Consider the following 144,179-nt stretch of genomic DNA (forward strand, 5'->3'; position numbering starts at 1 on the left):
GGCCGGCTTTTCAGGTCATTGTAAGGACTTTGCTTTTCCAGAAATGGGAGTAGGGGAATCTGAGAAAGGAGTGAGGTGATCCACATGGTGTTTTAACAAGGGTGCTCCCACCGCTGTGTGAAGAGCACAGCATGCCCCTGTGAGGGTGGGGGTGGGGAGGCCATGTGGGAGTCCACTGTGGTGGTGCAGGGGAGGGGACCAAGCAGGCAGGCCCAGGCTGGTAGGGATGGGATGGTGGGGGGAAGTCTGATTCTGGGTGTGTTTTGAAGGTGAGACCCATGTGATTGGAGGAGGGTGGAGCTGATGGCCTCCATATCAAAGGCACAAGGAAGAGGGGAGTAAAGGGCCATTCCAAATCTTTAGAGTACCCAGTGGGAGGACTGGAGTTAGCAGACGTTGAGCCTGGGGTCCTGGAGGTGAAGCCTTTTTTGGGGGGTAAAATCCTCTTTGGGACTTGTTAAGTTTGAGAATTTTTTTTAAATAAATAAAAAGATTTATTTATTTGAGAGATGGCGTGGGGGCAGAGGTGAAAGATCTTAAGCAGACTTTCCGCTGAGGGGTAACCCACTGGGGGCTCGATCCATGACCCTGAGATCATGACCTGAGCCGGAATCAAGACTATTGCTCAACCGACTGAGCCACACAGGCACCCTGGGATCTTTATTAGATGTTCAAGGAGAGGCTGATTAGGCAGTTGTGAGGCTGAGTTCAGGGAGAGGTCTGTAGGGGCATAAATGTGGCAGACATCAGCCTATAGATGGTATCAATGGGACTGAATGGAATTACCAGGCAAAGTGTGTAAATGGTGAAGAAAGTTGAGGATAGGGTCCTGGGGCTGCTGTTAGAACACGGCCAGTGCTGGTGGGTCAGCCCTGCCTTAATACTGGTGAGTCCGGCAGAGTGCAGGGTGAGGACTTTCCATGTCCTGCGGATTTGCCTGGAGAGGTCACAAGAAAGGGAGGTCCGAGTCTGGTTGGCAGGTGTTTGGGTAAGGTCTATAACCACACAAAGGGTACTGTCTTCTCTACCAAATACACCAGGTCAAACTCCTGGTGACACCCTCCCTATCCAACTCCACAGAAGCAATGACCATAGAGAGAATTCTGTCCCCTCCCTGAAGAGCTATACAGCCTTGCCACCTGTGTACTTTCTATCTGTTATCATCTTAACATTGGGTAATCAAGAGAACAGGGGCTTAAAAAGAGGGAGAGGGAATTGTGGCTTAATACTGAGATTGGCACTTAAATCTTGGTTTTGTTGCATGTGAGCTGTGTGACCTTGGAAAAGTCTCTTAACCTCTCTGAGCCTCTGTTGCCTCATGTCCACATATTTCAAAGGCTTTTTTTGACAACCAAATGGAATTCTGTGTGTAAAGAGGTTACCCCTGTGTCTACCAAATAAGAGGTAATTATAATAGTAAATATTACATGCCTTATTACATGCCTTATTACAGGCATTATTTCATACATCTCTTGTATGTTTACTTAATTATCACAACAAACCCATGAGGAAGACACTGTTTTTATTCCCACTTTACAGACAAGGTTAAGTAACTTGGTGGACTAATAACTCAAGCAGCCTGACTCTAGGAATTTATTCATATGACCGCTATGCTATATTGCTTCTTGAGAATGCTTTAAAATTTTCTTCTCTCTTATTTTCAAGTGTTCTTATTTAAATGGCTCAAGCTTTCAATTTGTAGTTTTGTATTTTTCCTTGTTATTAAATTGCAGTCATTATCTGACCCCAAGATAATTGTCATCCCCTTCATACTAAAAGAAGCAGTTTAATGCAATGGCAAGAAAAGAAAAATTTGAATTTTCTGAAATACAAGAGACAAGGTCTTCTTGCCAACCTTCTCATGGGAAGCCAGCTAGTGTGGCTGGGCGTACAAAGCAAACTGGAGACACAGCTTTCTTCTTGAATAGGCAAGAACTGACCAAAAAGGATAATTTTGTTTTTAGGAAGCTATGAAAATCTGAACGGAGAGTGAGGGACTTGCATTTTAGAACGGTAGGAGAAGTCCATTTGTGCCCTGTATTATGCATTTGCATACATATATGCAGAAGTGTGTTCCCAAGCATATTCGAAGGCGTGTGAATGTATGTGAATGCTGGTGCACGGAGCATGCACGTGTGTGTTTGGAACACATTATACTTGCTGACCACCGAAGGAGGGGGCTTTCTGGGTGTTTGACACAAAAGGATGGGCTGGGCTTAATTTTCTGGTTCATACTTCTTCAAATCATTGAGCTGAAGATACTCCAAGGGGAAAATAAAATCATCTCCCATGAAACTGAGCTGCCATGTTTAGCCAATAAAAATACAGGCTTCCTGGTTAAATGTGAATTTCAGATAAACAATGAATAATATTTTGGTGTCATTACGTTCAGTGCAGTATTTGGGACATCTTTGACAAAAAATTATTTGTTAGCCGAAATTAAAAATCCAACTGGGGATACCGTATTTTTTCTGGCAGCTTACCATAAAGACAATGAATTTAAATACCTGCCGATTTTTTAAAAACGTTTAAAATCCACACGCCACTCTTGGACTGACAAAAGATTTTTGCTTCTGGCTGGAGGCATCAACTCATTTCTCTTTCAGGAAATCCCTTAATGACTTGGCACCGCCATCTGTGAAATGGGGAAATAATCTGATTCTGTCCTTGCCCCCAGGGGAAAACCCTGGAGAATTTCACATCCTTAGCTGCACTCTAATGGCCTGGGGCACTTCACAGAACTTCATTCTCCACTTCAGTAAAAAACCAATTAAGAATTGTTTCAAAAGATTCTTATGACATGGCTTAATAGCCAGCCAGTATCCTGCGGTGTTCAATTTCTTCTCTCTTTTTCCCTCTTTCTAGCTTGCGTGGTGACAGAATTCTTCTGTCAGGAGAGTGGCAAAGTCTGGGTCTCTGGAGGAATGCAGAGAGGAAATTTCCCACAAGTCTGAATCCTGGGAAGCTAGAGGCAGGCCCAGGTGAGGCCCAGGATCCAGAGGGCTGGTGGAGGTATGGCTGGAGGAGAGCCCTTGGTGCCAGATAAGTGTCTGGACCACCGGGGACTTCTTCCAACTGGAACAAAGAAGCATGTGGGGGTAAGCCTCAGGCTCTCAGGTAACAGTCCCTGGGGCCATACCATCTCTGTCACTCTCTGGCTGTCTGGCTGTCATCTGCCTTCTTATCTATAAAATGGCTGATATACTAGTGCCTATGTCACAGAGTTATTATAAGGACTTAATGACATTAATAAAACCGTATCTGGCTCCCAGGAAGCACTTAATATATGTTACTCATTATTGTTGTTGCCTGGGATCATTTTTCCTAACCAGTTCGGTTATAATTTTTATTAATAACCTTTTCTGATGGTAGGTGAAATGCATGTTCATAGAACAATATGTGAAAGTATAGAAAAACCACAGGAAAAGAATTAAGTCAGAAATACTTCATAAGGCTCTCTCTGGATTTTTTTTTTTCTTTTCTCTTTTTTATTAGTAGTCTCATAGCTGACAGTGCATCAGAACTACCTGGGAAGATTTAAAAATACAGATACCTGGGCCCCAAACCACATCTAATAAATGAGAACCTCTAGGGGCAGGGGCAAAGGATCTGTAGTTAAAAAAAAAAAATTCCAGAACATTCAATTGCAAAATCAGGCATAAGAATCTCGCCACTCACTCATACTCATGCTCTCTTTTTCTCTCATACGGTTCTCAAAAATTGGACAATATCAAACATTCAGTTTTGTAACCTGCTTTTGTCGAGTTGCCTTATCTCTCATCGTCCTTCCACAGTATCTTATTTCTTCTTAAGGCTTTGGCTGTGGTTTCTAATAAGTGTTGCTTTCCACCCAGCGGTCTTCTCAGAATGAATCCACTTAAAAATGTCATCACTCCTGCCTTCTCTCGCCCCGCTGGTCGGCGACAGTTGACGGGTAGAGACCCCTTCACCAGTATTCTTCCTCCCCACCGCTGCGCCTTCAGCCCCCTACCCGACGGCCACAGCTGGCTCTGGCCTTCCGGTCATCGCCGTGCGGCCTCGTGGCTGGAGTGGGGATCACGCCGACGGGCCTGCCGGGGCGGGTTTGCACCGTTTCTTCCCTAAAATATTAATTTGACACCTAACGCCGTTTTTCATTTACTGCTCAGCCGACCGTGCTGATGGTTATTTCAGTTCCACACAACCTCCAAGGACTTCGGCGGGAAATTTCCGTGGCTGTCTGCTGACATTTTAGGAACATAAAATGACATCAAATCACCATTAAAAAAAAAAAAAAAGTCCCTCGTAGACGGCTGTCTCCGGTTGCTGCAGAATGAGGCCGGACGTGGGGCGAGCAAGGGCCCGAAGCCACGAAGCAGGGGACACTCGAGCCTTTGTGCCCATCCTGCCACCAGCCGCCGCCGTGGCTGAGACCGATGCCGTCGTCCCACGACCGCCAGCCTCGCCCTGGCTCCCTGTCCTGCCAGGCTGACACTCCGGCCGCAGAATGGAAGCTCAAGTGAAGGCTGGCTGAGAACTCACACCGCTGAGAACCCCGAGGCACTCAAGAGCGTGGCGTCGCAGCCTGCCTCGGGGAGCGTCTGTGCGGAGCGGCCGGCAGAACGGGCGACTGGGCTTCCAGTGAGGAGACGAGAGGCGGCCTCGGCCCCTCGAGCCGGACCGTTCGCTCTGGGCTCTGGCCAGGGCCAGCGAGGGCCGAGGAGAAAGGCTGCAGGCCGCCCTGAGCACCGACAAGTCTGGGTTGTGCGGGGGATGCCCGCGTGACAGTGAGGGCGGCTCCCGGGGACTGAGGAAGGATGCGCCAGGCACTCCGAAGGTCGACTGAGGAGGCGTGGGGGACAGACAGCCTCTCCCGTCCCGGGAGAGGGGAGACTTTTGAAGGGTGCTGCGAGGCCAGCTTTCCGCGGAAGCGTGAGAGAGATGAAGCCCACACAGCGAGTCAGAGGGCGCCGGCCCACAGGAACTCGAGTCTTCCATATGTGGGCATTTCCGGGGTGCCTGGCTGGATCGGTGGGTGGAGCGTGTGGCTCTGGATCTCAGGGTCGTGGACTCAAACCCCATGTTGGGCATGGAACCTACTCAGACAAAGAATAATTTAAAAAATAACAAATAATACATGCATACATAGGTACGTGGGAACTTTCTCTCGCAGGGGAAGAATGTGGGCGTTGTAGTCACACAGACCTGCAGGTTCTTCCACTTTTCAACCTGGTTATTTAATCCCTCTGAGGCTCGGTCTCTTCCGCTCTGTGACAGGGACAGGCACCCACTTCACAGGGTGGGGACGGAATGAGATAAATACTTGTACGATGTCTGGTACGTACATCGCCGGTTTCCCACAGCTGGTGGGGCCGGAAGGGAGAGGAAGTGAAAGTCTCAGCACCAGGCTGAGAGGGGCTGCTCTTCTGTCAGGGGGACCGGAGGCTTTGCCTGAGTGGCAGCGTGACTCAGGTCTCTGTCCGTGGCAGGGAAGGCCCTGAAGAAAGCCTCGGCTGCGGTGGCCCATGAGTGGGATGGTGTGCCAAGCCGTGTGAGCAGGGCCCTCCTCTGGCTGGTTGTTCAGAAAGACAAAACTGATGACAGAAGCTTTTCCTTTGTGTGGCAGTTGGTACCGCAGCTCTTTTTGATCTCAAATAATGCAAACTGCAGGATCCCAGGAGGCCAAGACCATACCTCCCTTATCCCTGGTCCTATCAGATGCACCGTCCAGGTAAGATCCCCTTTGCTCCTGCCTTCGGGCTGAATGTGGGCTTCTGCAGTTTTGCAAGCCACCCTCACTCCAGGGGTCGTGTCTCCCATTTGGCGGGGATGGTGGACAACAGAAGAGTTTCTCAGGACACGGCCGAGCCTGCAAGCCCACGCAAGTGACCGTGCCAGGGAAGGAAGCCTTGCTAACCCTCTCTATGAGTTTTCTCGGAGCGGAAATTGAATGCCAATGGAGACATGTCCTTTCAGCACTCCTTACTGGACACCGAAGAGACGGTTTCTTCCCATGCTTGAATTGAGACAAGAAAGGTAGACAGGAATGATTTCTCAACAGAGGGTGATTTTAAGCAGAGGATTCATGAATGGATGTTCTCCTTCCTTGTTGTAGATTGGCAGCCTTTCTCCGGGAGAGGACTAAGATCTTCCTGCAAAAACAATAGATATTCATCTCAATCTATTCATTGCTTCTGCTTCTCATAAGAAAAAGGAAAAGATTTCTACATGGAAGCCTAGCGGAGGGCCTCAGCACCATGCAGAGAACTTTCCACAACAGGAGCTAATATCCCCAAGCACCTCCCACTGCCAAACAGCATGTGAAGTACTTTATGAATTTATTTCACAGTGACTTCCCATTTTAAAGATAAGAAAACTGAGGGTTTTAGCTGGGAAAACCTGGAGGAGCGAGCGGGGGAAGCAGATGTCTGGGTCATGGGCAGTTTGGGGATAAGAAACCTTGCCCGTCCTGTTGTCCGAAGAGGAAAGGATCAGCAGTGTCCAATTTGGAGGATAAAAACAGCTCCAGGCTTGCGTACTGGCCAAATGTGGTCAAAAAAGGACACAAAGAGATTCTTGAGCCTCTGTGTAAGTCCAGACTCCTGGGTGCATGTGACAGAAATCCAGCTCAAGCCGGCTTAAGCTTAATGAGAAGAAATCTACAGGCTCATCAGCCGCGGGCTGGCATAGGCTGACTTGTGGCTGGGATGAGGCATTGAAATACCACTCACCTGCTCTCTTTGCTCTCCTCTGTGCGTCAGCCTCATTCTCTTGTATTACACAGTCAGGCTTTCTACACCCAGCCGGCTTTTAGGATGCCAGCTCAGCGAGACTAGCAGAAAAAGCAAGTTCTCTCAGTGAATATTAAATATGCATGGTATGCCCTGAGTGGATCTGCAGAAGACGGGCTCTGAGAAGTCTTTCTGTGTGTGATAAGTCCACCAAAGTGCCGGGTGCCATCCCCATTGTCGGGTGCTCGGGAGTGATGATGAGGGAGCCCGGGGTCAGGGCAGCAAACTGTGACTGACAATTCTGCATGAACTATATAGACTGGGGATGAAGGAGTCCCCCGAGGAAGTCAGGGAGGCAGAGCAGACAAAATACTGGAGGCCCATGAGGCCCTGGAACGGACGGGGTGAATCGGAGGGATGCCATCTTTACATGGATCCTTTGGTGCCCCCATTACTCCAAACATGACAAAGGACCACATTTACTCATCTGCTAGGGCTGCTGTAACTAAATACTACAGACTAGGGAGCTCAGAAACAACTGAAGTTTCTCTCGAAGTCTGGAGGCTGGAGGTCCGAGCTCAGGGTGCAGCATGGTTGAGTTTCTGCAGCCTTCTTCCTGGCTTGCACAAGGCTGACTGCCTTCTTGCTGGCTTCCCCCACCCCACCACCGGGCCTTTCCTCAAGGCACACGCAGAGCTCAGGTGTCTCTGCTTCTTGTAAAGACAAGTTCTGTGGGGTCAGGACTCCACCCTTCCGCCCTCATTCAGTCCCTCTTAAAGGCCTCATACAGTCCTGTGGGGGGGTTCGGGCTGATGCAGTTCTAGAACCTAGGTGAGGTTCGGTGGGGTGAGGTCCGGTGGGGTGAGGTCCGGAGCCGATGACCAAGAAAGAATTCTTGAGACATCTTTGGTGCAAAATGGTGGTTTATTAAAGCATGGGGACAGGACCCTTGGGCAGAAAGAGCTGCTGCCCCGGGGATGTGAGGAGTGGCTGGTTATATACACAGGAGTTGGGTAGGTGAGGACAAAGGGGGTGTTTAGAAGGGCTATGGGGTAAAGAAGACTGTCAGGATATTGAAGGCCTGGTTACTATCAAGCCAAGGCCGTTTTCCCTCTAATGAGGCACTAACATAAAGACAATTGGGAGTCTCCTGGTGGAATGTCATATTCCTGCTATCAAGCTTCCTTGTTAGTGAGATTTGGGTTTAGAAGAAATTTAACTTTATTTACATTTCCTTTTGCCTCAGCCTCCTTCAGTTTTTGTGGAGGGGAGGATGACATTAGGGCTTGAGGAACTGAGTTATGTGCCTCTGGAAACTGGGCTATTGATAAGGTAACTTCTTTGTTGTAAATCTCAAGGACATTTGTAAACCAAGGGAGACTCCTGCCTTGCAGGATTGTGATCTCTGCAAGTTAACTATTTGTTTTTCTTTTAGGGCAGTCAGGGGTGCCTGAGGAATGTGACACATATTACTGAGGGGAGGAGGTGGAGAGGGGGTCCAATGTGCCAGCTTTTGCTTTGTCCTCAGTCAGCCTCCTGCTCCCTCATCAGGGCTGCAGCAGATGCATTTTGAGAAGACACAAATCAGTCCACAGTGTCCTGGGATCTAGATACTTCTAGAAGATACAGTTTAACTCTGTTCTACACAAATCCCAGTGTTCTGAAAAGCATTTCTGGCTTGGAAATGATAGTCAGAAATATTTGAAATTCTAGGTAAGTGGGATTCAAAAGGAGAGAAGTTACATCGCCTCTAGTGCTTCAGTATTTCCCTGTGGCGCTGGGAAACACTCTAACTGTCTGTCTATCTGTTCGATGGAGCCTGACATGGGGCTCGATCCCAGGATGACCTGAGGGGAAGGCAGACATCTAACCAACTGAGCCACCCAGGGACCAGGGCCAAGTGCCCTTCGTAAAGACATAACAAGACCAGCGGTTTGAAGGGCCATCAAAGCTCTGAGCTTCCTTTGGTCTGTTTTGGGAGGGTGGCATAGTCCCTGTTGCCACGGAGGGTTAACGAATCCAATTCTCAAGTGGCAGTCAGTTTTGTGCTGCTCCTTCCCCGCCTGGTCCTGGTTCTGAAGAGGCTGTCGCTGATCACCAGCTCCGCTCTTCTGTCTGTGCTGCACTCTGAGAAAGTTTGGCACTTGGGATATGGTGTAATGAAAGTATTTTTCTCTCAAAACAAAATATAGCTTGTATACACATGCACGCAGGATCAGTTATTTTATTTTAAAGATTTTATTTATTTATTTGACAGAGAGAGAGAGAGAACGAGGGAGCACAAGTGGGGAGAGGCAGAGGGAGAGGAAGAACCAGGCTCCCTGCAAAGCAGGAGAAGCCCAATATGGGACTCGATCCCAGGACCCCGGGATCGCGACCTGAGCCGAAGGCAGTGGCCCAACCAACTGAGCCACCCAGGCGCCCCAGGATCAGTTATTTTAAAAATAGCCTCAGAAACACTCTCATTTTCATATGTCTTAGGGTTTTCTTCCTGAAATCTAGGGCAGCTTTTACAGTCCTGTTCAGGGGCGCATCCATTTATCCTTTTATTCTGGGTTTTGGATTTCAGAGCAGGCACAGTTTTGTAGGTGCAGAAATTTTTTTCCTTCTTCTCTTCTAGGTTCTTTGGCCTGGCCAAATAATTAAATTGACGTAAGATGGATTAACAGGAGAAAAATTTAATTTTATACATTAAAAGAGCTCCACAAAATTACGAGACCGAGAAAAGTGACCCAAGCAGGCCATGTTTATACCTTTTAGGCAGAGCAACTGTACATTTGTAAAGAATCAGCAAGACAAAGGGGTTTTTAGTAGTAAATTGGTGAGGAAAGAACACGTTTTGCTTCTATAGCCTTCTCAGCCCTAGATTCCCTGTTGGTGATCAGGATGCCTCCTACCCCCTGGTAGTCCTTTCACAGGGGAGGTTTCTCTCCTGCTTCCAGGGGAACTAAGGAGGATCAGAATGTTCTTCTCGCATTATCACTTGGACACCAATTCCAGACCCCCACGGGAAGAATCGCCCATACAGAGCCCAACAGGAGATGACTCACCTTGCCAGCTGATAGATAACTGCTCTCCTCCTCTAAGGCAAGGAGTTCCACGCCCAGCAACTCAGTCAATGAGAAGCCGTCTCCACCCTGAGCCCTTGCCTCCCTCCAGTGGACTTCCACTCAAAATACCCCCTCCCCCACCTTCTTCCTTTTTCTCCATAAACTGACGTTCCTCTCCCTTTCTTGGTGTGTTTGCCTATGGCTTTTGCCTTAGCTTCCCTCTCCTGAATTGCGATTCCTCGGCTATCCCTGAATAAATCCATCCTGTGGGTAAAATAAATTGCCCTTTTACTTTTAAGGTCTACACATGAACATGCCAAAGTGGGACTTCCATTTGCTGCTGGGTTAAAGCTTCTGTAAATTTCCTGAAAATTTTAAGAATGAACAGGACCAGCTGTGACTGCCGGTCAGATATAGCATCCATCCTCATGGAGTGCCGTGGTGGCTTGCTTTGGAGAGGGCTGCCTGGGGACCGCGTTATTTATCTGCCCTGTGGCTCTGGGCTGGTTAATATTTCTTAGCCCCATAAAGTGGTAGGATATATGGAAAGTGCATAAAGCATGGTGCCTGTCCAGAGTAAATGCTCTAAAATAATAGTGCTTATAATTATCCTTCCCTTTTGTAAATTGCTCAGTGTCCCAAATGCGGGGGTCTAATCCTCCAATGTCTCCAGGAGCTAGGAAGGTAATTTAGATGTATAAAGCTAACCGGTGTAGGGCAACGGGAATGGAGGAAACCAGGATGAACTGGAGGGAATGCATGATCTGCTAAAAGAAAGTCAAATTTTATAACAGAAAAAGGAAAGGAAATGGAGGGAGGAAGGGAGAGAGGAAAAAAGATAACATTGTACATGTCTGCCAGCTGGATTTGGCCCTGGAGCCACCAGTTTGTAACCCTTGCTCTGATTGAAAGGAGCCCCCGTGAACTACATTAGGGAAACAAAGCCCAGGTTTTAGGATTTTTCTTGGGATTTTCTCAGTTTTCAACTGTTAGCGACGGAGGAAACAGGGTCCCCATCAAATTCCTAACCAAAGAGAAATCAGGTCACACTAAGTATCTCAGGGTAAAGGATTGCTTTACCCTATAACCAGTGTGAATGAGATAGTCAATAATTTTCAATAATTTATTTTCAATGACAACATCATAGCAGCTCTATTTTTATTGTTTATTTTCAGGATGAGACTAGATTTCGAGACAGGCATTTTTCTGGTAATTGAACAGAATGATAATGGTTTCAAAAGTGAGGATGTGAGTTGCTTTGTCAGAGATCCTCAGGAGCCAAGCCTGAAAGAACTCTGTGGGTCACAGCTGCTACTTATTAATATTATTTGTAATCTACAAATATTAATGTGTATTCTTCAAAGAACCTGTGTTCAGGCTTTTCTTATGCAAAGACATCATAAGGTATGATTTGGGGAGAATGACAGATACTCACATTCTTTTTCCACAATCTCTTTTCCTTTGTGCCTGAAATTGCCATATTACTTAGACCTTTGCAATAAGGACAAAGACCCCCTTCTTAAAATACCACCTCCCAGGAAGTCCTGGAAGAAATGGTACATTGAGCTATATTTCTCACTTATACCTTTTATCTCCATTTATTTATCAAATTCTAATAACCTAGCTGGTTTTCAAAAGAAGACAATAAGAGGAAAGTGACTTTTGATGAAAGGAAGAAACTAAGGAGGATACACTCATACACCGATCCATCCATCCATCTATCCATCCTGCCAACATTCACTGAGCACTGGGCACTGACTCCATGCCATGCCCTGGGACAGAACATGGAATCTAGTTGGGGAAACATGATTATGGAGCAGTGAGTGTGCTGTGGTAGAGGTATGTGTATGTAGGGTGTTCACAGGCCAAATTCAAAGGGCACCATGACGGTTACTAGTATGTGTCAATTTGACTGGGGCACAGGGTGCCAGATGTTTGCCAGTGAGGGTCTATCTGGATAAATTTATCACGTGGATCTGTAGACTAAGTACAGCAGATGGCCTTCCCAGTATGAGTGGTCCTCATCCAATCTGTTGAAGCCTGAATAGAAGAAAAGGCTGAGAAGAATTCTCTCTTTGCCTGATTGTCTTTGAGCTGGGACATCAATCTCTTCCTGCCTTTGGACTTAGACTTGGACTGGAACTTTCCTCATTGGCTGTCCTGGTTGTCAGGACTTTGGACTCAGACTGGAACAACACCATTGACTTTCCCACATCTCAAGCTTGTTGACTGCAGATTTGGACTTCTTAGCCTCCATAACCACGTGAGCCGATTCCCTCACGGTAAAAGTCCTTAGACAGGTAGGTAGGTAGGTAGATGGATAGATAGGTAGTTATCCTATTGGTTCTGTTTCTCTGGAGAACCCAAATTTAATATAGGCATCCTCCTCTGTCTGGACAGGAGGGCTTGGGAAGAGAGGGGAGTTGTCAGGATTGCTTCCTGAGAGTGGATACTGGGCTGAATTCTGAAGAATACAGCAGAATTAACAAGGAGGGAGATTGCTTACTGCATGCTTCAAGGCCCTGTCCTCAGATCTTTCCAGTCAAAACTTTAATCAATTCTTTGGATGAATATATAAAAGGCTCATTTATTATTGGCAGATGGCACAAAATTAAGAGATAGTGGGATTACTTTTGGACACTGGCAAGAATCAGTGCTCAGACAGATCTTGGCAGGGTAGAGGATGAGCCAAGTCCAACAAAATAAAGCTGAGCAGAGGTAAATGGGAAGTCTTGCACTCTGTTAAAAAACAAAATGAAACAACAAAAACAATCTGGGCAGGGGGTGAGAGGTGGAGAAAATTTCTAAAAAATTTTTTATCGAGATACTGACATGTAACATTGTACTGATTTGGGTGTAAATTACTGTAAGGAATTGGCTCACGTAATGATATAGGTATCAAAATAACCACCACAGTAAGTTTGACCACACAGTTACAATTTTTTCTTATGAGGAGAACTTTTAAGATCTACAATACAATTTTCAAATATATAATACAGTGTCGTTAACTATAGTCCTCAAACTGTATATTACCTCCCTGGGACTTATTTACATTTTAACTGGAAATTTGTACCTTTTGACTTCCTTTACCCATTTTGCCAACTCCCTTCCCCCACCTCTGGCAACCACTAGTGTGTTCTCTATACCTGTGAACTTTTGTTTTGTTTTGTTTTTGATTCCATATAAATGAGATCACATAGTATTTGTCTTTTTCTGACTTATTTTACTTAGTGTAATGCTCTCAAACAGCAAGATGTCTTTCTTTTTTATGGTAGAAATTTTTCCATTTTATATATACAAATAAACCACATTCTTTTTATCCATCCATCAGTGGACACTTAGGTTATTTCTACATTTTGAGTATTATAAATAATGCTGCAATGAACATGAGCATGCAGATAACTGTTCAAGATAAAGATTTTATTTTCTTTAAATGAATAATGGAATTGCTAGATCATATGGTGAAAAAGACTTATTTATATTATATGTTTTAGTTCAGAAGTTGACAAACTATGGTTTATTAACCCAATTCAGCTAGTTGCCTGTTTCGGTAAATAAAGTTTTACGTATTGTCTATGACTGCCTTCATGCCAAAACAGCAGAACTGAGTAGTCACAACAGAGATTGCATAGACTACAAAGTCAACAATATTTGCCACTTGGCTCTTTACCCAAAAGTTCGCTGACCCCTGGTCTAGTCCACTGTGAGTTCAGCATAAGTCAAGAGTGTGATGTGTGTACTAAAAATGCCAATTCTCCCTTGGGAGCTATTTATAAAAATACAGATGCTTAAAATCACGTGTGAATGAATCAGTGGATGAACAATCAGTAAATCACAAGAGAGGATGGTTTCTCCTGGTTTGTGTGGACCAGAACCCACCAGAGTCCTGGACTCCATCCTGGGGATGTAGTTAAAGAGGAATATAGGCTATTGGAGCTCGGGGAGAGGGCTAAGGGGTACTGGGAATTGTATCAGGAACAAACTGAGGAAATAGGAATGTTTAGCCTGAAGAACAAATTCCCAAGAGGGATATCAACAGCATCATTTCTTGATGACATTCATTGAGTCTTATGTACTGGGCTTGTTAAACACATGATCTCATTCAATCCAACCCTATGAGACTGGTGGTATTAGCATGCCCATCTTGCAAATGAGGACTCCAGGCCATGGAAGGATTAAGTTGCCCAAGATCACACAACCAGTAAACAGGGAAGCTGAGGGTCAAGCCATGCAATCTGCCTCTAGAGCCCGTGAGCTTAATTGTATGCCATTAGCCGTCCTTCGTTATTTAATGGGGTATTAATAATCTTGTTATCTCTGATTCCATGAGACAGAGCAACAGACAGAGGAAACAGGGAAACAGACTCCTGTTTGAAGCAAGGGAGACCTTTCAAATGCCCAGAGATGGACCATGTTTTTCTGTAGGATGGAAACCCTGTCATTAGGGTATGTTCAGGTAGGGGCCAGATGACTTGGCCAAGATTTCAGAGGGAGGATTCCAAAATGGATAAGGGCAGAGAGCTCCCAAGATTCCTTTCCCCTCATGATTCTACCATTATCTGAAGCTTAGGGCACTTCCTAAGATGGTTGACTTAGGTCAACAAGAGGCAGCAATAGAATGGGACCTGGGAGAGAGGCACTTTTCTAAGTGCTTTGTATATGTTAACACATTTAATCTTCAGAAGAAATGAATGACAGATACCACAAATGCCATCATCCCCATTTTACAGACGCACAAAGTGAATCATATAGTGGCTACATAATTTATGCAGAGTCCCACAACTAATAAGTATAGAGCCAGAATTTGACTTAGGCAGTCTGACTCCAAGACCCACTGTGCTTTAAACGACTTCCATATAAAAATCTCTTATGAAGTAGGGATGTGTAATTTGAAAAGGCTCCTTTTATTTCCCCCTGCCTCCCCACCAAGATTTTTGATGTGTCCCCTTCCCATGTTGCAAAACACTATACTACTAGAAGTTAATGGTAGCAGTGGCCAATGTAACATTCTCATTTTGTCCTGTGATAATTTATAGGGACCGATTCTTCTGCTTCAGAAACAGGCTGCGGGGTAGGAGATTCCCAAATGCACCATGAAGTCCTACAATCAAGCTGCTATGACTGTGTTCATTCTCTCAGAAGTCCCATCTGAAGGTATAAACAATAATGTTCCACTCACAATATAAATTTGGTTGCTGTTTAAGTACTACGTCTGCTGTGGGAACTACTGGATTTCTTTAACTTTTCTACAGAGGCAAAGCTGAGCTCGACACAAAGATTTCTGCATATTGATTTCCTTGATGGGTAAGGTGGTAGTAACAGCAGATGGGGAAGAGATGGGTGGTAATTGATGGGTAACGGTAGGGACTACACTTGACACCTAACAGGTGCTGATACCTATTTGCTTAATACATGTGACCAATTGGGATTTATTGACTTTGGGGGAATGAAGGTGTCAGGGATTTCTTTTCCTTTTCTGGTGCTTTCTGGGCTCTGACAATGAGTGCTAGTCCTATTTGATTTTTTTTTTTTTTTCCTCCAAGAGATTTGTGCTTCCCAGTAACGGGGCAAACAAAAATTCGAGCATCTCCTCAATTGCATTGCATTCCTGAGTGTAAAAAAAAAAAATCTTTAAGAAACACTGTTGTTATTATTTAGACCAACACTGTTTCCAGCCAGCTTTTCTTCCAGATCTCTTTCTCTTCCATATTCAAATAAAGTACTGCCAGTCCAATTAGGACACAGAACATGAATTGATTCACTCTATAGATAAGGATACAGCCTTTTGTGTCTAAGGAGACTGCTTGATTCATTGTGTACAAGGACAGTGTGTTCCTTGACTGGCTTATTTACCACATGTTTTAATTAGCTGCCGGGCCTTTTACGGCAGTCCCTGTTCTAAAGGTGGAGATATTTGAGCTTGGTAAGGTGATGGCTTAAGTAAGAGCTTTGTCATTAGGTCGGCATCTTTCTATCTTCTCTCATTTCTGCTCAGGGACTGAGCTCTCTAATCTAATATTGGCATCTTCCCAGTGGCTAAGTGGCCCCGGAGACAGAGCACTACGTTGTAGGCTCCTCAGTGGCCAGAAGTTAGTCTTACTGTCCTTGGACCCCTTACGCTTATCATAGTACCCAGTGCACAGGAAGTCCTGAAGAAACATCTGTTGAACTAATCGGCAGAGGCCCACTTGGAAGGCACACGCTATTGTCATCTTCTCTCTCACTTGCCATGTACCGTCAGCCTCCAGATCAGTGGAGTCTGGTCAGAGGCAATATTCAGTAAACGTAACCCAGCATGGGTTCGGCATGGGCACTGACCAATCAGCCTTTGGTCTAGAACAGGATCCCAAAGGACCCCTCCTGTGATAGACATTAACTCTCTAGTTCTTGTGTCACTCAGGGCGCCAGAGAGAAGGGGCACTCAAGGGAGTGCTCCGGGCATTAGAACAATGGCTACTTGGAAGTTGAAATGGAAGTATTTAAATATTTTATCTTTATTTTATTTTATTTTATTTTTATTTTAAAGTACACTCCACACCCAACATGGGGCTTAAACTCATGATCCTGAAATCAGAAGTCACATGTTCTGGGACGCCTGGTGTGGCTCAGTTGGTTAAGTGTCCAACTCTTGATTTCCGCTCAGGTCATGAGCTCAGGGTCATGAGATGGAGTCCCACCTCGGGCTCCCCACTCAGCAGGGAGTTTGTTTCTCCCCCTCTCCCTCTTCTGCCCCTTCCCTTGTGTACACTTTCTCTTTCTCTCTAAAATAAATAAATAAATCTTAAAAAAAAAAAAAAGTCCCAGTTTCACTACATGTGAAGCTACGTGTTCTATGGGCTGGGCCAGCCAGGTGCCCCCTATATTTAAATATTTTAACAATGGTATAGCTGTACTAGTGCCTACTAGCAATCACACCTGTTTAATTCTCCCACAAACATCCAATTTGATGCAGCCAGACATCTTTCCCCCCCAAATAGAAATATCACTGGTTTTCTCCCCAGATCAACAGATTATTAAATTACCAATAAATATATCTGTAAAAATATATTTATTTGTATTTGGGATCCTGTTCTTTGGAATCCTGTTCTAGCCCAAAGGCTGATTGGTCAGTGAGCTGGGAAGCTGGTAGCTGCAGCACAGTTTTTGAAGTTTCTTTGAGTGCCTAGATATACACAGAGCAACTAGATGGCTAAAATGAAATCCTCTAAACACATTTACAACAAAAGCAGGTGACTAGAGATCTCCCAAACCCTCAAATACACACCTACCTGGTATTGACATCTATACAGGAGAAAGCAGAGGGACGCAGTGGAACATCCGATGGATCTGAAATCTTCTTTGAGAAGAATCTCAAAACAGCCCTCAGTGGCATTCCCTGGAAAGCGTGGCTGGCTAGTCTGAGGACAGCAGCTGTAACTGCCCCTTCCCCCACTTGTGCTTGTGCATGCTCTCTCTCAACTAAACAAATAAAAACTTTAAAAAAAAGAAAGAAAGAAATTAAGAGGTGTACCTGGCTGGCTCAGCAGGTAGAGCATGTGACTCAATCTCAGAGTTGTGAGTTTGAGCCCCATGGTGGGTGTAGATATTACTTTAAAAAATAAAATCTTTAAAAAAAAGAAATTAAGAAAGAAATAAAAAGATTTTAAGAGAAAGTGACAAATATTGAAGATAGGAAAAGAAGATCCAACATACAAACAATAGGAATTCCTGGAGACAAAAACTGGAGGAAGAGAATAGAGCACCTACTAAAATTATAATTCAAGAGCTTACCCAAAGTTAATAAAAAAAAAAAAAAAAGATTTGAAACTACATGTGAAAAGAACATATTGCACACTTGAGAATATAATAGCAAAACTATCAACACTTAAATATATTCTGGTAAAATTATTGCCCTTTGAAGAAAAAAAATCCTTTGAGCATTTAGGTAAAATAGCAAGGGAAAGAAAATTATATTAGTGTTAGACTTTTTGAGAGCAATGATTTACCCTAGAAGAAAACAGAATAACATATTAAACTAATTTAAGGACAGAAAATGTGAACTAAGAATTTTACATACAGTAAAACTGACTTTCAAGTATTTAAGTATTTTACTTGACAGCTGTTATTAATAGACCAACTATTCTCAATATTAAGGGAATATAATTCCTTTTCAAAGGATTCAACTTGAGAACAACTTTCAGATAAGAGAGACTGGTTAGAGTTAAAAATGTAGTTGTTTTTGATTAAGATGAAATAGGTGTTAAAAGGAAGAGAGTACAGGTGTGCCTGGCTGGCTCAGTTAGTTGAGCTATGACTCTTGATATCGGGATCGTGAGTTCGAGCCCCGTGTTGGGTGTAGAGCTTGCATCAAGAAAAAGGGTGGGGGGGGGGGGAGAAGAGACTATAGTCTCTAGTTCCTATATGATCAAATAATGTAAATAAAGCACAACTATTTAACAATGAGGGGCAGAACAGAGAGAGTAAATGCAAAAATGTCCCCAAATGTTTTCAGTAATAATATTGAATAGTATTAGTACTGCTATTTTGAGATAGTTGTGAAATAAAGTAAATGAACAAGGATATTATATCATCACCTGTATTCTTAAAAACCAGATTCTCATTTGGAAGAAAGAAGATATGAATATAATACAAAAGAATTTAAGTAAATACACAATTTAAACTGGAAGTATTTGTATGGTATCTGTATCTGTATTTGTATCCATATTTGTGTCTATATCCATCTATATCGTGTAAGACACAATCTCTCTCTATGCAGATAGTGTAGTCTATAGTATGTATATATTGTATATATATATATATAGTATATGTATGTGTATGTATACATATGCAGATATATATACACACACATATATGCACACACACATATGTATATATACATATACACATACGTGTATGTGTGTGTGTGTGTTTGTATAGTCTTAGCTCTGTTCCCTGAAGAAGCCCAAAATTTGTGACCAAGACAGCAGCACGAAGCATCCCTAGTATCAATATTGTGGTCTTGAAATACCATTTAACACTAAATGAAATTAAGGCTTCTTGGAAAAATGGATCATTCCCAGAGAAGTAGCTGATTCTATCTAGGAGAGAAAATATCCAAGATTAGCCTAGAACATTTTGTCATACCTGAGAGCAAGGAAACTATCGAAGACTTCTAGGGACATAGCAACCCCCGCCCCCCAAAAAAAAACTCTCAGAAGCCAAATTGAAGAAGCTCTCACTGGTCAAAGATGGAAAAACTTGAGATTTCAGAAAGAATAATAATTACTATTGATTGAAACCATCAAATATCCTTAAATCCTTGAATTCATACAAATACTTTAAAAAATACCAGATTACCTTCGGAGGAATCAATGGGATTCCAATTCATTGGAATAAGGATAGAGAACCAATTTATTATCTTGGAAACTGGCAAAGAAAGAAATATAATCAAGCATAGAATCTTGCCTTTTCTATATAAACTGTAACCAACAGAGGGGAAATTGATCTCTTTGTAAAAACCTTTCAAGTAATGAACGAAAAAGAAACGTAAAATTAGAAATCTTTATTTTGCAATCCTTAAAATGGACCAAGGCATTCATCAACAGTGGCTATCATCACCAAAAGAGAGACCACCAGACATGATATGGCTCTTGATAAAGAAGCTATACCACCTGTAGTCTTGCCAAGGAGAATCTGGATCCTGCTGCCATTTTGTAGGAAATACAAAGGACCAGGAAACAAATTGAAATGCACCATAACTACGCAAGCAGCAAAATCCAGACTCTGGGAAACTGGACAGACAAACACCCTGGGTTTCTTTAACAGATACAGGAAAAGAAAGGAATGGAGGAGGAACGTATAGATTAAAAGAGAATTAAACAGGGACACCTGGCTAGCTTAGTTGGTGGAGTGTGCGGGTTGTGAGTTTGAGCCCCACATTGGGTACAGAGATTACTTTAAAAAGTTAAAAAATCTTTTTTTTAACAAATAGACTTAAACAACGTATCAAAATGTAAAAAATGGATACGATATCCAGAAATACACATGTACTTGAGTGATAAAACTATAAAGAAATACGAAGAAATTAGTACTTAAAAAGTCAGGATACTGTTTACTTTTGTGAGAAGGGATGCAGATAGGGAACAAGAAGAGTTTTTTTTTTTTTAATTTTATTTATTTATTTGACAGACAGAGATCACAAGTAGGCAGAGAGGCAGGCAGAGAGAGAGGAAGGGAAGCAGGCTCCCCGCTGAGCAGAGAGCCCGATGCGGGGCTCGATCCCAGGACCCTGGGATCATGACCCGAGCCGAAAGCAGAGGCTTTAACCCACTGAGCCACCCAGGCGCCCCACAAGAAGAGTTTTTGTGGGGACGCCTGGGTGGCTCAGTTGGTTAAGTGGCTGTCTTCAGCTCAGGTCATGATCCCAGCGTCCTGGCAGAGGGAGAAGCAGGCTCCCCACCGAGCAAGGAGCCCGATGTGGGACTTGATCCCAGGATCAGGATCAAGTCCCACATCGGGCTCCTTGCTCGGTGGGGAGCCTGCTTCTCCCTCTGCCTCTGCCTACTACTCTGTCCGCCTGTGCGCTCTCTCTCTCTCTCTCTCTCTAACAAATAAATAAATTAAAAAAAAAAAAAAGAAGAGTTTTTGTGTTACTTGACAGGCTTGTATTTATGAACTTGGTGTGGATGCAAGCATGTTCACCTTAGAACTTAGTAAATCACATATTTGTTTTTTGTTTGTGTTTTTTATTTTGTTTTATTTGTGTGTTTTATTTTCAAATAAAAAGCTTTAAAAGATGATATCAAGAAGTGAAGAACCACCCCCTTAACTCTATACCCCAACTTCAGGGATAAATACTGTTAACATTTTTGGTATTTGAGTTTTTAATGCAAGCAGAAGCATGTATGATATTGTAGGTTTTACCTAAATGAGATTATACCCCAGATGCAATTTTGAAACCATACTTTTGACTCAGCCATATAGCATGGAATCGTTCCATGTCAAATCATATAGAGCAGCATATTCATTTATATAAAAAGTAATTATTTTTAAATAAAAATATCTGTTCCTTGACAAAAATTGTAGCAATATAGGAAATATAGAGAAAAACAGCACATTCCTCAAAATCTCACCACCCCAAAAGAAGGAAATCCTGCCATTGTAATCATGAGAGGTGATGGACGTTAACTAATTGTGATAATCATTTGGTGGTATATTACATATATCAAATCAGTATGTTGTACACCTTAAACCAATATAATTTTATGTCATATTTCAGTAAAACTGGAAGACTCTCACCACCCACACATCATGAATGTTAACATAATTCAAGAAGTTTTCCGGGACACCTGGATGGCTTGGTCAGCAGAGCACATGATTCTTGATCTCAGGGTCCTGAGTGCTACTTATATGTAAAAGTTAAATTAGAGAGAGAGAGAGAGAAAGAATTTTATGATTATATATGTGGTTCAGTTTCAGGTAATTTTTTTCCCCTCATGGGACAAGTGTTTCACAAGACATTCCTGAGGCTAAGGGAAAAAAAAATAGGGAATCATTAAGATGTTGAAGTTGTATTTTTCTCAATTTATGTTTCAATTTCAATTAAAATATTTTTATTTATTATTTTTTGTCCATAGTTGACTATGTTTCAGTTTTAGATGATTGCAACTGGTTCCTTGCAGGTAAAAGACGAGGTCATTAACATCTTCCTTCTTCCCTTTCTCTTTCTCCCACCTCCCGAAATCTATTATTTTTACTTTGTCAGGATTCATAACATTTACATTTTGTTTCACAGCTAGAATTCCACCAGTTGTTGGATCTTTGCTCTCTATTTAAATAGCTTACCTGCCTATCTACAGTGGTTTTACCTCTTATTTTGGTTTCTTTTGTTCCTGAAAAAAAAAATTTTTTTTTTTTTTAATCTGTCTCCTGGTCCTGACTGGTTAGGTTTTTTTTCAAGAAGGACTCATGGATGTTTTACTCTCTTGAGTTCTTTCATGCTTAAAACATCTACCTTTGACCAGGCATCATATTCCTAGGTCATACTTCTTTTCTCTCCAAACTCTGTAGGCATTGCTTCCTTGTCTTCTGGCATTGAGGTTATTTGGAAATTTTATATGTGTCTTCATAGATGATTTGCTTTTTCTGCCCTGATGTTTAAATATTTATTTTTCTTTGAAAACTAGGAACTTAACTAGGGTATGTCTTTTTGTTTGTTCAAAGTTGTTTTTTTCCAGGCTTATAGTAGAAATTTTCCTCTGCAGGTTTAGTTTGTCCTTCATTTTAGAAAAACATTCCTGTATTGTGTTTCTGAATACATATTTTGTTGCATTTATTGGATTCTCTACACCACTTAGGGATACCAATTATCTTTATGTTTGATTATCTCTTGGTTCTCTTATTATCTTCCCTCTAATTGCTTTATTCCCTCTGTGTTTTGCCTTTGTATTTGCCATAATTATCTCAAGCCTTTTATCCATGCCATTAATTCAATTTTCAATCATGTCTTTCCTGCTATTTGGCATATTTAATTTATGTATTAGATATATAATGGTTTTATTTCAGTACTTGATTCATTTCCTTAGTTCTGAAATCTCCTTTTTACCCTCCCGCTGTCATTTTATCAGCTCAATTTTGAGGACTTATTTTCTCAGGTTCATATTCTTATTAAGGTCTTGAAAGTGCAAGACACTCCCTGGAGATCTCCTGTATCTTGAGGTTATGGTTTCTTTCAGTATGGTTTCTTCATAGTTCACTCATTATCTTCCTTCCTGCCCATCCCTCCCTTTTTTGACTGAACCACATTTACATGATCACAGTGTAACTTCTTTCCTCTCACTTTTGTTTAAGAGGGGAGCTCCACTGTTCTGTAGTGTGGACGCAGTCTCCTTGGCCCCCTTTCCACCTTACCTAGGACAAGTTTGTTGCCCTCTCTCCAAGCCCATTTTTGGTCATTACATTAGGTGTTAGGAAAAGGGGAGTCTGTGATCATGCTTCACTCTGCGATCTTTACTCTCAAATCTTTGGATGATTTTTCTAAAATGCAGATTTTATCCCTGTCACATCGTGCTTAAGTTTCTCCAGTGGTTTTTCATAGCTTTGAGGGGAAATGTCTATCTTCTTAATTTGCATACAAGATCCTTCCTTGTTTGGCCCACCTACCTTCTGAGTTTTGGGTCTCCCATCAGCCTCCACCTCATTTGCTAATTGATCCACAGGAGGCTTTTTGCTGAGGCAGCATCTGGCCTCACAACCCTTCTCAACACAGGATTCCAGGTGGCCTATTGGTCCTCTGTTCTAGCTGAATCCCATTCACCCTTCAAAACTTAGTTCTAGTGTTCTCTTTTCTGAGAAACTTTCCCAAAATACTCTTCCTTTCCTTGTCCTCCTACTGCTTCAGATATCATTTTTTGTGTGTGTGCGTTTCTCTCATAATGTGTATCATACGTGATTGTAATTGCCTTTTACAATATAGTGTAATGGGTTCTGAAGCCCAGCTATCTGGGTTCAGAATTACCTCTGCCAATAGCTATCTGTATGACTTTGGGGGGCATTGTATAACCTTTCTGTGCCTGTTTCTTTATGAGAATTCAATAAGTTAATGCATGTGAAGTTTTCATTGAGCACATGCTCAGTAAGTTTCTTTAAACTTATTTATATTTATTTATTTGTTTATTTTATTTCTATTGCTCTGACTGCAGTAAATGTCCCATGCCACCCAGGGCCCTGCCCTGACTATCCAGGACCTGTCCATGGTGCTAAAATAATGCTCTTCATCACAGGACAGTCTCCACCATCTGTTATACATTTATCCCCATTGAGGGTAAATCCGTGGTTACATCTTTCCAGCTTTAGCTGTGGATGTAGAAACTTTCTCACCTTTCTCATTTCTACAACCACCATCCTAGTCCTGGCTCTGGTCGCATCATCTTCATTTTGTGTGACTGAGGTCATCCTCCCAACTGGTCTCCTTAACTCTGGACTTTGATCCACCATGTTCACATTATCCTCTTCCAAATCTTTCCTTACATCAAGTCATGCCCTACCAACTAACTCACAAGGAATTTTGAAAAAGCAGAAACAATTCAAATGGTAACATGGTTACATGACAATATATCAGTGATGTGTGTATTAAGCAGCCAAGTAGGCATTAAGGTCATGTAAACATAAGATAATTATTAAGAAAGTATAATATAGAAAACTACTTGTAAAAATATAGAAAATATAAAAACTATTTGTTAAGGGGAAATAGACTACAATGTGGTTTTAACATCATTTATCAAACATGAATTGAGCACCTATTTTGGGATGGGCCCTATATATATAAGAATTATTAAGACAGTCCCTTCTTTTTTTTTTTTTTAAAGATTTTTATTTATTTATTTATTTGACAGACAGAGATCACAAGTAGGCAGAGAGGCAGGCAGAGAGAGAAGGAAGCAGGCTCCCTGCTGAGCAGAGAGCCCGATGCGGGGCTCGATCCCAGGACCCTGGGATCATGACCTGAGCCAAAGGCAGACGCTTAATGCACTGAACCACCCAGGCACCTCCAAGACAGTCCCTTCTTTAAAGAAACTCAGAGTCTAGCAGGAGAGATAGCCATACAAACAGACATGGATTTGGACAAAGAGCAGAAAAGAATATGGAAATATGGAAATAGTATTAGAAGTGGGAGTATGGGTGAATTTTGTCTTTCTGGTAGGGAGTGAACCCTGGCGCAAAACCTCAGAGGGATGAGCAGAATCAATTTCCTCTGACAAAGATGACACACAGCTCCAGGTAAGCTCTTCCACTCCACCCCTGCATCTTCAGGCCACACATGGATCAGTGGAGTGCTTGGGGAGGTCTGTCAGACCTTGACGAGGGCAAGAGGAGAACAGAACCACACAGAGAGAAGAAGCAACCACACAGACTTTCTACAGCAAAATAAATATTTTGAGTGACAGTAAAAACGTGATAAAGAATTGGAAGGGAGGGGTGCCTGGGTGCCACAGTCGGACGAGTATCCAGCTCTTGGTTTTGGCTCAGGTTATGGTCTCAGGGTTGTGAGATTGAGCCAACAACGGGCTCAACGCTCAGCAGGGTTTCTGCTTGAGAATCTCTCTCCCTTTTTCTTTGCCCCTCTGGCTCCCGTTCTCTTTGTAAAATAAATACATAAATCTTTAAGAAAAATTTGGAAGGGAATATGTATACTGATACCCTGTTGAGTATCCCCAGCCCCTCATTAACCAGCCACCAGGCTTGCCTCCCTAGTCATGTGCCTCAGGATTCCCTAGGAGATCTGGTCTTTTTACTGTCATGACCTCCTTGTTGTTGGTCACTGCTTTGAAGACGTTCCAGAGGGAGAAGAGTCGGAGATCCATTAGCATGCCCCTGTCACTGGTTAATTTCACAGGCTCTGGAGTCCGATGGATTTGGGTTATAGCTGTAGCACTTGTTAACCATGTAACCTCTGAGAAGTATTTAATCTCAATATATCTTGGTTTCCTTATCTATCCTATGGAGATAATAACTATCTGGCAGGGTTCTGTGAAGATGAAACAGACTGATTGATACATGTGCAATGGCTTGTCACAGTGCTTGGGACATAGAATGTGCTCAATACATATAGCTGTGATTGTTACATTCCCTTGAAATCACCCGCAATTTGTGTCAGGGAAATAGGAATTGATTCAACCATTAATTATGTCCCCTGCAGTAAGAATTTAATAGAGGACTTCTGAAGGGTTCTAATTTAAGAACATGGCAAAGAAAAACAGTATTTCATTACTAATGCATTTCCAAATAGAGGATGACAGACTGATAAGTTATGGTAATCGGTAACATTTCTAATCTACAAAAAGTTGACCAAATTTTTCATTGCTTTTTCATTTTTTATGTGAAAATGTAAACTGGTTCATTTTTGCTCAATTGTTATATCCAATACCCATTTATGTTACTAGCTAATGAAATATGTTAGGTTGACCTAGTGTACTTTCTGCTGCATTTAGGACAGAGACTTATGAATTCAGCTTAGAGATCAAAAGGGCCAAGTATCACTGTGACTGTTAGAGATGTTACACAATTGAGAAAAAAAAGAAAAAAAGGGGAAAAATAGGTGGTTTTCAAGGAAACAATAATGTCAGAGTTTAGAAGGCTAATCATGCCGTGACAATAACTAGAGACAGAACTCTGATCATTAAAAACACTTTGAATAGTCTTTAAACATATGAAAAAAAGAAAGACCCTCCTTCCCACCCTTGCAAAAGAAAAATCTGACTCAGTCTAGTTTCGATTTGAAATTGATTCTCAAGTTAGTTAATGATAGCATTGGAAACGCTGGGATTTCCGTAGATGAGCAGTAGAACTCTGTTCCATTAGCATCTGATGTGTTATTTATTTTGTACAGTTGAGTGATTGTCTTGGTTTCTGAAGGGAGTTTAAAAATTATTCAGGCTAACTAATGCTTGAAGATCGGCCTAACAATTCCTTAACAGACACTGTCTCCCTCACACCAGGGGTCTTAGTCGAGTTAAATAAGAAATTAACATTAATTGGATTAGTGCATTCACAGAGGGAAGAACATTAATTAGAAGGAGGAAGAGGTAGTGTTGCAGAAAGCAGCATCATCAGTGTAAGACAAGGGGCTGTGGTGAGATATTATACAAACCAATGAAGTGACTAACATTGTACCTGCAGGTTAGGATTTCAAATCCACAATACCAAGAACAAAATATTCACCGGTAATACTCTAAAACTAGAGCTTTACTTCTGGATAGGTCCTTCTATCTATTTAATCTAAGTTCTCATTCTACAGATGAGAAAGCTAAGGCCCAGAGATAGGAAATGACTGATTTATTCAGAATTCATGTGTTTATTTTAACATCTTCCACTGCTCTACCTTTTCTGTGAGGTGGAGTAAAGTATGGGGATGAAGTGGGTGGATCTGAGTTCAAATCCTAGCTGTGCCATTAACAAGCTGTGTGACCTTTGGCAAATTACCTACCCTCTCTGAGCCTTAGTATCTCTGAAAAACCACACCATTGTAGCAATTACTTCACAGGGTTGTGTAGACTGAAAGTGATACCATAGGTAAAGCCTATGGTGCATAAGTAAGTACAGTTACTAAAATTGCAAAACATCAAAGGCCAGTCTGAAGAGAGTCGTATCAAGAGAAGAAAAAACCCACTGTATGCAGATCATAAGTGAAAGTAAAAAGGGGATTAGCCGGCTTCATTGATTTCCTTCCTTAATTTTTTCCCCCTAATAGACATCAGCTACCCTTCCTCTTATCTGTGCTAGTAGGCACCAAAGAGAAATCCAGAGAAGATGTTTTTATTCATTAGATCATAAAGGTACTTAGTCTAACATTTGGTCCCTATAGCACTGCTGACACTCTAGCAATGTTAGGAAATTATAACCATATTCCTTTGACAGCGCTCATAAGTGGTGATCTGCCACAATAATCGGCAGCCAAGCAAAGTAAGTGTTTACCCAGCACAAGCCTCTGCATTCCCACTGCTGTCTGCCTGCTTACCTGTGACAGCCTGCTTTGAAAACGCAGGCGTCAAAGATCCTTTGGTAAACAAGGGATTTTTTTCCCTCCACATTGAAATTCAGGCTGCCTTGAGTTTTGTGCTATTTGATTTACTTTGTTCAGCAGAAGCCAAATCGGGAAAAGTCCAGGTTTCTTCCCCGAAGACTGTCACATCATTCCTTCCTACTCTTGTTCTTGAGGATTTGGATCCTGCATTCCTCTGGTTCGGGAGTGTGCTGTGTTTTCATGATTAGGAGGAATATAACCCGCCTCCCTCATCTTTTTCTCAGAGGCATTAGCATTCGGGGACGGGATTTCCCTATTGTTTGGAGAAGCTGGGGTCAGGGTGGGGAGGCCGTTTGTGAAAAGGAGGTTTTGTATGCAGAGCTTTGCCAGGAAGACCTGTGGGTTCTGCAGTAATGGGGATGTTGACCCCTTCCCCTGCTGAGCTCCTCTATTTGGATAAACCTAGACCAACTCTGTTCCATGAAGACGTCTCCCCCCCCCCCCCCGCCCGGGTTGATCTCTTTCCCATCCTTAACCCTCACCCCATCCCTTCTCCGAAAACGTTTATAAACCCTCAGGACTTCTAAGAGACAATCACAGAATCTAAAGAGCAGGATGGGACACTACCGGGCTTTCCTCCATCCAGGTGGGGGAAGAGGTGTACTTTTAATTAAGGCGGTGAGAACTCTCACCTCAGTCTGCCAATCCCCTCTGGCTCCTGGAACTTGGTTCCCCGCAGGGTCGGCACCAACGTTCCACAGCAACCTAGTCGGGCGGGAACTCCCGGAGGAGAGCAGCGAAGAGGCCGGGGAGCGGGGGAAACCGCGACGCGGGAAGAGGAGCCGGCGGGCTGGGAGGACCCGGAGCTCAGCACGCGGGGGCGGGCCCCGGGACCCCGCGGCCGGCGCGCCCCCGCCCCGCCCCCGCGGAGGCCGTCGCCAGCTCGCCGGCCGCGGCGCACGCGTGTGCGGGAGGGGGCAGCGCGGCGCTCCCCCGCCGCCTGTGCGCCGCCGCCGGCCGTGTCCGACTGGCGTCCGAGCCCGCGCCGCCGACCCCGACCCCGCCCGGCCCGTCCCGGCACCATGCGGAGGGTGAGTGCGCGTCGCCCGGAGGCGCGAGGGGGCAGGCGGCCGGTGTTCCAGCGGCCGCGAGAGCGCGTCTCTCCCGCCCGGCTCCGGGCCGTGGGCGGCGGTGGGGAGCCTGGCCCGCGGAGCCGGCGGAAGGGTTGAGGGCGGGGGGCGAGGCGTGGCCTCGCGGGGACGCCACGACTGGGCGGGTTGGGGGGCGCCCCTCGGACGACTGTGGGGGTGGGGCCAGGGGAGCCGTGAGGCGGCTCGTAGCCTGGGGGGCGCCCGCCCGGCCCCGAGCTGCCAGCGGTGGCGCGGACACGTCGGGGCTCTTTGCCAGCGCCTGCGCCTCCCCGGGGCGGGCTATTTCCACCGGCACCCCGCCTCCGGCTTTGAGGGGAGCCCCCTTCTCAGCGTCCCCGCCGCCCGCTTCTGGTCTGGGCGCTGCGTTGTGCTGCTCAGCGCCGCGCTCCCTCGCTGGGAGCCTAGTAAACTTTGCCATCGGCCGTCGGTGGGCTCCCCAGGCGCACCACCCGGGGAGGGGCCGGCCCCAACCCGAGGCGGGTGGGCTTGTGTGTGTGTGTTTCGGGGAGGTGGGTCTCACCCCTCGTCTCCGCGGGTTTGGAAGGCTCGAGGGAGCGTGGACTCCTCAGCGAAAGCCGCCTAGGTGCTGCCCGCCCCGGCGCGAACCCGTGGGGTCCCGAGGCGGACTCCTGGCACGTGCGCCTGGGCGTCCCGGGGCAGCAGCTGCCCCCCCCCCCACCCCGAATTGCAGGGGTGAGGGGCCCCTGCGCTCGTGGCTCTTAGCTGAACCCCGCCCAGTACCGGCTGAAGGTCAGGGTTTATTCCCCTTCAAGGAACAGCTTGGGGGGTTGGTACTGCTTGCCCTGGAGAGCACGCACGCAGGCCCCGCGCAGCTTGATGTCACCTGTCTAGAGAAGCGAATTTATGCGAAAGTGCTGGTGATTTCTAAATTACCAGCCCCAATATCCCTTTTGGATTTTAACCTGGGGAATGGGAAACGCTTTTATCAGATGCGGGATCTCGGCACTTACAGGGTGGGTCGGAGAGAAGTAGAGGAAACTTAAGTTTCTTCTAAATAGGTACCCTTGACAATTTCCCAGACCTCCTAAGGCCAAGCCTAATGACAGGTTGGGCGCCAAGGAAAGGATGTTGGATGTTTTCTGAAGAGGCAGAGCTGAGAAGAAATGGGAAAATCAGTAAGACTTTCTCGCCAGAGCTTGTGAGTTTCTCTGGGTTGGAGTTAGGGGTTGCCTTGTATGAAGGCATGTGTGTGCCTATTTGGTCACCAGAGTGAGTGGCTTTTTCAAAGATATCTTCTATTCTGCTGCTAGGTTGCTTTAAAGGGAGCTCTGACCTGTCATTTTGCCCGTGGTTCCAGAATTAAGTCTTCTGTATATGTTGATGGACGGGGAAGGGTAGTGGTCTTTGGAGGGCATGGAGGGCATGTAGAGCGCGTATGAGTTGGCCCCCGCTGCTTCTGGAAAGTCTATTAGTGAACTGACATGGAAATTTACCTGGCTTACATTTTGGAGTCAGTCCAAACCTGCTCAGGTGTTTCTGGGGGAGGAGAGGATTCCAGCCGGGCTGGCCAGCTAGTTTAGCATTCCTGGCATTGATGGACCAGCAGAAATGGAAACAGGTGGGGTTACTTTTTTGAACTCCAAATTCAGGGGTCAGGAACATTCTTGTACCTTGGCGTCACTGGGTTCATTAAGGAAAGCAGCTGGGATCGGATCTGTAGGCCTAAGCAAGGTGTTTTAGAGGGAGAAGCACAATTCCGTGATGGAGGTCATTGACCAGAGTATTTTAAAATGTGATTTTCTGGGGCGCCTGGGTGACTCACTGGGTTAAACATCTGTCTTTGATTCAGGTCATGATCGCAGGGTCCTGGGATTGAGTCCCTGTTGGGCTCCCTGCTCAACAGCCAGTCCACTTCTCCCTCTCCTTCCCTCCCCCGACCCCCGCTTACACACACACACACACACACACTCTCTCTCTCTCTCTCATTCTCTCTCTCAAATAAATAAATAATAATTTAAAAAATCTGATTTGTGTCCTCATTTTAGGATGAAAGAGATGGATGGTTGCTAGAAATACAGATTCCTGACCTGCACTTCAGACATTTTAAATCAGAATCACTGGAGCTGGAGCTTGCAGTTTGCATTTTAAGCCCTTCTGCCACCACCATAAGGCAGATGTATTAAGCACCTACTGTGTGTAGGCACCATTCCAAGTTCTAGGAGGCAGTGGGGAGGTGATGGCCAGAGAGCCTTATACTCCTGGAGGCTACATTCTCGTTGAGAAAAATGACAATAAAGAAGTAAACAAATACACAGTTAATTTTAGATCGTGATAAGTGCTCTGAAGAAAATAGAGCAGGATAATGAAATGGGGAGTAAATCAGGGAGTGAAGCTATTTTAGTTTCCGTGGTCAGGGAAGACATTTCTAGGGAATTACTATTTGAACTATGAATTATATGATGAAAAGAAGTCAGCTGTGTGAAGGTTTGGGGAAAGTGTGTTCCAGACCGAGGAACATGAGGTGCACAGGCTCTGAGGCAGGAGCAGAGTTGGCCTGTGTGAGAAACAGAAGATACTGAGGCTGAAGCGCAGTGGAGTGTGCCCCGGGGTGGAGCCAGTGGAAGGAAGTGAGGCGGGAGAGAGAGAAGGAGGGACCAAGTTCTAAAGGGAGTTGTTGGCTGTGGTGAGGACTCTCGATTTCAGCCTAAATGCAGAGAGCTGTTATTTAGAGAATTTTAAGCAGAGGAATAGAATGATATGATCTAGTTTACGTTTTTGAAGATCTGCTTGGCTATTGTGTGTAGAATGAATTATGGAATGGGGATGGTCAGGATAGAGAGAGCCCACCTTTGTGTGCAGGGGTGATGGAGAGGTGGGGAGACTGGATGGATTTTGGAGGTAGAGTCCATTGAAGTTGCTGATGTGGAAGGGAGAGGTGGGAATCCTTTAAGGTACACTGAAGGTTGCTATTTGTTGGGATGTGGGCGGGGGGAGGTGAAGAAAAGGCTGTTGGACCACAGTTGGAAGGCCCCCAAGGATAACGAAAATAGCTAACATTTGGTGAACATTTACTGTGTCCTCAGTACTGTGGTACATGTGTTCACAAGGGACCTGTGGAACAGTAACTGTCCGTCACCATTTTACAGATGCGTAATAAGCTCTGAAAGATTGAGTCCTTTGCTCCAGCCACTCCGCCAAGTGTCGGTGTTGGGATTTGGAGCTAGGTGTGCCAGACTCCAGAGCCCTGGCTCTGGCCAGTACTGTCGGCTGCCTGCCAACTGCCTGCTCTCGCCCCAGATCACTTCCGGTTCTAGAGGAGCAGGTAATTCAGCAGCATGGCTCACGTGTGTGGCAGCATTTCAGCTGTCGGACATGGGTAACTGCAGAGGGAGGGCAGACACACTGTTAGAATAGACAGTAATTACTTTCATGTGATGCTGCCAGATGAAAGAAAAGGCGCATAGAGAATGTACAAATTCGGAGCACAGAGGATGCCTGATAATTGGGTTTCTCCAAGGAGAGGTGGAAAGGGGGCTTTACCTTGTGCCCAGTGCTTTGGACCTCAGGTCATGAGCACCGGGGGACCATGTGTTGGGTTCTTCTTTCAGCTGTCCTCACAGCTAGCTAATGTGTCCTTCTTTACTCTTGCATCCAAAAGAGCTCTTTCCTGTGCAAAGCCAGGAATTTCAGAGGATTGGTTACTCTAAAACATTATTTGTATTAGAGTTCAAAATCATTTGTGGGAAAAGAATTATAATGGTAGCTACTGTTGATTGACTGCTTTCTCCGTGCCAGGCATTTATCGTCACCCTTCATGTTCATAACAGCCTTTTAAGTTAAAATTAATAGGTGATACATTCACAGAGTATAAAATTTCAAAATATATGAAAATATTTGTAGTGAAAATTGTTCCTCATATTGCCCGGCCAGCTGGTTCCATTTCGCCAGAAGCAATTGATGTTAAACCCATTTCTTGTGTTCTTCCAGAAATAATTTGTGCATATACAGGCAGTTACATATTCATATTTTCTCCCCTTTTTAATACATGAACATGAATGTAAATATAGCATGTAAGTGCAGCACTTTGCTTTTGTTCCTTGCGCGTAAGATCAGTATTTGTTGATGCGTCTGTTCGGTACTTTGTATGGCTGCATAAGGGATGCCTTTACATGGATGTACTAGGACTGTTTGTACTAGTCTTTTGCTGTTATCCACAGCGTTGCAGGGAGCAATGTTATACATATGTGATTTTACACGTGTGTGAATATATCTCTATGATAAATTTCTGAGTCAGCCAATGTGAAAAAAAAATCTTTACTTTTGTTAGGTGAAGCAGCACAGTATAGAGAATATACAGAGGAGAAATGTGTGTATATATTTAGAATATATATTTAGATATATATAAAAGTTCCAAGTAATAGCATGGACTTGGAGCCAGTTTACCTGTGGTTGAGTCTTAACACTACTATTTACAAACTGTGCAAGTCAACTTCTTTTTGCCTCAGTTGCCTGAGTTGTAAAATAGGAATCATAATAATACCTACCTAATAGGATTGCTATGAGGGTTGTCTTAGTTTGTATTGCACGACAAATCTCCCTAAAACCTACTGGCTTGAAACTATCTGTTTTACTTAGCTCTTGAGTCTGTAGGCTGCCTGGGTGGCTCTTCTTGTCTGGGCCCATCCGACTGAGCTCTGCTGGGTTCTTCATGCTTCTGTGCTCATGTGGTGGGTCAGCTGGTAGCTGGAGGGTCTAGGCCAGCCTCACCCACATGTCTGGTAGTTGACAGATGAGTTGGCCTGCGGGGACCTCATGGGATGGCATGTGATCTCTCATGCGGCTGTCAGTTAGCTCAGGTTTCTTTATGTGGGTCTCAGGGTTTCAGAGAGCAGCGAGAGAGGGCAAACCCCAGAGCACAGGTGTTTTTCACATATCTGCTTGAGCCACATTTGCTCTTGTCCCACCGACCAGAGTCTCATGGCCAAGCTCAGAGTCTGTGTGGGAAAGGACTCTCCAAAGACAAGGATACAGTGAAGGGAATCATTGCTGCCACTTTTGCAAACAGTCTACCACAGACGTTGAATAAGTTAGTATATTTTTTTTAAAAGATTGTATTTATTTGGGAAAGAGAGCATGCACACAAAGGAGGGTAGATAGAGAGGGAGGGAGGAGCCCGAGTAGGGAGCCTAAGAGCAGGGAGCCCTGAGGCAGGGGCTGGATCCCAGGACCCTGAGATGATGACCTGAGCCAAAGACAGACGCTTAACCCACTGAGCCACCCAGGTGCCCTGAATAACTTAATATTTTTAAAGTGACTAGTATTGTGCCTGGCACATTGTAAGTTTGTTAAATTGAAAAGAGAGAGAGAGAGATTGCCTAATTATGCTCAGTTTACACCTCCATGTGTGACAGTGCCTGTCTCTCTGTTTCTTCTTAACACTGCATCGAAGTTCTTTATCTGTGGAGAGGAGGGTGTTATTCATGGAGAGGCTAACATCCTTGTTCCCGTTTTGCAAATAAAAAAAGTGATGTTCCGGGGTGTTAAGTTGTTTTCCTGCTGTGACAGGTCACACAAGAATTTGAATCCTGTGTTTGCATCTAGAGCACCTCTCCTGTCTGGCCATTCTAGACAGGAGCCTGATTTCTGTGCCCCTAAAGCTGCCATCCACTGCTCTCCTGCCCACTCTTGGATGCCACGTCCCATATTTCCGTTTCACATTTGGATTTAGGCTGAGAAGGATCTGTCAGTCTAAGTGTCTAACAGTGGTTTTGACTTCAACCCAGGGCACTGAATTGAAAGTAAAGTGTCCCCGAAGGTAATGGGCTCTGTTATGTCTGTGAAGGGATGATGAAGGGAAACTTGTCACGCTCCCTTTTTTAAATGGGGAAAATAGATGTGTCTGGTCTTATTTTATTCTTTCTTCCTTTCAACTCCTTACATCTTTTTGCTTCCCTTTCTCGTTTACAACCCGGGAATTCCACTCTCCAAGGGCCAGATGTGAAGATGGGAAACAGTATTTCTTAGTGGTTCAGGACCTGGTCTCTGGAGACAGGCTTCTGGGATCCAAATCCAGCTCAGCTGTTTACTAGCTCTGCAACTTGGAGTGGTTAACCTGCATTAAAGGTTTTTCTGAGGTTTGGAAGATAATCTATTCAAATTGCTCAATTATTACTACATGGCACATTTCTTTTGCTTCTATTCTCTATTCTGTCTCACATCCTTTTTCCTCCAAACCTATTTCCTATACCTGTAGATATGTTGAACATTTACTGAGCCCTAACTCTAAGTGCCTTATGTGTATTTAACAAATTTAATCCTCACAACAAACCTATGAAATAAGTGCTATTTTATTCCCATTTTCAAACGAGGAAGTTAGACATTGAATGGCTAAGTAGTTTGCTCAGCATACCATAACTAGGAGATCACGTAGCAGGGATTTTAAACCAGACATTCTGGCATCAGAATTTGTGTTTTTTAATATTTATGTCCCCCCCAAAGTGGGAGGGAAGGTTGGGGATTTAAAATTGAGAGCTTTTGCTCTAGGTGAAGTGCCGTTGGATTCACATGCGGCCTCCAGCCTTGGCAGCAGTTGAGGGTACCCAGCTGTGCCTTAGACGGAACATCCCAGCACAAAAAACATAAACTCTCATTCCTTTTGCCCAAAGCCTTTCCACTTCAATCATTGTAATCCTAACAGGATTTCAAGCATTGTGCCTCGCTTGTAGCTGAGGTGTGACCTTGTCGAAAAATAATGGGGACTTTTTATATAAGGCTTGAAAATCAAGCTGGCTAGTTCTGGGTCTGGCCGCTTCATGGTCCCCCCCCCCTTTTTAAACTTTATTATTTTAATTCCAGTAAGTTAACGTACAGTGTTATATTAGTTTCAGGTGCACAATATAGTGATTCGACAATTCTGGGCATTACTCGGTGCTCATCCATCATAAGTGCACTCTTTACTCCCCCTCACCTGTTTAACAACCCCCCCCCCCCCTCACAGCCCTCTGGTAACCAGCAGATTGTTCTCTATTCTTAGGAGCCTGTTTCTTGGTTTATGTCTCTCTCATTTTCCCCCCCTTAATTTGTTTTGTTTCTTAAATTCCACATATGAGTGAAATCATACAGCATTTGTCTTTCGCTGACTGACGTCACTTAGCATTATACCCTCTAGGTTCATCCATGTCGTTGTAAATGGCAAGATCTCATTCTTTCTTAAGCTGAATAATAGTCCATTATATGTGTGTCTATTTATACACACCCCACATCTTCTTTATTCATTCATCAGTCCATGGACACTTGAGCTGCTTCCATAATTTGGCTATTGTCAATAATGCTGCTGTGAACACCGGGGTGCATGTGTCCCTTTGAATTAGTGTTTTTGTATTCTTTGGGTAAATACTTGGTAGTCTGATTACTGGATTATAGGGTAGTTTTACTTTGAACTTTCTGAGGAACCGCCATACCGTTTTTCATGATGGCTGTACCAGTTTGCACTCCCACCAGCAGGGCAGAAGAGTTCCTTTTCCTCCATATCCTCGCCAACACTTGTTTCTTGTATGTTTCTTGTGTTCTTGATGTCAGCCATTCTGACAGGTGTGAGGTGATAGCTCATTGTGGTTTTGATTTGTGTTTCCTTGATGATGTTGAGCATCTTTTCATGTGTCTGCAGGCCATCGGGATGTCTTGTTTGGAGCAATATCTGTTGTTCATGTCTTCTGACCATTTTTAAATTGGATTTTTTGGTTTTTTTGGTGTTGTGTTGTATAAGTGCTTTGTATGTTTTAGATGCTAACCCTCTATTGGACATGTCATTTGCAAATATGTTCTCCCATTCAGTAGGTTGCTTTTTAGTTTTGTTGATTGTTTCCTTTGCTGTGCAGAAGCTTTTTATTTTGGTGCAGTCCCAATAGTTTATTTTTGCTTTTGTTTCCCTTGCCTCAGGAGACATATCTAGAAAAATGTGGCTATAGCTGATGTCAGAGATTACTGCCTGTTTTTTTTTTTTCAAGGATTTTTATGATTTCAGGTCTCACATTTAGGTCTTTACTGGATTTTGAGTTTATTATTGTAAATGGTGAAAGCAAATGGTCCAGTTTCATTCTTTTGCATCCAGTTCTTACTCCTTTTGATGGACTTTTTCTCTGGTGGCAGATGAGGATTGCCATAGCAGTGGGAGACTAAAACATAAATGTTGCATATAATAGATAATCTTCTGAAGTTAAAATTATTCATAACTTCAGTAGAAGGAAACAACTGAGGCTATTAGGATAAGCTTTGTTTGCATGTAGACTAAATGGTAATGTGGTGATAGTCATGAAAGAAATACTTAAAATGGGCCTCGTACTACGTGCTAGGAATCCATCATGGGGGAGCAAGCTCGGCATGGCCCTGACCTCACAGAGTTTGTAGTCTGTCTGAGCAGTTGAACAGTTCTGTGAAGGATGGTATGATCTGTTGCAAAGGAAAAAGGAGTTGCTAGGGTATTGTAGTGAGCATTCCTTACCTAGTCTGGGGGCTCATAAAAACCTCCTGGAGGAGGTGACTGTTCAGCTGAGACTTGAAGGACGAGGAAGGGCAGCCAGGGAAAGAGAAGGATTGCATTCCAGGTGGAATAAAAGGCGAGCGAGGAATGGCGCAATTACGGATATGAGATGCGTTCAGAGTAGCTAAATGGGTAGAGAGCAAGGGAGTTATGGCGAGAGCTGTGGTTGGAAAGGTAGCAAGAGGCGAGATCATGAAAGGCTGCGTAAGTCATGTTGAGTGTCCCAAAGGCAATAAAAAGCCATTAAAATCTTCTAAGCACATTTTTGAAAATGAGATGTTTGTTTTAGAAGGTTCCTTTGGCCACAAGGTAGGGAATGAACTGGATGGGCAAGACCAGAGGCAGAGAGACTGGTTGGGAGGCCATTGCAGTGATCCAGGTGACCTGGACTGGGGAGATGGTAAGGGAATGGAGAGACCTGTTCTTTTCAGGAGGTATCTTAGCAGTAGAATTACCAACACTTAGTAACTGATAGGATGTGGAGGATAAGGGAGGGGAAGATTTCAGAACGACAGACTTGCAGGTTTCCAGTTTGGTAAAACCAGGTGTATGGTGGTGCCATGAACTGAGACCTAAAACTCTGGAGGGGAAACTGGGGGGTAGGACTTGGGAAGACTGCCTCTGTTTCGTACACGTTGGGTTTGGGGGACCAGTGGGCCATTCATGTAGAGAGAGTTATAGCAGATGATTATGAGGTCTATAGTTTAGGAGAAACTAAAATTTAAAGATATAAACTTATGAATTATTGGCATATAGCAGTAATAATTGAAGTCATTGGAGTTACAGAACACAGAATACGTAGAGAAGGTATTTGTAAACAGTGGTTCATAAAACATGTGCAAAAAAACGTGTACATAAGAATTACTTGGGGAGCTTGTTAAAAATGCAGACTTCTGAGCAACATCTTCAGTTGCTGATTCACTAAGTCTATGGTCATAAACTGGAATCTGCAGTGTCCAGGAGAGCTGACAGTATACATAATCTCCAGCCCAGCTCCTTTACCCTTAGGTTCGTGTCCTAGAGAATCTCTAGCACTCTGTGACCTACACTTTTTTAAAAGGGAAATATTTAATACTGTAAATTAATATAAAAAGGCATGAAGAATAATACATGGATATTCATGTATCTACCACAACTTAAAAATAAAAAATTACTAAGATACTGGGTATTTACCCCAAAGATACAGATGTAGTGAAAAGAAGGCCCATATGTTCCCCAGTGTTCATAGCAGCAATGGCTACAATCGTCAAACTGTGGAAAGAGCCGAGATGCCCTTCAACAGACGAATAGATAAAGAAGATATGGTCCATATATACAATGGAGTATTATGCCTCCATCAGAAAGGATGAATACCCAACTTTTGTATCAACATGGACGGGACTGGAGGAGATTATGCTGAGTGAAATAAGTCAAGCAGAGAGAGTCAATTATCATATGGTTTCACTTACTTGTGGAGCGTAAGGAATAACACAGAGGACATTAGGAGAAGGAAAGGAAGAGTGAACTAGGGGAAATTGGAGGGGAAGATGAAACATGAGAGACTGTGGACTCTGAGAAATAAACTGAGGGTTTTGGAGGGGCAGGCAGTGGGGGGTGAGCCTGGTGGGGGTTATTAAGGAGGGCACATACTGCATGGAGCACTGGGTGTGGTGCATAAACAATGAATCTTGAAACACTGAAAAAAAATTAAAATAAAATTAAGATGTTAAAAAATTACTGAGATAAACCATAGTGTATTTACAAAATGGAATACATAATACTCAACCATAAAAAGGAACAGACTAGGGGCACCTAGGTGGCTCAGTCAAGTAAGCATTCAACTCTTGGTTTTGGCTCAGGTTATGATCTCAGTGTTGTGAGTTGAGCCCTGCCTTGCCGTGGGTTCATGGTCAGCAGGGAGTCTGCTTGGGATTCTCTCCCTCCCTCTCCCTGTGTCCCTACCCCACTTGCATATTTTCTCTCTCTGTCTGAAATAACATCTTAAAAAAAGGAACACACTACTGTTTATGCAGGAGCATGAATGAATCTCAGACGAGACACAGAAGAGTACATACTGTATGGTTCCGCTTTTATGAAAGAAAAATCAAATTATGGTGATAGGAATCAAAATAGTGGTTGCTGGTGATCACTGATTAGAAAGGGGCATGAAGGAATTTTTTGGGGTGATGGAACAGTTCTCTTTCTTGATAGGCTTGTGGTTTACATGCACATATATGTCAGACTCATTGACCTGTACAGTGCAGATCCGTATCACTATATGTAAATTATACCTCAACAAAAGACCCTAAGACAAAGGAAAAAAAAATCAGTAGAGATGGCACTCTCCCAGTACTTTCTTGCCAAGCAGAGGAAGCGTCTGTCCTGAATTTAACATATCTATGCACTTTAATACTTTTATTACATATGCATATATCCTTGAGGAAGGTATGCTGTTATGTTGCATGTCTCTAAACTTTATATATGTATATATCACAACATATATACAGACACATAGGATTTTTGCTCAGCGTTGCATATGAGGTTTATCCATCTGATATCAGTAGCTCATTGTGCTTTTTAGAGCAAACTATATTCATGTAATGGAATACTACACACACAAATTGTCCTTTCTGTTTTTGCCCTATATTTAGGTTGTTTCAAAGCAGTGCTGCTAAGATTTTGTAAATGTGCTTGTTTGTGAGTGCTGGCATGTAGGGGTGGAGTAGGGGGGCTGGAAGGTGAGCATGCTGTCAGTTCAACTCAGTATTGCTATACTTCCCTCCACAGAGGTTTATGAGCAATTTATGAATGGCCTATATTTTTACCAAACACGTGGTAATATTGGACTTTAAGTTTATTTGCAGATCAGATCTGATAGAAGTGAAATATTTCATCATGGTTTTATTTTTTTAATTTTTTAAAAAGATTTTATTTATTTATTGGACAGACAGAGATCACAAGTAGGCAGAGAGGCAGGCAGAGAGAGAGAGAATGGAAGCAGGCTCCCTGCTGAGCAGAGAGCCCCATGCGGGGCTCGATCCCAGGACCCTGAGATCATGACCTGAGCTGAGGGCAGCGGCTTTAACCCACTGAGCCACCCAGGCGCCCCCATATATATTTCTTAAGTAGACTCCACACCCAGTGCAAGAGCCCAGTGTGGGGCTCAAACTCATGACGCCTGAAATCAAGACCTTAGGTGAGGTCAAGAGTTGGACGCTTAACTGACTGAGCTACCCATGTGCCCTGACCTTGGAAGATTCTGATCACAAATGGTAAATAGTTCAGTGAGGTCTTTTGAAATCTGGCCAATAACTAGGGCCTTAAGCCTTGGACATAGGACAAGGGGTTCACCTCAAGTTAGGTCCTCTGTGCATTTGAAAATCTTTATTTTGTAGACCAGTGTTTCTTCAAAATAGACTTCTTTCTCTAGCATAGTTGTTGGCATGTTTTGTTAATAATATAAAAAATACCATTGACTTAATACTTGTTACATACAAGGCGCTGTGCTTCACATATACGTATATATTTCACTGGTTCTTCAAAACCATCTTTTTTTTTTTTTTTCTAAATTAAGTGTTGTTTGAAATGTGAGCAAGATACTTTAAGTGTTGGACCACCATACACAAGAAAAACAAAAACCTAATGTCAAATCCTTAAAAAAAAAAAGGTTGAATCAACAATCACTGTGTGTGATAAAGCTACAAATTAAAATATGTACTTGCAAAGTTAATAATAAGCCTCTGCGGTTACGTTTATTCTAAGTCATTATGCTTATTATTTGGCCTTCCAGGGTATTTATAAACATTAATTTCCTAATGGAGAATTTTTCTTATTCCTACTGCCAAGCAAGCTGTGACATAACAGGCAGTTCAAAGGAGTGAGACTCCCACTTTCTCCAGTCTCAATTACGAGGTCTGAAATATTCTGACAATTGAATTAGCTGACTGGTGCAACAACAGCAAATGCTTCATAATTCGTGTTGCCTTCAAAAAATGGCAGAAATTAGGCTGCTGGTAATGGACCAGAACTGTCTGGACTCCGATAGGCCACCCTCCTGCCTTCAGTGGGAGGGGGACAACAGCAGCTCCTGCCCTTCTCCTTTGCATTATGCTTTCTAAGTGGCATTTCCGACTTTTGAATATTAATGCTGGGAAAATGGCCCCAGTATTTATTGACAGGGGAGAGGTGTCCATTCCTCAATGAAAGGAAGGCTCACATATGGTGCACGCAGAGGGTCCTGCTGGATTAGTATGCCTGGCTGCCTGTCTATATACATTTGTCATTCTAATAATGGAACTAAATGCGCTGAAGCCCTTCCCTGCCCCCACTTCTGGATTACAAAACCACAGGGATGCTGTCGGTCAGTCATGGGACCAGGCAGAGGTATCTAGACTGGAGTGTCAAAGAAAATATATCTGAGAAAATTCTAAGTTCAGTATTTTATTTCACAGTTAGCAAACAAAAACTAGATTAAGATCATTTTCAGGAAGCGACCAAACATCTCCCCTAAAGCAGGGATTAGCAAACTTTTTCTCTGAAGGGCAGTTAGTAAATATTTTAGGCTTTAGAGGTCATACAGACCCTTGTCACAACTACTTAACTCTGCCACTGTAGTGTGAAGACAGCCGTAGGCGAATAAGTGTGGCTGTGTCCCAATAAAACCTTATTTATGGACACTGAAATCTGAATTTCATATAGTGTTCACAGGTCATAAAATACTATTCTTCTGATTTCTTTCAATTATTTAAAAATGTTAAAACCATTCTTAACTTGTAGGCTGGTAAAAACACAAGTCACTGGATTTGGCCCGTGGGCCCTAATTTATAAGTGGAGATTCCCCTGTGTTGCAGGTATGTCTGCAGTTTGTTTTCTAGGATGTGAACCAGCCTTTTCTGCCGTAGCCCATATTCGGTAAGTTACACAGAGCTACGTGGACAGAAAACACGAAACCTATCCCAGACCCAAGGTATTTCAGCCCCCTGCCTGTCTCATTTGCTGCCTCATAGATGTTTCACACCCCTACCAGTTTTTAAAATTTTATGTTCATGGCTCCCTTTCCCAATCGCAGAGTTTTGTTCCTGCCCTTTGAGGTTCCTGGTAAGTTACACTAACTAGAAACTTAGAATTATGCATTGAAATAAAAATAAAGCAACTGACATTCAGCAGAATGTTATAGAAATTAGTGAGACTATGGACATTTTTTCTTTGCACAAGTGGATATGCTTATTTTCTTTATCTTCAGATAATTTATCATTATAAGTTATACAATGAAATTAGAATGTTACAAGCTGTGCATTCTGCAACTTTACTAAAGTTCCCCTTTTTTAAAAAAAATTATTTATTTATTTATTTGACAGAGAGAGAGAGAGAGAGAGAGACATAGCAAGAGAGGAAACACAAGCAGGGGGAGTGAGAGAGGGAGAAGCAGGCTTCCTGATGAGCAGGGAGCCCGCTGCGGGGCTTGATCCCAGGACCCTGGGATCATGACCTGAGCACACTTAACAACTGAGCCATCCAGGTGCCCTAAAGTTCCCTTTGAGTAGATTTTTTTTAGTGCCCATATACTGAAAAGTGGTTAATGAGGATGCAGATGGTCTTCCTGGACTATGGACAGGTGCAGGAATTGTCCAGGTGCACCAGTTACTGGCTGGTTGGTTGGTTGATTACATGGCTCCTCTGGGAAATCACTTCCAGTTGAGGTGAGAGTTCACCAGTGCTCAGAAATTTGGTGCTTGAATATGGTGTAGTAGGGACAGCATTACGCTGCGGCATCTGAAATGAGGTCTGACACACAGAGGCGTATGACCTTGGACCTCTCTGAGCCTCATTTTCCTCATCTGTCAAGTGGGGATGAAATAGTTTATGTGAAGAAACTTTCTGTAGACTCTAAAGTTCTGTCCTTACGAAAACCATGACTGTTATTTGCTAAGTCTGAGTGCAGTCTCTTGCTCGTGGGTCTCAAACCTGGCTGGTTATTAGGATAGTTAGTGGGAGTAGGCGGGCTTGGGAGAACTTTGGAAAAGCGGAGATTTCCAGTCTCACTCCAGACTTGCTGAATCAGAAATTCTGTGAGAGGGCCTAGAACTCTATACTTTTAATAGGTCCCTAGGTAATTACGTGTTTTGGAGGCTTTGTTTTGTTGATAAGCTTCAGCTGATATATTTAAGGAAACCATATGCTTCCCTCCTTTTTTTTTTTTTTAAAGATTTATTTATTTTAGAAAGAGTGGGTGGGGCGCCTGGGTGGCTCAGTGGGTTAAGCCTCTGCCTTCGGCTCAGGTCAAGATCTCAGGGTCCTGGGATCGAGCCCCGCATCAGGCTCTCTGCTCAATGGGATCCTGCTTTCCCCTCTCTCTCTCTGTCTGCCCCTCTGCCTACTTGTGATCCCTCTCTCTCTCTGTCAAATTAAAAAAGAAAAAAAAAGAGAGAGAGAGAGAGAGTGGTGGAGGTTGAGGGGCAAAAGGAGAGGCAGAGAGAGAACCCCCAGCAGGACTCCCTGCTGACTGAGGAGCTCGACACGGGGCTCGATCTCATGACCCTGAGATCATGACCTGAGCCGAAACCAAGAGTCAGACACAACTCACTGAGCGATCCAGGCGCCCCTGTATACTTCCCTCTTAACCCTCGGTTTAGATTCTCCCCCCAAAACCCATGCCATTTGTCTTTATAGACAGTAAGGAAATCGGAAGAGAGAAGGTGGGGAAGAACAAGAATTATCTTCACTCTATCTTCTTGTGAATTTCGGCTTCAGCAGGGGTTTTGATGTCAACCTAGTGTACGAACCCAAGTTGTGTTTCTCCTCTTTTTGCTCTCCCTTTGCAGCCCTGTTACTTACAATGTGGTTTTCACTTTTTTCTGTGTATTGAAGCATATTTGCGAAAGAACATGAAATTCAGCACTCTGTGAATGTACAACAGATTGACAATATCCTTTCCAGTTTTGCTGCTCAAAACTCATCATTGAAAATGTTTTTTGAATTATTTATGGAAATAACTCAATTGTAATGTTGGCACATACAGATCACAAACACAAAAAGAATCTCAGTAGTGCTAAGGAGATAAATTGATTCTGAATTTCTCACATTTTCTGCATTGCCACTGATTTACATACGAGTAATTGTAGATTTCAAATGAGTGAAAGCATCCGCCTCCCCACTGGCAGCCCTGATTGTTTTCAACAGAACTCCTTCGTGTGTACTTACACACAACTTTGCAATTTCCTAATGCTTAAGTATTCCCCTACTTGGAAAATTCCTTCATGAACATTAGGTATTTGCTATTTTTCCAGATATCTTGTTAGACATTTACATTATCTTAAGTTCACGGACTTGGTGGCAAGATGGTCATGAATACATCACTGGAGAACAAGTTAGCTTTTATGTTGCTTATATTAACCCAATTGGATTTCCAAATTACATTTTAAAAGTAGAGAGTATTTTCCATGGAAAAATATGAGGCTGATGGATCTACTCTGTGTATAGCTGACCCTTTAATTCTGTAATTTATTAATTATCGTTCTCTTTTATGTTTCCATTATTTTATTAATTTGGTGGAGATACTACTTGGAAAGTAAGTAAATGCTTAACAGATATTTGAGGGACTAAAAGGGATGTATCTTCTACATTTAGAAAAGTTAAATACGTTCATACCTGTTGTTCAACATCCAGTTCTAGCTTCCGCTGTTTGCAGAAAATGACTTTGGATGCTGGGTCTCTGTGGCTCCACATCTCCAGAGATAAATTTCCAGCAAATTCTTGAATAATTCTACCTTTCTTCTCTCCAAAGTTCCTCAAACTCAGTCTCGAAAATGGAACTTATGTCTTACTCAAACTGGATCTTCCTCTCAGGTTTCTTATTTCTGGGAGACCCACTGCCATTCTTCCAGAAGCTGAGCCTTCAGTCTTTGACATCATCTCTGACTTTCTCTTCTTCAGTCCTCACCAGGGCCTGTATATCGTTGGGCGAATCTTTGTCTTTCCCTCCCACTGCCACCATCTTACATTTAGATTTTGTTTCTCAAACCAAAGTCCAAGGATTCTTCAGGGGCTCCCTGCAGACATTCTTAGGGATTTGAGTGTTCTTCATCCTAAGTTTTACATTTTCTTTTCATGCTTACGATAATCCGACAGAATTAACAAATGCATGTTTGGGGTAATCCAGATCTGTAACTGAGTTCTGCCATGATTTTAATGTCCGTGTTTGTGCTGTGTAAGTTGGGCAAGTCCACTTCTGTGCTCTCACGATGCCCAGCTTCATCGAGAACTCCTCACATTGTTGTAATAATGTAAGTCTGGCTTTCCCACTGGATTCTGAGATCTTGGAGGCAGGGACCATGTTAGGCTTATTTTTTTATTCCCAGAACATAACCTTGGGCCCAGCACATAGTGGGCACTTATGGTTGTAGTCACTGTGTATATGGCTGAACCTTGAACAATGTAGGGGATCCTGACACTCCCTCCCCCATGCAGTTGAAAATCTGTGTGTAACTTCTGAATCGCAAAAACTTAACCAATAACATAAACAGTTAATACATATTTTGTATACTATGTGTGTTACATAATGTATTCTTACAATAAAGTAAGCTAGAGAAAAGAAAATGTTATCAAGAAAATCATAAGGGGTGCCTGGGTGGCTCAGTCTATTAAGTGTCTGCCTTTGGCTCAGGTCATGGTTCCAGGGTCCTGGGATCGAGCCCCACATTGGGCTCCCTGCTAGATGGGGAGCCTGTTTCTCCCTCTCCCTTTGCCTGCCACTCCCCCTGCTTGCTCTCTCTCTCTCTCCCTCTGTCAAATAAGTAAATAAAATCTTTAAAAAAATGTTAAAAAAATCATAAGAGAAAATACATTTACAGTATCAAATCAAATAGAAAAATGTCTGTATGTAAGTGGCCTGCACAGTTCAAATGTGTGTTGTGTTGTTGAGCAGGGGTCAGATTTTGGAGTCTGGTTTGTTCTTCCATACACATCCCCATGTATGGCTATAGTTATTTTAATATTTATGTAATATTTAGTCATGTTGACAGATGACATTTGATTTAAACCATCTCTTATTTTTAGATGTTTGGATTATTTTCATTTGTTGGCTATTTGAGTGGTATATTTAAAAACATCTTTGAAGAAAGTTATTTTTCTCTCATCTAGGTTGTTTTCTTGGGAATCCCTTTGTGGAATTACCAGGTCAGAAGGCACAAGCAGTTTTATTCTTCTTGTAATATGCTTCTAGTTTTTCGATCTTTCGTTCTTTCTTTCTTTTTTTAATTTAAGTGGAAAGACTAGACTGAGTTGTTATGTATGGCCTCTTTTTAGGTAAATTTCTTTCATTTTCATTTAAACTCTCTTAGATTTGGAATCAAACTAGAAAGAACAAATGATTTTTGTCCTTCCACCACCATACTGTCATTGCTCCCCTGGACCACTCTCCTTTCCTCCAGTCTTCCTAACTACAGCCACACCTTCAGAAATGGGTGACGTGCGGTCACCTCCGCCTGAGTAATGGTGCAGCCGGCAAATGGAATCGTTTCATCCAGTCATGCTGCAAGTATAGCGGGGGCTTTCCACCACATGCCAGCTAATGCCCAGCTCCCCTCTCAGGGCATTTGGAGCCCTTTAAGATGTGGCTTCTGTTTTCTTTTCTAGGTTTGTCTTTGGCTGCTGCCCAGATGCACTTTCTGTTCACCCCGAAGGCACTATTTTCGGTTGAGAATGTACGTGTTGTTCCCTCCATCTGAAGTGAACTCCCCAGCCCCGAGGCTGCCTGGCATTGCCTTCCTCCCTCAACAGGGCTCAGCCTGAGTCTCCAGGGCTGCTCTCCTTCCAGCCCCTTATTACCTGCCCCACCCCCACGCTGCCCCCCTTCCTTCAGAACTCCTTCCCATCATTTAAGCCTTTGTCAGTTGTCTAGAAGTGCTTTGTTCGTCTTCTCCTCTTCTCACTTGATGGTGAGCTCAGTAAGGATGGGAGTGTTGTCAGTTTCGTGACCCAGCTTTCTATACAGCGACTAGCACATGAGTTGGTCCCCCATGCTTTCTGGATGAGCAGGATTGTTATTTTGGTTGCCCTTTCATGAGTGGACTACTTAAAGGTAAGTGTGCTTATTTGTGAATTGAGAATCCATTTATGGTTGACCCTTGAACAACGTGGGGGTTAGGAGCGCTGACATCTCACGCAGTCAGAAATCCGTGTGACTGCCCCACAGAAATCCGTGGGCCTGTCAACTGCTGGCCCACTGTTGACCAGAAGCCTTACTGGTAACGTAGTCAATTAACACGTATTTTGTATGTGTATTATGTACTGTATTATATACTGTATTCCTGGAATAGAGTAAGCTTGAGAAAAGAAATTGTTATTCAGAAAATTACAAGGAAAACACATTGACAGTACAGTATTTGTTGAAAAGAATCTGTAAGCGGCCAGTGCAGTTCAGACCCGCGTTGTATTCAGCGGTCAGCCATGTACGGTAGTTCTCAGTTGTCCAGAACACCAGTGGTCAGTCCCCCTCCATCTTTCCCCACCTCTGTGGTATTTTTTTTAACGGGCAGCTGTTAAATTTTTGTTTGTTAACTAAGCTGTAAACGCTAGACTCGGAGCTACATGAAGGGATCGCTAGTTCACCGTCACAGCCCCAGTGCTTAGTACTCCTGCCCGACTCCAGGAAGCACTCAGTGACTGTTGGTGGAATGAGTGAAGGCACGAGTGATTGAGTATTTGAGAACAGGCGCCAACCGTGTGGGGTGTCACAAGCCCAGCCAGGTGGGAACCACACGTACGCGTTTGCTGCCTTTACGTAGACGTGTCTGCCCTTTTGTAGTCACTGTTCTGTTAATGTGTCCATTTAGCTCACTGCTTTTCCTATAACCTCGATGGTTTCTCCTACCTCTACCGTTGCATGACTCTCAGGGCTTGTTTGAACCATGCCATCTGTCTCATCCGTTTAATGGGAGATGCCTGGGAAATGTAAACTCCAAGCCAGGAAGCTAACACCTTGGTGTCGTAGGCAAGACAGTTTCGTGCACCCAGCAAGGACGCAGGCAATCTGTAGGACTGACTTCCTCATTTATCTCCAAATGTCAAATCCAAATCAGTCCGCATCCTGTGGTTCTGGGGGATAAATAACTGAATCATATGGGCATGACCGAGGTGGTTTGCAGGACGTGATATTCTCCAGAGTCTGCTGCCACAACAGGAAGCGGTCATTTTGAGGAAAGCATGAAGCACCGGCAGAGATCGCATCCCCTTCCCCTGTGTCCCATCTCCATGGGATGCCTGTTTCATTTCGTGGTGAGAATTTGTGTGTTTTGACTACAGCCCATTCTACAAAGACCCAAAATTCCATCTGCTACTTAGTTTCTCTCTTGGATTACCAGCCCTTATGAAAATGCTTCAGAAGGGAATAAAAACTGTGGTAGTAGTTAAGGGAGGGGAAGGAGTAGTTCGGTGTTGGGAGGGAAGGGAATTGTTTTCAGCTTGCATTGGAACCATGAGTGACAGGAAGACGAGGGAAAAACACCTGAATGGCAGCAAAAGTCCTGCTGTTTGGTTCACTCGAATAGCTGTTGTACGTTCCCAGTGACCTGCTCTCAGTCCCGAGACTTCTTTTAAAGCCCTGCTGTGTGGAGGCTCAAATCTTTTTTTAAAGATTTTATTCATTTATTTGAGAGAGAGGGAGAAGGAGTAGAGGGAGAGGGAGCAGCGGGAGAGGGAGCAGGGAGAAGGAGCATGAGTCGGGGTACAGAGCAAGGGGCAGAGGAAGAAGCTGACTCCCAGCTGAGCAGGGAGCCTGATGTGAGACTCCCAGCCCCCTGAGATCATGACCGGAGCCAAAGGCAGATGCTTAACTGACTGAGCCACCCAGGCACCCTGAAAGCTAAAATGTTAACTGAAAATGGGCTGAGCTAGTATCGTATTTACTAAAGTTAATGTGTGGCGCCTGGGTGGCTCAGTGGGTTAAGCCTCTGCCTTTGGCTTGGGTCGTGGTCTCGGGGTCCTGGGATCGAGCCCCGCGTCAGGCTCTCTGCTGAGAGAGCCTGCTCCCCCCACCCCCGCCCCGCCTGCCTCTCTGCCTACTTGTGATCTCTCTCTGTCAAATAAATAAATTTTAAAAAATCTTTAAATTTAATGTTAATGCTGATGGGCTCAAATGCATTCTTTTCTTGATGATGGAAAGACTACAGGAAGCTTTGCAGCCCTGAGCATCTTTGAGCTTTAGCAGCAGGGGCAGCTGGAGGCGACTGGGCAAGGATCAGGGTCTGGCTCGTCCAGGGGGCAGAGGCTGACGTAGCTGAACCAGAAGGAGTGTGGGGCCCACGCAGCAGGTGGTGCAGCAGGAGGCTGACGTTACGTCAGGATGTGGGCACACAGGGGAAAACCAGCAGCGCCTGGCACACAGAAGAAAGTAGAATATTGAATTGAAGGGGCCCAGGTAGGGCAGAGGAAGACAAGGACTTGGACCTGATATAGATGCTGTGTTTCTCTCTCTCCAGGATCAAAGCCATTGAAGTTACCTTGGCTCTGAAATTCAGGGGAAGCTGACATATTAGGGTTCTCCAGAGAAACAAACCAATAGGCTATGTGTAAATATACATATGAGGAGGTTTATTAAAGGTGTTGGCTCGTGCACTTATGGAGCTGAGCTGTCCAACGACCTCCTGTCTGCAGGCTGGAGAACCAGGAAGGCCTGGGGTATAACTCAGTCTGAGTCCAAAAGCCTGGTAGTTGGCCGATGGTATGTCTTGATCTGAGTCTGAAATCCAGGGAATCGGGATTATCGATATGGTGTCCAAGAGAGGGAGAAGCTGGATGTCCCGGCTCCAGCAGAGAGCACGAATTAGCCCTTCCTCTGCCTTTTTGTTCTGTTGTGGCCCTTGATGGATTGGGTGATCCCTGCTCATCTTCTCCAGATGCACCAGCTCTCTGAGCATCCTTTAGCCCTGTCAAGTTAACATGTAAGTTGAACCATCACAACCGATTAATTCTGAAGTGCCGGTAAAAACTCATGCATGTACTTCCAGAGTCCCCTCTCCCTGTCCGCCACCAGTGCTGCGGCAAAGGCCGGGCTCTGGCAGCTTCAAGGAAGAGAGTGCGGTAGAGGCTGTCTATAAGGATCAACAGGAGAGAGGCACACGGACAGCGGTAGATGGTTGTTGTTTGGGCCTACATGAATGTCGAATTCTCCAGCTACTCAGAATAGGGGAAGGGGGCACCTGGGTGGCTCAGTGGGTTAAGCCTCTGCCTTTGGCTCAGGTCATGATCTCAGGGTCCTGGGATCAAGTCCCGCATCAGGCTCTGTGCTCCGCAGGGAGCCTGCTTCCCCCCTACCCCCGCCGCCCCCCCCCCCCCGCCTCGCCTGCCTCTCTGCCTACTTGTGATCTCTCTCTGTCAAATAAATAAATAAAATCTTTAAAAAAAAGAATAGAGGGAGTTTTCCACTGCTTTTGTTTGTTGCATATCTACCCCCGTGAAGAGGACTAAAAACACATTTTGGATGAGGACATGAGCAGATCAGACCTAAGACCCAAGGACAGTGAGATGTGGGAGGCTCTGAGTGGGCTAGAGTGTTGGTTGGACCAGTTGTACTATGTGTTTTGTGATTCTGGACATGTGAGGAATGGTGGATTAGGGAGAAGATGGGAAGATAGGAGATTGGGGGTAGAAGTCCTGAATTCTTGTTCTGAATCGGCCATGAATTTATTGTCACCAGAATTGAATCTGGAGCAGGTCATTTGGATTTTGAAGCTTTAGGTTGTGTAGAAAATGGTTGGTTCCTGAACATAGGTTTAACATGGAATTTTCCTCAGTCTGAGGCAAAATTGGCAGAAAGAAAATGACTGTGGTTGGCTTGTCATGAAGCTAAGTGGACTCAGTTTAATGGATTCTCCTTGTTTTCTATGATTGAGCATGTCCTACTTTTTGGTGTTGAATTCCTCTCTTTCATGAAGTGATGGTGACAGTGGATGGTGTTTGGATTGTTTTTAATCTTTTAATGACTTGGCAAGATAAAAAGCTGGTAATGTTGTTTTAATCCTTTAAATTGGTTTTGGAATTTTAATGGCACACAAAATCCATAATATTCAGACCAGATAACCTTTAAAGTTGCTTTCAATTCTGACAGTTGGGAATTCTAACCTTTTCTTGCCACTTGTGACCATTGAGGTGACGCACTCAAGTGTCAGTTGATGTTTGCATCACGGAACAGGCTGTGTTTTGGCCTGGAAAAACCACGGTACCAGTACATACACGTTATAGATGCTTCAGCTTTTTCTTCAACTGAAACAAAACCTGAAGCATTACTTCAAATCTCAATTTGACCAGAGATTACAGCTGAAATAACAGAGAAACCCTGCCAGACATTGCTAATGGGGGAGCGTAAACTGGCCCAGTGGAGGGATCAGCCGACTTTCTTTGAGGGTCCACACAGTAAATATTTTAAGCCTCACAGGTCATATGAGGTCTGTCACATATTCTCCTCTTCTGTCCCCCCCCCCTTTTTAAAACAATGCTTATAAAAAAGCAAAACCGTTTTAGCTCGTGGGCTGGATTTGGTTTCTGGATCATAGTTTGCCAACTCTTGATCATGTGTGTCTGAAAGAGGGTTTGATGTTATCTGTCCGAGTTACAAATGCACAGTTATCCACTGTCTGAGTCACAAATCCTGAGCAATCCACTTGTTGGAATTTATTCTACAGATATGCGTCTATGCAAAATGGCCTGTGCACAGAGTTACTTGTAATAGCACTTGAAATACCAAAATACTGGGAGCAACCTAAATATTCATTGATAGGAACTGGTTAAATAATAGCATGGCCATACAGCAGAATATGATATAGTTTTTTTATTTTATTTATTATTATTATTATTTTTAAAGATTTTATTTATTTATTTGTCAGAGAGAGAGAGAGAGAGAGCCAGAGCGAGCACAGGCAGACAGAGTGGCAGGCAGAGACAGAGAGAGAAGCAGGCTCCCCGCCGAGCAAGGAGCCCGATGTGGGACTCGATCCCAGGACGCTGGGATCATGACCTGAGCTGAAGGCAAAGGCTTAACCCACTGAGCCACCCAGGCGTCCCATTTTTTATTATTTTTTAAGATTTTATTTATTCATTTGACAGATAGAGATCACAAGTAGGCAGGAAGGGAAGCAGGTTCCCCGCTGAGCAGAGAGCCCGATATGGGGCTCAATCCCAGGACCTTGGGATCATGACCTGAGCCAAAGGCAGAGGCTTTAACCCACTGAACTACCCAGGTGCCCCGATGATATAGTTTTTTTAAAACAACAAGGCAGCTCCCTATGGAATAATGTCTGAGATGTAGCATGAAGAGGGAGAAAAGCAAGTTACCTAACAGTGTTTTTAGGACAGTGCCAGTTACTAGTTTAAAAAAAGAGTAGTGTTTGTGTATGTGTGTGCATGTCTGTGGGTACCCGTGCCCAAGTGCTGGCACTTCCTCTGCCTGTCCAATACTGATGACTATGGTTGTCATTGGGGAGGGTCATCTATAATCTATTTTAGGAATAGGGATGATAGGGAAACAGTTTATATTATTTGTAGCTTATGAGTTTTGTGCCATGTGCATGTATCATTTATTCAAAAATGAATGGAATCTTTAGAAAAGAATCACAATGGAGAAAATAAGGATAATTCAAAGACATTGTTGCTTGAAATTGATTTGAGTCTTTAATCACAAGCGAACCTTTACTGTCCTGAAAAATTTGCACATGGTTGCCTTCACATGAAGGCACTCTGACAGAATAGTCACCCTTTTCCAGGTTTTGGTCATCTGAGGTGCTAGAATACCTATCTCGAGTGGTTGGTTTTAAGGTTCTGCTGTTGGTATTGTTCCTCCTGATTTTTGAAATTGTGAGCAGTTATACTACAAGGTGACCTGAAGAGTGAATGCACGTGAAGAGAGTTGAGCTTGGTAACAAAACGAAGTCGATAGCCATGGAGTGTTGGTGCTTAGAAGGTTCATTGAGACTTGTCCAACCCCTTGTTTTTTTTGTTTTGTTTTGTTTTTTAAATTAGTATCCTAAGAGGTACAGAGCCTGCCCAAGGTCAGGCAGCTGGTGATAGCAAAACCTTTAACTCAGACTTGCCCCAACTTACTACTGACATGGTGAAGGCTACACTTCTAACGGGTGTTACTCTGTGTAGTCTCAACCTCTATTTTTCTATATTGCTGTGGAATACAGTTTCTGAACTATCACTCGCCCCTGAGTCATACCCAGCCATGTCTCTGTGGTCGGCCACAGAGTCTCTCCTCTCTGTCTTCCCTTCCCTCCTACCTGGGACATGTTTAAATGGCTCACTTGGCAATTCTTGCTCCTTACCCTGATCAGAAGGCCCAGCTGCTTCCATGAGTCTATGAGAGAGCTAAATCACATAAATCAGCAAACAACCAGCTTACCAGAGGGCGATAATTAAGCCAGGGTAAGTAATCCTAGCCAGGATCAGCAGAGTCATGTAACTGACCACCACAGCTAACAGTAAGAACTATAAGCACCTGATGTTGTATGCCAGTGATGTTTTCAGATTGCTTTCTCTGCAGCATTATTGTGAAAATATATACACATAGGGATGGACGGGTGGTTAGAAAAACCAAGGTTTTCTTTCCCTTCCTGTATAACACTGTTCGATGGAGAAGTGTTTGTAGTGCAATAGAACAAAACAAAAATAACAACAACAACAACAAAAAAAAAACAAAGTTAGGGGGTAGTTCCCGGCATCAGCAAAGTATTGTAGAGTTGAAGTAGTTCAAAGGGAAAGTGATCCCTTAGGTAAGGGCTTTATCTAGCAGGAGCCATAGAAATGTTAGTGCACTGACTGCCCTTCCTTCCTTCTCTATAAACTGTTTAACTTAATCTGTTGAAATTTTCCCCCTCTTACCATGAGATAATGGGTTGGTATTAAAATTTTACTCGTGACCTTATTTAAATTTACAAATATCAGATAATGTCCATGCTATGTAATTGCTATCACACTCACGTAGAAGGGCTACCTTAGTCATATGATTTTAAAAATCTGATAAAACACATGAAAAAGTTAGAAAAGAAACTCTAATGGATTCATTCAGGGTGTTGGCATAATATCTTTATTCCAGGAATATAATCATGCTTTTCAGGAAGTCTGTAAACAGACCCTGTAGTCAGTTGTGGTAAGATAAACCACACACATACCCATTCTTAATTTACAAAGTAAAATTCTTAGAAAAATAAGATACTTCTTTAGCATGATTTAAGTGTATCTTAAGCCAAAAGGAAAATGTGTGTGTGTATATCCACAGCATGTACATATATCTTAAACCAGCTTCTAACATCATACACAATGTAAGAAACACTAGAAATTTCCATTAAAATAAAAAACAAAATATTCATTATTGTTCTGGCATTGCTTGCCAGTGCAATAAAGCATGAAACATATATTTTAAAGTGTAGCTGGTAATAAGAAAAGGGCTTTTCAAAAGAAACAATGTAATTACATACCAATAAAAAACAAGTATGTTTACTAGAGTATTTGCCAAAAGATACAAAAATACTGATTCAGAGGGTTACATGCACTCATGTTTATAGCAGCATTATTGACAACAGCCAAATCATGGAAAGAGCCCAAATGTCCATCAACTGATGAATGAACAGGTAAAGAAGTTGTGGAGTGTGTGCATATGTATATGAACAGTGGAATATTACTCAACCACAAAAAGTAATGAAATTCTTGCTACTTGCAATGATGTGGCTGGAACTGGAGTATATTATGCTAAGTAAAATAAGTCAGTCAAAGACAAATACCATATGATTTCACTCATATGTGGAATTTAAGAAACAAAACAAAGGAGCATAGGAGAAAAAGGGGCAAACCCTAAAGCAGACTAACTATAGAGAACAATCAGTGTTGCTGGAGGGGAAGTGGACCGAGGGGGCATATTGGGTTAATGTGTGCTGGATATTAAGGAGGGCACTTGTTGTAATGAGCCCTGGGTTGTGTTTGTAAGTGTTAAATCACTAAATTCTACACTTGGAAACTAGTACTACACTACATGTTAACTAACCAGGAATTTAAATAAATTAAAATGAAAACTTGGAAGAAAAAAAAAAGTGTGACACCATTCCTAGAATTTATGAGCTCGTAAATTTGTGGTTATATACATAAGGAGCAACAGTGATATTATATGCCAGCAATAATCTGTTAGCTATGATGGTAAAAATACTTCTAATCTCAACAGCAACAAGAGGTATAAAACCCATAGAAAAACTCTCACAACATGTTGCTGGACTTACATAAACAATAGAACTTACTAGGAGTTTTTTTTTTTTTTTTTTTAATTGGAACAAATGAAAAGTACATCATCTTTCTGAGTGATAGTATAGTGGATATTATACATTTGTCCTTTTTTCTCCAATTATTTTATAGATTTTATCTAAACCCTTAGAAAGAGTGTTTGGGAGGGGAGACCTAGAGACAGGGAGCAGGGGGAACACCGAGCAAATCTGGAAGGTGATGCCTGAAAGGATTGGGTCAGGGAGGGGCCGAGCTCTGCAAAACAGGAATGACGTTCAAAAAGAAAAGGAGAATGAGGACTTCAGCAGTCCCTATTTTAAATGAGAGAGATTATGAAGGCCTAGATAAAGGAAAAAAGAATCCTGGAGAAAGCTAATCAGCAGCCCTCTGTCTTTCCCTGGCTGGAAAAAAGGAACTGTTGGCTCCTAACTGGGCACAAGGCTGGGATAAGCCATCTGCATTTGGTGCTCTAAGCTGCTCTCCAAGTCTGAGACCATCTCCTGATCCCAGGGAGGACCAAATATCTCATGTATCTGAGTCAGCTGGGGGCTAGCTCATCTTTTGGTCCCTAGTTTTCTCATTCTAGAGCAGAACAGCCCTGGTTCGTTTTCATGGCTGTAGAGCAGGGTTCCAATAGAGTGAGCAGAAGTAAACAAACCCTCTTGGGCCTAATCGGAACTGCTGCACTGGCAAGTCTGCGGCATTCTGTTGGCCAGAGCAGTTTACAAGGGCAGCCCGGCTCCATGGAGGGGGGAAATAACGCCCTCCTGCCCCCATACCCTTGATGGAGGCCACATAATCATGTTGAAGGATGTGGATACAAGAAGGTGGACCATTTGGAGCCATGTGCGCAAAGCAGTCTGTTGCTGCATCTTAAAAACAAAGAAAAAACAAAACAAAAAAGACTTACCCCCAAATCACAGAAATAAACCGTGAAATAAAAGGCATACATTGGGGTACCTGGGTGGCTCAGTGGGTTGAGCCTCTGCCTTTGGCTCGGGTCATGATCTCAGGGTCCTGGGATTGAGCCCCACATCGGGCTCTCTGCTCAGCAGGGAGCCTGCTTCCTCCTCTCTCTCTGCCTGCCTCTCTGCCTACTTGTGATCTCTCTCTGTCAAATAAATAAATAGAATCTTTAAAAAAAAAAAAAGGCATACATTTCGGTGATGAGAACTTTTAAATGCTTTCCTTCAAGGTTGTCGGGAAGATTTTAGCTTGTCACTCATGGGTAGGTGAGAGTCTGGTGACAGCTTATCTTTTGAAGTAGAAGTAGGCATTTATCAAGCTGTTTCATAGAGGAGAAAGTGAAATCCTCTCTATAAATGAATTGATATTGATGCGTACTCAGAATTTGTTGTTTGGATGTGTCAGTAACTCATACTGTGTGGGTCTTGGGCCAAGTGCTGAGTGATGGGACCACAGCCAGAGAAACAGACTGGAACCTCACCAAGCCCAGAGACCTCTCTCTGTTTCCATCTTGCTTGTCTTAGAAATGAATTTAGGAAAGGTACTTCCTTGCTAACGACAACTGAATAGTTAGGATCATACATGCCATTCTTTCTTGTTGTGAAGTCATCACGGCTGTGGCATTAGCAAATGGTTGATAACTGAGAGATCCTGTGATGCTTCTCAAACTGGGGACCATGGGGCACATTTAGGAGTTTTGTGGGGGCCCAAGGAAGCCGTAGCATAAGCATGATGCGTCTTCCTGGAGCATCACGTTTGTTTCATTTTTAAACACTCTCATTTTTGTTTATTTATTTTTTGTAAAGTAGGCTCCACACCTACTTCGGTAGGGTGTAGAGCCCCCAAGTATGGGATTAAACTCATGACCCTGAGGTCAAGATCCAAGCTGAGATTGAGAGTGGGACACTTGACTAACTGAGCCACCCAGGCATCCCTAAACTTTTTTATTTTGAAGTAATAGAATCTTACATAAAAGTTGCAAATACAGTTTAGGGAATTCTTATATATCCTTCACTTGCCTTCCTCTAATACTAACATTTTATATAACCATGGCGCATTTATCAAAACTAAGAAATTACATTGGTACATACTGTTAAATTCAGTTACTACCTATAGACTTCAGCCCCATTTCCCCGCTTTTCTACTAGTGTTCTTTCCTGTTCCAGGATCTGGTTCATGGTGCATTTTGTTGTCATCTGTCCTTATTCTTCTCCAACTTAGGACAGTTTTATCTTGCTTCATATGACCTTGACAATTTTGAAGAGTAGTGGTTAGGTGATTTGTAGAATGTTGAAATGGGTTTCTCTAGTCTATGACTAAACAGGTTATGGATTTGGGGGAAGAGTACGGTGGGGGTGATATTCCCTTTTCACTGTGTCATATCAGAGAGTGTATGTTGTGAACATGACTTAGCACTGATGATGTTAACCTTGATCACTTAGTTATAGGGGCATGTCTTCCCAATTTCATCACTGTAAAGTTACCATTTTTCCCCTTCTATGATCTTTTCATTAGAAGAGAATCACTGAATTCAGCCCGAGGAGGGAGGGGATTTAAGTTCCACCCCTGGAGGGAGGAGTATAAAAGGATGTGTGGGCATATTTGAAAATCACCACAGTAATCAATAATATTTTTATTCACATTAATATTTTGGGAAGGTACTTTAAGATCATGCAAATATCCATAAAGTGTCACCCCATAGGTCATCACAGGTTCTAAGAGTCCTCTATTGCAGGGTCACTTTTTGGATTGCGATGTTGCCTGTTATGATTACCCCTTATGAGAAGGGAAAAGTCACCCCTGCCCATTACACCTGAATTTTTTTTTTAAAGATTTTATTTATTTATTTGACAGACAGAGATCACAAGTAGGCAGAGAGACAGGCAGAGAGAGAGGGAAGCAGGCTCCCCACTGAGCAGAGAACCCGATGCGGGGCTCGATCCCAGGACCTTCGACCAGGCTTTAACCCACTGAGCCACCCTGGCACCCCTATTACACCTGAATTTGAGTTAACCTTTTGGCTTATTTTCTATATTGCCATCTGTTTGGAAGAAGTCTGGGGACTGGACGGGGGCTTTCCCCACGAGGGTGGGGCGTGCGGTCCAGTTCGCAGTCCGTGGTGAGTGCTGGGGGGACACCAGTCTGGAGATCTGGCTGCTCGCATGGTTCTGTCACTACAAAGACTTGTGACCTCAGGCAAGGCCCTGAATCAGATCAGTCTTAGGCTAGTGTGTGCTTTCTCATCTGACTGCTTAGGCTCGGACTCCCTGTCTTCTCTTTTTTGCCTTGTTTTTCTCACCTGTAAAATAGGGAGACTGGGTGGATGACCTGGATGAACCTTAGCAGGCTATGATCCTAGGTTGCTGCTAAAAAGGGGGAGCTGGTGGGAAGGATGCAGAGGTGCCGGGCTCAGGGGAAAGGGTGCCTGTGCAGCACGCCACAGGACGGCGGTGGGGGTGGGGGGAAGGGTGCTTGCGCAGCACGCCACAGAGTAGGGGGCACCTCAGAGGAGAGATGGGCCTTGAATCCGAGCTGGGAGGGTCCCACTGCTGCTCTCTGCTCTCTCTTCTGTATCTTCTCTTCTGTCTCTCCCTTTGTATGAGCTACAAGGACTCTCTGCCGAAGAGGTAAGCCGAGCACTCAGGCTGGAAGTGGACACTGAAGACAAGCCAGGGAGATTTCCAGAGAAAGATGCTGCAGTTAACTCAGCCTTCTCAGGCCCTATGGCAGGTTCTTTCCAGGTCCTGGCTTATGTCTGTCAGTGGCCCAGGGTCAGCAGATCCCTTTCTTTCATCTGGATGCTGAAAAGAAGGAAATTCTTGGTCCTCATGGGGATCCGATGATGGTCTCAGACTTGAAGAGCAGCTTAGAGCACCAAATGCAGATGGCTTATCTCAGCCTTGCGCCCAGTTAGGAGCCAACAGTTCCTTTTTTCCAGCCAGGGAAAGACAGAGGGCTGCTGATTAGCTTTCTCCAGGATTCTCTTTTTTCCTTTATCTAGGCCTTCATAATCTCTCTCATTTAAACCAGGGACTGCTGAAGTCCTTACTCTCCTTTTCTTTTTGAACGTCATTCCTGTTTTGCAGAGCTCGGCCCCTCCCTGACCCAAACCTTTCAGGCATCACCTTCCAGATTTGCTTGGTGGCTTGGTACTCCCCCTGCTCCCTGTCTCTAGTTCTCCCCTCCCAAACACTGCTTCGCAGGGTTCCACCTACACCGTTGTAGCTGCTTGTAATAGCCCTTCAGCCATCTGAGACCTGGTCCAGTGTCAAGTTTATTCTTTAAAATGCTGTTTCAGGCCACTTGGCTAGCTCGGAACATATGACTCTTGATCTCGGGGTCATGAGTTTGAGTCCCATGTGGGCTGTAGAGATTACTAAAAAAAATAAACTTTTAAAAATATTAAAGAAAAAGAATCTCTAAAAACCTACATTTATTTTGATTTCCAAAGTAATACATGTCTGCTGCATAAGATTTAGGAAGAAGAGAGGACAGTAAAAGCCAGTGGTAATCCCACTGCCCAGAGAATGGCTGCCAATGTTTAATTTATTTTCTTCTGCTTTCTTTTTGGAGTTTGCGTCTATATGCAGGGATGATTCTTTAACATCATGGGAGTCCTGTTGTCCCTATCATTTTATCACATTCTTGTTTTGCTTTCATTTTCCCACTAGCCACTGTTAACATGACTCTTGGTGTGTCTGTACTTTTTTTTTTTTTTAAAGATTTTATTTATTTAATTGACCAACAGAGATCACAAGTAGGCAGAGAGGCAGGCAGAGAGAGAGGAGGAAGCAGCCTCCCCGCCAAGCAGAGAGCCTGATGCGGGGCTCAGTGCCAGGACCCTGGGATCACGACTCAAGCCGGAGGCAGAGGCTTAACCCACTGAGCCACCCAGGCGCCCCTGTATGTTTTTTTTTTAAATTAAATGGTATTCTACTTATTTAATGACCACACACCCACTTTTTTTTTCCATGTAATCCCCAACATTTTAACTCATGTTTTCACTTTCATTTCCCCTCTGCTTTAGGATGATGATGATGCTTTATATAGTACTTACATCAGACACTATTTTTTTTTTTTAAAGATCTATTTATTTGAGAAAGAGCGCACAAGCAGTGGGGAGACGCAGAGGGAGAGGGCTTGGGAGAAATCTCAAGCAGACTCCCTTGAGTGTGGAGCCCCACACGGGGCTGGATCTCATGACCCCACAATCACCATCTGAGCTGAAATCGACTTAGATGCTTAACCGACTGCACCACTCAGGCGCCCCTTCAGACGTTATTTTACTTTTTTTATCTTTAAAAAGTTTTGTTTATGAGAGGGAGAGAGAGAGAGAAAAAACAGGAATGGAGGGAGGGGCAGAGGCAGAGGGAGAAGCTGGCTCCCCGCTGAGCAGGGAGCCCGACACGGGGCTGGATCCCTGGGAGGCACCCAGGTGCCCTGCAGACCCTATTTTAGAAACTGTGTTGTCCATTCATCCTTGGAATGGTTGACAGGGTTGGTGCCTTAATCAGCTTCTTATGATGGATGAGGAAACTGAGGTTTAGGAACTTCTCTGATGTCACACATTTTGGTAAGGGACAGAACTGGATTTGAATCTTGTTATTGGCTCAGAGTCCATGTTCCTAATTCCCTTGATGTTCCCCTTGTGAGCTCTTCCTTTCCAGGTCAGGAACATACTCTCTAAGGGAGAGAGTGGGTTGTAATCCAGAACAACAGTACTGTCCCGTTTTTATGACTAAAGATGTGTGTCGAGTCTTTGCTTGGCCACTTTGGTGCTCTGTGACCTTTGGTAAATTATATCTTCTCTCCGGCTGTGGGCCTTCTCAGCTCTCAAGTTCTGTGCATTTATTGTGGAAGAAGCAGAACAGAGGCAGTATTCAAGGACAGACCTGGAATGACGGGGGCATTACTATCCCCTCAGATTTCGGGGACACATCATTTGGCCCCAGTACACATTCCTGTGGGGAAGTTGTTTTTCTCTGGTATTTTACTGAGCAGGAGGTAGGTAGTGCCCAGGAAAAGTCCCCACAAGGGCTGTGACGTTTCCTTGGAGGCTAAAAGAGGTCCTTGTGATGGGTAAATCCCATGACATACTTCCTTTGAATATTTTGAGGTTTGGGGCTTTTGTGGCTGATGAGCCCCTTCCCAGGGGTTCTCTGAGATGTGGAAGGACGTGTTAGAAGATCTGGGTTCTTTAGGGGGGCAACATGGGCCAGGTAAGCCAGAGGTCACCACTGTACTTGACTGGCCATTGGTGATGAGGTGCAGTCCACCTGGGACCCCAGATATTTTTCCAGGGTCTTGTTCCACCACCTCTGCCTGGTGGAAGGAAAAGGAGAACCCGGTATTTGTCTCACAGAATAGAGTTCAGTCCTATGTATTTTCTTTTCCTTTTTTCATATAGACTTAAAAAAAGAGGGCTTTTTCTGAACTTGGTTGCTTCCAGCTGTTTACCTAGGAGGCAGCCAGCGCTGTCCCCTAGCCCCTTGCTCTGCTGTGTGGACATTGGCGATTCTCTGGCTCAGGGCCTAGTCATCATGCTGCTGGGCCAGCTCCTCCGGCAGGCAGCTTCGTTTCTCCAGTGTTATTTCCCTTTATTTACCAGGCGTCTCTGAGGAGATGCTGACATTTTCTGGCTCATTCAGGTCTTCTAGAAACAAACCACAGAAATGTACCTATTTAAAAAATGCTTTTTCTATTGTTGACTCGCTTTTGCCAGGGGATAGTGTAGCCTTTGTTCTAGCCAGTGAAAAATTGGGGGATCTTATTTCAAAGTCTAAGTCCCTAAGATAATGAGTAGGGATGATAAGGAGCCCTGGTTATGTTCAGGCAATGGGAGTCTGAATTAAATTGAGAACAGTTATGAAGCACGGAATGTGCATGGAAAACATACATGTATCATCAACGTTTTCAAGCTTCCGGGAGCTGGGGTTGCAGTGATAGTGATAGTGATGTTGGTGATAAAAACAATAATGTGGGGGCGCCTGGGTGGCTCAGTGGGTTAAAGCCTCTGCTTTCGGCTCAGGTCGTGATCCCAGGGTCCTGGGATCGAGCCCCACATCGGGCTCTCTGCTCAGCGGGGAGCCTGCTTCCCTTCCTCTCTCTCCGCCTGCCTCTCTGCCTACTTGTAATCTCTGCCTGTCAAATAAAAACAAATAAAAACAAATAAAATCTTAAAAAAAAACCACAATAATGTGAGTGTTTGTTGAGTATTTGCCATGTGCTAGGTGGTGTGCTCATGTAACAGCTCTGTGGTGTGTGTGAATTGGATTGGGTTTTGCAGGAACGAGAAACTGAGGCTCGGATTAAGTCACTTGCTCCAGATCACCTAGAAGTAGGAGAGCTGGGCTTTAGACACAGGTGAGCCCACAGTCCCCACCTTCAGCCTCCAGGCACGTTACAAGACAGTTTGAGTGTATAGAGCTTCAGATTTGAAGTTACCCGAAGAAACTGTGTTGAAAATAAAACAGAAGAAAAAGAAAACTTAGTTTTTCCTCTGCATTATGTTTCTTTGAACTGAACATAACTTACATAATGAATATGTCTAAACTAAAAGGACACTAAAAGGCATTTCTCCAAAGAAGATTTATGAATGGTCAGTGAACATACGAAATGATGTTCAGCATCACTGATTGTTAGGAAAATGTGTATTAAATCCTAATGAGATATCATTTCATACCAACAAGAAATGGCTAAAATAAAAGCCGGACAATGGCAAGTACTGGTCGGGTTGTGGGGAGATTGGAGCCCTCGTACCCTGCTGCTGGGATTGCTGCACGGCCCGGCCACTTTGCTAACAGTTTGGCACCTCCTCAAAGTCCTAAACATAGAATTACCCTACAGTCCAGTAGTTCACTCCTAGACCAGAAAGAAATGGACGCATATGTCCACACAAAAATGTGTGCAGGTGATTTGTCTTTTTATTATTGCCTTGTAAGAGTTTTTTTTTTTTTTTTTAAATACAATTTGGGTACAAGTCTCTTGTCAAATATACGATCTGCCATTACTTCCTTCCATTCTGTGGATTATCTTTTTATTGATGATGTCTTTTGGTGCATGAGAGTTTTAATTATGATAAAGTCTAATTTATCAATTCTTTTCACTTGGCACGTGTGCTTTGGTTCTGTGTGTTTTTGAAGTGCTAAAAATATTAGCTTGTTTTTTTATTCCAGGCCAGTTGATTGCTATAATATACAAGAGGTGCTAGCTGTGAGTAATTGAATAATTCATGTTCTTTGTCAGAGAAGAATAGCAAGCCCGCACAACTCCGAGGTTCAGTGATATTGATGGTTTTCCTTCCTCATCTTTGCATTCCCTCCTCCTGTGCACTTAGCATGGTGAGGCTCAAAAAATACTGGTTGACTTGGACGCCTGGTGGCTCATTCGGTGGAGCTTCTGATTTTTGGTTTTGGCTGAGGTCATGATCTATTGGGTTGTGAGATCTGCCTGGAGTGGGCTCTGCTCTAGCTCAGTGCTCAGCGGGGAGTCTGCTTGAGATTCTCTCTCTCTGCTCTTCCCCCTACTCCTGGGCACATGTGTGTGCATGTGCTCTCTCTCTCTCACCCTCAAATAAATAAATCTTTAAGAAAAAAAGAAAACCTTTGATTAAATTGAGAAAGAAAAATTGATCTTTGCTGAAGACCTAAGTTGTATTTTGTCTGGGCTTTAGAAATAGGTCTGAGTTCAAATCTTGGCTTCACTTGTTATGTGGCTTTTCCGAAGCAATCCACCTTCTTGAACCTCAGTTTCTGTACCAGAAAAAGAGGGACAGTAATGTTTACCTTGGAGGATTTCTGTAAAGATTGCATATAAAACCTATGTACATGGAGAGATTCCATAAGTAGTAATTATTGTTTATATCAATTAAGTGAATTTATATCTCGGTTTCTCCATTTAGTAAGATGGGAGTGATGTTTGTCTTTTAGCCATCTCGTGATTCATGAGATATTACAGATATTAGACTTGATTCTTCCTTGCTTCCTTAGATAAGTCAGATAGTCCATTTCCCAGAACCTCCAGAAAACCTTCCTTGGTCCCCGACCATCTCCATTTTTGTGGAATTCATGTCCATGGGACATTAAGTGTATAAGCTAGTTGTACCACCTAATACAATAGCCGTAGGCCACATGTGATTATGTGAGTTAAAATAAATTAAAATAAAAAATTAAGTTCCTCAGTTGTGCTAGTTATGTTTCAGGTACTGAATAGCCACATGTGCCTAGTGGCTACCATACTGAACACTCATTGTTCAGAACATTTTTTTTTTAAAGATTTTATTTATTTATTTGACAGACAGAGATCACAAGTAGGCACAGAGGCAGGCAGAGAGAGAGAGGAGGAAGCAGGCTCCCCGCTGAGCAAAGAGCCCGATGCGGGGCTCGATCCCAGGACCCTGGGATCATGACCTGAGCCGAAGGCAGAGGCTTTAACCCACTGAGCCACCCAGGCGCCCTGTTCAGAACATTTTGATTGTCATTGAAAGTTCAGTTGAACAGCACTGGAGCAAGATGTTTGGACAATTTTATGTGACTTTCTGTTCAACTGCAGAGCCTGCAAAATAAGGCTTTTCTCTCACCTCAGCTAAGCAGTCCCTTCCCAGCCCCTCTTCTCCTCTACTTAGAGGATGTCAAACTCAAGATCCTGAGTGCTTTAGAATCCTGAGAAACAGGGAATTACATAACCCAGGATGGTTTTATTCTGTGTTCTTGCTGTTCTTTCAGAAATTTCAGCTTCTTCTCTGCTGATGCTGTGCCTTGTAGTACGTGTGGTTATTAGGAAGGCCTGCAGGGGGGCCCTTTGGGGCAGTGATGGTGCGTGAATATCATTGTGACCTGAGGGAAGGAAAGATGCTTCCCCATATCGCTAATTTTCTGTGATGTATCAGGAGCTAGGAAAAAAATGGAATCTTTATTACAAACAGATATTTAGGATTATGGAATTTTTTTCCCCAGTTACAGAATTAAGATAATGTTTAGAGATTGGAGTCTTTCCAGATAGTTTGACAAGGAACCTCTGAACATTCCTTTGTGTTTGTGACCCCATTAAACTGCCATCACTAGATTTCTTCCTGATGACTTTGGACATATTCTGATTAAATTGCAGTGTACCTGCATTCTTCTCCTTGACTTAAAAAAAAAAAAAAGACACAAAACAAAACAGTAGGAGAGGGGTGCCTGTGTGGCTCATTCAGTTAAGCATCTTGACTCTTGATTTTGGCTCAGGTCATGATCTCAGAGTCATGAGACTGAGTCCCACGTCAGGCTCCAAGCTCAGTGGGGAGTCTGCTTGAGATTCTCTCTCTCCCTCCCCCTCTGCCTCTCCCTACTGCTCATGCTCACACACAGTCTTCCTCTCTCTCAAGTAAATAAATAAAAACTTTTAAAAAACTATAGGAGGATTAAATTCCTTTTGTTGACAGATTTGCTGTTACATCTTCCTTTCCTCTGAGCCTGCAAATCTGGAAATCATGCTTCTCATAAGCCATTCCTAGGATTTACAGGCGTCTTCCCTGCTGGATCTTGAGGATAGTTTCTTTTTGACTTGATCCAGGACATGAGCTCATGCATTGAATGAGGGGCTGTGGGTGTACATAACATTCACCTTCTTTCCCACCTGCTCTTAGGTAAGTGTTGATTTCAGTAAGTGTTCATTCACTGACTCCTCCAGATCAGGTGAGTGAACCTAGTCATCATTCCTCAGTAGAAAGAAGTGATTGATTTTAGACTGTCAGCATTTCCAAAACCTGGATTCTAGTAAAGTGCCTTGGGGAAGGGAGTCTATGGTTAAGTTTTCAAACAGTAAGTGAAACGTGGCTCAATGGGTTTCTTCTGGAAGAAGCTCAGGACCTTGGGTATGTTGGTGGGCCCGGTGGCTTTCCAGGAGGGGAAACTGACCTGCCCCCGGAACCCTTGTATGGGGACCAGTGGTCAGCAGACACCCTTTGGGATTGCTAGACTGAAGGGTGGTGTCTGAGAAACAGGACAGCGGCCACCGTGGGAGAGCGTAAGCAGAGCCAGCTGGGGCCTACTTCTGCTTTCTGTTTCTCAGTTTTTGTTTCTCGTGATTATTTTTAACCCAGATGTTGGTCATTCGAAGCCTTCATAAACTCACAGGCCCTTATCAGATAAAGGCGCCCCAAAGCTTACAGAATCAGGAACATCATCTGGCCTGAAGAGAAGGTAGGGGATGCTGTCTGCATTTTTTTTTTTTTTTAAAGGAACCTTTTAGTGAAGCTGCTAATTCAGTTCTTTCTGGCTTACATTTAGGGTCTACTAAATATATAGTCCTGCTTCAAGGTACAATCACATTCTAAGACGTAAGCAATTTATGGGCAATTCTTGTATGATGAGAATCTGCTAATGGCTTTTAGAAGACATCTGAAGCCCTGAGGAGATTTTGTTGTCTGGACCATGGATTTTATGTGTGTCTCACTTCTGTTAATACTTTCCTGGGCAGATTAACTAAATGAGCTTCTATTTAACTTAATAGTGTTGGACAGGGCAGCGCTTGATAACAACAGTGATGGTAATAGCTAGCATTTTATAAGTGGTCACCCTCTGCCAGGCCCTGTTCTAAGTATTACAAATGTGTTAGCTCATTTAATCTTCACAAAAGTGCAGTGAGGTAGCTGTTGCGTTTCCCAGTCTAAAATGGGAAGATACTGAGGCACTCAATAATAGTGAGGGCTAGAATTAATTATTGGGTCTGTGTTCATACCACTGAGTAACAAAGCTTATTTTATAGTACATTGTCTTTAATTTTGAGACAGTGCTAATTTTCATAAAATCCCAGGTAGTATGTAGCACATAATTGATTTTGCAATTAATTTATTCTTAAGATATCTAGCATACATTTTATAACTTCTAATTTGGAATTTTTAGACATCAGTAGATGCTATGAAAATGGAATTTACCTAACATTTTTTCAACAGTCTGTTCTTGGGCCAGTTTCTGTGTTTGATGCTAGGAATGCAGAGATGACTGAGCCCCCATCCCTGTCCTTACAGAGATGTCATCAAGTGGGGAAGGGGTGTAATCCTCCAAACAGTTATCATTTCTTAGGCTGTGACATGAAAGTGGCTTGTTGCATTTTATTTTAAAAAGTGAAAGAGAAGAGGTTTGTAGGCTGCCATGGCAGAAGAAGCTAGGGAGAAGCCATGGGTCTTAGATGTTTTTCCCCCAGCTTTATTGAGATATTATTGACATGTAACATGTAAATTTAAGGTGTACAGTGCGATGAATTGATAAGTGTATGTGTTGCAAAATGATTACCAAAATAAGGTTAGTCAACACCTCCATAACCTCACATAATTACTTGTGTGTGTGTGTGTGTGTGCTGTTAACATTTAAGATCTACTCTCAACAACTTTCAAGTATATAATACGGCACTGTAGATATAGTCACTGTGTTGTACCATAGATCCCCAGAATTTATTCATCTTACAGCTGGAAGTTTGTACCTTGACCAACCTCTTCCCAGCCTCTGACAACTTCCATTTTGCTCTCTTTTCCTATAGCTTTGGCTTTTCAAAATTCCACATGTACCTGAGAACATACTTGGTCTTTCTCTGACTTCTGTCTTGTACCATAATGGGTCCATCAGATGACTTTTGAGTTGTTCTGCAGCCCTTGCTTGATTTCACCCAAAGTAGTCAGCTTTAGGGGGTAGCATCATGCTGCTCTTGAACTCAGGCTTCTAAGATGCCGGGGAGAGGGATTATCAAGGAGAAAGAATCACATGCTGTTCCTAGTGCAACTGAAGAGAAGAAAACCATGTAGGGAGAATGCTTCTTTGATGAAAAATGAGACCCTGGCCACAAAGCCCTTGCTTCCCTTGGCTGAATCAGCATTAAAGGAAAAAGGGAGTGGAGAGGGAGGGAAAAAAGGGGGAGGAGGCAGCGTCTCCCTGGTAAGTTCTATACAAAGATCCATTTCAAGTTGGTAGGCAGGGCTCTGGGCTCCTAGGGAAGCCAGATCTAGCAGCCAACCCAGTCCCTTAGTATAACCTGGAACTTGCTTCCCCTGATCTCCAAATCTGCTTTGCTGCTTGGTGTGCTGTGATAATAAAATACTTATCTGTTGGGTTGTATGATTTCACAGGTATTTATGCTATTTCAATAAAATGATTGGCTGAAAGGAGTGTTGGGAAGTTTTGTTTTTCTTTTCTTTTCTTTTTTTTTTTTTTAAAGATTTATTTATTTCAGAGAGAGATCACAAGCAGGAAGGGCAGAGGGAGAGAGAATCACAAGCAGACTCTGAGCTGAGCACGGAGCCTGATGCAGGGGCTCAGTCCCACGACCATGAGATCACAACCAGAATCGAAACCAAGAGTCGGACCCTTAACCGACTGAGCTACCCAGGCGCCCCTTTTGTTTCTCAGTATGTGTACTGAGTGCTTTATACATACCAAGTGTCTCTCTAAGCATTTGTTGTCATGTCCTTCACTCATCCAAGTCTCTCTACAGCCTCTGAGGTGTGCATTACTGTCCCCACTTACCAGACCAGGAAATACACTCAGATAGTTTGAATGACTTGTCCAACTAAGACGCACATCAGGAAGTCAGCTTTTGGAGGACAGTGGTTTTGGCTTCTCCTGCAGGCAGGGATCTAGTTAAATCATCCCAGGAAGATGGAGATCTTTTTTTTTTTTTTAAATAAAAAACAAACAACCTAGGTACACTAAAGATACAAATGTAGTGATCCAAAGGGGCACATGCACCCGAATGTTTATAGCATCAACGTCCACAATAGCCAAACTATGTAAAGAGCCTAAATGTCCATCAACAGATGAAGATGGATAAAGAAGATGTGATACACACACACACACACACACACACAATGGTATACTATGCAGCCATCAGAAGAAATGAAATCTTGCCATCAACAACGATGTGGATGGAACTAGAGGGTATTATGCTGAGTGAAATAAGTCAATCAGAGAAAGACAATTTTCATATGATCTCTCTGATATGAGGAATTTGAGAGGCAGGGCAGGGGGTTGTGGGGGGGGTAGGGAAGGAAAAAATGAAACAAGATGGGATCAGGAGGGAGATAGAGCATAAGAGACTCTTAATCTCACAAAACAAACTGAGGGTTGCTGTCGGGTAGGGCAGTATGGATAGGGTGGCTGCGTTATGGACATTGGGGAGGGTATGTGCTATGGTGAGTGCTGTGAATTGTGTAAGCCTGATGATTCACAGACCTGTACATCTGGGGCAAATAATACATTATATGTTAATAAAAATAATAACCCCCCCCCCCAAAAAAACCTAGGTACATAGCTCTAATTAAATGAAGAGACAAAAATACCATCTTTGCTGTTATAGATATTACGTGATTGTCTCTGAACATGACCAAGAGTCTTTGAATCACGTTTGGCTCCTGGGTCTCTGGCCTGGGTGTTAGGGTGAAAAGAAGCCACCAGAGACCTAAGGAATTAACTTGCATGGTTTTTACCATTCAGTCAGGAGACTCGGCATGAATAAAATGTGATATAATAGGGACGCCTGGGTGGCTCAGTTGGTTAAGTGGCTGCCTTCGGCTCGGGTCATGATCCCGGCATCCTGGGATCGAGTCCCACATCGGGCTCCTTGCTCAGCGGGGAGCCTGCTTCTCCCTCTGCCTCTGCCTGCCTCTCTGTCTGCCTGTGCTCACTCTCTCTGACAAATAAATAAAATCTTTAAAAAAATAAATAAATAAAATGTGATATAATAATGTAGTGCCAAATCAAAGGGGCCTGGAGGGACTCAAGACAAGAGCACTACACCCCTTCCTGCTTCCGCCCTCCCCGCGCTTTAGTGAACTGTCACTTTCCCTATCAGAATGTGAACTGGGGTTTTGTCTGTTTTGTTTATTCCTGTGTCTTCAGTGCCTGGCACATAAAAGCTACTCAGGCTTTGTTGGGGAAATGATTAAATGTAGAAATCTCACGTGGCTAAACATTTTGGCTTTCTGGGTAGCAACACGGGAGTTTATATCCTGTGGGAACAACGGTGACAGACACAGGCTTTCCAACCAAAATGCACAACCCCAAGCTGCTTGAAGACAAGGTCCTCACTGCCCACCCTGGCACCAGACACCATCCTGGGAATGTGAGCTGTTCCTCCCCCACCGCTGTGTGGGGCGGCTGGAGAATGGAGGCAGTCGAGGTTCACCCACACGGCCCGTTTAGGAAAGGTCAGCAACTTCTGTTTCAGCAAGCGTGCCCTCCTTGTCCTAAGTGTCCGTTAGGTTCCAGTCACTCCTGCCACCTCGGTGGAGGGACAACTCCTAGAGCTTCCTGCTGTGCCGTTTTGTGTGAGGTCATGCCCAAAAGCCTTGTTTGGTTTTTGTTTGTTTGTTTGTTTGTGTGTTTTTAAAGATTTTACTTATTTATTTGACAGAGATCACAAGAAGGCAGAGCAGCAGGCGGGGGGTGGGGGAAGCAGGCTCCCCGCTGAGCAGAGAGCCCGATGCGGGGCTTGATCCCAGGACCCCGAGATCATGACCTGAGCTGAAGACAGAGGCTCAACCCACTGAGACACCCAGGCGCCCCAAGCCTTGTTTTTAAATGGGAAACACTTGGTCTGTGTGGCAGAAGGGGCACCCACCGGGAGGAGGGGCACCAGCCAGGAGTTCCTTTCCTTCAACATCTACTTAGTAACTTTTGGGGTCCCTGCCTCAAGGAGCTCACTGGAGGGGGCAAGAGGCATGTGAAATGGAAAACTTGCAGTTCCACAGAAATGCTGGAAATGCTATAGTAGAAGTAACAACAAAATGCCCAGGGGACAGAGAGGGAGGGGTTCAGGACTCTTGTGGAAACTTCATGAATAAGGCAAAAACTTTATTTGGCCTGGAATATCATAGTGCTTTGTAAGCTGAAGATCCAGACAGAGAGTAGTAAATGCAGATGCCTTCACTTTCAGCTTCCTTTCTGGGACGCCTCCTCGCCGCTGGTCCTCCACTTCCTCACGTCTTGGTCATGCCTGGAACTCGCGCCAGTCACACTGTCGACCACACTGTCGACTTCACTGCCTTTGAAACCACTCCGGTTTGCTTCATGGTTGCATCTCAGAAGCCTTCCCCACCACCCTATTCAAAGTCTATCCTCTTACCTTGCTCGGTGTTCATTCCTAGCTGTGGCTATCTCTGGCATTGTATTTGTGAATAGACAAGTGATGTTTATTTAAAGCATGTTTTCATTCATTCAGCTGATACTGCTTGAACCATCACCACGTGTCAGGCATGGCTGTAGGCTCTGGAGATAAATAGACAAGACAGAGTCCCTGATTTCATAGGGTTTACAATCTAGTGTGGAGAGACAGACCAAAACCAAATGAACAGGTAGGATAATTTCTGAGAGCAGTAAATATATGAAGAAAATAAAGTAGGGCAAGGGCATAGAGTGTCTAGTGCCTGGGGGAGAGCCACTTTCAATTGGGTGGTGAAGACAGGCCTCTCTGTGGAGGTAGTACTTGGACTGATACTTGAATGATGAGAAAAGCCAGCTGTTCTGGGTTGAATTGTGTCACCTAAAAAAATCATACTGAAGTTCTAGTGCCCGGTACCTCAGAATGTGACTTTATTTGGGTATGGTGTCATGGCAGATGAAGCTAGTTAAGATGAGGTCATACTGGAGTATAGTAAGCCTTTCATCCAATGTGGGTGGTACGTTTGTTAAAAAGAAATTTAGGGGCACCTGGCTGGCTCAGTGGAAGGATCATATGATTCTTGATCTTGGGGTTGTAAGTTCAAGCTTCACATTTGGTGTTGAGATTACTAAAAACAAGTGAAATTTATAGACAGTAGACAGAAAGATTGCCACAAGATAGAAATCCTCAAAGGGAACCTCCTTGCCAACACTGTGACCTTGGACTTCTAGCCTTCAGAAATTTGAGATGGGGTGCGTGAGTGGCTCAGTTGGTTAAGCGTCCAACTCTTGGTTTCTGTTCAGGTCTTGATCTCGGGGTTGTGGGATTGAGCCCTAGGTCAGGCTCCATGCTGGTTCATTCTGTCTCTCCCTTAGCCCCTCCTCCTACCTCCCTTCCGGCTTACACTCTGTCTCTCTCTCTCTCAAAAAAAAAGAAGTACATTGGTAAGTATGGAATATATAGCATCCTCCTGATTTATCTTTACAATTGCCCTATTTAAAAAGGAAATAAGGTTGTCACTGGTCTTAATGCCGAAGTAATCCTTTCAGATTCACACCTTTTCTAGGTAGTATCTTTTTTTTTTTTTTCAATTTAAGCATAATTAACATATAGTGTTGAATTAGGTTCAGGTGTACAATATAATGATTTGACAATTCTGTACATTATTCAGTGCTCATCAAGGTAAGTGTTCTCTTAATCCCCTTTGGAAACCACCAGTTTGTTCTCTGAATTTGAGTTCAGTTTTGTTATTATTGTTGTTGGTCTCTTTTTTTCTTTGTTTTTTTCTCAAATTCCACATATAAGTGAAATCATCTGGCATTTGTCTTTCTCTGACTTATTTCACTTAGCATTAAATTCTCTAGATCCATCCATGTTGTTGCAAATAACAAGATCTCATTCTTTTTTTGTGGCTGAGTAATATTCCATTGTATATACACACCACCTCTTCATTCATCTCTGGATGGACACTTGACATCTGTAAATAATGCTGCATTAAACATAGGGGTGCATATATCTTTTTGAATTAGTGTTTTCATCATCTTTGGGTAAATACCCAGTAAGTGTAATTATTGGATCATATTAGTAATTCTGTTTTTAACATTTTGAGGAGTCTCCATACCAAGTTTCCACAGTAGGTTGCAGAAATTTGCATTCCCACCAGCAGTACACTGAGGGCTCCTTTTTCTCTACATCCTTGCCAAAACTTGTTTTTTCTTGTGTGTTTTTTATCTGAGCCATTCTGACAGGTGTGAGGTGATAGGTCTTTGTGTTTTGTTTTGGTGTTTTTGTTTTTGTTTTTTTTTCATTTCCTGGGTGATGAGTGATGTGGAATTTCTTTTCATGTGACTGTTGGCCATCTGTATGTCTTCTTTGGAAAATGTCTATTCAAGTTATTATGCCCATTTTTTAACTGGGTTATTCATTTTTTGAGTGTTGAGTTGTATAAGTTATTTATATTTTTGGATATTAATCCCTTATTGGATATATCATTTTCAAATATCTTTTTCTTATCATTTCTTTTTTCTTCTTGTTCTCTACCTTCCTTTCAGTGTATGAAAATAACACACTGATCCTAATTCAGATTTTAAAATGTTACTTTAAAGATACCATATTTCCTCTTTGTTATTTGGGAAGAACTGCTTCATTTACCTATCGGCCAGTTCTTAGCCCCTCAAGAATTTTGTCTTTAAAACCCACATTCATATATCTTATTAGGACATTTAAGGTGATTTGATGGATGCATTTTCTTTTACTGCAGCTGGTAAGACTTCAGTTTGTGATCTCTAAGGTCTTAGAGAGCTATAGTCTTCAGATGATATCTGAAGATTAAGAATAATTGTAATAGTTGTTACATGTTGAGTACTTCCTGTTTGCCAAGCCTTGTGCTGAGTACGTGATGTGGAACTTTTCATTCATCATCACAGATGTCTTGCTAGATGTCTAACTCATTCATATTATAGGTAAGGAAACCGAAGACCAGGGAAACCAAGTACATCAGCAAAGTTCTAGGTAGTAAGTTGGTGGACCTGTGATCTAGACCCGGTCTCTTTCCTGTTAATGTTTGCTCTTTGACACTTGCTTGGAGACCATCATTTGCCATTACAGAGTCCTGATGTGTGAAAGGCAGATATCAAGTTTGAAAAACCACCCCCCCCAAAAAAAAACAAAGGAAAAAAAAAAAGAAAAGAAAAATAGTGTAACCTGTTATGGATAAATAGCAGTATAGTCTGTTGATATATAAAGACGGTTTCAAGATTACTATAGGTGCATGGGTGGCTCTGTGGGTTAAGTGTCTGACTCTTGATCTCAGCTCAGGTCTTAGTTTCACGGTCGTGAGTTGAAGCCCTGCCTTGGGTGGAACCTACCTAAGAGTGTATGACGTCATGTGTATGTTGAAAGTCAGTCTATATAGGACAACACACTGATCCTACTTCAGATACTTGTAAAATGTTACTTAAACAAAATATTATTTTAAAGATGGTATATTTCTTTTTTATTATTTGGGACCCTGAACTGTGATTAGGACCCCACGATATACTGTTCTCCTTGAATCCCAGAGTGACTACTATTTTTAGGTAAGAGGAAAAAAAGCTAGCGTCTGTCTGCAAGAGGCATTTCTTCATTTCCTCTCCGTCACTGTGCACTCTTTGGTGTTTGCAGACTGCAGTGGGTGTGGGAAGCTTTCCTGCTCTCCTCATAGGATCACTTTCTGGGGCCCTATAAGTCAGACAGACAACAGACAGATTAACAAGAAGAAAACAAAAGTTTGTTAACCGGTGCATTGTGCATACATATGGGAGACTCCAGAAAAGTGACTGGAAGAGGTGCTGAGAACTTGGGGTACCATCTTAACCAAAGAACAGTACACTTTTAGGGAAGCAGAGAGGCAAAACGTCCTTGAGCTTCTAGGGGTGGCAAACTGTGGGAAGGCAGATAGGGGAAGTAATGGTAGATAAGTGTTAGTTTTAGCAAGGATTTTTTAAAAAGATTTTATTTATGTATTTGATGGAGACAGTGCCAGAGAGAGCACAACCAGGGGGAGCTGCAGGCAGAGGGAGAGAGAGGGGTAGGCTCCCCACTGAGCAAAGAGGCTGATGCACAGGATGCAGGATGCGGGCTTGATCCCAGGACCTCCTCGGGATCATGACCTGAGCTGAAGGCAGACGCTTAACTGACTGAGCAGCGTAGGCGCCCTAGTTTTAGCAGGGATTGTTACATAGATTCCCTTGGTGCCTTCCCTGGGCCGATAAAGGTCTAGTGTCTCCAGTGATTAACTTCTGTTCTTCTTGGTAGAGAGAGGATTGGGGGACACTTTTACAAATTTAGGTCCTGCTTTTAGGCAAATAGAAAAGCAGGGAGGGTCCCCCCCCCCACCATATCTGCTTCTCAGTTATCTTCAGCTCAAAAGTAATCCTTATTGTGAATTAGAGTATTTTGGGATGGCATATTCTGCTACCCTTCAGAAGCTGTACATGGATGGTTGTAGGACGAGACATTTTCCCCACAAAGTATGCTGTCTATGTTGTAAGTACTGTTCTAGGTATTGGAGATACACCAGTGAACAAGCCAGACAAACCCTTCCCCCTCCCTGCGGCTTACATTCTAGTTGGGAAACATAGGGATGGAAATGCAGGAATATAGTATTTATCACATGGCAGACTTTAATGAAGAAAAACAAAACAGGGAGAGGGAAAGAGAGTGCCCTGAGGGGCAGGTTGCAATTTAAAATAGAATGATCTGACCAGAGAAAGGCCTCCCTGGAAAGAAGATATTTTAACAAATTCCTGAAGGAAGGAGCCCATGGGACCCTGGCAGCAGGGACAGTGGAGGGGATGGGGGATGTGGGGATATGGGGGCGATGATGTTCTAAGTAGCAAGAATGGTGAGAGCACAAGCTAGACTGGCTAGAGTGGCTGGGGGTACATGGGGGTGGAGAAGAGTAACTGGAGAAGAGATCAGAGAGGTAAGTGGGGAGTGAGCATGGATAAGTCCAGGAAGGACTAGTAAACTATCTTTTTAAAAAAGATTTATTTATTTGAGAAAGTACACGCACAAACAGGGGTATGGGGAGGGGGAAGAGGAGGTGGACAGGAAGGGGGAAGGACAGAACAGACTCCCTGCTGAACAGGGAGCCCCATGCAGGGCTCCATCCCAGGACCCTGGACTTATGACCTGAGCTGAAGGCAGTTGCTTAACCAACTGAGCCAACCAGGTGCCCAACTGGTAAACTATTGTGAAGACCTTGGCTCTAACCTTTGATGAGGTGGGAGTCAAAGATCCCCTAGTCTGAGCGGAGTCTGAGGGGAGTGCAAGAGCTCCTGTGGGGCCGTGAGACACCTGGTAACCATCCCGGAGGCGATGCTCAGCAGGCAGCCTAATGGAAAAGCCTGGCGCTCTGGGATGGGGACACACACGTGGGAGTCCTCAGCACATGAACTGCATTTGAATCTGTGAGATCAGATGAGAGCATGAAGAGTGTTCAGGGGATGAAGAGGTCTGGGGCTAACTGGGGGGCGCAGCACCCGCTGGGGCTGTGAGGGTCATGCAGCGGAGGAGACTTGGAAGGAGCAGCCAGTGATATGGGGGGAAACTGGGGAGAGAGTAGTTTCTTGGAAGCCCGTGAAGAAAAAGTTTCAGACAGTAGAGTGCTCTCTCAGATGCTGCTCAGTCAGTCAAGATGAGCGACGATGACCGTTGGACGTAGCCGTGGCCGCTGGAGGTCATTGTTGCAGTTACGTTGGGAGCTGCTGCTGCTGATGCCATCTGCCGGCGCTTTTCTCGGCAAAGCTGACACGATGTGCTGCTCGGTTGTGCACTCTGCACGGCTGAACTCTTCTGCTCTGCCATCCCAGCCAGATCATTTCTGTGTACTTGTCTGTATCCTGGACGTGCAGTCGTAGGGCTGAGCTGTGTTCTAGTCCAGTGGCCTCGTCTTACAGCAGAGAACACGGCTGGGACAAGCCAAGCCGTGTAGGTGGGTTTGCTCGTGGGGGAACCAGGACACCCCCAGGCTTCCTGTTCTGTCTCCGCCACCTGGCCTGCCGTGCTTTCGGTGCCCAAGTCCTAGGGATGTGGGATCGGGGAGCCCAACAGTCAAGAAGGAATTCTTGAGACATTTTACAGTGTGAAAACTGTTTTTATGACATCGCAGGGGCGAGACCTGTGGGCAGAAGGACCTGCATTGTGATCATGAGCAGTGACTGTGATTATGTAAGGTTTTCTAGACTATGGAGGCAAAGGTGACATTAGGGCTCCAGGAAATTGAGTCTATGGGTTCCTGGAGGTCTGACTAATTTTAAGATTACGTTTCTTATAAATCATTAAGACAGAAACTAGAGTAGAGTCATGTCCTACGTGACTGCGATCTTTATCAGCTGACCCTTTGTTTTCCCCCTACCTTTGTTCTTAGGCAGCTACTGGTGCCTGAAGAACATTATATAAATATTCCACTGTAAGTGGCCGGTGGTTTGTGAGGCCTCCGCTTGTGTTTTGCCCTCAGCTTCCCTTTTGCTCTCTCAACAATAGGAGATCAGTTCCAGCACAGGGAGAGAGCGCCTTCTTTGTCCTGATTCTGACTGTTATCTCAGGTGCAGCGGTAGCCTCCAGAATGCCCTGGAGTTCTCCAAAACTGGGTTTGAATTTCCACTTCTTGTGCTCACTACTGTGTAAATCTGGGTAGACTGGCTCATGTCAGGGAGCCTCAGTTTCTCCATGTGCAAAATGGGGATAATCACGACACCACATAGAGTCGAGAGAATTAGACTGTCACTCGCCTGCCAGGTGCTTTGCCCAGTGCCCTTACATAGCGAGTTCCACACAGGGTGGTTCGTACCATTATTAGGATATTGGAACTTTAGTCTTTAGGATGCCGCTCTTGTTAAAACCATTTTTTAAAAGATTTTTAATTGATGCTATTGCCTGGGGTTTATTTACAAAACAGATTGAGTAGAGTTACACCCACAAATCTGTTAAGATTTTCCCTAAAGAAGTTACCAGATGTCTTGTTTGTTGTTGTTGTTTTTCCCCCTAGTTGCTGCTACTGGGGGAGGGAGTCCAACAAAACAACTGAAAACATTGCACTGCACACTCACAGCAAGATGGGGTTTGGTCCCCCTTTATCAGCCCCGTCAGGTTGCAGCCCCGCGGCTGGCCGTCACTCAGGGCGATAGCAGCCGGAGCTTCTGGACGTGGGTGGTGTCCCCCAGAACTTCTGCACCCGCCTGCAGGGTGCTTCCGGGTTACTCCCCACCCTCAGAACAGCTTTGTGCCGCTGGGAATAATGCAGATATTTTCAAATAAATCTGTTCCAACTCTTTTCAAGATATATATCAAAAATTAATTGGTAGGGCTGATTAAGTAGTAATGTGTGCTTATAGATTTGCTTTCTCATCTGGTTAAAAAAATGACTGACCAACCCGAGCCTTTAGTAACAGCAGCAAGGCATTTCTTAATTCAAGTTCTTTTTTCTTTTCTTTTTTTTTTTGGTCAGTGAGTGAACTGTTTTCCTGACTCTGTATGTGTGTGTATAGAGCAGTGCTTGAGAGAAAAGAGGGCTGGGAGTGTAAAAAGTGTGAGTTACAGAATACCTTTCAGATTTACTGCAGTTATATTTCTTGAAACACATACAGGATCTTGAACTCACTCCAGACTGTTTTCACTTTTATTGTTAGAGTGGGACCTGATGCAGTGAACAGAAACGATAAATGTGTTAAATGGTAATTGGTAGCATCATTCATTTACATTCATGTAGTAAATACTGGAATTCCAATTACGCGTCAGATGCTGTGCTCAGCATGGGCCGATAAATAACAACTCACACTAACCTCTTTTAGTAAGCTTTAATATTACGAAAAATCACGTGAAACTGGTAAAGAATCCACATTACAGTAGTACAATGCAAAATGAATTTTCTTTTTATCTCAGACCATCAGATTTTCTTGACTGTCCTTCCTAAGAATTTCGGTACACAGCCACTTACGTAAGTATCTTCTTCATCATCATTTTGTTATTTTTCTCAGGACAGATGGGATCCTTAAGGACTGCTCTACCTCTTGCTTTTCTCATTCAACGGTTGTTCCTGTTTGCATGTTAGCACCAGCTGGTCCCCCCCCCGCCACTGTTTTTTTACAGTCGCATAGTAGCCTGTTGTATGGACATACCACACTTTAATTTGCTGGACTTACAACTTATTTTAAAATGGAGCTTCCTGCACTACAGTTCTTTCTTTTTTTTTTTTTTTTAAAGATTTTATTTATGTATTTGACAGAGAGAGATCACAAGTAGGCAGAGAGGTAGGCAGTAGGGGAAAGGGGGGGAGCAGGCTCCCCACTGAGCAGAGAGCCCGATGTGGGGCTCCATCCCAGGACCCTGAGATCATGACCTGAGCCGAAGGCAGAGGCTTAACCCACTGAGCCACCCAGGCGCCCCTACAGTTCTCTTTTAATGAGAATTCTACAACATAAACTCTATGACTGCTACCCCAGTGCTGGCACATGATAGAGTCCCATAAACATTAGTAGAATGGATCAATTGATTTTATTTATTCAGTTATTCATGTTATTTTTTCTCATAGATCATTTATTTATTAAAAGATTTTATTTGCAGGGCAGGGGGACCCGCACGGGGTGGGAGGGGCAGAGGATGAAGGAGAAACAGAGCCCCCCCACCCTGAGCAGGGAGCCCAACCCAGGACTTGAACCCAGGACCCCGAGATCATGACCTGAGCTGAAGGCAGACACTTAACCGACTGAGTCACATCTTTATAAAGATGCCCCTCTTTATAAATACTTTAAAAATAAAATTTAGAATGATGAATGATCACGTTCCAAATTAATGGACTCTTGTGTTAATGAGGTTTGTGTCTTATCAGCTGCATTTGCTCACACTTCATTTACACAGTGACATTCTCCAAAGTGTGCCTGATGACGACGACACGGAGAGTTCTATTTCCCTTCTCTGTTGAGGGGCGAATGGTCACCCTTCTATAGATCTGCACACACTGTGGCACGTTTCCTTCTGTCTGGTAGGTATTTTAATTGGGATGAATGATAGAGGCCTTAAGCTTGGATAGTTCAGACTCTGGAAGCATATAAACATTGGTCAGAATTGTTTTCAGAGTTCTTCAAGGCTTTAGGGATGTCATTCTTAGTCCAAGAGCTATACTCTGGGTGGAGGGAGCTGCCATTCCTGTGGCAGAGACCCCTTGTGTCTCTAGGCACATCTTGGTTCAGTAGACAAAAGGTCTACAGCAAGGTCATCTGACAATATAGGTATTCTGGAAAATGATTCTCTTGTGACTTGTCTGCTTATGCAGTAGCTAGAAGGACTCATGGTGGGTAAGAGTCCCTGCTAGCTGGCGTGGAGGACACAGGAGGCATAGAGTTCTGGCCATGCCCTGAGGAACTTCTGACGTTGCTTGGGGGAGATGTGACCCCACCTCCAGATGACCAGCAATAAGGTGCGTTCTGGCATAAAGAACAGGGGCTCTGCAGTCAGACTGACTGGGCTTGTGTCTCCGGCTGTGGGACCTTGGCAAGGTAGTTGACATCTCATGCCTCAGTGTCCCCGTCTGAAGAATGGGGATTGTTTAGTACTAACCTGGCTGTGGAATTAAATGACTTAATAAGCAAAAGGCGCTCGCATGGCGCCAACACACGCGTGCTTAGGAATTACTAGCTGTGGTTGCCGTAACTGACAGTACTAGGGAATGGAAGAGGAGATGATGATAGCTACTGCTCGTAGTCACCTCCTGGGCCTACAGATGTCAGCCTCTGTGTTACGTGCTCACGTCTCATCTGATCCTTGCTGTGCCCTATAAAGTCAGGTACTTTAAAGATGAGAAAACTGTGCTCAAAGAGGATGGGTGCCTGCCCAAGACCACACAGCCTTGAAGTGATTTAAATCTGTATCTGACTCAAAAGCCTGTGCTCTTTCCTATGAACAATATTTCTAGGGAAAGAGAGTGAGAAGGAAGGAGTCTTCGTTTTGTGGGTGAAGAACGAGGCTTAGAGCACTTAGACCACTAGCCCAAGGTGACATGGAAACCCAGAGCCCACAGTGTCTCCAGACCCCTGGCGTGTTGAGAGAGACAAACCGGATGTCTTGCCCCAGGACCCAGTGCACTGAAATAGGCTGACTTGGGACAAATGTAAAGGAAAATCTGTCCTACAAAGCTGTCCAGTATGAGTTGAGATAGCAGGTGTTTTTCTTGAATACAAGGAGTTTGGAGGCACACAGTCCAGAGTTAGTTATGGTGGTTCTGTAAGGTGTTCAGGGACAGGGAGGCAGGACAGGGCTTTGGCCCCATTTGTTGTCACTTTGACCCTGAATCCACACCAAGACCCACCCATGCCAAGCTTCTGGCTTTGGGATTCTGAAGGTCTTTCCTAGGCACAATTTTATCAAATTAGCAGGAGCTGTTTATGTCTTTGGGGAAGCCGACTATGGAAGAGTTATTTTTTGCTTATTACTCTTACGTCCAGCAGTGTTTTCTTGATTTACTTTCCTTGTATATCCTGCCATTTTGTGAATTCAATGTCATACATCTTTTTGGTCAATTTAGTATACCTATCGATTCGTTTGTGTGCATACCAAAGGTTGTCCCAGGGCATTCAGATGCTGGTAAAGAATAATTACTGTGCCAAGTAGTGAGAATAAACGTGACAACCCATGAACCTTCGCTTAGGACAAGGTAACTGAGGGAAGTTTAGATTTGATTCATTATTCTAGGAAGAAAATACCACTTACGGTAATAGTTCCTCTTGAGATCTGTAATTTTCCCGTTTTTTGTTTTTTTTTAACTTAACATGCTCATTCATGGAGGAAAAGCCATATTTCTAAAATGAAGTAATTTACTTAACAGTTCTGAGCAATACAGATGCAATCTCTGTCTCCATAGGGTTTAGCGAATAGCAGGAAATACAGTTACAATGGCATAAAGTAAATGCTCCGACGGGATATTACAGGTGCCGTAGGCACACATGGGGGAGGCACTTAAGCCAGTACTCGGAGGTAAGGGAAGGCTTCCTGAGGAAGTAACCTTCAGGCTGAACCCTGACGATGACAGGAATTAGCCACAAGAGGATTTTTCCAGCCAGAGGAAGCGATACACATAAAAACCAAGTGACAAGAATGCGGGTGCGTTTGAAGGACTCAGAGGTATTCTGCTTAGCTGAGGCACTGGAGGCAGTAGGTGTACACTGGTTAGTTGTGGCTAGCTCACAGATGTCCCATAAGCCACGTGAAGGAGGCCTAGGGCATTGAGATGCCTTTCTGGGATTTCAGCTAGGGAATGACATCTGAGATTTGAGTTGCAGAAGGCTCAACTAGTTGGGGGAAGGAGGGGTTCAGCATGTGGAAAGAATTGAGTGCAAATGAGGAACCAAAAGGTGTCCAGCTTGGTTGGGGTGCAGGGAGCGGTGGGGAGGGGCCTCTTAGGGCTGGAGTCTGCAGCTTGAGTCTTGTGGTTGTGTTAATGATTTTTTACGTTGGTCTAAAAAACCCATTCCTTGAGCTTCTATGTTGCAAATGGACTGGAGGCAGAGGTGGCAAGAGAAGAAGAGAAACGAGTGAGGAAGCCACTGTAGCGATCCAGGGAAGACGGAGGTGAAGACAGCTTGGACTAAAACGGTCAAGTGGAAAAAATGGAGAGAAGTGGCCCAATTTGTATGAAATTTGAAGAACTCGCTACAGGGTAAGAGAGCAGGATTAGAAGGAGAACCAGATACTTAACACTCAGGCTGGTGTTTGGTTCATGAATTTCAGGGATCCTAACTCCTGCCGTTTGTTGTCCGCGGAGTTCACTGCTCTGGGAGACTAGTAGAGAATGGACTCAGGATGGTGTCGCGTCGTTGCCCAAATTCTAACAAGAGAACCCAGTGGCCACCTCCAGCAGAGCTCCTTGCTGCTGGGCAGGAAGGGAGCCTGAGGTTTATAGTGTGATCACACAGTGTGCATGCTGCTTGAGATAAATCTTCATCCTCCCCTTCTCAGACCTCTGGTCCATTAGTCTTGGTTCTGAGCTCTGGAGCCCTACTGGGGGGGATCACAAGTGTGATCCCTCTTCCCCATGGCAGATGTCTCAAGACAGCTGTCCTGTTAACCAGTCTTCCTCAGGGTGCACGTCCCCACTCCTTCAGTCATTCCTCTGCAGCCTGTTGCCAAAGACCTTCGCCAGCCTGTCGGTCACCTGCCTTCAGACGTCTTCCATTGTGTAGTGTCCTTCCTCAGATGCGATCGGTTGCAGCTGGCTGTAACCTGGAAGGCTTTAGGAGAAGAGGACGCAAGTTCTTTGTTTAACTTTAGATTTCTGGTTATAAATGGTAATATATGCTTACAGAAGAATGTTAAAAAATACAGAAAAGTGTAGATTCCTGTGCTATCATCTAGTCATATTAGCTCAGATTTTGGTTTCATTTCTTCTATTCTTTTCCATGCATATTTGTTGCTATTTTTTTTAATGGGTATGGATAAACCGCTTCTATTTTTTTTAAGATTTATTTATTTATTTTAGAGCACGGCGGGGGGTGGGGGATGGACAGAGGGAAGGGAAAGAGGGAACCTCAAGCATACTTCCCACTGAGTGTGGAGCCTGATGTGGGCTCTGTCTCATGACCTTGAGCCGAAACCAGGAGTCAGACACTCAACTTACTGACCCACCCAGGTGCCTCGGTCCTCTTGGTTTTGTTTCTGTTTTTGTTCTTCTTTTAAGATTTTATTTATTTGTTTGAGAGGGAGAGAGATCACAAGCAAAGGGAGCACAGAGGGAGAAGGAAAGCAGACCCCCCCCCCCGCCCCGCCCCGAGCAGGGAGCCCAATGCGGGACTCCATCCCAGGACCCCATCCCAGGACCCTGGGATCATGACCTGAGCCGAAGGCAGATGATTAACAACTGAGCCACCCAGGCACCCCAGACCCCTTGCTTTTAAAGTTTATTTATTTTTAGTAATTTCTACACCCAACACAGGGCTCAAACTCACAACCCACAAAATCAGGAGTTGCATGCTCTTCCAGCTGAGCCAGCCTGGTGCCCCGTCCTCTTGCTCTTATATTGAACTTTTCCATGTCATTTAAAGTTTTTAAACTATTCCTTGGTATAATAAGTTGTTTCCGGTTTTTCAGTTTTATAAATTACAGGCAACTGCACGTAAGTCACAGCTGGGAAGCACATGAATCTTGTTTGCATGTCTCCTCCTCAGGATAGAGTCCTAGAAGAGGATTATTGGGTGTACCCATTTGTGGGGTCTTGGTGTATATGGCCACATTGTCCTCCAGGAGGAGTTTGCCCATTCCTGTCCCTTGCCCCCCACCAGGGAGAGAACTCATCCATTTCAGTGTGCCCTTGTCCTGCCCAGAGAATAGGATAGAGATAGCAGTCCCACACGTGCGGAGGGCGGACACAGAGCATGCCACCGAATCAGCTCATGTGTTTCTCCGGCTTCCTTGGGTGCCACGCACCTGCTAGCATGTTTCATATATTTGTGTCCAGTACTACTTACACCAACTCTGCAATGTCAGGGGCTGTTGCAGGTAAAGAAATAAATACCCAGAAGTTAAGTGACTTGCCTATGTTCACGCAGCTTAGTTAACAGTGAAAATAGTTTTGGTACAGGTGACAGAGTACTTGACTAAAAGAGGCTGTAGTTTTAGATTTTTAAAAAGTAAAACCTTTTTCCTACATACATACGGGGGGGCACCTGGCTGTCTCAGTTGGTGGAGTTACGGGGAGAGATCACTTAAAAATAAAATCTTAAAAAAATATGTACAGGAAAGTGCACACAGCTTCAGTTGTATTACTTGAAGAATGATAAAACATTTCTTTAAAAAAATATTACATGTGTATATGTGTGTGAGAGAGAGAGCACGAGCACACACGTGTAGACAGGAGCAAGGCTGGGGGTCTCCAGGGCCTGCTGACAGCAGGGGCTGCAGATTCTCCGGTCAGAGAAGGTGGTCTGGCCACTCAGGGTGATGACTGCTCCAGGGAATGGGACGTTAACTCTGTGGCAGGCGGCTCTGGACCAGAGATGCTCTGGGAAGAGGAATGTTGCTCTGATTAAATTATAAATCTCAGGGAAGCAAAGAATGATCCTCTCCAGTCTGCTGGGCTGGATGCCAGGAGGCTGCTGGGGTGTCGCCCAGGTCTTTCAGGTGTGCTGAAGAGGAAGGGGCAAGGGACTATAAATATCCTTCCGGGGCAGGCATGCATCTCCACCCAGAAGGAATGTGAATGGCAGAGATTTGCATTCCAATTCCGGCCAGCCCCCAGATCACATGTAGCTATAAGCCTGGAAGGTTCCAAAGTGTCTGGGAAAGCTAGAACAGGAGTGCTCCCGTGTCCTGGTGTGCCTCAGACAGCCCCACTTCACACCTGCTTTCCGGTGCTGCTGCTGACGACACCCCGTTTTCCCTCCCCTAAATGTCCTGATTTGTGTAATAAGTTGCCTGGGTACTTACTTAGAGATGGTGTTTGAGTTCTATGCCTTTCGTGCCGTGTGACCCCAGACCAGTTCCTTGACCTCGCTGAGCTTCATTTTCCACACCTGCCACACAGGGTTGTAATAAAGAGGGCCCTTACCCTGTCCTGACTCAGAACAAGGACTTGAATTTTAAAGCCTTTTAAATTTCGTCTTTGCTGTTATCCTTGTAGCTGAGATTGTCAAACAAGGGCGATTAACTGTGACTGTATACGATTGCAGACACTGGAAGGCTGTGTGTTTTGCTCATCTATCTCCTAAGGAATTTGCTTGTGTTCTTTCCAGGGTAGAAAGAATAATTGTTAGGGCTTTCCTTCGGGGTTCTATTCCAAATATAGAAGCTAACAGCCTTTGAAATGTGAACAAACCATCAGTAAAGCAGGCTTGGACTTCAGTGCCTCATTCTTCACTTCGGGAGAGTGATTAAGAAATCCTGAAATAGGGGTGCCCGGGAGGCTCAGTCAGTTGAGCACCTGCCTTCCGCTCGGTCATGATTCCAGAGTCCTGGGACCAGGCTCCACATTACGCTCCTACACTCAGCCACCAGAACCTGCTTCAGATTCTCTCTCCCCCTCCGCTCCTCCCCCCGACTTGGGCACTCTCCCTCCCTCCCTTTCTTAGATAAATGCATAAATAAGAGAAATCCTGAGATAATAATATTCAGTATTTATGGTGTGACATGCAATCTGGTTTGTGCCTGTTGTCTTGGTAGAATTATTAATAGCATTCCCCTTCACTCTCAAACATGGCTCAGTTTAGACAATCAGTCATCTGGTTACACTAAATATTTAGGATCTCTGTGAGCCTACCTTAAGGTGATGAGTCTTAGACTTGAAACAGGACAGTATCCATAAACAGGAGAATGGGTGAATAAATCATAACATATTTTGACAACAGACTACTGTCATACAGCAGTGAAAGTGACTGAAGTATAATTATGTGTGGACATGGGTAAAACTAAGAAAACATGAATATTCAGTGAACAAGCAAGTTGCAGAAAAACACCTACTATGTAATTTCACTCACATGAAGTTTAGTAAAGCAGAATTAAATGATTTATTGCTTAGGAATTCATATATGTGGTGAAACTATAAAGAAAAACAGAAGGATGATTAACTCAAAATTGAGATTGGTGTTTACCTGTGCATGGGGTGGGTGGCAGGGGAGTGGAGGGAGAGGACCCGAGAATCACAGGGGGACACAAAGGGCTTCCAAGATAAGGATTTTTTTTCCATTTCTTAAACTGTGGGTATTTCATTATTGTCTTTTTATTTTTTTTTTATTTTTAAGATTTTATTTATTTATTTATTTGTCAGAGAGAGAGAGAGAGAGTGGGAGAGTACAAGCAGGCAGAGAGGCAGGCAGAGGCAGAGAAAGAAGCAGGCTCCCTGCTGAGCAAGGAGCCCGATGCAGGACTCAATCCCAGGACCCTGGGATCATGACCTGAGCCGAAGCCAGTGGCTTAACCCACTGAGCCACCCAGGGGTCCCTTGTCTTTTTATTTAAAATGCGTGTACATTCTCTTGATTCCTTGGGATATTTTATATATACACACAAATAAACAGAATAAAATAAAAATAAAATAAGATGTGAGTTATCAAATTTTATACTTTATCTGTGGGCTCTTCTGGGGTGATTATTCCTAGTTGAGTGAGCTTAGGGAGAGGGTAGCCAGACTTTGAAGCTCTGAGCTGAGAGCCTAGAGAGGCAATTTGACAGTGCCTTTAAATCTTTACAACCCTGGAGACGCCTGGGTTAAGTCTGCCTTCCGCTCGGCTCATGGTCCCAGGGTCCTGGGACTGAGTCCTGCACCAGGCTCCTTGCTTGGCTGGAAGCCTACTTCTCCCTCTGCCTGCTGTTCCCTCTGCTTGTACTCAGGTCTCTCTCTCTCTCTCGCAAATAAATAAAATCTTAAAAAAAAAAAATCTTTACAGTGTTGGTGGTTGCAGGGCAAGCAGTCAGGTCTTGGTTTGTCTCCCCTGTGGGTACCACCTGTCTCTCACTCACTGATGAGTGAGCGTTTTGTGAATCCCTTCACACTCTTCTATCTTCTAATTCTCAGAATGGTGCCGCGGGCTGGATTCTGTTGTGATCTCCGTTGTACAGTCAAGGGCAGCAGAGCACAGAGGGGTGAAGAAAGCTGCCCAGGCAGCAGGTGTCTGCACCGGGACTCTGCTTGTCTGCTGCCCGCACTGCCACTGGGCCTGACTCCTGCCGCACGCTAACACCCAGGCTCCCGGGGCCAGAGCGGGAGACAAATGCTGGACAGGGGCAGTTTTACAAGCTTTTGCTGCTTACTCTTGAGGATGTTGCCTTTGTCAGGCTTTGCTGGCCCCATGTCTCAGTTGCCAGGAGTGCCTGTGGCTCCATTCACAGGATGGCTGCTTCCCTGGTGACCCCAGGTTAAGGAGCTCCAACCCCCGATGCAGGATGGGAAGGGTGGGGCTTTTGTGTGGAGCGGTAACATCTGTATCTCAGGGCCTCCCTCCCCAACTGCGTTGGACTTAGTCCTTCTGTTGAATCCACAGAGTTAGTGTGATTATCTGAAGAAGGAGAAATATGGCATTATGAAAGAAAAAAGGAGGCGGGGTATCATAGGTGGAGATGATGGGTCCCAGCAAGACGGAGCACTGCAGTCAGAGAGGCTGCTCAGTGGAGTAATGCACAGCCTGATCTCCAGTTTTGGATCCCTGCTCTGCCACTTACTAGCTGTGACCTTTGGCAAGTTACATCACCTTGCAGAGATCTGGCTTCTCATCTGTAGGGTAGAGGTGATCATACATCAGACTGTTTCTTGTTTGCTCCAAAGCCATTATTCCTTCCTTCCTTGTTAACAAAACAGACAGAAGTCACTCAAACTCAGGAAAGATGGGCCTTGCCACTGGACTTAAGGGCAGGTATGTGAGTATCTTCGGGTCCATGAGATGTAAGAGAAGTCTGCAGGGGGGCTGCTGGAGAAGATTTTCTTCCTGGGTAAAGAGGAGTGGAGGAGGAGAACCTCTACCTTTGCTACCCTTTGCTTCCTACTTTGAATGCAGCTGTGTTTGGATGTGATGCATGGAACCCCTGCAGCCGTTTCCTGACTATGAGGCAGAAGACCGGGAGAATCGCAGAAATACCAACCCCAGGTCCCAAGCATGCTCCCTAAGCATCCCTGGAATTGTTCATATCCAGATTTCCTGTTACACCAGGAAAATAGCCCCCCATTTATGTAAGCTACTTTTAGCCATGTTTTCTATTACTTGCAATCAAAAAGTGATTTTAAAAGTATTTATTCCTTATTGGGTTTTTTTGAGAGTTAGAGTATATGTTTAACACATCTTATTATTGTTATTATTAACAATAATAATTGTAGTTGCTGTTTTCATTACCACCACCATTCTCCACTGCGTACTTCCATGGGCTGGCCAGACTGTAGGGGCAGCAGAAGAGAAGCAATGATTTGTCTCGTCCCTTCCTTAGTATACTCTGCCACTTTTATTTAAAGTTATTTAAATTCCAGTTAGGTTTTTTTGGCACAGAATTAATGTTAATTCCACCTTTGTGTCCTATTCCTGGATCCTAAATCCCAGTATAGTTAACATATGGTGTAACACTAGCTTCAAGTATTCAATCTCATGATTCAGCACTTCCCCTCATCACCTGGTGCTCATCGTAAGTGCACTCCTTAATTTCCATCACCTGTTTCACTCACTCCCCCCACCCCCTCTTCCCCTCTGGTAACCATCAATTTGTTCTCTAGAGCTAGAAGTCTGTTTCTTTTTTTTCCCCCTTTGCTTGTTTATTTTGTTTCTTAAATTCCACATATGAGTGAAATTATATGGCATTTGTCTTTCTCTGACTGATTTTGCTGAGCATTACACTCCATCCATGTTGTTGCAAATGGCACAATTTCCTTCTTGTTTATGGTTGAGTAATATTTAATTGAATATATACACCACGTCTTATTTATCCATTCATCGATTGATGGGTATTTGGGCTGTTTCTGTAATTTGGCTATTGTAGATAATGCTGCTATAAACATTAGGGTGCATGTATCCCTTTGAATTAGTATTTTTGTAAATTCTTTGGGTAAATACCTAGTAGTGTGATTGCTGGATTGTAGGGTAGCTCTATTTTTAACTTTTTGAGGAACCTTCATACTGATTTCCACAGTGGCTACACCAGTTTGCATTCCCGCCAATAGTATAAGAGGGTTTCCCCTTTCTCCACATCCTCGCCAAGGCCTGTTGTTTCTTGTGTTGTTGATTTTAGCTAATCTGGCGTGTGTGAGGTGATATCTCACTGTGGTTTTGATTTGCATTTCTGTGGGGCGCCTGGGTGACTCAGTCGGTGAAGCGTCTGCTTTTGGTTCAGGTCATGATCTCAGGGTCCTGGGATCGAGTCCTGCATGGGGCTCCTTGCTCAGCGGGGAGTCTGCTTCTCCCTTTGCCTGCTGCTCCCCCTGCTTGTACTCTCTCTCTCTCTGTCAAACAAATAAATGAAATCTTAAAAAAATAATAATGACTCACATTTCCCTGATGAGGAGCAATGTTGAGCATCTTTTCATGTGTCTCTTGACCATCTCTATGTTGTCTTTGGAGAAATGTCTATTCAGATCCTTTGCCAATTTCTAATCAGATTATTTGTTTTTTGGGGGGTGTTGAGTTGTGTAAGTTGTGTGTATATATATATATGAATATAAGATTTTATTTATTCACTTGACAGAGAGAGACAGTGAGAGAGGGAACACAAGCAGGGGGAGTGGGAGAGGGAGAAACAGGTTCCCCGCTAAACAGGGAGCCTGATGCAGGGCTGGATCCCCTGGGATCATGACCTGAGCCGAAAGCAGATGCTTAATGACTGAGCCACCTAAGCGCCCAAGTTGTTTATAAATTTTAGATGCTAACCTTTTATTGGTTATGTCATTTGCAAATCTATTCTCCTATTCCATAGGTTGCCTTTAAATTTTGTTGATTGGTTCTTTTGCTGTACAGAATATTTTTATTTTGATATAGTCCCAATAGTTTATTTTTGCTTCCCCCCCTTGCCTCAGGAGTCATCGTATCCCTAAGTATGTTGCTACCGCCAATGTCAAAGAAGTTGCTCCCTGTGTTCTCCTCTAGGATTTTGATGGTTTCCTGTCTCACATTTAGGTCTTTAATCCATTTGAGTTTATTTTTGTGTATGGTGTAAGAAGGTGGGCCAGTTTTTTCTTTTTCCCATTGGATATCCTTTTCTGCTTTGTTGAAGATTGATTGACCACATAATTGTGGGTTTGTTTCTGGTTTTTACTCTGTTTTTGAGTAAGCACCATACTGTTTTGATCATTATAGCTTTGTAATGTAGATTGAAGTCTGGGATTGTGATGCCTCCAGCTTTTCTTTTCTTTTTCAAGATTGCTTTGGCTCTTTGCCAAAGGTCTTTTGTGATTCCATACAAATTTTAGGATTGTTTGTTCTAGCTCTGTGAACAGTGCTGGTGGTGTTCTGATACAGGGATCACATTAAATGTGTAGGTTGCTTTGGGTAGTATTGCTATTTTAACAATATTTTTTCTTGCAATCCATGAGCATTCAATGTCTTTCCATTTCTTTGTGTTGTCTTCAGTTTCTTTAATTAGTGTTTATAGTTTTCAGAGTTACAGGTCTTTCACCTCTTTGGTTAGGTTAACTCCTAGATATCTTACTGTTTTTGGTGAAATTGTAAATGGGATTGATTCCTTGATTTCTCTTTCTGCTGCTTCATTATTAGTATAAAGAAATGCAACAGATTTCTGTGTGTTGATTTTATATCCTGCAACTTTACTGAATTCATTTATCAGTTCTAGTAGTTTTTTTGGTGGAGTCTTTTGGGTTTTCTGTATATAGTGTCAGATTATCTGCAAATAGTGAAAGTTCTACTTCTTCCTTGCCAATTTAGATGCCTTTTATTTCTCTTTGTTGTCTGGTTGCTGAGGCTAGGACTTCTAGTACTGTGTTGAATAAAAGCGGGAGAGTGGACATCCTTGTCTTGTTCCTGACCATAGAGGAAAAGCCCTCAGTAACACCCATTTAGGATGTTATTGGCTGTGGACATCCTGCCTCTTATAAGAAGTTTTATGAGGCATGGTGGGGTGCCTGATTTTGGGGAAAGAGTGGGAAGGAAAAGAGGAGTAGGAAAAAATGGCATTAGAAGGAAATCAGATGAACAGAATAGGTTTATGATTTGAATGTATTGGTCTCACATTTTACTTGTCTGAAATAGGATTCAGTCATGCAGGATTCCTGATCAAAATAAAAAATTTTAAATACATGCAAATATACTTATTATTTTATAGGCTTATTAGCATTCGTGGCTTAAACACTGTTAATGGTTATACCCTTAAAATCTTGAGTGGCTATTCCTTTAAACAGGTACCCAGGGAACAGGGCTTTTTTACACAACAAACATTTCTGGTAGAGGATTATTATAAGGCAAAGTCTCTGTCTTAGCTCCCAGTTACCTTTCAATTAGTTGCCATCATTAAATTACACTTGCCTTTAGTGTGCAAGAAGTTGGAGAAATGAGTGCATTACTGCGAAAGCATGGATGGCCAGGGCTTTGCGGAAGGATCGCTGGAGTGGCTCCTCGGAGTTCACATCTGTCACTCTCACCCCCTCATGCCCTCGTTTGGGATTCTGCCTCAGTGAAGTTCTACTTACTGGTTTTAATCATTTTCGGACCGCGGTATGGATTGTCTAGTTACCCACAGTTGTATTTTCTTGTGGTGTATTTTTGCTTTAAGCAGAGTCCTTGGGATGATTCCAAGTTGATAAGAGAAAAGGATGCTCTTAACTCAAGTTGATAAGAGAAAAGGATGCTCTCTTAACTTGCTTGATGCTACTGGCAAAGTGGACATTTTGAACATCACCTTGTGGGGAGGGGTGACCATCCCAGCTGATCTTTGTCAGTTGTAGTAGCACGGAGAAACAGATCTGATCCTCTGGAGAGAGACGAAGAGGCAGGCTTTGGTCTCCTGCACAGCTTGCTGTGTGCTTGCGAGGGGAGAAGGTGACACGAGAAGATGGGAAGAGGTGGGTGAATGGGCACCCACAGTGCTGGGTCTGTGGGCCAGACCTGAAATGAGGCAGAGCAAACTGGGATGCTATTAAAATATTTAAGCAACTGGCATAAAACAAGTACTACCCCATAACGGCTGTGGGCCGACGGTACTGAGGCGGTGCCCTGAGAGTTGCTGCTGGGCCAGTCACGAGTTCAGGGAGGAGGTCTGGGAGCAGACACCAGTTGCGTGAGAACATTGAAGCAGCATGAGGTACAGGAACACTCAAAAACTTGAACTGGGGGCATCTGGGTCACTCAGTGAAGCCTCTGACTCTTGGTTTTGGCTCAGACCATGATCTCAGGGTTGGGGGATCGAGCCCTGCATCAGGGTCCACACTCAATAAGGAGTCTGCTTGAGATTCTCTCCCTCTCCTTCTGCCCCTCCCCCAATTTGTGCGTGAGCTTGCTCTCAAATAAATCTTAAAAAAACTAAAACAAAAACAATGAACTTGTGCAACCATACTGTAGTGTGCAAGCAGAAAATCAACTCAGCAAACATTTTTGTGTTTCCCAGAATGACATTTTGCGGGCAAAGGGCAGGTAGAGTCTGTCTTGCCTACTGCCTGACACATAGTCAGTGATATTGATAAATATAGTGATATTGATAAATATTGCTGAATTAATAAATGCACATGCCACCAAACAGTGCATCAGAAATCCCGCATTTGTGCTACAAGAAGAGTTAATATTCATGAGAACCTTCTGTTTTGCTGGGTTTCAGATTATTTGTATCTTGCATGATTTTCAAAATGTGAGACAATGGTATGGATAGGAAAGGAGAAAAAGATGTCCTTGTAGAGAGAAGAGAACAATTTTCCCTTTAAATGAAACCAGAGAGAGCTATTGAATCACCAGGTATTTTTCCCTTTGTTCTCTATCTTGTAAAATTTATGCAGTATAAAAATCAACAGTCTTTATCAAGGCAGCTAATGCAGACTTTTAAAGGGGCATCTGTTAGATCTGAAATATCTGTGATGGAGAATTGCAATCAAATGTACTTTTTCTGTTGAGAAAATTACAGCAATCACTTTCTAACCACAGGCGCTGTGTCAGGATGAAACATGCTGTTTGTGTTTTAAGGCAGAATGTCTCTTCGAGGAGATCATGAAGGTGGCAGCTGGCATGGCCAAGTCAAGCAGTGTCTGCTCTATGATGAATAAAACTTTAACTGTAGCCTCTGAATACCAAATTAGGCCGGTAAGAGAAGTGCACTTCATAGGAGCTTCGAGCAATGGATAGTTCTAAGGAGCTCACTTCAGAGGTGCTAAACCTCTATTTTTGATGGACTATGAAAGAGTCCAGAGAGTTTTATTTCACTTATGCTTCTCCTTTAAAAAAGAAAATTGAAGTGACTTTCAACAGATGTATAACAATGTCACTAAGGAAGTAGATCTAGAAATTAAAAACCAGAACCAAGGAAAAGAAGAGAATGCAAAATACTATCTGTCCAGGGTGCTAAGGTAGGCCTTGGGTTGATTTTTATGGGGAGCTTCCTGGCAGCCATGGCAAAAAGGGAATCATGATAAGGTACATAACGCATACTTTTGGAAAGAAGAGAGCATATAAATTTTTCAGAGGAGTTAAACCTTTTCTGAAAGATTGTAGTTATAATTATTATTGTTATTATTCTGAACCTAGATTTGATTTTGATCATCCAGTTTGCTTCCTTCCCTATTATTTCTTTAACTGTTACACTTACTCCTTTGCTTCATCGTCTCCATGTCGTCAGTAATCTACTCATTATTAGTTCTATCAGGGGATACAGAGAGAGAAAGGAAGTAAATTCAGAATGGTCAGCTTTGTAGCAGATTACAACTGTGGTTAAAGTCATACATGATAAATCATTTTAACTAAGTTTGTGCTATCTGTTGATGAAAATTTTTTTATTCTTTGAGAACACAGAATAGAAAATTATTTATATATATATATATATTTTAAAGATTTTTATTTATTTGACAGATAGAGAGCACAAGTAGGCAGAGAGGCAGGCAGAGAGAGACGAGGAAGCAGGATCCCTGCTGAGCAGAGAGCCCAATGCGGGGCTCGATCCCAGGACCCTGGGATCATGACCTGAGCCAAAGGCAGAGGCTTTAATCCACTGAGCCACTCAGGTGCCCCGAAAATTATTTATATTTTTAAAATCTCCATGACTTTTTATAAAGCCCATCTAGCATTGCACTGGTCTGGGGATTAGAGCCCTTAATCAGTCCGCCAGTCTTAAAAAGCGAAGTTCATGTCTACATCTGTATACGATTGATGTATATCTAATTATAATAAAAAATTTGTTTTATAAGACAGTTTTAGTTTGAACATAGATTTTCTTTTTGATGGCTATGTAATACACTGAAGTGTTTTGTGTAGTAATTCAGTCCTATTGTATAGTTAAGTACATGTTTTCTCAGTGACTGTTTTTCAGCTAACGTGTGCATATAGTTTGTTTCATTGTTGGAGAAAATATAAGAAATGGGTTTACTGGATCAAAGAATATGCCTACCTTTCCCATTGTATTACTTTCTGAAAGCATCAGTTAACTCGTTTTCACATTCTTACCTAGTGAAGGAAAGGGGAAGAGCTACTGAGGAACTGGTTATCTCCAAGCAATGTGTGAGCAGCTCTTTCCATCCCCTTTAGTGTACCCAGTTCTCTGTGTACCTAGTTCTCCTGATACTGTTTTCCATCCTCGCAGCCGGAGCTCTACAGATTTCCCTTCCTTAGCACTTAGTGACATCAGTGATGTCCGCCTTTTAAAATATCCATTTATTGTATTTTGAGTTTCTAGTATATTGAATGTTGTGGCAGGAACTGCTAGTTATGCCCGCCATCATTCTCTTCAGAACACTCAGATCTTAGGGGCGCCTGGGTGGTACAGTTGGTTGAGCATGCAACTCTTGGTTTCGGCTGAGGTTTTGATCTCAGGGTCATGGAATCGAGTTCTGCATCAGGCTCCGCACTCAGGGTAGATTCTGCTTGAAATTCTTTCTCCCTCCCCCTCTACCCCTTCTGATTTTGCTTTCTCTCTCTCAAATAAATAAATAAATAAAATCTTTAAAAAAACAAACGAAAGAAAAAAGAACCCACAAGTTTTTTGCTGGGCATAGCTATCCAGAATGAAAACTATGTCTCCCAGCCTTCCTTGCTGCAGAGGATGCTAGGTAACTAGTTCTGGCTGATAGAATGTGAGTGGACGGTCTGTTTGGGAGCTTCTAGGATCCTTTTGAAAAATGTACATGCCTTTTGCCTTCTCTTCCTTATTTCCTTTCTCCATCCTTCTTCCTGGAACACCGAGTAATTAGAGTCCAGCCGTTATATAGGATCATGAGAACAAGAGCCATAGTGGAAATCTGTAGAACAGTGTACTAGAGAGCTTTTGCTTTTGTGAGGACTTGATGAACCTGAGCTGGTGCGCTCGGCACATGCTATCTGCCTCTGGACTTTCACATACAAAAGAGATGCATTTTAATTTTGTTTAAATCATTATTTTGGGTCTATGTTACTCATAAGTGAATCTCACCCTAACTGTAACACATGTGTTTATATACAAGAGGTTATAACAAATTACATGTCCCGGACATTATCATTTATTGGATGTGAAAACTTCATGGTAAGGCTGCAAGTTGAAGATCAAATTCAAAGCAGCTTGCAAGGATCAAATGCTTTTTTCCATTCCGATTCTACCCCTTTCTATTAAAATTGTCTTGATAATAATAGTTACATTTACTAAGCTTTTCTTTTGTGCTTACCTAATTTATTTTGATTTTTTTAAAGATTTTATGTATTTATTTGACAGAGAGAGACAGCGAGAGAGGGAACACAAGCAGGGGAAAACTGGAGAGGGAGAAGCAGGCTCCCCTCTGAGCAGGGAGCCTGACCTGGGGCTTAACCCCAGGACGCTGGGATTGTGACCTGAACCGAAGGCAGACGCTTAATGACCGAGCCACCCAGGCACCCCTGCTTACCTTATTTAATCCCCTCTAAGGAGGTACAATTTGCTATCTCCATTTTATAGATAAAAAAAGAGGCTGGAAAAGATTCTTTAACTAACAGGGTCTCTTATTTAACAACTGTCGGAGCAGCTCAGCCTCCTGAATCTCCCTGACTCCAGAGCCGAGGGTCTTACTTGTGTAGGTGAGCCATCTCCTTGCTGGTGTGCTTCTCTCTCCCAGCAGCACCAGCCCTCTCTCTACCCTCTTGGCCTAGGTACTTCTGTGCACCCTAAGATCCCCCTCCTCCAGCAAGCCTTCCTTGATTTCTCCATGCCATTCCATGATCCTGCTGTGATCATAGCACCTTATACATCTGCCATAGAGTTTATCACATCTTGTTGAACACGTGGCTTATTTGTCTCCCATGGTCAGACACTGAGGTCCTGTGGTGGGATTGAGTCTTATTCTCTAGCCTATCTCAAGAACATAGCATGGTGCGTAGCACATAGTGGATGCTTAATAAATATTTGTCGAGTTATTAAATGAAATCCTGTTGCTGTCCAAAAGATGTTTTTGCTACTTTTTTAATGCTCTTTTTGGCATAGATTATTCTAATCTCTTTGCTAGAACTTTTTCTTATTTTGATATAGTCTTACGCCTTCTAAATGTGTCTGTAATTTTCAAAGACTTGATTTGGTGTAATTTAGCCTTTGGTCATGTGTGACATTTTCTCTTCTCAGCAGGACAGCTCTGCTGTTAATGATTTCACAGTATGACTACATTTGCGTACTGTTAGATTGCGGTGATCATTTACATAGAGTCAGGAGAAAAACGAGATAGTTGTAAATAAGCATATGCATAAATTCATTCAGAAAAATGACTGTCTAGATCCCAAATTACATAATCATCATTTTTTCATCTTTAATGGATAAATAAGTGGCTCAGGATTTTCATAGAGTTGAGAGATGTGCTATTGTGTCAGAGGGAGGGGAGAAACCAGAGCTTCCTAGTAGTCAGACTGATTGCACTGTTGTTCGATCCAACCTTTACCAAAGTCTCATTCAGAAAGGTTGAATTAGATCGAATCCCATGCATGGGACTGAAAAGGATTATTCCTAATATGTAAATTCCTTTCCGGCACAGGGTCCTTTTTTTAGGCGTCTTTGAATCCCCAGCACTCAAGTCGTATAAAACTTCCTCAAATACGGGAATTGACAGGAGGGATTGGTTTCACATTTGCTGTCTCACTGAACTCAGAGGCTGCTAGTTCTTAGACTGTTGGCGCCTCTCACTTCCCGTGCTGTCTGCCTATCTTACCTATTGACACAGAGGTGGCCAGGATAGAGCCAGGTGATGAAACCAAAACCCAAGGGTGGGGAACTAACTAACTAACTAACTTTGTTTGTTTGTTACCTCTAATGATTTTTAAAGCGTACAGTTCATTGGCATTACATACAGTGACATTGTTGTATGACTGTCACCACCATCCGTCTACTTCCTCTTCCCAAATTGCTGAAACTCTGTCCCCATTAAACTGTAACTCCTCAGCCCCCTCCCCCTAACCCCTATCTGCATTCCCACCATTCACCTTTCTGTCTCTTAGAATTTATGAATTTGGCTCTTTTAGGTTCCTCATATAAGTGAATCATGCACTATTTGTCCTTTTTTGACTGGCTTATTTCCCGTTAGCATAATGTATTTAAGCTTCATTCATGTTGTAGCATGCGTCAGAATTTCCTTCTTACTTCAGGCTGAGTTATATGTCTGTTGTATGTACACGCCTTCTTCTGTTTATCCATTCATCAGTCAAAGGACCCTTCAGTTGCTTCTACCTTTTGGCTATTGTGAAAATGCTGTTAATGAATATGGGGGTACAAATAGGTCCTCATCTTAATTTTACTTCCTTATAGGATATGCATCCAAGAACAACTTAAAAATACTTTAGCATCATCATAATTAAAATTTTGTGCTTCAGGGGCACCTGGGTGGCTCAGTCAGTGAAGTGTCTACCTTCAACTCAGGTCATGATCCCATTATCCTGGGACCGAGCCCCATGTAGGGCTCCCTGCTCAGAGAAAAGTCTGCTTCTCCCTCTCCCCTTACCTTTCCCCACCGCTTGTGCTTGCTCTCTCACACATACACTCTCTCTCAAATAAATAAATTCCTAAAAAAAATAAAAAAATAAATGTGCTTTAGAGAACACGATCAAGAAAATGAAAAAACAACATATAGAGTGGGAGGAAATACTTGTGAATCGTATAACTCAATGACTTTTTTCCAGAGTTTATAAAGAACTCTTACAACTCAACAATATTAACGACAACAAAAAACCCCCAAATAACCCAATTAAAAATGGGCAAATGACTTAAGTGGACGTTGCTTTGAAGATATAGAAATGGTGGCCAGTAAGTCATGAAGAGATGCTCAGCACCATGACTTACTTCATAGAGAGCGAAACCACAGGAGAGATACCACTTTACAGGAACTGGGATGACTATAATCAAAAAAGGTGGACTAGAACAAGTGTTGGCAAGGATATGGAGACATTGGAGCTCTCACGTACTCCTGGTGGGAGTGCAAAATGCTACGGCCCCTTTGGAGTACAATTTGACACATCATCAAAATGCTAACCATGAAGTCACCATAGAACCCAGCAGTGCCACTCCTAGGTGATATATATGCAAGAGAAGTGAAAGATGTCCATATAGATACTTGCTCCAAAATGTTCATAACAACACTCTTCATAATAGCTAAAAACTGGAAATAACCCTGATATCCTGCGACTGATAAACGAATACACAAAATGAGGTATATTCATGTAATGGAATATTATTTGGTAATCAAAAGAATGCAATGCTGATACATTCTCTAACCTGGAGGAACCTCAGAAACGTGCTAAGTGAAGGAGGCCAGGCACAAAAGACCACAGAGTGTGTGATCCCATTTACACGAAATGTCCACAAGAGGCAAATCTATAGAGACAGGAAGAAGATAATTACCTAGGGTGGGGGAGGGGGTAGGTGTCGGGGAGAATGGAGAGTGACTGCTAATATGTATGAGATTTCATGTGGGAATGCTGAAAATATTCTAAAATTAGTTTGTGGTGATGGTAATAATATGCTAATATACTAAAATTATCGAGTTATATACTTTAAATGGGTAAACTTGATGGTATGTAACATTTCAAGAAAAAAAAAAGCTATTGAACAACTTCAGCAGCAGTATCCTAGCATTCCGCAGGATGAAAATGTCCTCATATCATTAAAGCAGTCCTGGGTGCCTGGGGGGCGCAGTCGATTAAGCATCCATCCGACTCTTGGTTTCAGCTCAAGTTGTGATCTCAGGGTTATGAGATCAAACCCGGCCTTGGGCTGTGTGTTGGGCATGGAACCTGCTTGCCATTCTCTCTTTCCACACCCATTGCTCACTTGCGCTCTTTCTACCTCTAAAAAAAAAAAGAAAGAAAGAAAGAAAATTAAAAAATAGTCCTTTTCTTACCCTCTATAAAATAGAATGCTCTACCTTTTTTTGAAGATAAAGTAGTTTGTCATTGAGAATATGAGGAAAAAAGAAAATTAAAATATTTTGCTTCCCAAGGTTGCATGAAATAAAACAAATCTTTGGCAGCATTTATCCATTTCCTGAAAATGCAGCAATTGTTTTCTTTTACAAATAGAGACAATTAATGCAATTGAGCTCTGCAGCAGGGAACTTTAACAAACCTTGAAGATACTTTCGTTCTGTCTTTCCTTTGGTGTGTAAGTGTTTCTGTCTCCGGCTTTGTAGGCCAGGCGGTACGCACCAACGCTGCTGTGCGTCTATACCTCCCACCTAGAGTCGTCTCCTTTTGCACATGATGCTTCTCTTCAGTTGCTTTTTGGCCCCTAATGCGTGACTTCTTATAAACCAAGAGTCTAAGATCACCAGTAGGTATGGTTAAGGCTAAGTGAGAGAGATTTATCTGCTAATCTTTTGAAAAGTTTTCGTCTGATAATTTAAATTGGGGATTGTATGGAGATTTTATTTGTCTACTTTGTGCCTGGTTTCGGTTAACACAGGGCCAGACCTTGACGCTGCTTCAACTCTGAGCTCCCATTGCCCTTAAAATCCCTTGTGCAGGGGAGCCTGGGTGGCTCGGTGGGTTGGGCCTCTGCCTTCGGCTCTGGTCATGATCTCAGGGTCCTGGGATCGAGTCCCGCATCGGGCTCTCTGCTCGGCGGGAGCCTGCTTCCCCCCCCCTCTCTCTGCCTGTCTCTCTTCCTACTTGTGATCTCTGTCTGTCAAATAAATGAAATCTTTAAAAAAAAAAAAAATCCCTCGTGCAGGGCCTTGCACCTGCGTACCTGGCTCAGTGTCTTCCCCTGATGGAGGAGTCCTGGGGAGACCTCCAGGGCCTGCTTTATACCTGTCATGGGCCTTGTGCTGGGTAGGTGCTGAGTCATCCTGTGAAAGAGTAATTCTGGGAAGACAGAACTTAAGGATGTGAGCCACAGAAAAGCCATTTCTGTGTGGTAGCTTCGTTTTGTTTTTTAATGTCTGTGCAAAGAACGTACGCACGTGCGAGAGAAACGCATGCTGCTTACTGTCTGATTGATCATGACATGGGTTTATAAGCATGCCAACGTGGTAGAAGCACAAGAATTAAATACTGAGAATGAAAATAATGTTTGGCTCTTCTTCCCAGCAATCTGTGCATGACATTTGTCAGTCCAGAATCTCTCAAAGGCGCCTCTGGAGTGTGAGCTCTGGATGACTTGCTGGCTTTTGTTGGCAGGTAGATCAAAGACTTCCGTTCTGCCAGGTGGTTTAACCAAGAGGAAGATAGCCCTCATCGCTGGCCCAGAGCCACGCACACACTTTTAAAACAAACATCTTGTTTCCTAACGTCTTGTTTCATACTCTGGCGTTGGTTTGAGTTGGCCCTGAAGAATGTAAGCGATTCTTCTCAAGGTGCTGTGTTTTTTGGCTGTTGCTGACAGGAGTAGGATGTGGAATATTTACCATAACAGAATAGAAAACAAAGGTTTAATTTCTGTGTCAGCAAGGTGAGTTTTAGGGATTAAACAGCTGAGGAGGCGAGTGGCTGTGCTAGCTGTCACTGTCACCGTCATCTCAATACTGGCAGCCGGCGTGAGAGGGGCAAGAAGCTGGAGGCCTGACCGTGTGCATGTCCAGCCTTCCCACTCGTGGCTCTGCTCTCGCCATGTCCCACCTTTTCAAGGAGGAAGGGTCTTACTCCGCAAGTCCAGAGTCCTGCCCTGCCTTTCACTTTGCGTGGGTCTTAACGCCAGGAATCCTATCCCCGAGGCAATACTTTGACGTTTGCAGGAGCAGTTGTAGTTGTTACAGTTATGGATATTACATTGTTTGAGTTTCATTTCATTTCAGATTAATAAAAGTGGCGTTATAAATACTGATGATAGGGGCGCCTGGGTGGCTCAGTGGGTTAAGGCCACTGCCTTCCGGCTCAGGTCGTGATCTCGGGGTCCTGGGATCGAGCCCCGCATCGGGGTCTCTGCTCAGCGGGGAGCCTGCTTCCTCCCTTCTCTCTCTGCCCGCCTCTCTGCCTACTTGTGATCTGTCTGTCAAATAAATAAATAAAATCTTAAAAAAGAAAAAGAAAAAGAAAAAGTTTAAAAAAAAAAAAAGGAAAAAAAAATACTAATGATAAAAAGAAGGTGGTGACTCGTTAGTTGAGAACCACCTGGGTTAGACCAGGGGGCTCTCTGAGCCTAATTTACCTTTTTCTGAATGGAGATAAAGGACTGCCCTGGCTCTCTCTCTCTCAGAACTATTTTTGAGGATCAAATGTGCAAATAATGTGAATCTTTGTCTCTCTGAGTGTATTTTCTCAACTGCAAAATACAGATAATGCTGGCTTAGCACAGCTCCTCTAAAGATTAGATAGGGTCACACATGTAAAGCACTTGGTAAATGGCTTAGCAAAATGCAATGATAATGTGTCCACTATGAATTAGTTCTTTAACCCTGAGTTCCCGCCATAAACTCTGCTGCCCAGCCACCTGTCTTACTGTAGATTGGATCTATTTGGTGATGTTCTATTTTTATATTTTAGACCTTGCTGCCCTCTCTCTCTCTCTCTCGCAGTCCCTCCTGGAATTTTTCTTCCCATCTTCTCTGCCTGTTCCTGTCTGTTCTTTCCTAAAAGTTTCTCTCCTCTCACCTCAGGCAGGGCTCAGTGGGAAGTGTCTTCTGTTAGCTTCCTATTCAGTTGTTTACATCTTGGAACACCTGGTTATCTTTCCATGTGCATGTAACTTACTGCTCCCTGGAATGCCGTTCCTTGGCCTTGGAGCAGGGCTGCCTAAATGGTAGATAATCAGAAGTTGTTTGTTGATTTTACACACCCAAGGCACATACTTTAGAATGAAAAAAGCTGGCAATCCTGAGCCCTTTCTTGGAGATATATAACTACCCAAGCAATAACGCTAAATAGTTACAGAATTTCAGAGCAGAAGAGAACCTTAGGGAGTCACTCTTTATTGCTTATAACAGGTGTTTTATATACTTTCTATCCTTTGTTTCTCAAGATAATATTAAAGGTAAATGTGGTTACTCTCATTTTATAGGCAAGGAATCTAGGACTCCAGGATGTTAAATAACTTGCCCAAGGTCACTCATCCAGAACTAGTAGAAGGGCAGGTAAAATCTCTCTTTGTCTTCCAAATCCATGTTCCACTAATTTATTTTGCTTCTTAGGGGAAATGAAGTTTTGATCACCACTAGAAAATAGCACGTGAGGAGAGAAATCTAAGAGAGTCTGTGTTAAGTTAAAAAAAAAAAAAAAAGCATGAACCCTCAGTCCTCTCTGGTGTGGAAATCAGTGGGGTGTGGACAGTGAGTATCTGATGAGCACCATCTAATGCTAGACTGGGGTTTTTCTGGGGAACCGGCCAGGGGGAGAGGAGCTTCATTCTCCAGAGTCATGGGACAGCCCAGAAAGACACACAGAATGCAGCAAGCCGGTGTGACTAGCGTAGTGACAGGCACGCAGCCTCTGAGACCAGCCCGTGGGCTTGGATGCCAGCTTTGTCAGGAGTAGGACTGTGGGCCACGGCCTTATTTATCTTGTCCGTGTCTCAGTGTCTGCATTTGTAAAATACAGGGTTTATATTAGAACTTACAGTTCAAGAGAGTTGTGAAAATTCTGAAAAGATACAATATTCATAAATACGGAGAACAGTGTGCGGCACGTAGGAGGGGCTCAGCAAGTGTTGCGGCTTTTTGCGGTTCTTGTTCCTGAGGCTGTAGAAAGTGGTGCACAGAGAACTTCAAATATTCCTGCTGCTTGGTGAGGGACAGACGCCCATGGCCCAGAATCAGCCTCAGAAGCCTCATGGATACGTGATCCCATGAAGCTGGCGGTGTGTCCAGTGAAGGCAGGAGACGGTCTTAAGATGCTGAGCAGCTTTATTATTAAAAGTAAATAGCAACACTTGTTTTCTTCCAAGAATGCAGAATAGATTGATTTTCTTGCAGGGTTTGTAATTAAGTGCCGAGTCCCTCACACTGCTCTCTGGAAGTCCTGTTTAAGCTCCAGAGAGGCATGAATAGTTTATGAAGGTTTTATATTTGCAGATCAGCCCTTAATAAAGTTGGGCTTGCCTGCTTTTAGGAAAGCGCTTTGGTTATTAACTGGGTTAGGCTGCGTGGGCCTGGAGTTACCGAGGAGTATTTCCCTGGTGAGATGTGGCAAACATTAAAGGGCGAGATGTGGACGGGAAGTTTCAGCCTGTTTCTGAGCTCAGTGTGCTGGCCGGTGTGCGGCATCTGCTCCTCTCCAGCGCCACGGGAGAGACCCAGTGAGAGACCAGCGTGGCCATCTGACCTGTTCACATTTGGTCGTGTCATTTGGGCAGCGGCAGTTGCTCGTTCACCTGCTTTCTGTGTACCTTATAACACCTGGATTGTTGTGCTCTTCTTTGTAATGGCCTTGGTGCTGTGCCGCTGGACACAAGCACACAGCCTAGTCATGAGCTGACACTGCTCCATGCTTGTGACCTGAAGTCTCGTGGGCATTAAGCTTTTAGATTTCTCTTGAAACCCTACAGCCCTGTGGGGAAATGAATAGTACTCGCCTCTTCAGGAAGAGGAGACCAAATTTGAGAAAGGTGGATTTTCCCACAGTGTCGCAGCTAGGAAGAGCTGGTGCTGGGGTTTGAACCCAGGCCCAGCTGCCACATCATCCATGCAGCCATGAGGCTGGACTGTCTCCTGGCTCTGTGTCCTCTAATCTTCCCTTAACTCTGCAGCGCAAACGCTGCCTGCAAAATGTGAAGACCATTTTGTGCTCTATATTTTGCATTGGTGAAGTCCCATGAATGGCTTTCTGTGCTAGGAGATTTGTGTCCATTCAGTTCCTTTATGGTCGGAAAAGGAGCAGCCTCCTTCTTTTGAAAAGAGTACAGAATGTTCCAGAAGTCTGAGGCGTGCCAAGGAGAGCCCCAAAGGAGAGTCTGGTGGGAGCGGCTTACTGAGGGGCCCTGTTTCTTCTTCCTCTCTCTTCTTGGTCACCTTCCCTTTGAACCCTGCTGCCACTTCCTTCCTCTGGCCCATTGGAGATCCTAATTCCCACCTTTCTCTCCAGCCCAAAGCCTTTTCTCAAGACCCATCTAAGCAGCAAATTGTCATTTATTTATTTATTTATTTATTTATTTTCTTTCTTTCTTTCTTTCTTTCTTTCTTTCTTTCTTTCTCTTAGGTTTTATTCATTTATTTGAGAGACAGAGTGTGAGCAGTGGGGAGGGTTGCCCAGGACCCCTGAGGTCATGACCTGACCTAAGCCGAAATCAGACACTTAACTGACTGAGCTACCCAGGTGCCCCACAAATGGGCATTTTCAAAAGAACTTTGCTCAGTAGGAGGGAAAATCAAAAGAAATTACTAACAGAAGAGAAGTGTTTTTCACTTCATATTTTTGTTTCTAAAACTATGAATTTCACCGAGCCCCTCTGAGATAGCTACGCTTCAGCACCTCACAGATGTAAGCAAATCCCTAGCCCTCCGCCAGGCCTGGTGGTGCCATCTTCCCCCAGCACATGGGATCTGGCTTATTTGCCATCTGGGAAGTCCGTCTTCCAGCCCCAGTCGAGCCTTGAGATGAACACAACCCTAGGTAGCATCTTGACTACAGACTCTCGAAAGACCTTGAGCTAGAACAGCCTAGCTAAACTGCTCCTGAATTCTGACCCACAGGGACTGTGAGATGATAGAAACGTTTGCTGCCTTAGACCCCAAAGATTTGGGAGTAACTTGTTATGTAGCAACAGGCAATCAATATAGATGTGTGCCTAATTTTCAAGTGGTATTTGGGACAATGATTGCTATGTGCTGGTTTCATATCTTTACTTCCAATTTGGTCTTCTCACCAGCTTCCCAGCTGGGTGAATTATTTCAACTCTCTAAGCTTCAGTTTCTTCTTCTTGAAGAAGCTCCAGCTAATGATAGATTCAACCCCACCGAGTTGTTTTAGGTGTCCACTTCATAGTAAGGCACTTGGTAAGTAGTAACTGCTAGTGTTATATTCTCAACGAATACCATTCATAGTTCCTCTTAACTTGTCTCAATCCATTCTTTTCTCCTATTCTTTGCTACAACTTCTCATCTAGAGAAACATGATAAAGAACTTGCTCTTACACCGTGGGCATAGGTCTCTTAGCTCTTACCATGTTATATACTCTGATAGATTGTGTTTGGACCTCCCCAGTTAGCAGTAAGCTTCATGAGAATAGGGAGGAACCTGTCTTTATTTTGAAAGTACCTAACACCAGATAAATGAATAGGTAAGTTATACAGTTTCCTGTGCTGTATTTGTACATAAGCTGTTATTGGCACTTAATTAAATTAATTTATGTCATTAAAATTAACTCCAGTCTCCAGCCAGAGGGGTCATATTAAAAAGAAAAGCAGATTGGAGAGTCTGTTGTTCATTTTGCTCTCTGCCTTTCCATCCCAAGAAACTATGATTTTACTGCTGATTTGTTGTGGGTAGATAAACTGTTCTTGTTTCCATCTCTTTTGAGAATATAGGGGCCATTTATAAGTCAGGGGAATGTTGCTGTGAGAATGTTTTCATGCTAGGTAAAATAGAGTTGGTTAGGGGCGCCTGGGTGGCTCAGTGGGTTAAAGCCTCTGCCTCCGGCTTGGGTCATGATCTCAGGGTCCTGGGATCAAGCCCCGCATCGGGCTCTCTGCTCAGCAGGGAGCCTGCTTCCCTTCCTCTCTCTCTGCCTGCCTCTCTGCCTAATTGTGATCTCTGTCTGTCAAATAAATAAATAAAATCTAAAAAAAAATAGAGTTGGTTATTTGAGGCATTTTATTTTTAATTTTTAATTTTAATTTTTAATTTTTTTTAAAGATTTTATTTTTAAGTAATCTCCACATCCAACATGGGGCTTGAACTGAGACCAAGAGTCAAGTGTTCTACCTACTGAGCCGGCCAGGTGCCTGTATTTGAGGCATTTTAGATTTGAAACTGTGATTCAGATTATGTATTGCAGAAAAGCTCTTATATAGTGGGCATTAAACATTTATCTCTAATGTTGAAAGGCAACATAGCACAGAGAAAGTGAATGGGGTAGTTTCTGACACAGGTCCAAACCCGGGTTCTAAAATGTAGGAGGTTATACATCTGCTCACTCAGTGTAACCAGGCTTCCGTGCCTGTTCTTATCCCATATTCCCTCTTTCTGATGTCTACGTGTTCACCAGACATTTAATAGGTATTTATGTATGTCGAACAATGCCAAGTACAGGAGTTCTTCCAACAAAAAAGACTGGTCCTACCTGTAAGGATTTCTGAGGACTGACACCTTGGGACCTGCACATAGGGTGGAAGGTTATCTGGCAGCTCTCCAGCCTGGCCTTAGTGGATTAAAATTTTCTTAGCACAAATTCTGGGTCAGACACAGCCCCTGGTGACTGCGTCTTTCCAGATGGAAGGTTTGGGTCTGGGGGGCAGTCCAGTGTGAGGTTTACTTTCAGTTTTGCTTTGCTAAGGGAAATCTGGAACTTGATATTCTGCTGTTAAAACATTAATTAGTTATACTTCAGACAGTAAGCCATCATGTAAGCCAAAATTAGTAATTTTAATACTTCTGCTGGAGTGAAATGGGAATGAGAGCCAGATCTGGTGGGATGTGAGCCTAATGTTCCAGCATCAAATATGAAGGGATGCTCAGCAGAGTTCAACCAGAGAGGAGGGATTGTCCCCGAGGTAGGGGACAGGAGGGATTGTCCCTGCGATAAATGCACAGATCAGTCTGGAGAGTCCTAGAAACTGGAAAAAGACAACTTGATCATGTGGTTCTGTTTCTCCCGGTATTCCTTGACAAAATTCCTCTATCCTGTCTATCTACCCATCTGTCCATCCAGTCCTTCTATCCATCTATCCGTCTGTTCATCCATTTGTCCCTTCATCCATCCACTCAAAGTGCCTGCTGCATATCAGAAGTAAACAGAAGGAAAAGACGTAATTCATGTTCTCAAGAAATCTGTGAGCTAATAGAGATAGTTAGCTAACAGTTACAACATGGTGTTATATATTATTAAAATATATTAACACCCAGTGTGAATAAAGGAAAAAGGAGATGAATAGCTTCAGTGTTGATGCTGGGAGTATTAACTGATGCCGCTGCTCTGGAGAGCAATTTAGTAACACTTACCAGTGCCCTAATTTGAATTTCCATTTGTCAAGCAGTTTCACTTATACGCATCTATCTGGAGCATTAATAGTGGAAATGTACATAGCTGTGTAAGATTTTTTTTGGGGGGGGGGCGCCTGTGTGGCTCAGGTGCTAAGCATCTGCCTTCGGCTCAGGTCATGATCCCAGTGTCCTGGGATCGAGTCCCGCATCGGGCTCCCTGCTCCGTGGGAAGCCTGCTTCTCCCTCTCCCACTCCCCCTGCTTGTGTTCCCTCTCTCACTGTGTCTCTCTCTGTCAAATAAATTAAAAAAAAAAAAAAAAGAATTTTTTTTTTTTTAAATGATAGGCAAAAAAGGAAACAATGAAGCATCCAGCAGTGGAAGTGGGTAGTGATAACTTTGTCTGGGCATGCAGTGGGATACAGGACAGGTTTTTTTTTTTTGTTTTTTTTTTTTTAAGATTTTATTTGTTGAAGAGAGAGCACAACTGGGAGGAGGAACAGAGGAGGAGGGAGAAGCAGACTCCCTGCTGAGCTGGGAGCCTGACATGGGGCCCGATCCCAGAACCCTGAGATCATGACCTGAGCTGAAGGCAGACGCTTCATCGACTGAGCCCCCTGCGTGCCCCAGGATGCAGTGCAGTCTTAAAACAATAACGCCACATTGTTGAAAGAGTGCGTCACAAAACAATACGAATAGTAACATTCCAATTTTGTGTCACAAACATATGCATAAAAAACAGTATTGGCAGTGGCTATCTCTGAATCATTTTTGTCTTTGAATTTTTGTTCTTTGTGGATTTTCAGACTTCTACAGTGAACATGAATTACCTCTGTAGTTATGAAAAGGCATTAAAATAGACATAATAAGAGGGCTGTTTGGCTAAGGGTCTTGGCCAGGTGCTTTGAGGTGCTGAGCTCAACTGAAACAAAGCTGTTCTGTTTCTCATGTCTGCGTGTGTACATTAATTCAGCAGATACTCGTGTTCACACAGGTGAGTCAGGCAATAAAGTTAGAGGAAGGCAGGAGCTAGATCATACAGGGCTGTGCAGTACATGTTAGGATTTTGGATTTTATTCTAAATGCGATGGAAACTGGTAGAGGATTTTAAACTGAGGAGCAGCTTGATCTGATCACCCTGGCCACCTTGAGCTACCGTAGCCAGAGAGAACTGTGCAGAGAGGACTGCCCATCAGAGTGTTTGGAAAGCTGGAGCCCTTGGCATTGCCGAATATCTGTCCACTGAAGCCGCTGCTTAGTACACTCATAGAGGTAGCTGTGAGCCCCTAGGTGCTGGACAGCTCCCACCAGCTGCTCTAGACTGCCCCCCTCCACCCTGCTCTGAGCCCCTGGTGCTGGACAGCCTCCACTGGCTGCTCCATACCCCCGCCCCCTGCCCTGCTCTGAGACCTGGGAGGTAGATTTGTGTGGCCCTGTTACCAGGTTCCCTCACCCTCTGATTCCCCAGTGGTTTCAGTCAGTGGGGAGGCCAGTGAGAGTGGTTGGAGGGAGAAGAGTGATGTTGGGGTAACTACCGCCCCCATTCCTTCCTGTTAAGTCACCTTTGGCTCCTGAGTCCCTCAACCGCAGGTTTCAGCTCCTATCAAGAGGCTCTCCATCTTTCTCACTCCTTCCACTTCTTCCCTTCAACCTGGCAGACCTGTAGTGAGAGTCTATCTGGTTATGAGTCCTGAGGACTGCACTACCTCGTAAAGTTTCCCTGCACCCCACCCAGACCTTTGTGAACAATCCCTTTGTTAATTTCACCTCTAATTATGCAACTGGAGTTTGCCACCTGATTCTCGCAGGTACTCCGTCGGATAACCCACCTTCTTCCTGGTGGGATCTGGGATGTTCCAATCAAACAGGATCAGGGGCTGTTCCGCAGGACCCCGCAGCTCAGACTGGCTTTGGCAGGGGCTTTGGGGTGGGACTTTTCCAGGATAGGCCTTGACACCTGTAATTCCTGGATAACACCTGTAATTCCAGGATAGGCCTTGACACTTCTAAGTCTGGGGCAGCCCATGCATTGGAGGGCACTTCTGTAGTTGTTCTCTGGGGCGGAGCCTGCCCTGAAGACTCCCCCAGACCTTGGGGAGAAGAATCACTCACATCCTTTTCTGTCTCCTCCCACTCAGCATACACTAAGTTCGGAAAGACCTATAATGTTTTCCTGTACTTTGGAACCAATGAACATGGCAAGAGGAGATGGTAGAGGGGATAGCGCCGTGCCGCAGGGAAGAGATCGGACTGCAGAGTCAGGTAGACCTAGGCGCAGACCCTGTCTCTGCCACCAGCTAGTGGACAACCTTGAGCAAGTTACTGTAACTCTCTGTGCCTCAGTTCTGCCTGCAAAATGAGGATAATATCATTTCCCTTATGTGTCATTATAAGGATTAACAGAGATAATGCACAGTGCTTGACACATTAAATCACCTGTAGTTGCAAGATGAGTGTAGAAATTAGGACACAAATGGGATATTTGGTTATATTAAGGATTTGTCAAATTTTTTAGGTATGATATAGTTGTGTGGTTATATTTAAAAAACAAGAGTCCTTATCTTTTAGAAACATACTGAAGTATTTATGGATGAAATATGTTTGGGTTGATTTCAAAATTAGCCATAGAGACGTAGATCATGGCTAGAATATAACCAGAAATTAATAATTATTAAAGCTTGATGATAGATGGGAATTCTTTTTAATGTTCCCTTTCTTTTGTTCGTTTGAAATTTTTCTAAGTTTGAAGTTCATATACCAATAGAAGTTTGGTGGAAGATGAGTTCCCAGCCCTAAGCCTTCCTTCCTCCTGAGAAGCAAAGCTCATGCATAAATCTTCCTTCTTAGGTGATGTGTACTCTTCAGCTCCTCACGGATATTAAACTTTATTTCAGATTTCATGGGTCATTTTGAGGTCATCCGTCGTCAGGAAGTGGCCAAGTGTTTTGCTATAGCAACAGCAGAGGATATTTTCCTTAATGAGTTTTAAACTACACTCTGCTTTGTGCTTTCTAAAATAATGCCTTCTATGGGAATAAGCTCAGTGGGCAGCACAGTTTGCCTTTAGAGTGGGTTAGAGGCTTTTAAAAACATTAGATAGAGTCTCACTAAAATCATGTCTTTTTGGGAAAAGCAAAGGGTCTAGTGGAAGAAAGCATACTGGACTGAGAAACACCCATGGCCAGTTTTATTTATTTCTGCTTTCTCACTAGCAAGCTGTGTGGCTTTGGGCACATGATTTAGCTTTTCTGAGCCTCAATTTCCATGTGTAAGGGATGAAGGGATTGGACTAATTTCTCTCATCCTTTCCAATTCCCCAAATTTTATCATCATCATTATTATTTTTAAGTAATCTCTACACCCAACATGGAGATTGAACTCACAGCCCCAAGATTATAAATTCTACCAAATGAATCAGCCAGACACCCCACCCCAAATTTTATTTTTTTTTAAGATTTTATTTATTTATTTGAGAGATCATGCATGCACAAGCAGGGGCAGAGGGAGAAGGAGAAGCAGATTCCACCCCCTCCCCCGCCCCAAGCAGAGAGCCTGATGTGGGCCTTGATCCCAGGACCCTGGGATCATGACCTGAGCCAAAGTCAGATACTGACTGAGCACCCAAGCCCCCCCCCCCCCATTTTATTTTTAATGGTAACTTTCTGATGAAATATATTCATGCTCACTGGAGAAAATCAGGAACATGTGGAAAAGGCAAAATCGGAAATAAAAATCACCTTAGTTCTACCACCCAGGAGATAGCTCTTAATGTTTTTCAATGCCTACATGTTACTACTTTTTTTTTTTTTTTAAGATTTTACTTATTTATTTGACAGAGAGATCACAAGTAGGCAGAGTGATAGGCAGAGAGGAGGGGAAGCAGGCTCCCTGCTGAGCAGAGAGCCCAATGCGGGGCTCATCCCAGGACCCTGAGATCATGACCTGAACTGAAGGCAGAGGCTTAACCCACTGAGCCACCCAGGCACCCCACATGTTACTATTTTTAATAATCAAATTCATGCAACATATTTTATTGAACAACTAATCTGCAGGTAGTGTCAATCACTGAAGGAAAATAAAGGTGAGTAAACATGGGCTCTGCCCTCCAGAAACTGATAATTTTACGCTAAACACTGTTCCCTTGAGTTATGTGCACTGAGTACTTCCCTTAAAAGAGAGAGACCCTGGGGTGCCTGGGTGGCTCAATGGGTTAAAGCCTCTGCCTTCAGCTCAGGTCATGATCCCAGGGTCCTGGGATCGAGCCCCACATTGGGCTCTCTGCTCAGCGGGGAGCCTGCTTCCCTTCCTCGCTCTCTTCCTGCCTCTCTGCTTACTTGTGATTTCTGTCTGTCAAATAAATAACTAAAAATCTTAAAAAAAAAAAAAAAAGAGAAAGAGGCCCTTTCTATTTGTCACTTAAATCCATGGAGTTATAATACCCTTTATGATGTAATTTCACTCATGTTCTCTTACATTCAGAAGTTGAGAGCTCATCGGCCAGCTACTGAAGATGGGACAGACTTTCCCTATAATATCCATTTCTTTGACTACTGACCCTGACCATCCCTCATCTTATGGAGGAAGCTGCTTGTCCCTTTGACTCTCTCCTGCTACTTTTCAAGCTGCACTGCCTGCCACCTCTGCCATTCTGCCCAATGAAAGTATAATGCACAATAGGACAGCTGCAGAGCTGGAAGCCTGACGGGGGAGAGAGCTTTAGGAGTAACTCATCGTCTGGAAGTCAGCCCTTCTTCCCAGGGCACCGTCCACCGTACGACTGGAAGCATCAAAAGATCCTAGAAATCGAGGGGCACCTGGCTGCCTCATTTAGGGGAGCATGTGACTCTAGATCTCAGGGCTGTGAGTGCAAGCCCCACATTGGGTGTAGAGTTTACTAAAAAAACAACAACAACAACAACAAAAAAAACAACAAAAAAACCTTTTAAAAAATCCTAGAAATCTAGCCTAATGTGTTAAAAGAGGAGAGAGAGAGCAGGCAGAGGGTAGGAGTATTGAGAGACTGACTGAGTTGGAGAAAATGCGTAAATAAAGGCCATTGAACTTTCATTCAGCATGCCAGAGCTGCTTTATTTATTCATGAAATTTTATGTGTCTTTTTCCACTCCAGTTTAGAAGTGGGAATGTATGACCTCTTCTCTGCCTGGCAGAATGCCCCGCTTACACAACACCATCCCTGTAACCTCGCCCTAGTTTCGGGGGAAACTGGGTCTGTAGCCGAAGCAATTAAGAGCAGTTTTCCTCATTATCCTCACCTTCCCTGAATGTAACATTCCCATGCCCCCTCCAAATAAATGGAAGTTCGAATAGTAAAGACTGTATATATTTTTTTCTATCACAGACCTTGAGTTATGATTTCCTTGAATTTAGCTTAGTTAAATGTCTACTGCCATTCCATTATTTGAGAAAGATCCTTTGCCCACCCCTGCAAATAGAATTTGTCTTCCAAAGTCCAGGAAAGAGACATGAAAGAAGGAGTAAAGGTTGCTGGTGGCTTGCTTTTGGGATTTCCTAGAAATTTCCAAGAAATTTAGAAACCGAGAAAAAACAACATGCAAGGTTGAAAATCAATTTTGGACTTTATGTGGAGGAGGAAATTCACATCCTGTAACAGAAATGGACCTTGGAAAAATCTATCTTCCTCGTAAGAGTGGCACAGACAACAAGCTGCCTAGAAGGTTTGGTGGCGTTCAGCTTGGAAGAGAAGGTTCAGGATTCACGCCCACATTGGCTGTCTAGATATTTGGAGGGCTGTCACCTAGAGGGATTACATTTGTTTCTGTGTGTGAGGCACAGCGGTTGAACTGATATATTAGTGTGTAAAAACTCTGGAGAGAGATTTCTCGTTCATATAAGAAGACATTTCTAGGGAGCTGTACAAGGCTGGGTAGAGATGTTTGCACAAAGAGGCAGACAGTGTCTGGTCACTGGGCAGAGGCAAGGAGACTGCCTCTCCTCCCTTCTGATTACATCTTCTTCTTGCTGGCTTCCCTCCAGCCACACCTCTTTTTCTCAGCTCCCCAAAGGAGCCAAGCTCTTTAACACACTGCGAGTACCTGGGATGTCCGTGTGCCCCTGACTCCCAGCACCTTCAGCCTGTGAAATCTTGTTCTTCCTTGAATCTCAGCTCACTGGTCTCATCCTTGTACAGTTCTTTCCTGATGCCCTTATCTCAAGAAGGTCTTACTGTTAAAACTGTGCCGTAATGTCTTGCATTTTTCCTTTATAGCACTTACCAAATTTAGGCAGATATGTATATCGTGTATCTCACATGTATACACACACACACGCACACACGCACACAATTTACAGGAAACAACACATTTGTTTAATGTATGTTTCCACACTAGAAGGTAAGCTTTGCACAAGGTACCATGTCTGCATTTTTCATTCCTCTCTTCTGTTGTGTATGGCGCTTGAAACATGGTAAGAGCTCCATAAATACATTAATAGATGAATGAATTAATGAGATTCGTGCACCAAAGTGTCTTACATATTATTACTCTGAGAGTGGGAGGCCAGCCACTTGGAGAGGTTTTACATGGCTCCTGGATCCAGCACGAAATAACATTGTATCACCTTGTATGGAAGTAATTTCTTCTCCATTTACTTTCAGTCCTTCTGATTTTGTCAAAGAGAACAATTTGTTTTGGTGACAGTCTGTAACTGCCCTGTGTACACCTGCCAGTCTCCCTTGTAAACAGAGATCAGGCCTCAGCAAGCAACGCTGTCTCCTGAATTTAATAACATGTTGTATTATTGTATTCATTCATAGGTTACCGTTTATTCGTGGCAAGTGATACTGATTTTTATTTTATTTGGGTGATCCAAAGTTTTCTTTTAAAATAAGAGTGTTTAAGTAAAACTGTGAGTTTCTTTAATGAATAATACTAAGTAAATAGTACATTTAATGGTATGACAGTGTTTCTTGAATGACTGAAATTTTGGTTCCTAAAGGGTCTGAAATTTTGGAACAACGTAGTCCAACCCCAAACCAGTTCAGGTCCATGGCAAAATAAATGTCATTAGGTGAAAGTTTCATAAAGCCAAATGTATTTATTGTCATTCTCGTAATGTGTCTTTTTTTTTAAATATTTTTTAATCTTTCAAAAAAATAGATGATTTTTTAAAAAGATTTTTTTATTTGAGAGAGAGAAAGAGAAAATGAGCAAGAGAGCACAAACAGGGGGAGAAGCAGAGGGAAAGGGGGGAGCAGGCTCTCCGCCAAGCAGGGAGCCTGACAGAGAGCTCAATCCCAGGACCTTGGGATCATGATCTGAGCTGAAGGCAGACACTTAACAGATTGAGACACTCTGGCGCCCCTAGATGTTGATATTAAAAAAAAAAGAAAAAGAGAAGAAAACTCACTTAGCAAAATAAAGTATTTGCAGGCCCATATTGCTGCTTCCCTTTTAATTATATAGGGTTGCTAGTGCGGGAGAGGCAACGTCACCTGCCTTGGAATCCAGAAGTCTGGGGCCCAGTGCTGTTAGAGATCCTTTGTGGTCCCTTCCAATGTGGAGAGAGGAATTAATAGTTGCAGGTGAAATCTTGTTTGCTACCTGTGGGAATAGCCTTTGAGGCAGAAAGTCTGTGTGTGTGTGTGTGTGCATACACACACACGCACACACACACGTGCTGCTCCCTAGTGTAAGTGCAGATGTATTATACCACCCTTTCTGTTAAAAGGATTTGTGTGTTTTCTACTATTTCAAATAGAGAGTAGGGATTCCAAGTACAGATTATCATCAACCTGTGATGGGATGCCCTCTTGATAATCTTTTGGAAGTTGCAAATATGTAAGTCAAAAATGCATTCGGTATACCCGCCCTACAGAACATGACAGCTTAGCCTCCTCTGCCTTAACTGCTGGGCGAGATCATCTCACACGAGGCCTGTTTTGTCAGAAAGTGTTGAATAGCTGTGCTCGCTTGGGAAGTGAGAAACAGAACTGGGAAGTGAGAAACAGAACGGGTGTCTGAGCACTTAAGGTTGTCCGATCGCGTGGCTGACTGGGAGCCGTGGCTCCCCCTGCTGCCCGGCGTCACCGGAGGTGCCGGGCTGGGGAGAAGGGCTAGTACTCATACTAGTGCTCGACTCATACTCTCAAGTAGAGTTTCTACTGAATGTGTATAGTCTTCACACCGTCATAAAATTGAAAAATCATTAAGTTGAACCATTGTGAGTTATGGACTGTCTCTACCATATTTGTGATGAGAGATGATGGGTAAATAGTTTTCAGAAATCCTCAGTTGCATATGAAGGGTACAACAGGGGAAGAGAGATGGTTGGGAGCTGGGTATGGGTGGCTGTTCCTGTAGCGGCTTCTTCCGAAGGAGATGGGAATGGGACGGGAGGGATCTGAGGGTGGTGGGCGACTACGTGGCTGATGCGTGTTCTGAAGGCAGCAGCCTCCCCATTTTCTGAGGTGGGTTGTTGGAGACTGGGCAAGGAGGAGAGCCGTGGGTGGCATGGGAGTCTCAGGCTGGCCATCTGTGTAAGGATCTGCAGGGCCAGTGGGACCAAGTCACCAGGCAACTGCCTGAATAGACATTGGCCGATTGTTGTAACTGCTGCTTTTTCCTGCTGTTTGTGTCTGTGCTGAATTGGCTTTGCTTACAAAAATCCAGACCCTGGGGCTAAGACGCTTATGTCTCCATTAGAAATTCGGCTGAGATACTAAGAGTGGAGAGATTACGGCCTTACTGGTTGTGTCTCTTTTGGCAACTGCCTGATTAAAAACATGCAAAGAGGGGCGCCTTGGTGTCTCGGTCAGTTTAGCATCCGACTTAGTTTCTGCCTGGGTCCTGATCTCAGGGCCATGAGATCGAACCCCTCATGGGTCTTCATGTTCAGCACAGAGCTGCTGGAGACTCTCTTCCTCTCCCTACCTTTCTGTACCTCCCCCTGCTCCAGCACGTACACATGTTCTCTCTCTCTCTAATAAGTGAAATCTTTATAAAGAAGTTAATTCATTAAAAAAAATCAACCAAACCAGACAACTTAAATGATGTAATCCATGGTCAGTGTTTTGGTTTTGCATTTGAAGCTGCTGTCCTTGGGGGCATTGTTTCTGTGACCAGTATCATCTGCCGCCATGTGAGCCTGTTGTCCTTGGTGTGTATGTGTGTGCACGCGTGTGCTCACATATATCCAAGTCAGTGGCTCCTGTTGATTGCAGATCTGAGCCTTGTGATCAAAGGTCAGCACCTTCAACTCAACACTCAGTGGATATTTATGGAGAACTTACTGTTTGTCAGGTTTCTTGGGGGGGGGGGCTCTGTGAATGGATGTGTCCATGTCTACTCATGCATACAATTAACAGTCGTAATAGTATTGTGTAAGTTAAGCAAGTGGTCTGAGTAAGGGATCAACAAAGTGCTCGAGGACTGGGGCGCCTGGGCGGCTCAGTTGGTTAAGTGGCCGACTCTTGATTTCAGTTCAGGTTATGATCTCAGGGTTGTGAGATCGAGCCCCGCATGGGGCTCATGCTGATTGTGGAGCCTGCTTGAGATTCTCTCCCTCTTCCTCTCCCCTCCCATGCGTGAGCACTTTCTCTCTCTCTCTCTTAAAAAAAAAAATTCAAGGATCGAAGAGGAAGAAGCATTTAATTCTAGGTGGAGATATTAAGGAAGGCCTTATTGAAGGGACATTTGATCTGGGCCCCAAGAAGAGGGCACGGCGTAGAGGGGAGGTGGGGAGGATAACAGGGCATGAATAAAGATGTGGGGAACGTTGACTTGGGGAATGCTGTCATGAAGTAAACCTCGAGGTTGGGAGCGCAGCGCAGGGGAGACAGTCATGGCATTCAGAGAGGATGTGAGTACCACAGGCAGTGGAAGGAGGTCAGGAGGGGGTGCTGGCAGAGCCCGAGAAGAATTTCAATCTGATAGATAGTCATCAGTTAATAAAAATCTTTGTAAAGAAGGTTCCAGTGGACATATACTTTGCTTTCCATTTTGGTATTGGGGGGATGAGTTTAAGAACTTATGAATTATGTGACAAATGACCAAATGAGTAATATCCTCCAGCAGGGTATGATTTTCTCTAGTACTTACATCATGATCCGTGGAACTGTGTTTTGCTTTTGAAAGTCAGAATTCTTTGATTGTATACACTTAGAGATAGCTTCCTACTTTAAAGTATGTTTTCTATTGTAAGAGGTGATCTTCTCCCAAAATAAACCAAACGTTATACTTTTAAATTAGAAACAAGCTGAAACCAATGAACAGAACTGCAAATCCGCGGTCTCTGCTGGGAACCCTTCTGCGTTAAACGGAGTGGTCCTTCCGCCAGCAGGTGGCGATAGTGCTGCCCTGCAGTTTCAGTTTTTCCTTTTTGGTTAGTTGTGTATCCTTTGCAGACATACTACCTGTTCATTATACAAAAACTTAGAAGGTGCTTTGGGCATGGGTGGGTGGAGGGACATAACTGCTCCAGCTGCAGATGGTTACCTTTACTGTTACATAGATCATAATCACTGTTGACAGATCTCATTTTGGCTTTGCATTTGAAGCTGCTGCCCTTGGGGGCATTGTGTCTGTGACCAGTATTATCTGTCACCATGGTCCGATCCACCATCACATGGTCCGATGACTACAGATCACTGGAGGTGCAGACCACAGTCTCCACCACCACAGCCTCCTCCCGAAAGAGCAGAAGGAGAAAGCAGAAGCACTTCCCAGAACCGAATCCTGCTTCAGGGACAGACCTGCCTGTGGCAGGCATGGGGCTGATGCTGGAACTGCTGGTGAGGCTTGGGCTCCTGGCCAGCCAGGCCCTCGGTGAGGCATCTCGGTGCAGGCTGCAGCCCACCACACTTGGGGGGTCAGCACCATCAGGGACTGGCTCAGACCACAGCACCCTGGTGCCATGGCACAGAGCTGGAGGGACCAGGCAGCGGGCTCACTTGGTTCTCACACGCTGGGCATGAGAAAGCAGACTCGCCTGTATGGTGTTTCCGGCAGAGCCATCCATGTTGAACCCCGTCTTTTTATCAATAAAAATAATTTCTGAGATCCATATTGCTTGTTAACAAACCCTCTGATACTGATCAAAGATAAAGGGAGTTGAAGCCTTATAATGACCACCTCTGAGGTCTCAACTTTTTATTAATAGTTCCCGTGCTAAATACTTGCCTCTAGGGTAGGCATCAAAATTCACACACCTGGGACGCCCAGGTGGCTCAGTTGGTTGAGCAGCTGCCTTCGGCTCGGGTCATGATCCCAGGGTCCTGGGATCAAGTCCCGCATCAGGCTCCTTGCTCGTAGGGGAGCCTGCTTCTCCCTCTGCCTCTGCCTGCCTCTCTGCCTGCCTGTGCTCACTCTCTCTGACAAATAAATAAAATCTTAAAAAAAAAAATTCACACACCTGTGTATCACGGTTGATGCTGGGGCATTTGGAAGAGAATCATGGACACTTTTTCAATTTATGTGTAGAGTTTGTGTGTATATATATGTAAACTAAACACTTTTCAATTTATCTTCTTTGTGTATATATTGCTCAACAAAAGTGAACAAAAGTGTAAAACATGCTGGATATTGTTTTGGCCTACTGTTGTCATTAATAACACGTTATGAATGTATTTCCAAATACATACTTCTGCATTATTAGTTTTAATGGCTGTATAGTGCTCCATTCAATAATTTACTCCCAACTCACTATGCAGGACCTTTGTGATTTTTACAACTTCTTGTTATAGCTGTCCCTATAAAGATTGTCTTTGTGTTTGTTTCTTTGTATACTTGTTTGTTTTATTAGGATACATTCCTGGAAATGGAATTGCTGCATCATAGGGTTTGTGCATTAAAATAACGTTTAAGGGGCACCTGGGTGGTGCAGTCTCTTAACCTTCCAAGTCTTGGTTTTGGCTCGGGTCGTGAGATCAGGGTCATGAGGTCGAACCCTGCATGAGGCTCTGTGCTCAGAGAGCAGAGTCTGCTTAAGACTTTCTCTCTGCCTCTGCCCCTGCCCACCCCCGCGTGGGTATGCTTTCTCTCTTGCTCTCTTTTTTTCAAATAATAAATCTTATTTAAAACATTTAAAACAAAACTTCAAATTATTCTTTGAAAAAAATGTAACAACCTATACTCCCACCGGCATCTGCTTTCTTAAATACTCTCCCACACTGAAAAGCATATTAAAGAAAAACATTTGCCCATCTGATAGGTAAAAAATGGTCACTCATGTTAATCTTACTAAGTTGGACTTTTAAAAATATATTTGTTATTTAATTTCTCCGTTTATTGTTTCAGATATTGGAAGTACAGGAAATCAGCCCGCTGTACACTTACTCCCCCATCAGCTGCCAAATGCCTTAAATTTATTCTTCAGATCGGAATGCATAAAGTCAACTTAAAGAATTTTCAGTCATCACATTTTCCTAATTGAAGCCCCTGTCCAAAAGCGGGGCAGTGTTTCAACTGTGATATTTCGGGTACTGCTCCCAGGATCCGTCTGGTATCGTTTGAGACCTTCCTTTAGGACTGGATAAAGGTACTTTTTTACCTACCAGACTGCCCAGAGATGATGGTGAGATGCTTGGGTTGTCAGCATTGAAACTTGCCAAAGTAATACTCATGTATTACACAGTATGAGATGAAAGCTTAGAGTTATGGAGCTAATTTGCAGGAGGTAGACAGCCAAAGAGACACTTAACCACAGAGGGATACTCTTTCAGCAGAATTATCTAGTTTTCTTGTCTACAACTAATTAAACCAACCAGAAAATCGCTGTATCTTAAGTTCAGCTGATGGGTTTTGGGGAAGTGGTACAAGGGAGTGTTTCCTTTCCTTCCCACCTCATCAATGTTTTAGAAGTCTGTATAGGAACACTGGGCCAAAGTAGTCTGGAGAGAGTTGTTTCTGAGTTGTTTAGACATAGGAAAAGAGGACTAGCTTCCAAATGCAGGTGACCCTCTACCCTATGGCTGCCAAGAACCATTTCCCTCCCTCCCCATCTCCCTGTTGCCTGATGCTCAAAATTGCTTTAAACAAGATCGGCTCTCTCTAAATAAGGGATTTGCATTTCCAGCTAAGGCCTAAAATTAAAATACGTTGAAAGGTAACCGAATGACTGTAAGTTCACATTGAGGTGTGAATGACTTACCACAGATCTTTCTGAGAGAAGGACTGTGCTCGAAAAAGGGGATGAGGTGAGCAAGATCCACGGAAAAGAAAGAGCCAGAAAGGAGAAACCAGAGTACAGAGCTGAGTAGAGAGCGTGCACTTTGGTCTAAAACTCCCCCCTGGATGACAGGTTTGCCTTTCAGGGCCTTTCCCATTGTGTCACTGGTGTTTTAATGGAACAACTCGTGAATAAGTTGGCATTTTAATTACTGCATTTAGCTTATTCTGTTGCTGAGGAGAATTTTCTCCCCCCCACCCTCCGCCTCCCTCTCTGGCTGTGCTAACAAAGGTGTATGGTAGGTATTTAGTGAACATTTGGCTTGTAGTTCTTTAATAGACGCTCTTCTTTGAAAGAATGTACATATGCTGATCAGATGCTTCCTACCGAATAAAGTAGCTGCTTCCCACTTTTGAACATCTCCAGTCCACTCTCATCGGCAGCGCTCTTGTCTTTCTGGACAGCAGCCCCAGGTCCTGTCCCTTCGCTGTTCAGTCACTGCTCTGCTGCTCTCCGCCCTCCATGCCAACACCCCTGCCGCTGTTTCTTCTCCACGATCTTTCTTAAATCCCATCTCCTGGACTCTCCTGCATTCTGTCCTCACGCAGGCCTAAACTGTTTCTGACCACACATTTTCCCTAAAATCCCTGTTCTTTTTGTTATCTGTAAGCGTCCAATTAGTAAACCCTTTAAAAAGAAACCCTTTTTAAACTATGAAAGGAATGTATTGTCATTGTGAAAAATGTAAGTATAGAGTCATGGAGAATTCCTCCCTCTCCCTGTCCCCACTGCACCAGGTCTAATATGCCTGACGTGGTTGGTTGTATATCTTCTCAGACTTTTCCTATTCATATATGAACATTTTTATGTGTAAAAAATACACAAAATCATTTCTACAGAAAAGGATCACTATGACTTGTCTTTTAAAATGTAGTATGCTATATATGAACTTTATTTCATTCTTTTTCATGGCTTTATTGTTCTAGTGTATGGCTCCATCATAATTTATATAAATAATCCCATATTGATGGATGTTTATGTTGTCTCCACTATCCTCTTGTTATACACAGTGATATATAGACCTCTTTGTGTGTTTTCTGACATTCCTCTCCATGGGAAGGATCATCTGGGTCAAAGGGTATGCACATTTTAAATACTGATGAATACTCCCAGAATACGCTTGAAAGAGGCAATTCTTAGCCCTCATTTACACTCCCACTGGCAAAGCCTCATTCAGTCAAGTCTCACCTTCTCAGGGAAGCCTGACTCATCACCTTTACCTCCAGGTGTTGTGGGGTGCCCCTCCTTTCTTCTCAGGTGTTCCCCCAGAGTGCTATTATAGTCCCAAATTTGGGCACTCATCCCATTTTTTTTTTGAATATTTGCTAAATAATCTGTGTCTACCACACCACCATCTTTATTCTTCCTTTTAACTCTTTTCCAATTTCAAAAGTAACCCATGTTCACTGTATGAGATTCCAACATTAGGGAAATACTTTATGTTAAGGAAATATAAAAACATCTCTGTACTGTTAGAATATGAAAACACGAATTCAGAGGGATCTCTGCACCCCTGTTTCCTGCAGCATTATTTCCCAGAGCCGCCATATGGAAGCAGCCCAAGCATCCTTGATAAGGGAATGGATAAGGAAGATGAGGTATTTATATACCATGGAATATTATTCAGCCATAAAAAGAATGAAACCTTGCCATTTGCAATAACATGGATGGATCTAGAGAGTATAACACCAAGAGAAATGCATCCGTCAAAGACAGACACCATATGATTTCACTCACATGGAATTTAAGAAACAAAATGGTGAACAAAGGGGGAAAAAAGGAGAAAAACCAAAACAAAACAAAACCAAAAAAACCCCGGCTTAGCTGTAGAGAACAAACTGATGGTTCCTAGGGGGGGTGGGGGGGAGGGGTGAAGTAGGTGAAGGGGATGAAGAGTGCACTTACCTTGCTGAGCCCTGAGTCACGTATGGAGCTGTTGAATAACTGTATCGTGCACTTGCAACTAATATAACATGGTATGTCAACTTCACTGGAATTAAAATCAACCTCTTTTTAAATCTCTGTGTTTTAGATAGTTGTCTTCTGTGCTACTCGCCCAGACTCTGTCATTAGCACTTAGAGCCTGTGCTGTACTGAGATGCACATCTGGCTTGCCCACAGGCCTGAGTTTCTAGAGGGAAGGGGCTGTGTCCGCTCACCTTTGTGCCCAGCACCTCTTGTGCATGGCTGCATAGTGCTTGCTCGGTAAATGCTTGTCGCCTGGAAGGAAAGGGAGTCAGACGAGCCTCAGAAAGCATGCCGGGTTACCTAAGCCCCTCTGGACACTGTGCAATGTATGGATTTTTTTTTTCTTTCTTAGTCTCCTTTAAAAGAGCCCATATCTTTGCATGGGCTCTCCCACGGTGCCAGACTCTCACAGAAACTCTGATGCTGATGAAATGCATCCTCTTCTAGATGACTTGGTTTCATAGCCATTAGGATCTGTTTAGTTCCTCTAACAAAGAAAATGCAGGAGCCGGGGAAGCAGTTATCCGCTGAGGGAGATTGGTTTTCCGATGTGATTTGTTGCTACGTGTGTTTATTATCTGCTGGCTCTGTGCTCATCAAGTCAATACCCCGCCTTCTGCCGAGCCAGGCAATCTGGTGAGATAGGCAGTGAAGCCCGGTGCCGTTCAGGTTCCAGAATCGAACAGTGGCAACAGTGAGAACTGCCCCTATGCTGAGTGCCTACCATGGGGGGGATGTTTTACATGCCACTCGATCTGCATAAAAACACTAGGAGGAAAGTATGGTTCTTCCAGTTGCCGATATTCAGCCTCCGGGGGGGGTAAACGTCCCAAGGTTATACAGCTGTTAAGTGGTAGTGTCTGGCTTTGAGTCCCTTTTGCTTACAAACCATCTTGCCTCCCTTTTTCCATCCTCTTTCCTTGTTTCGTAGCCCCCAACATGGTCCTTTCGTCACGGACCTGGAGAAGTAGATTCTTTGATAGAAGAGTCTGGAGACTTCGCTCTTGTTCATTGAAAACACTATTTGAATCCTTGAGAAAACTTTGCATTTTTAACTTGGTTTCATTCTCCTTTTCTTAACTTGTAGACTCCTGGAGATGAAAGGGATCAGGTTCATCCATTCCCATTCTGCTGGGGGAGGGGCAGGTGACCCCATGACTACCACCCGTTCTCACCATTGCAGTAGACAGGCTTCCAGATTTTGCTGTATGAATGAAAAGTCTGGTGTTACTTGGGACTTATATGGGTGCAGAGCTGGAGTGTAATAGAAGTAAGCATCATAAGTAAACTATAAACTATAAAAAGAAACCTAAGGGTAGGCTCCTCTATCGCCCCCATGAAGAGACAAATTGTTCCAAAGTCATGTTCCTACCAAGAGACAAAACAAGATCTGCAGCTTTCTTTTTGATTTTGTTCATGCCATCCCAAGTGGTTTGACATTCCTCTCATTTTTACTGATGTGTAGAAAAGTAGACCCGTGTCCATAATTGCAGTTCTGAAATTTTAAAGGAATTCTTTGCTTATTTTACTTTAAATTGCATCAGACCCCCAGTAGGACCGGGCTAGCACTCCATAGTCAGACACATTAGTACACCTGCAGTGTAACTTCCTGTTATCCACACTAGATGGAATAAGTAAAGACTGTCATTATGTCATTTCAGGTCAGATTTGTGTTACCGAATGATTTGCATACACTTCAGAAAAAACTTGCAGTTTTCAGAACTTAAGGGGTTTCAGAATTACAGATAAAGGATTGTGGACCTATAATTTTCTGCCTTTTTATTTTTTATTTATTTATTTTTTAAGATTTTATTTGTTTATTTGACAGATCATAAGTAGGCAGAGAGGCAGGCAGAGAGAGAGGAGGAAGCAGCCTCCCCGCTGGGCAGAGAGCCCCACACGGGACTCGATCCCAGGGCCCTGAGATTGTGACCTGAGCCAAAGGCAGAGGCTTAACCTACTGAGCCACCCAGGTGCCCCTTTTCTGCCTTTTAAAAAAAGTATCTATTTATTTTTTAGGGACAGGGAATGTGAGTACGAGTGCGAGTGCAGGGAGGAGCACAGGGAGAGGGAGCGGAAGAATGCCTGATCACGGCCTGAGCTGAAATCAAGAGTCCGACCGTGGACGGAGCCACCCAGGCGCCCCTATAATGTTCTCCTTTTTCGCACCATCAAGCATATGTTTGATAGAGGGCCCTCCTACTCTTTGTTGAAAGCAAACTAAAATTTGTTTCCATAGAGGGGTCTTCCTCCCTGCCACTCAGGGGCTGCCCGGCACCGTTCCTGTGTGTGCCTCTTTGGCACCTGAGTGCCAACCTTGGCCATGCTCAGGACGCTCTGCCTGACCGCCACCCGAACCAGTTCCTGCAGCCGCATTCTCTGTGTCCTCTCTTAAGTGGGTGTGGGGGACAGTGCCTTTCCATCATCGTCTTTGTGAGGACCAGCCACACTTCCCACAACCCAGCAGGCTGCTTTTCTGGATGCCGCACACTCCCTAAGCCTTTGTTCCTTGGTTCTGGGAGCCTTCACCATGGAAACCATTTTGGCTCCTCTCATTCCGTTCCCAGGTGGTCTCCGAGGCTTCGCCCACACAGCGCCACGCTGAGAAACGCAGTCTGGCCCACAGGTTTCCTTCTCACATTTGAACTGCTTATTTGGGCTCGCGGCACAATCCCAAGGATTTTTTCTGCAGAGGGACGGGTCTCAGCCTGCCTGGGGACCAGGCTGCTGTCTCTCGCTCTGCTCGGTGTGAGACGCACACGCCTCTCCCTCCCTCGACGATGCCTCACGGTTTCCATCGCAGGCCGAAGCCGGATGGCTCGACAGACTCTTGCTCCTTCCATTCTGGTTCCTCGTGTTCTGTTTAGCTGTTGCTCTTCCAGTCGGTGGAGTATGTCGAGCAGTGAGTGTCCTCAGAAGCCATTTATACCGGGAAGGGCCTGGCTGTCGGGGCTGGTGACGGGAGCTCAACAGCTGGCTGCGTCGGCCTCCCCCAGCCCTGGCCCCTACCAGTGTTCATGCCACGTGGCTCCCGGCACCACAGCCTTCGGTCAGCCCGGCCTTACATCGCCCGGGGGTCAAGGTCTAGTGAGACCTCACGATTTACAGCCTGTTCTCAGGCTGCAAGGTTTTCTCTGGAATTCCCGCTGATGTGGTCTATTCCCTTAATCTCCCTGACCTGGGAGGTGTATACGTCTTTGAACTCTGCTGCTGAATTCCCTTTCCTACACGCAGGGCCTTGGACAGGGGTCCAAAGAAGATGGACTTCAGGGGATCCGTGGACTTCTGGACTCTCGTGTGTGAACGTGTATGTAGGGAGAGGCTCGCACTGCGTTCTCAGCATAACATTCTAAGACAGCGTAGCCCCAGGAAAACTGTTGTTTTCTGAGCCTCTGGAAAATGAGAATGATGGTAGATCTTACCCCATTCATTTGAATGAAGGTGCAATGAGAAAATGCCTACGACAGTATCCATAAGCATTCGAAATGTATCAACGGTCAGTATTGGTCTGAATCTGGGATCCTCAAAAGATGAAAATTAGGTGACTGCCTTTTATTCCTTAGAATCAGGTGGGAGATACGTCATTGGTGATAATTACCAACATTCTTAGAGCCCTTTATGCGGAACAAAGCACCTTCGTGGTATTGCCTTCTGTGACCTTGGCCTTGCCCTTGCTGGTAGGCAGGAGAGACTGCCTGACTTGCCCTTCGACAGCCGAGGGAGCTGAAGCTCAAGGAGACCAAGACCACACAGCTAAGAAGGCTCAGTAGGACGGCTTCCGCTCACAGTCCGGCAGACAAACAGATCTCAAGACGAACAGGGCACTGAGTGTGAGGTGTGCCTTGACCCTTGAGGTACAGTCAGGAGGGGCAGTCAGAGAAGACTTCTTGGAGTCAGTGGCACTTAACCTGAGCCTTGAATTATAGGTAGGAGCCAGCCAGGCAGAGTGGGCCATGGGAGTGTTGCACGGAGAGGCTGCAGTAGGGCCAATGCCTAGAGACAGGAAGACCTCACGGGTCAGGTCTTCTTGGTAAGAGGGGAGGCTGGTGAGCAGAGACTTAAGGCCAAAGAGCAGTTTCCTGGACCGCCCCCCAAATCCCATCCACAAAGGAGATAAATGTCTGTAGAAGAAGGATTAGAGCGGAGAATTAAGGTCGGCTTCACAGACATACCTACAAACCATGAAGCCATTTAAAATAATTCTGAGGAAGACTGACGGCGTGGGAATGTGTTTGGTATATTAAGTGAGGAAGTATATGTGTAATTGCCCGTTGACCGTGACTCCAGCTGTGTAAAATGAGTCTACAGACGGCGAAGCCTCAGAAGTGACGCGGAAGAAGGAAATTAACTCTTGTGTTAAGGTGATACCTTTGAAAAGCTCACGTTGATGTGTCATTTGTAAGTTTGGTTTTAGTTGCTTAGTATTTGTAATTTGTGTTTTGTCTGTTGTGCTCCCAGGGTGCCTCCTGGGGGTCACGGCTCCAGCATTCTGCTGGGCCTCTAGCCTGTTTGGTTCCGAGTCGTTAATTCAGCCATTCACGTCACGCTTGCCGTGTCCCAGGCCCTGTGCTTGAGCAGGGGTCCACTGGGTCTGTGTGTCCATCCCTGACTGGATCAGCAGTCAGAGAGCTCAGGGCCCCTGACTCCAGAGCCCCCTCCCTCCTGTGGCTAGACAGAAACCCTCGTGCTCAGAGCACCTGCCTGGGTGACTCAGCGGGTTAAGCATCCAACTCTCGGCTTTGGCTCGGGTCATGATCTCAGGGTCATGAGGTAGAGCCCTGCACCCAGCTCCGTGCCGAGTCTGCTTGAAATTCTTGGCCCCTCCCTCCCCCTCCCTCCCTGCTCCTCTCCCCTACAGCTCACACCACACACTCTCTCAAGCAAATAAGATCTTTAAACAAAACAAAACAAAAAAACACTTGCTCTCAGAAATACCAGTAATTAATACTGCCGTTTTGTTCATGACAGGAAAGAGAAAAGGCAGTGCCAGGTGGTGAACAACGCTCCTTCCAGGGTCTAAAAGGCATGAAGCAGGGGGAATAAGTAAGCAGAGAGGTGACAGCCAGAATAACTGGGTCCAGGCGGAAATGTCCATTTGCCCTGGCTTGTAACTGTTCGGAAAATGGCCGGGCTCCTTCTGAGTTGTCACAGGGATCAAAGGCTTAGTTCCCTCTGAATGTGTTTGTGAGCGTTTAGGTAGAAACTTGCCCTTTTATGCAGGTTGCTGAGAAGGCGGCGTACTGCTACCGGATCGGGCCTCAGCCAGCACCCTTTGTCCGGTGGCATTCTTTATCCGTGTCCTGGACTTTCCTAAGCTTCTCTTCCTTCTGAAAGCATCCTCAAGACACAGGGACACTTACAAATTGTGTTTAAGATAGGACAGACCGGTATTTGCTTTAAAATGCTCCAATACACATCCAGTGTGGGGGAGGACATGACTTAAGGGTGATGGATACATGGAGTTTTTATACTATTCCCTGTTAATTTCAAGATTTGTTAATTTCAAGATTTTCACAGGAAAGTCTTAAATAACATTTAAAAGACTGATAACAAACTCCTGACTGGAAATGTAAAAACCCCCATGGGACAGTAGGCTCTCTGAAACCTTTGGGGACAGCTGACTCCAGATGCCGTGCCCTCCTTGGCCCCCAGAGTTCAGGGGAAGAGGAGCGGATAGGGCGGGGGAGGCAGAGATGCCTGGAGGCGGCAGCGCTCCATGGACATCAGGCTTCCCTGGGAGTTGTTTCGAGAACTGTAGTCTTACCGGCTCCCCAGAGAAGCTACTTCACCCTGAGCTTTCCATCATGGTCTCTGTTCATTTAGAGGTTAGGAAACTTGGTTCATTCATTCATTCATTCAGCAAATATTGGCTGAGCATTATTCTAGAAGCTTAGGAGGTAGCCATGGGGTTTATGTTCCAGTTGAGGATACATTCTGCTGTGGGGAGCCTGATGATTAACCCATACGCATAAATGAACACAATCATTTCTGGGGGTGATTAAGTGAGTGCCACGAAGACCCTTGCAGACGACCCCAGGAAGGTCAGGGAAGACACCAGAAGCTACTTTTATGGTGGGTGATTAGAAATGACCCCTCTGAGGAGGAACTCTTTGAGCTGAGTCACAAATGACAAGAAAGAACCAGCTACCAGTATGTAGAGGAGGGGCTTTCCCAATAGAGGGGATGCAGAGAAGGGAAGGCAGCCTTGATGTGGTGGTGAGACAGAGTGCGAGCTCCCCGAGGGTGAGGCGAGGGCTCCATCTTGGGTAGCTTCCTTTTCTTTCTTTACTCCTTTTCTTTTCTCCTTATTCTCTTTAAAGCGTGTTTCCTCCCATAGATGAGTTTATCTGTCTGGGTTCCATTTTCTACCGTTTGTCTCTGGGGGTCATCCCTGAACCCCAACAGATATTCTCCATTGACTTTTGGTCGGGGATCCCTATGCTCCTGAAAAGAGACCAGGCTCACAGTCATGGGAAGACCTGTGTGGACTAGACGTATGCCTCACCTCCAGCAGTGTTGGCATTGCTTATTAATAAATTACAAGTCAGAAGTCAGCTGTCAGTCCTTTGAAACTCACATTCATAGCTCTCACTTTTCACAAGTTGAATCAGAGATGTTAGTTGTGAAAGGAACCTTAGACATTTTATAGTAGTGAGGCATATTTGAGGGGGAGAACCTGATTTTTAATTTTAAGAGATGACTGTTCCCCGGATTGAGTAGAAAATAGAGATGGACACTCAAAGAGCACTGATTGGCGCACACACTGGTGTTGACTTTAGAAGCTTACATGCCATAAACATTGGGGTGCTGCTGTGGGAGCACTGTGAATTGTGTAAGACTGATGATCACCTGTACCCCTGAAACAAATCATACATTATATGTTAATTAAAAAAAAAAAAAAACAAGCTTACATGCCTTGGGGCGCCTGGGTGGCTCAGTTGGTTAAGCATCTGCCTTTGGCTCAGGTCATGATCCCAGGGCTCTGGGATGGAGTCCCATGTCCTGCTCCCTGCTCAGTGGGGAGTCTGTTTCTTCTCTCCTTCTGCTACTCCCCCTTCTTTTCCTCTTTCTCAAATAAATAAAATCCTTAAAAAAAAATTAGAAATAGGGACACCTGGGTGGCTCAGTGGGTTAAGCCTCTGCCTTCAGCTCAGGTCACGATCTCGGGGTCCTGAGATCAAGCCCTGCACTGGGCTCTCTGCTCAGCAGGGAGCCTGCTCCCCTCCCCCCCACTCTCTGCTTGTCCTTCTACTTGTGATCTCTGTCAAATAAATAAATAAATCTTTTAAAAAATATTTTTAAAAAATTTAGAAGTAAAAATTAAAGCATATATGCCTTTTGACCAGGAAATTCTATCTCTAGGAGTTTATTCTCAGAAAATATCAGGTATATGTGCAAAGTTTTGTCTGTAAAAATTTTCCTCACTGTGTTAAATGGGAAATGATCTAAGCGTTGAACAAGAGAGAACCGGTTAAAAGAATTATGGCTCATCTCTGCGCTAGAACACTATGAAGCCATTTAAAATAATACCGTGGAGGGGCGCCTGACTGGCTCTAAATGTCACAGTCGTGAGCTCAAGCCCCATGTTAGATGTGGAGCCTGCTTTAAAAAAATAATGAAATAAAATGATACTGTAGAATGTTTAATGGTGTAGAAAGCTTTATGTCAAGAATACTTTTGGCCACAGTTAATTAAAAATTATTTGGAAGCACCTGGGTGGCCTACTCTTGATCTCAGCTCAGGTTTGATTTCTGGATCACAAGTTCAAATCCCGTGTTGGGCTCCATGCTGAACATGGAGCCTACTTCTAAAAAAATTATTTGCATTGGCTGAGTTAAGTAGGGATTTATGGAATGTAGGCAGCTGCCGGCCTTGGTTCGTGGTTTAACAACAGCAGGACTACATCTCTGTAGTGTCTGTGAACCTGCTAATGCATGACAGATACCTCATGGTCACAAGAGGCCTGTTGCAGCTTCAGGCATCGAGTCTACCTCTAGAGCAAAGAAGTGACAGCTGCTCTCTCTGCCTTTTATCAGGAAAGCAAAAACTTTCCTGCATTTTCCTGACTGACGTCTCTTTCATCTTATTGGCCCAAACAATGTCCTGTGGACAACTCTGGTTGCAGGAGTTGTTAATAAAGTGAATATTTAGCTTTTCAGAACTGTAGAGCATAGGCAGGGAGGTGAAGATTGGAAATGAGTATTGGGTCCCACAACCCACAATGTCTGACACCATGTTGAGTGACAAAGGTAGTTGGCAGAACAATATTCAGAGCCCTGTTAGAGTATATAAAATAAAATGGATAGCTTATGAATTTTTGAAAACCAGAAAGAAAGACTCGAGTTTTATTTCTGAGTGGTTCATTTTCTTGTTTTACATTTTCAGAGTTTTCTACAATAGAGAGTTACTTTAACTCTCTCTCTCTCATTCCCCTTTAAAAGCCCTAAAGCTCTGGCTGGTGTGATTAGGTGTGAAGTGAATCTCCTAAGTGCTGAGGAGCTTGTCACACGTCTCATTGCCAGCTGGAGGCAGAGCGGGGCCAGGCCTCTCATGAGGCCTAGGCAGGGATTTGTACTTAAAAAAAAAAAAAAAAAGAAAGAAAGAAAGAAAGAAAGAAAGAAATCATTGCTTTACTTTTGGACCCTCTTCCAAATGAGCATGGACTTTCAATACCACCGAACCTGGATGCCTGGGTGGCTCCGTCGGCTGACTCTTGGTTCTAGCTCAGGTTATGATCTCGGGGTCACGGGATCAAGTCCATATGCTTGAGTTTAAGAGTCTCTCCCTCTGCCTCTGTCCCCCACCACTCTCTCTCTTAAAAAAAAAAAAAAAAGGATGCCTAAATACAGTTAAGGAAGCTTAACAGTTTTTTGTATATCCCAGATTGTCTTCAGCTCTTTTGCTCACATACCATGTTACTAAACTGCTTTTCTCTAGAGCTCTTGGGCTTTCTAATGTTTAGTCAGTCTACTGAATGTCTTTGAATTGTGTGACGTAGGTGAATTCATTTTTTTCCTAATTTTTAAAATTTTTTTAATTTTTAAAGATTTTACTAATTTATTTGACAGATCACAAGTAGGCGGAGAGGCAGGCAGAGAGAGAGAGGAGGAAGCAGGCTCCCCACTGAGCAGAGAGCCCGACGCAGGGCTCGATCTCAGGACCCTGGGATCATGACCTGAGCCAAAGGCAGAGGCTTTAACCCACTGAGCCACCCAGGCGCCCCCCTAATTTTTAATTTAAAAATATCACCAGCCTTTTTTTGGGTGGGGGCAGAACACTGTTACTTTTTATCACATTTTGGGGCAAATTTTAAGCTAGTTAGGAGAAGGGTCATTCTTAGGACATTTTCTGGGACAGGACTCTCAATGTTGCCTTAGGATCATTGTAAAAGGAATCAGGTGAAGAAATGAGACACAAGGTATAAGAGGATAAATTCGATTTAAAAAATTCAGTAAATATGGATTTGAGAGAATTTTTAGTGTCTTGGGAATTTTTTTTTTCCTTGCAAGGGCTGCAGGGTCTACTTTTTCAGTGGAGCATGGTTTAACCCCAACAGAAGTATACACCAAGGTTTCAGATGGATTGCTAAGAAAATCCAGAAAAGTGAGAGACGGCACATCTCTTTCAATTTGCCTTGCGCGGGCAAGCCAGTCCCCTCACTCTCTGAGGTTGTTCAGGCGAGCAATTAATAGCGCCCCAAAGAAAAGGGCATGCCAGGAAGTGTCTGTCCTGATCTCCCAGGACTTGCCAGACTTCCAGCCTTTTCTCTTCCCTGCGGCCTTTGGACTCTTTCCAGTGCCGGTTGTCATATGCAGAGTAACCTTTAAAGCTCCCTGGGAGTAGGGGGGAGAGGGGCACTGGCTGGGGTAGGGAAGGGGGCGGGGATGAGAGAGGGGGGTGTGCGCTCTTCATTGCCTTTGTCCTGGATCTCTTCCTGGTTTAAACAACTGGTTTCCCTCCCTTTCCTTCCGAAGGAGCTTTCCGCCAGTACAGCAAGCACGGTATTTGACAGGCTGGGTTTGAATCCTGGCTTACACTTAGGAAGTTTTATGTCACCTCTCCCAGCCTCAGTTTGATCATCTATACAATGGGGGATTATTATCTATCTCCTAAGATTTTGAATATGAAGTGTCATAACATGTGCAAAGCAGGTTTCATCCCAGGTGCTCAGGAGCGGCTTCGGACTTTATTAGCTTCCTCTTCGCCTTATGAAATAAAGTCCAAGCCCCTCCGGTCGAAACCTGGGTCCTAGGCCCTTTGGGATGGGCGCTCTCCCCTTGACCTCCATCCCAGCCCCCCCACTTCCTGTCCTGCCAGCGGACTCTGACTCTGGCCGCGCCACCAGCCTGCTTCTGGCCTCTGTGCTCTACTGCCCCTTTGCCCACCTAACATTCCGATCAGTGTTGAAGACTCAGCTCAGCGGAAGGAGCTGGAACGAAAGCCAACATACAGGTGATGTGTTTTTATGAAGTCCAAGAACGCCCCAAACTAATCTGTGGTAAAAGAAGTCAAGCTGGAGGAGGGAGATGTGTTCACTGGAAAGAGGCCTGAGGGAACATTCTTGATGTGGAGTGGGGTCGAGTGGAGTGTTGGGGTTTGGAGCCGACGGCCAAGAAAGAATTCTTGAGACATCTTGGGTATAAAAAGGTGGTTTTATTAAAGCACAGGGACAGCACCTGTGGGCAGAAAGAGCAGCACTGGGCTTGTGAGGCTGTGCACCGGCTGTTATATAAGATTTTCTGTCCTGTGGTGGGGACGGTGATGTTAGGGCTCCAGGAAGTTGAGTCTGTAGGTTTCTGGAACGTGCTGTTTCTTGTAGATCATGAAGAGCCTGGCAAACTGATGGAGACTCCTGTCCTGCGTGACTGTGATCTCTGTCAGTTAACCACTTGTTTTTTTTCCTTCTCTTTGCTCCAGGGCAGCCAGGAGTGCCCGAGGAATGTCACATATATCCCACCTGGGGGCGGGAGGGGTGGGGAGAGGGGTTGTGAGGTGTCAACATGTGCTTTGCCCTCAGCTTGCCTTGTGCTCCCTCATCATTCTGGAACCATAGAAATGTTCTAAGGCTTTTGATAGTGACTACACAAATTTATGCAATTGCCAAAACGTCCCAAACTGAATATTTAACATCTGTGCATTTTAACATCTGTGCATTTTGTTGCATGTTAATACTAACCTTAAAAAAAAAAAAAAAAAAGGCGCGGTCATTGTTCTCTCCAGAAGGCTTTTCCTGGCCCGCTCAGGCTGGAGGTAAGCCTCTCTATACGGTCCCTGAACCCCTGCACACATCTCTGCCATTGCACTCTGCCCCCAAATAGCTCCTCTTTACGTGTTCTGTGCCTCATTAGTCTGTACTCTCCTGGAAGGGCCAGGACTCTTGCTGTCTGTGTAACCTTGGGAAAAGTGCTTCTTCTCAACCTGTCTGGGCCTTAGTTTGCTCATCTGTAAATGGTGCTGCCTGGCTTTTCAGGGTGTCCTGTTGGCAACAACCAGAGGAGGCCGTGAGGTGGCCGTTTACCACTAGCCTCCGAGACCCTGCCTGTTGCTAGTCCATTGGTCCTCAAATACAGAAGGGGAAAAAACATTGTTCCTGTTTATTATTTTTGTACACCCAACATTTGAAATAGTTTCTGGCCACAAATGTTTGGCACCTTGATCAATACATATTAGTTCTCTTTCTCCTTCCTTCTGGTTCACTTTCTCGTCTCTTCCGTTGAAGAGGGGCTAGAAGGCAGGCAGATCCTAATGGGCTCAAGGCAGCGTTTGGGAAGGAAGACACTTGGTACTCAGGCAATATGGGATCTCAAACTTTTAAAATATTAATAAGGTAGAAGAAACCTGCCCACATTCTCTAAATTTATTGAAGGCCTAGGAGCTGTCAGTAAACAACAATAATAATCTTGTTATTACAGCTCTCACTGGTCAGGGCCTTGGAGTGTTTTCCCCAGCATGGGGCCTGGCTCCTTTGTAAGCGCTCAGTGAATGGTTGCTGGGATTACAGCTCTCCTTTATTCTCTGTACTGGCTCTGGTGAAGTTATGAGCCCTGTTCCCAGATGAGGAAACTGAGGCTCAGATGAAGGGATGAGCCCTAGAGCGCTGTTCAGTAAGTGCTGGAGGCAGGTTGTGAATGGAGGTCGTCCTGCTCTACCTCCCAGGACCCTTCTGCTTCTTTAGTCTCCTTGGTTCCTCCTCATACCCAGCCCCTCGCCAGGCCTGTTCACTTACAGAGTCTTTTTTTTTTTTTTTTTAAGAATTATTTATTTATTTATTTATTTGACAGACAGACATCACAAGTAGGCAGAGAGGCAGGCAGAGAGAGAGGGGACGCAGGCTCCCCGCTGAGCAGAAAGCCCGATGCGGGGCTCGATCCCAGGACCCTGAGACCATGACCCGAGCTGAAGGCAGAGGCTTTAACCCACTGAGCCACCCAGGTGCCCCTCACTTACAGAGTCTTAATGTGAGACAGGATTTCTGTTTTCAAACCAGCCCAAAGAGAGATTAATTTTAAATTCTGAGACATAATCTTAGGACTTCTGCACAACTGAGGCACACGGGGTCAAACTAATTAGCCTTTGATTCTGCCCTACAGGCACCTTTAGAGGAAAGGAAAAGTGCGAGCATGTTTAAACAAGTGTTGTTGTTGAAGATTTTATTTATTTATTTGAGAGAGAGAGTGTTCCTGCATGAATGGGAGGAGGGACGGAAGGAGGGAGACGGGGAGAGAGAAGCTCAAGCAGATTCCCTGCTGAGCCTGGGCCCCAATGCAGGGCTCCCTTTCATCACCGTGAGACCCTGAAACCCTGAGACCCTGAGATCGTGACACTGAGATACGACCTGAGTAAAAGCAGAGTCTGAGGCTTAACCCACTGAGCCACCTAGGTGCTCCTAAGCCAGCGTTTAACATCTCCACCTTCTAACATTAGCTCCTATATACATGTTTCCACACACCCCCCGATAGTTATTTTAGTAGGTATTGATGAGAACAAAATACATGCGGCTCTTTTTCTTCAGATTCACTAAGAGCTTTTCACATTGATTTAGAAGATAATGCACAGTTTGAAACATTTCTGATTCCAGCAAACGACCAGCCCTGAAGAAACCCTAGTCTCAGGCAGTTTGCAAATCAGTTATTAGTATTCAACATTATTATGCAGAAAACAAAAGTCGAGCAAACCTTTTGGTCTGATTGTGGGAAGCAAGACCTTTCTCCTGAGATTCTGGAACAAGGGAGCTGGCCCAGGAGCCAGATCCTCAGGCAGGAGGAGGATTAATCATTTAGCACTTCCTGCCGTGACCACTATGCCCCCGACGCCAGTGGACTCCAAACACGGCTGCAGATTAATAATTCATACTGGCAGTGGCTTTGACCTCTCGGAGCTGCCCTGTGAAGAGCTGAGAGCCCCCAACCGGAGAGAGACACACCTGGCCTAAGGTTAAACCTTTATCTGGCTCCACTCTACGCCATTGGTTATCTCCTCCTCCCATTGCTAATCCCTACTGGGTGCCCAAACTCTGTCCTCAGGCAGCAGGTCACCGGGGTGGGGGTTGACGTAAGGGTCCTCCAACTGTCCAGAGCCCAAAGCCGCCTCCACACAGGGGGCAGGCCTCCCCTGAGGTCGGCACCGCCTGTAGCGTGGGACACTGGTGATCCCGGATCCTTTCGGCTTCTTGGCCCTCAGCTTCGCAGCCTCCAAAACCAGACCCGTCATCCTCACCAGGCCCACTTCACGGGGCAGAAGCCAGAGGGGAGTAAATGTTGACAGTTGAAAGCACATTTAAACGGCAGTTGTTTTCAAAAGGTCAAATGCTGTACAATTGCACTTACCGAAGTACTTAGGGTTATAAAATTCAGAGAGACAGAAGGCAGCATGGTGGTTGCCAAGGGCACCGGGAGTTAGCGTTTGGTGGGTCCAGAGTTTCAGTCTGAGAAGGTGAAGGGGTTCTGGAGATGGGCGGTGATGCCTGCCTAACATTATGAACATGCTGACCATCACTGAACTGCGGACTTCAAAATAGTCCAAGTGGTAAATTGTATGTTTATTTCACCACACTTTTATTTAGTTTATTTACTTATTAAAACATTTTCTTTATTTATTAGAGAAAGAGAAAGAGAGCAAAAGCTTGGTGAGAGGTGGAGGGCAGAGGGAGAGGGAGAAGCAGGTTCCCCTTACAGCAGGGAACCCAACCTGGGGCTTGATCCCAGGACGCTGGGATCATGACCTGAGTCAAAGGCTGACACTTAACCAGCTGAGCCATCCAGGCCCCCCCAACACATTTTTAGAAAACAACTTGTTCTGTGTTCCTACATCTGAGAGGCTCCACAAGCCAACCTCATGAGTTCTCCCTTATCAGCCTTACCCACCTCCCCCCCACCAGCAGTGCACTGGTTGAGCAGAGGTAGCTTGAGATTACCAAGTGCACGGAGCCCTCGCTCATGCCCGCTGTGTGCCAGGTGCAGGACACACAAAGATGAGTGGGTGGGGGGCCCCGGTCTGGTGAGGGTACACACAGACGGAGCCTGCCGGCTTTGCCGTACCGGGGTGGGGGCGGGGAGCAGGGGCTGCAACGGGCTGGCCCGGTGCTCTTGGAAGTGAACTCTAGGGGCTCACCACTCGGAGTGCATGAAATCGAACACAATCCAAAGAGCTGTCGAAAGCAAAGAACTTTCCTTTACGTGTTACAAACAAGGAGACAGGGGGATAGCTGTCAAAGCACTGGCTCTCCATGGGGTTAGCGCAGGAAGCTTTGATTCAGTGTATTAGGGCAGGGGTGGGGAGCTCGCCCAGGCAGTTCATGCCAACATGCTAGCGTGCACATCCTATGTTCAAAAAATGGACAAAGTCCACCCATAGGAGGAGACCGTAGTAGTATAATGAATGAAAGCTCACTCAGGACAGCTCCGGATGGGGGGTTCTGCAGGTTCTCAGCCCAGCCTGGCTCAAACTGGCTTACATGGGGGCTTTCAGGTAAAACATCTAGATGGGCCTCTCCTTTTATTTTATTTTATTTTTTAAGATTGACTTATTTTAGAGAGCACATGTGGTGGTGGGGGTGGCGTGCAAGGGTCAGAGGGAGAGAGAGAAACTTAAGTAAATTCCATGCTGAGCTCTGACCTGGGACCTGGGGCTCGATCTCAAGGCCCTGCGGGCATGACCTGAGCCGGAACCGAGAGTCGGGTGCTTAAGCAACTGAGCCACCCATACATGCCTGCGCCTCTCCTTTCTTGGCACTGTTGGTTGTGCAAAACAAAGCATATTCTTCCTCTGCTCTCGTCTCTTCCCCCTTATCCCTCCTGCTGAGAGCTTTCGATCCTGTGATCTGACACCCTGTGTGTCCGAGTGGACACTGGGAAGGGGGGAGGTTTCCCTGGGTCCTGGAGGGTGCGCTAGCACCAGAATTAAGCAGGCCAGAGATTGGCAGCGGCCACATTCGCCTGACCGCTCCATTTCCTTGCACGCTTGGTGCATTTGCTGGCGCTCATCCTTCAGCTAGAGTGCACCCTTTCCCTTCTTTCCCCTAAATCCTGATTCTTCAAGTGCCAGCCCAGACACCACCTCCTTTCTGGAAGCATTCCTTTAACCCAGCCAAAATTAATCTCTCCTCCTCCCAAACTCCCACAGCCCCCTCCTTAGATCTCCATTTAGCACATATTTCATTTCTGTCAGGTAATGCAGCCGTTTATATTCCTGCCTCTCTTGTTGGGTATATATTGGGATTTTTATAGTTCCAAGTAAGAGAAACCAACTCGAGCCAGCCTTAGCATGAAAGTCATTTATCAGAATACGGATGTCTTCCCAGACCAGGGTGGTTTCCTGCTCTATTCCTGCTTCTTTTCTCTCCCTGCTCCCCAGTCCAAGTGGCAGATGACACTCCGAGCTTCCAGGGGTGGTGTCCGTGCTGCTCAGGGCTCTCGACCAATTAACTGCAGCTGGGGGAGCGGGATCCCATGTGCCACCTGGGCCACCGCCCATGCGTGCTGGGGAAGAGGAGCCCTGGGCGCCGAGTGTGAACCGAGCTCTTGCTGACACCGGACGCATCACACCCCTCAGTCCCTCCAGTGTCCTCTCTGGGCTTCCCACCCTGCCCCGCGTCCCACCTCCTCTGTGGGTTTCTTCCTGCTTCTCTGGCCATTTCTTCATTTTCTTCTTAGTGGTTGCTGCTGCTTTCATTCATTTCTGGTACTGCTGGTGTTCTCTGTGATTCCTTTTATGCATCTTCCCATCTTCTTCATTTTCTTTAGATGATTTCAGTAGGTCTCGTGACTTTGCTTAGGATCTGCTCGCACTTACAGTGACCACTCACTGAATGCCTGACCCATACATTCTCGTGCTCAGTGGTCATCTCCATGACACGTCCCAGAGTGCACAGAAAAGCCTGCGTGTACCACCTGCCTGTCAGCTCTCTGTGGCAGCCCCATTCACCTGACCCTCCTGCGTTCTCTGTTTCTGTGCTCGGTATAACCAACCAACTCATCGTCAGATCCCGGAGTCACCTCGACATCTTCCTGTTCTGTTCTGCATAAATCCACTCTGGCACCAGACCCTTTCCATCTTACCTCCTAAATACCTCCCTTCTGTCCATTGTCATGGCCTTAATTCAGGCCTGCATAATTTCTTATTATCTTATAACTGGCTTCCTTATGTTACCTTGTGATTTGCTTCCCCAGAGCACAGCCTATGTAATCTTTTTTTAAAAATTATTTTTCAAAGATTTTTAATTATTTGAGAAAGTGAGAGTGAGAGAGAACAAACAAGCAGTGGGGCAGGGTAGGGGGAGAGGGAGAGGGAGAAGCAGACTCCTTCCTGAGCAGGGAACGTGACACAGGGCCCGATCCCAGGACCCCAAGATCATGACCTGAGCCGAAACCAAGAGTTGGGTGCTCAACTGACTATGCCATGTCGGCAACCCTATAGACTACTGTTTGATTACAAAAGGGGAACAATATCTACCTCTGTGGTGTCTATTTAAAAAGCTGCCTTTGAGTACAAGAATTAAGTAATAACACGGTATCAGGTATACCAGGTATCTAGAATCCTACTTCTTCCCCAAACCAAAAAAGACCTGAAGGTTCTGACAAGGTAGTTGGACATGCCCTAAGGTAAACCATGGTAAATCTGTACTCCATATCACAATTTCTTGCATCTAAAGATGGAAATTGGAAGACGCTTATCTGTCTGACAGTTGGCAGAGCACCAACGCTGAATGACTAACTTGCCTATATCTTGTAGGCTTTGTGTAGGTGGCTGAAGCGGAACTTGGACTGGGGCAGGGAAAGGACATGTTGGTGAGCAAAAAGATGGGGAACATATGTTGAATAAACAAGCAGCAGGCTCTGCCACACTCCTCATTTGCTATCTCAGGAAGATCAGTATTTTATGCTGTTCGACACCAGACTGCTTATTTCCTACTATTCATTCTGAGATGCTAATTACAGAGAATTCTCTATCTTCATGGCCAAAGTTTCCCAAGGTTCAACCTTTCATGCACAATCTCCTGCCTTGGACTTTTCTCTTAGGAATATTTGGTTGCAGGTAACAGAAAAATTAAAGAACAGTGATTTAAGCAAATAGAAGTGTACTTTTTTTTCCACACAGTATGAAATGTAGGGGTAGGCAGCTTTCATCCTCATGGTGACAACATTGTGGCTGCAGCTCTAGCCATCAGGTCTACATTCAAGGGGAGATGAAAGGTTGGAAGGAGTTTCCTTTTGCCCATTTAGTTTCCTTTTTTTAGGAGTCAGAAACAGACTTTTCCTTAGGTTTTATTCCTCAGAACCGCAATACATGAACATCTATGACTTTAAGGGGGTTGGGAAAGAATATATTTAGCAGGTATGTTAAAATACTGAACAGAATTGGGTTTATGTTAACAAGGAAAAAAGGAGTGAGGATTAGTGTATTCACACCTAACAGGGTCTGGGATATATGGCATCAGTTGTGTTTCCATTACCACAGTTAACAAATCATCCTTACTATTGTTGAAATGCCTTTAGCATTGTTCTTTCATCTCTTGAAGTTCAAGTGTGTTCTACTATTTTTGCGAAGTACTTTCTGTGGAATGCAATTTTACACTGGAGAACCCTGGCTTTAAATGGGCAAAAAATAGGGTAGGACCAGGGCCAAGGTTAGGTTTAAAAAAAAAAAAAAACGGGCAAATGGCATTGGTTGGACTAAGTGTTTTCTGGAAACCACACTCCCAAATTCTATTAGTTTTTCTACTCTCAAGCTACTTAATCAGATTCATAATATGTATGCAAATGTTGTTAATCTTCTGTTGATAATAATAGTGAGTCTGGATGCTCTGTACTTGACCGAGGAGCATTGGAATGATTCCATGTATGCATGGAGGAGACTTCATTCATATCTTTACTGCTTATATTAGTAATTCTTCACAGTCATTTGGTTGTGATATATAAATTTGTTGAAATTAAACTCGAACAGCTCATAAATAGTATAATTAATTTTTGTTACGCTTCAGCTCCAGTTGCTAAATGATTTGAACCTACTGTTGTGTATTCTCTCTCCTCTTCATTTACTTCCTGAGCCACACCAGTTACACTGTTGTTATTTTACTTCTCACATGACCATACGACCTGGTTGGACAGTGTCGGGGAGGAAGAATTCTTGTCCTCTTCAAGGGCCTTCTAGCTGGACTGAGAATCGAGTTGATGTCAGATTAACAGGAGAAAATAGAATTTAATAGTGTACGTATGGGGAATTTACACCAACGTGGGAATTCCAAAAACAGGCAAAAATGAGGTGACAACATCGTGGCTGCAGCTCTAGCCATCAGGTCTACATTCAAGGGGAAATGAAAGTTTGGAAGGAGTTTCCTTTCGCCCATTTGGTCTCCTTTTATAGGAGTGTATGTGTCATCTTGGACTAAGGACAGGGGGGTTAGGGGTCTGGGACTTGAGAAGGTGGGAATGTACTTCACAGGACAATATGAAGAGTAGATGTTTGCCCTGCCATCCAGATGGGTTCCTCGGGTGAAATATGTCTCTACTAATGACCCTTGTTCTGGGAAGGACCCTAATTTAGATTCTTCGATGTAGTTAAGGGAGGGGCGAAAGGTTTCTTGAGCCCATAGGGTTTCAGTTGCCTTCAGCTCAGAGTAGTCTTCATGCCAAAGTGGTCCTACTTGGAGCAACCTGCCCTTGGCCCCTGCAACAGAATCCATATCTATCTTGTCTATCATCTGCTTGGCAAGGTGCCTGGCTCATCGTAGGTGTCCAGTAAACATTGGTTGAATAGTTGAATTACCAAATGACTCCTGACAATAATCAGTTGCATATTGGGAGCAGAGGCAGTCCCAGCTGGCCTGCTAGTTCCTCTGTGCCACAAGGAAACCAGTGTTTTTTTTAATTAATTAATTTATTTATTTATTTATTTATTTATTTAAAAAGGATTTTATTTATTTTTTTGACAGAGAGATCACAAGTAGGCAGAGCAGCAGACGGGGGCGGGGGGGAAGCAGGCTTCCTGCTGAGCAGGGAGCCCTATATGGGGCTCGATCCTAGGACCCTGAAATCATGACCTGAGCCAAAGGAGGAGGCTTAACCCACTGAGCCACCCAGATGCCCCCCCAGTGTTTTGGTTTTTTAATTTTTAATTTTTATTTTTTTGAGTGGGAGAGTGCACAGGAGTGGGGGGAGGGACAAAGGGAGATGGAAAGAAAGGGTCTTAAGCAGACTCGACACCCAGTGCAGAGCCCAAAGCAGGGCTCTGTCTCAGGACCCTGAGATCATGACCCGAGCTGAAATCAAGATTCAGATGGATGCTTAACCAACTGAGCCACCCAGGTGCTCCCAATGTTTTATTAAAAAAAAAAAGTAGAAGGGGTGCCTGGGTGGCTCAGTTGGTTAAGCATCCAGCCGACTCTTGATTTCGGTTTGGGTCATAATCTCAGGGTTCTGGGATGGAGACCTGCATCATTGAGCTCTGTGCTCAGCAGGAAGTCTGGTTAAGTTTCTCTCTCTCCCTGTCCCTTTGCCCCTCCCACTGCTCATGTGCATGTGCTCTCTCCCTCGCTCTCAAAATAAATAAATAAATCTTTAAAAAAAGAAAGAGGAAACTTAGATTACACACTAGAATATGTCAGGCTGTATTTGGATATTTAGGCTACATATGGTTGTTCCCTGTTCTCCTCTAAAACGTGTTTTTTTTCTAATCCAGGGATCCAGAAAGAAAATGACCTTGTGGTTCTACTTCCCAAGTCCTAGGGAATTGTTCTGGTTGCCCTAACTTGGGTCAGGACCCTACCCTGTACCAGGCATCCTGTCCAGGAGGGTGGGCTACTGTTTTTTTTTTTGTGAACTGCTGTTTTTGTGAACATTTAATTTGGGGTAGAAGCAATGCCTGGGAAACGGGTCTAGGACAGACCCATAGGAACGGACAAGACCACTTTGGGGGTTTTGCTGTTTATATACTTCAGGCCCACCTCTCTGCGTATAACACCCCCCTCCCATTTCCATCACTCATTCATTTGCTCAGTGATCACTGGGCGTCAGCTGCGGCTCATGTGTGTGGTTTTGTGGTCTGCTTACCCTGCATGTGTTACCTATACTCTGTATGCCTTCGTTTCCTTGTCTGAAAAATGAGTAAAATGATATTAGGATTATAGAATTGTTTTGAGGATTAAACAAGATTTTATATACACATCCTATGTGTATTATGTATACTGTGTACGAATGTAGGACATAGAGGGTACACGTTACATCACATATAACTGTGTATGAACTTGGAACAGTGCCTGGCAAGTGAATGCTGATGGAAGGTCAGCTGTCACAGTCCCTTCCCACAAGTCTGAAAATCCAAAAGCTCTTCACAACCCACATTTCTTCTTAACTTTAATCCGCAGAAAATTCTGTCCTGATCAGAACTAAGTGGCTTGCAGAGCCTGACCTGAAAGGATGTGAGAACATTCTGAGGGTTTTTTTTAGCTGCTTGGTGTGAATATTCACATGTTTTGCTACAGAAATAGTGTGGCAGGTTACAGGGTGCTACCCCAGCTCTGCTGGCAATAGTACGTAATATTGCCATTTTCAAATGAAAAGTTCTGAATTCGGAACTGCATCTGGGCCCAAGGTTTTAAACGAGGGGCCGTGGCCCGGTATTAATGTTTACCAGCATCGTCCTC

Source organism: Martes martes (assembly GCF_963455335.1).
Source record: "Martes martes genome assembly, chromosome: 8".
NCBI classification, from domain to species: domain Eukaryota; kingdom Metazoa; phylum Chordata; class Mammalia; order Carnivora; family Mustelidae; genus Martes; species Martes martes.